The sequence below is a fragment of the Dermacentor variabilis genome, chromosome 11, assembly GCF_050947875.1.
Source record: "Dermacentor variabilis isolate Ectoservices chromosome 11, ASM5094787v1, whole genome shotgun sequence".
Lineage (NCBI taxonomy): Eukaryota > Metazoa > Arthropoda > Arachnida > Ixodida > Ixodidae > Dermacentor > Dermacentor variabilis.
In genome coordinates, this window is record NC_134578.1 from 34555845 (window position 1) to 34700023 (window position 144179).

Genomic DNA, 144179 nt, shown 5'->3' on the forward strand with positions numbered 1-144179 from the left:
CTTTGCGTCAAAGCACAGGTGCGCGCATTTCCTCTCGTTCACCGGCCTCTATATATTGCTCTGTTCTGAGTCATAGCGGCTTGGTGTGTTTGTTTTCCTTTCCACGATTACAAAGGGCGCGTCTGGCAAATGTATGTCATGAACACGCCTGAGAACACTGTAAGCTACAAAAGCTGACGTGAAAAACTCCGGTCATGAAAATATTTCACGCGTGACTTTCAGCACTGTCTGACATGAGGAGGAGGAGGAAATAAAGAGAGAAGGCAAGGATGTTAACCAGAAATGCGTCTTGTTGGCTGGGAGAGAGGGATTAGAATAATGAGATAGAGAGAGAAAGGGGTAGGAGGAAAACCGCGGAGAGCTCGCCCATGCAAGCGGAGGGTGTGAGCGATTCAAAGGCGTTCACATAGGCCAGTCGCCCTCAAGAAAGACAAAAGTACCTTGACATCTTTGTGGGCCGACGGACGTGGGTGATGGTTTTCAAGTATCACCTGCACGGACAACGGCCGATCGTCCAGTCGTCGCAATGCGATAGATAATGCTTGTCTTTCCGACTGAAATCGATGAGCAGCGGTATTCGTGTAACTGTGCTTCGTGTCATTGCCTCCGAGATCTGGCGGCGCTCGCCCAATCTTTGAGGCCATGCTCGTGTTATAGAGTTTCCTACTATAATGTCTGGAGAGAGCTCTGGCACTTCGGTCGCTCAGCTGCAATGGGAATAATGAGTAGTACGTGCATTTGTCTGATCTTCTTGCTTGCGGCTTCGGACGTTCCTGTGGTTTCGTTTACTACGCCTTATCTCCATTTGGACCCTTAAATTTCGAAGAAATCCTGCTTCACTAAACGCAGAAAGCAGCAACACATTGCACACATGCATAATTATTCCAAATTGTTGGATTTATAAAGTTCCATCTACTTTGCAGGAAAGCCTAAACAATGTGGACAAATTCTTAAAGGAAAGAGGAATGGAACTAACAGTTAGACGGCTCTGGTACTCTTCACCAGAGGGCATCCAAAGGATATTGAGCTATGCCATGAAAGGCATCCTTTGGGCACAGTGAAACAAGCAAAATTCCTGGAGGTTATACCAGGCAAACAACATTTTTGGAATTCTCATACTAAAGCCCTTGATGAACACATAAACTCAATAATAAATGTTCTTCTCCGCGTAGGAGGCACGTCATTGGGGGGGGGGGGGGGGGCGGTTTCGTCACTACTAAAAGTACATAATGCACTTATAGAGCAAAAGATAGCACATTCTTCAACTGTTCTGCACGGAATCTTGCGTTCATCTGGAGTGACTTTAACGATTAATATCCAGGAGCCTTAGAGTACGCTTAGGCGTTCCTCGAGCGATCTCAACTTCTTTAGTAATTCGAGAGGCATGTCATCCTCCATTGCCCATTATGAGGACGGTTCGAACCTGTCGACAGTTCTATCGCGTTTCACTGCAACACAAAAGGCACCTACTATAGCAATTGCACTTATTGAGACAGACGGGGCTTGCATCAATAGTGTGAATCAGGGCACAAAAATTTGCTAGCACATTACGAATTTTGGATCTCGGATATCTCCTACTACATGACAAATCGTCGCCCCGAAAATTAAATTTTCAAATGAAGGAATTATTCGCAAACGAGACATGTTTATGACAGGAACCCACCAAGTGGCGTTATACCAAACGTACTTTATATACCCTGGTTATATTCAAGCGTACAGAAACGGTTCTTCAAACAAATTCTTCTACAGCTGTATCTGTCATTCCAGAATGGAATCGAATACAGACGTTTGAACTGTCTCAGACGGCATCATCAACTACAACAGAGGCTCTTCTTTTATTGCCTTTGTTACGGTGCATAAATTCAATGTGAAAAAGGAAACAATGGTTCATCGCTTGTGACTAGCCGGAAGCTTCGTCGTCGCTTCATGGTTACAACAGCAATCCGCAAAACGTGACGTTAGTTTATGAAACACTAGAAGAACTCACAAAAGCAAGTGAATAGAATCACTCAGTAATGTTCCAGTGGGTATCTGACCACTATAATATCCCTGAGCGTGTTGCAGCAGACAAGGCAGCTGGACAAGCGCATGTTAACAACGTCACATTTGGTCTCCCTCTAACATAAGGCGTATGGCGGTACATACTAAGACAGATTTCAGCCCGCGGTTGCAGAGCGACATGGTGTGGTCAGATCTTGAAATCTTAAGATTTACTTCCCATTGAACCTTCGCTTCAACTTAAAATACTGGATGTGATACATTGTATACAACCACATCAGATACATAAGCTACAACCGGAGCCTTTGAAACGATCATTCACCGTCCGCAGCTTGGTATCAGGTATACAAAATACATTCTCCTAAAAATTTCAAGAACTGATAGTCCGGAATGCCCTTCTGGACGCGCGGATGACGACATAGAGCATCTTCTGTTGGAATATCAACGAGACGACACACAGAGACGGCGTTTAGCACGTGATTTAATGGCATTGGACCGCAGGCCCTTCAATCTCGGGAAGACCTTACAGGTCCTTGGCCAACGTATTCATCGCAGAGACGAGCGTTGTTTGCATGCCCTCCCAAGATTTCTAGAAACGAGCAATATTTTGGAAACGACTGAGTGGCGTGTTCATCTTTGATAAGCTCACTATATGCGCTTAATTTCGCTCGACTTTGGCCCATTCAGTGCCTGAATTCTGGTACCTTCCTTGGAACCTAATCCGTGTTTTATTATGGGCCCTGATTTAGTGTAGTTATGTAACCGGACTTTGTGTTGACTTTAGTGCACTTATGTGACTGGACTATGTGTTGCTGTGTTTTTGAGTCGACCTTCAATTAAAGTGTTGTATTAGTGTCTTTTTGTGACTGGGACTTTGTGTTATTGTTGTTTGGAGTTGATTTGCAGTTTTAATGTTTTTAAGTCAGTTCTTTTGTTTTCATATGTATATACAGAAAAGAGTAGCCGGCGCTAATTAAAGGCGACAACACCTCCTAAGCGCCGCCTAATAAGAAAAGGAGTATTTTGTTACACCGTTTTGCAAAGTCACAGAGAAGTTTGAAGCGTGAAAGTACGAAGTTTTCCGGCTTTCTTCTTCAACAGCGCAAAGGACAAGGACGAGACCAGTGCACATACAGAGCGCTGTGTATGTGCACTCGTCCCATCCTTGTGCTCAGCGCTGTTGAAAAAGAATGTTACACCAACTTTTCCAAGCTTCTACAGTGTCTACAAGTTTTTAGGAAACATCAGTGTACTAACCATCATTCTCATTGCTGGTTCCTATAGACACGAACGCCCCGCCCCCTCTCGTAATTTTTTGTGGGAAGATGTGCGCTCTGCACCCTCTCGACTTCACCGCATTTTTCGTTGTCCTGTCACCCTCTTTGCGTTCTTCAGTTTCCCTTTCCTGAGCCTCGTCTGTCACCTCCTCTCCGAAGCCCGCGCGCGTTGCGTTCTTTCCTGCGCGCAACTGGCAGCAAGCGTCTGAACCTTTTGCTGTATTTGCAGTTGGTGATGACGACCATGATTTATTACAGGGCCGAGGAACAACCTCGGTGTCCTTGATGCTGGCACACTCGGGGCGCGTCACACACAAAAACTTGAAAAATGGTAATAACACGGAACACACGTGCGCGCACAGGCGCACGCACGCGCAAAAGCGCACAAATGCATAAGAGAGAGAGAGAGAAAATGATAAATGAAAGGTAGGGAGGTTAGCCAGGACTGAGCCCGGTTGGCTACCCTACACTGTATACCCCACAAATGTATAAAGTCTCTTCACAAAGCATAGGTCATGTACAGAATACGAAAGCACGAATATAACAACATAACCAGAAAGAAGAAAGGGGAAAAATATACAGGGTTATGTCCCTTAATATATAGAGGGCATGCGCGTAGTGCACATGGTATTTTTGCAGAGAAGCAGCGAGGCGAGGAGGACATACTTTACTGCGTTTGAGACGAGTGATTAACAAAGATATGTTTCTTTAAATTTATATTGCAGCCTTGTGGACAGCTGTTTATTCGGCGAAGTTTGGAGCAGTCACAATTCAAAACAATCCCATCTTTCGAATCTCGAAAAATTGAACCTAATTAGAAGCACTCGCAATTCAGTTTTAACGCGCAATACAGGCAATACTGAAACCGAACGCGCCAGGATCGCCTGCCCACGCTGTAGCGTCAGTTGGAAAACTCCCCGTGTTGTCGTCATCCGTGACGAAAGTTTGAGCGACGGCACGCCGTGGCAGATATACTGAGAAGCGTTGCTACAGCGACCAGACGGGATGGCTGGCCATCTCACGGGCACGATGAAACCGCTCAGCCTTGGTTGCGCGCCGTTTCTGGGGGTTGTCTGTCTGACTCTTCGTTAAAACGAGTTCCTAAAGGCCCCGAAGACGCCCTTCTGTATTTTACTTCTCTGTCTATATAGGAGAGACGGGACCTTGCGTCAATATACGATTAAGGGAACGCGAGTCACACGTGATCTACACGGGGCCATGGTCAGTCACATATTGCCTTGCACTGCGCCAATGGCGACAGCGCATCTGGGTTCCGCCAAGATCATGTTGTGGCAAGGCGTCGTAATCAGACAACTCGGGAGACTGTCGAGGCATGGCAAAGACATAAAAAAGATATTATATATACGCATAATTTTTTCATTCGTTGTCCTCTTTTTTTTGCTTCGCTTCCATTGTATTTCTTATCGCCACCTTAAGACGCGGCGCAGTGCTTTAGTAAGCAACGTCACACGGCTGCTTGCTCGTAGCAGCAGTCCCATGCTGCACCGTCACCTTTCCCTTTTTCCTCAGTCACTAAGTCCGCCATTGAGTATAGCGCTGATTCTTTGAAAACGATATTCAGAGCACAGCTGTCTCGTGCACGATTTGCCTGGCCTCGTCTTCACATTGCTGTATTTTTTTTTTCGCGTTTTGCTCCGCAACCGCCTCAACATTGAAACGCGGGGAAAAAAAAGAAACTGCGGAGGACAATGTAGGCCAGCTGCAAACTGTTAAATATGATGTCTTCGTATGCGATACACAATTGGACGTTCGAGCTTGCTCAATTATGCAAGAAGGTATAAATTTAGGCAATCAATTTCGACTTATTAGTTAATCAGTGATAACAAAAACATTCACCGGTGTGCTCGATGGTAATAATGCTGACGAAACACTGCTGGACCCATTGTCGGATCTCGTAGCCCTATTTTTGAAGCGGCTCTGCCTGCTAGCTGGGACGCACGGTGGAATGCGCACTATTGGTCTCAACTGAACGCCACCTGATTAGACAGTATAGTCATGGAATATGCTTGTCTAAACATTAGATGCAGGATATTTAAATACAAGGATATCCGAATTTTTTGTATTTTATTGTTTATCCTACTCTATATTATAGTACAAACTCAGAAATACGGCAGAAACGATGCAAGAAAAGCAGGCTTGTATACTATATATAATTGGACTTAGACTGCATCTCAAAATATTTTTCATTCGCTACCATTTTACCTCCCACCTACAAAACAGAAGCCGCTAACCAGGCGAGACAGTAGTGACGCATCTTCGTACAGCGTCTGTTTGCTCTCTAGCCGATGGGAACATTTCGCCATTTGTAAACATGTGCAGAGCGCCAACTAGACAGTTCCTAGTCTACTTGCGTCATCGGTTTCGCCACAAACGCGTAATCTTTTTTGGCACGGGTTGCGGAAGAACAAACGGCGCCACCGTCACAAACCTACGTCAGTTACTTATCAATAATATATATTTTAGCCGAAATGCTATTTTAAGCGCACCTCTAAAGAATCGCGTGCTCGGATTTCGCTATGCTCGAACCGATCTCGGACGCTGAAGGAAGTGGAAAGCGTCGTCGCTCGTTACTCGTGAAAGGGCACCAGGAAAAGAAAATGCACGCGGGCAACTGAAAAGCTCGAGCAGATTGAACGTTTCCATACTACGTATGCATAAAAGAGACCCAGCAACTGTGGACACTGGTTCCAGCAAGCGCGCCCTCAAGCCGACATGCGTGCGGCCTTGGAATATAATTTCAACGTATCGACCACTTCATGCTTCCTGGACAGAGCAGGGAAACAAGCTCACGCGTGCGTATACACCCTTCGAATAGAATGGCATTGAATGGAAATGAGAAGTCTGCCGGAATCGTATATCCTCATGGTGCTCGAGCATTCGCTCTGCGGGTTCGAAGCCACGCACCGACTGGTGAACCGTTCTTCCATTTCGAAAACCGTGGGCTTGTTGTCGCGGTATGTTCTACTCGTGCGTACAAATGAGAAGCGCAAGACACGCGGTGGTCTGTCGTTCGATCTTATGATTTGTGTTGCGTTCTGCCTTTGTTCTGATATTTAAGGAATGAATTGATTGAACGTATCAACGAACGAACGAACGAACGAACGAACGAACGAACGAACGAACGAACGAACGAACGAACGCACGAACGCACGCACGCACGCACGCACGCACGCACGCACGCGCGCACCAGTGTGGTTCTTCGCCCGAAAGCCGCAGTGTGTTTGTAAAAAAATATGCAGACGCAACGCACATGTTGGGATATATGTGAAGTGACCGAGATCAATGTAAAGCGGTCAGGTAAATGCCTTCGAACTAGCCGCGATGCGTACAATTTTGCTTACTTTCGCCCTATGCAGCGTGTATTCGCTTGGAAGGGTTTTTATTTATCCACCACAACGGTCACAACGTCATTGCCATGCAGTTTTTACGTTTAGGCACTGCAACGTACCCAAGCTATGCAGAAATGCAAACTCCAAATTAGGTGAATGCACAAAGGGAGACGAGTACGCAGTGATGTCACAAGGACGAAGGCGATGTATGATGCTTGCCGAGGGAAGACAGGTCTATGCACAAGCAAAGCGCGGCACGTATCCAGCAACACTTAGGGCTTCTGTACCTCTTATATCACAGTAGGACGCACCAACTCTGTAGGATTGACCAAGAACGGGCACATATGCAGTGACACGTACCGAATGGTTAAATTAGGGAAAATGAAGTAAATAAAGGAATCCGTGAACTACAATACACTATTCAATTTGCTTTAGAGGTGCCAGTGAGCCGCCATTACACGTTCAAGTTTTATTCAGGAAGTTATTTTTTTGTTACCCAGAATTGAGGTGCGCATTCTCGGTCAGCATACAAGTGTAGTATAAGGCACTTCGCGGGTACTTTTATATGACCTTTGTATACATATCCACGAATATATCCTCTGGAATAGCGACCGACTGAATCGCCAGCAGCCAGACAGTCACAAAAAAAGCAGGGGCAAATAGGAAAGTAGGCAAAGAAAGCTTTTCTTTAATGCAAGACAGGCAAAGTGCGGAGGAGGGGTGGGGGCGGGAGGGCTTGGAAGAAATTTTCACATTCCGGGGATGCTTGACGAATAATCGTCTCGCTGTACGAGGCAGCATCGGAACGCTGTCGTGGTGGTCTGGAAACAAACCCGCGACCACATGCTCAGCCATACGACATGTATATTCAGCAACACTGCAAGAACTGGGCTCGGCGAACTCAATTACTCCCCCCTCCACCCTACCCCCCATCCCATCCTCCGCATTCCCCTTGTGCGCTTACAGGTTAAGGAAGCCCCAGCTTGCACCATTTCGCGCAGTACTCGCAGGTGCGAACGCGGAGATCAATTGCTCAGGCAGCACGTGTATCCACCGCAGCTCGGCGCATTGCCTACTTTCGAACAGCGTGAGGTTTTCATATTTTTCCTGCGTCCTTAAAAGCAGCGCTTCAAGGCGCGTAAACAGCGTCGGCCACTCGTTCCAGGCTACCGCAGCCTCGCTCACGCCGGCAGCTGTGACGTCATCATTTTTCGAGGTCGGTGAGCCAGCGCCGTAAAACGCGCTGTCCTCGGGTTTGAAAGTTGTGCGGCCAACTTAGGAACTTGGGCTGAAATTCTTTTTCACGACCAGTTATTGCCCAAGAGCTTCTTATTTTTGTGAATCTGGGTCCAGAAACAAACGAAAAATTATCAGGAAAGGATACGAGAGCAGCTAATGGCTTTCCGGGGACAACGTGGAAAATATGACGTCAGCGGCAGGCGTTCGTAGACCTTGCTTCGATCTTCAGGGCGTTTTTCGCTTTACGCTTCTTCGCCTCAACTCGGTCACGGTCAGCACACTTGTGTATGGGCAAACCCCCGATAAACAGTCACTGGGTATTATCCCAGTGTGAAATACATGCACGAACAGATAAAAACAAGCAGCAAAATAAAGTGCTACACTAAAGGTTTTTTTCTTTTTGTCATTTTTCATCTTTTACAGTTTTCAAGTTAACAGTGACTAAATAGGATCCTGATATCTATGGAATTCACAGTCGGAAATAAATTGTCTCTATACGGGGAGAACGTGACGGAAGTATATTTTAGGTAATGGTATTTCTCACCGTGATGAAGAAAACTAGAATTTTGCAAATGCATCTATTAGGAAACAACTTGCTAGCCCATCCTTGATGCAGATTCCTTGATGCAGGAGTAGAATCGATGAACGCGGGATCTTGGTGCCTTCTCAGAATATAATATTGTACAAATTCAGATTATATACTTCAGACAGCTTATTCTTTGACGAACGTGTTGACTAAACCCCGCATTTGAATGATTCTTTCTGACGCTTTGACTAGGACATTTTGTTGACTGCATGGTACTATGGAGAGATAGAGAGCAAGTTGCTGTGCCTTTAGTGGCTATAAACGTTACGACACTTACCTAATGCGCTAACTGGATTCTTGTCACTCTTATTTACGGGTGAACAATCGGCCTTACTGCCAAGTCATCTAAACCCCTGCATATTGGTATCAAAAAGTATTCAGAATATTTCCTTAATCTTCAAAGCTCTGGCTCCACAGTCACATTGCCGTAACAAGTCAAGCGAATTAACATTGACAAATTTCTTTCTTTCTTTATTTATTTACCCTCATGGCTTTTAGGGCGTTACAGATGGGGTCGGTACGCGGTTGAACTTGAACAGAATCTAAAGTTGCGCATGAAATTGTGAGGTCAGACGTGAAAGAACAAGCACAAACATTTTCTAGCGCCTATACTTGATTGTAACTTTACTTAGCTTCGATTTCTACTTCCTCTGTTTCAAAAATCACAAGTCTCCCACAAAATGTGAGGCCAACAGGCAATGGGTGTCGTTATCAAAAGAATCACCGCCAATTCACTCCTGTGGAAGTGGTTGGTCAGCGATGTTGCGCCTAATGTAGGGCAACTTGTCAAACACTGGTCCCATGATGTGCGCCCATTACGGACGTTGCTCTTCAATGCGATATGTATCACGCACACGCTTCAATGCAGTTTACAAAATCTTTATTTTATTTATTACCTTGAAATTACTGCTACAACTGCTTTGTGTACGCCATGACACACAAATATGTTTTCCATTGTTATTTGAGAAATGTTTCTTGGCCAAAGTTAAATCGATGCATGACCCATGTACGGAAGTTGGTTGAATCGGATCGTTGAAATAACCGAGACCAAACTCATCCACGAAGTGTGTGAACTACTGCTTTGTTCCCTGTTTCGCGATGTCTGCGTAAAGGTATCCGACAACGACCACCGACGAGGGACTGGCGGCAACGTACGTTGATGAACGCGAAAACGCGCGCCTCGTCATCAATTATGTATATTGGCGGCTTTCTTTATTTGGGCGTCTAGCATTGAAACGTACGTTCACTTCACGCCTCTGCCTTATCGGGGTATGAGCCACTGCTCCTGGCCCTGTACTGCCGCTAGGATCGGCCCATTGGGTTTTCTGTTGAGGTGAGTTGACGTGACGAATATTGTCGTGAACAAGCCACCAGCTTGCGCACTGAAACTTACTTAATGCGTTATCTCATTCTCGCGCTCCATCCCATCTTTATCAAGTCCCAGCATACCATCCCCCACCTCCATGACCTTGATCCTCACAAGCTTTACTATCCCGAAATTGCATGTAGCCAGGTCAACCCATACATTAAGCATCCGTGACGCTGAGACTTCAGATTCCGGGAATCTGCGGTTTTGAGTGCTCATAATGACGCCCATGGCGCTTCCCTGAGACAGAAACACACCTTCACTTTGCACCCAGACCTCGCCACCTTCTCGTGTAGTCAGGTGACAGACACCCGTAACACTTAGCGTCAGTATACGCCCTTTCATTTGCCGCAACATTAGGGCACAACACGTTTCCAGCAAATGGTAGGTCTCTTCGTCGCTTCACTTTCTTGTGCGCTCCGCTCTCTGTTCACGTCACTTACATAGGCCCCGATCACCTCGTGTCTCTCGTGCCCTGAGAGGACGAAACGAGACATCATGCATGGATGACTGCGCACCCGCCTTCGAAACCTCGCTTGATTGGTCCGAACAATAACGACGATTGCTCGAAGATGTCCCATTGCTCTTTTAGAATGTGCCTCATCAAGAAGAGGTGTGATTCACGCTAACTTCTTTCGGCTGAGAAGGTTCTCATTCATTGAGGGACGAAATCTAGGAAATATCGCTACTAATGCGTCTTCGATCCCAAAACGTTATTGTCGAACTCTTGCTCTGAAAGCAATAGAATCTCCTACAAAAGAAAAAGAAAAGTAGTGGGAACTGTGGTGGTTAGGGACCATATCACTTCGCAAATAACATAGCCGTGGTTCCTCAAAACGTTCCAAGATGTCGGTGGAGTGAACTGATCACAAATTGAAGTGAATTGCAGTGAACTGCGGTGCAGTGAACAACTGATCACAAAGTGAAGAAAATAATTCATAGCGATTGCTCCTTGCAGGCGCAACCCACGTTGCAAGATTCTGAGCGCCAGGTATCGGCGCCTCCAAACGCGTCACTCAGCGCGACATCGTCGGGGGTGTTGCAAAGCGTGTGCTCCTATTGACAGCACTGCAATTTCACCGGAGCTGAAGCTTCCTGTTGGAGGGAAGAGCATTAGCAACCATCGGCAGTGATTACACGGTCATGAAGAGCGCTTGGCGCACGCAAAAAAAAAAATAATCACATACACAACTTCAAAACACGAAACGTAGGATTTCTTGGCAGGCCGGCGACGGAAAATCAACTCGATCGAGTGCCACGACCACCCCAACGACCACGTCCGAAAAGTGGTTTTTTCGTCCGCGTGCGCCACTATGAGTCAGCGGACCTCCATACGTCACGCCGCTTAATGTGGCTGCCTGCGTTACGCCATCGGTAAATGCGGGAGAAGAAAAGCCGGTGTCTTGTGTAGCGACTCGCTTTCGCATTATCCGGGTTCTCGTCGTGTCCGTGACCTTGGCGAGTCGTCGTCTGCGCGCCTATTAGAATGACTGAGGAGGAAGAAAGAAAGAAAAGAGAAGGATCTGGGAGAGCGCACACCTATAGCGTGTGTGTATTTGTATCTTAATTTTCTCGCCGTCTTTATGGCCGGTACTTCTCGGGAGCGTAAGCGTGCATGTGTTTGCTTGTGCGTGTGTTAGTGAGTGGACCTAGCAGCATGGCGACAAGGGGAAAGTTTTTCTTCGCGTTAATCCTCTCACCGTCGGCGGCGAATGGCGACGCGTTACCGGCACTCGCGTCGCTAGCGTCGCTGACGTCACCTGGCAGCGTGCTCTGTCTCTTAACGGGCGAGTGCCGATGTCTCAGAATTACTTCGGGGAGTAAACAGTCCGCAACATTGGTCTTCGCGAACTGTTGGGATACTTGGATCGTTCTGAATAATCAGGTCAGTACCCCTCTTGTAGTTTCGTCTATGGGTTGCATAGAAAGCCTAGAAGTCGAACTTCAGCTGCGCTTGCTTTTATTGAAGCCTATAGTACACAGCAATGAAACGGGTTGCATTAATCTAAACCTTCATAGAGAAGACAGCCGTTTTTCTGAAGCCCTAGGTGACCGGGTAGTGTAATATGGATGTAATCGTCGAAGTTGCGATGTGCGTTTTGCTGGCAATGTTGATTCACGAATGCTGGAGTGAACTTTCACTGAGTTCCACTCTACACAGTAATCCTGAGAAGAGTAAGCTCAAAGAAACGCTTAGCTTTACCAGTCTATACATCTTCTTAGCGCTTGCTGGTACTACTTGAGAACATCATTTTATTGCATGTGTCTTTGCACGTAGACAACCTATTATTTCGCCCAAAGCAGGCAAACCTCATTTTTTAACTATTCTATTCTTTAATGAATAGAATAGTTTAACTAACTATTCTTTAATGAAAACTCTCAATTTGTTATCACACAGCGGTGATCTGTTAAATGTCCCTGCTCAAAAAGCACTAAAAGTTTTTATCAAGTAATTCTCGAATGAGGGAGGCGGAGTTGTATATCCTGGGCCACATGACGCCGCATAATTTCGGGCGCCTCGATACTACAAGACATTCGCGTATAGTACTAAAGTATAACTTCTCTAAACGTGTGCGTCACATCGGTAAATACTGACGTAGAAAAATAACAGAGGCCAATATTTTTTTTTAAGAGAGCGGATCAGGCAACAAGTAAAACGTATTCGCAGCTCTGTAGCTGCGAATATGAGGCAGTGCTCGAGGAACTTCCAGGTAGACTATCCTCCCCGTCGTTGTCGTATTTTTGCGCCTCAACTTTCCTCGAATGATTACGTCTACTTGCGACTTGTACACTTGCCAGGTAATAGGCCCGTTCTGTTATGAAATGCATTTAACACGGAACTATGGAGAAAAAAAACTTTGTTTTCACTGCTACCATGCAATTACCTACCCTGGTTCGAACACACGGGTAGTCATTACCATAATTCACTTAATAAACAATGGACACTATGATACATCAGGGCATACTTTTTCTGTAAACAAAAAGAAAACTATTCTCGAAATACATGAAATTGTTTGCAAATGTTTAGTTTAATGGTCACTCAGTGCTCTGTAAAATAACGAGCTAGCAGTACATAATGCCGCGATTTACGATGTTCTGTAACCATCTGAACACCACCACCAGACTTTACGCGAAGTGGCTTTTACAGCGAAGCGGTTAAGGGCTACTTTCCCCACTATTGTGTCAGCGTGTAGAAAAAAAAATCCTGAAGATAGTGCGATGCTGGGTCGACCCGCGGCAGAGGTGCAGTTCGCCATTAAGGGGCCCACAAACACGGCTTCACTCGTCATCCTTTCTCGCAAAGCGGAAAGGCACTGAGTTTGCTGTTATAGGCTAAATATTGTGATCATAAAAACAAGGAGCCTATTTCAAAGTTATTGCAAAGCTTCCGCTTCCACATTTTGTAGCACCTACACGTGCAGCCGCTGAAGGTAATTTGAATTGTTTTGTTGCAGGTTTAGAAACATCAGCCATGGTAGACAGAACGGCTAGAATGCTTCTGCTTATAGCAGTTGCAGCCATGGCCGTGCCATTTCTACAAGGTGAGCAAAGGCATTGCCAATAAATGATCTAAACTTGCGAAATATCAATGTTACATGCAAGTTCAGTGCATGGGGCGAGAATGCATGGAAATATGTGTTGTCATGTATGCATTTGAGGGCCTAGATGACTGGCCAAGCGATCTAGTTCTGCGACTTGAAATGTTCAGGTAGCTTTGAAGGACACCTGGCATTAGAAAGATGTTTGTTAAACTGTGCCCAGAGTTCTGTTAAGACTAAAAGTAGCGTTCTGACGTCGTTATTGGCTTTTGTGCATGGCGCAAATGAAGCTTTGCATCCTTCTCGAGAAATACGTGTCAGGAAGCTACCTCTATCCCAAGAAATCGCATCAGTAAGTTACCTACATGTGTACAGACCTGGCTTTGCTGCAAAGCTGCAGAAAATGCTGTTTTTCCTGCCAGAATAAAGCAGTAAGTTTCATCGCTATGCAACTCAGCCGTTAGGCTTATCTTTAGCTAATTTGTGTAGCCTAGGGGAGGGGGGGAGGGTGAGGCTTGTATACAGATTAAAGTACATGGCCCGGAAGCGCACGAATTGAGAGCGCTATTTTGATATCTAAGGAAGATGCAAGTGTAAAATTTGCAATGCCTTTTTTTTAAAGTTCAGGCTTGCATCCCCTTAATCCCTTGTTATAAGGAATTCATCTGCACGTATTTGGGCTGAAACTAATTTCTGTTTGCTTTCATCATCAGGAGCACCTGCTGCCGTCAAATTTGTAGACAACATACCCATCAGCATCAAGCTTCCAGACAGCGACGAGCTCGTAAAAACTGACGTCCCCAGCCAGTCTGCCATACCTGAAGTGAGTCATGTTACAAGCCATTAGGATTTTCCCGCAAAAACCTTGTTCATTAGGATATTCATAGATTTTATTTTATCTAAGCCTTTCTTGCTTGCATGCTTGGATTATTACGGTCGTACAAACTTACATATTGCAAACACAGCAGTTCGTTATAAAGCAATGTTTGCTAACGCAACATGAAAGCGTAGCTTGACAGCATTTTGCACAAATAAGGAAGGCAGTAACAATGCATGGACAAACTTTTGCTATTGAGACACCATGTTCTCCCTGTTTCTCTGTGCGAGAAATATGAAGGAAAAAGTAAGAAAGAAAAGCACATGCCGCCTTTCGTCAAAATTCTTTTTCGCGAAATACATAAGCTTTCTGTAACGATTTTGGGAAGCTTATGGAACTTACAACAAAGACACTCGTTATCTGTAGTGCGCGACGAAGAACTAATGGATACGTAAATTCTATTCAAGTACTGTCCAAGGCGCTTAGTATACCTTAAGGAACAGTCTCCAAGAGTTTGGCACGCAGAGCTAATCTGATCATGCTTCAGCGTGCGAACATTTGACCAATTTGGGAAGCTCATATTCGTTTATCCCGTGTTTTTCTCCCCGTCGGTTCTTTATCGCAATGCAGTGAGATGCCTTGAGAACACCAAAAGACAGCCCTTACAAAAATAAGCTACACTGTCTATAAACGGTTTGCTGCTAGCGTTTCGTGCAAATCAAACCAGATGGCGTTATTAATCACCTTCGTCCTGCCTTCACTGCTGGCCTCGTGTGAGGCCGAAATACGGTGTGAGTGCCTCCATGCTCACGGCATTCATACTGGAAGCTCACAGCCCGGAAACGAGCGTTTATGACTTATTAAGAGAAAATGGCCAGTTAAAGAAAGAAAAAAAAATGTGGCCAATTAAGGAAAACGCACTTGCACCGTTTCCCGTTCGAGAAACATTGAAAAGCGTTTGAGGGAGCGGTCTTTATGTGCGGATGTTCGCTGTCTGATCGGTCCAGCTAATCCAGCAGTGCGGTTTGGAAAACACTCAGGAAAATGAGTTTAAACACGGCACACGGGTCGTGTTGCACCTTGAGACGTTATTTCTAGGTTACTGCAGGAACATGGGCGAGGCATAGGACCGTTATGGTGTTACTTTCGCAACTTTTGTTTGAATTTTCGATGCATTTGTGCATATATCATCTCTCCGACCTAACCATGTCGAAGAATTAAATAACAAGCTCGCCGAGTTCGCCTTTAGTACTGTGTGCAGCTACTTTTGCGCAAGTTGGCTTATGTCCCAGCCTGCACATAACTGCCTATCATGAGTCACTGAGCACAGTGAACTGCAAAACATATTTTTTTCCCAGTTACACAAGACATAAAAGCGCACGGAACAAAAAATAATATTCTGGTGCTCATCACTATGGGCGTATTATTGACGCCTAGTTGGATGCTCTAAACTCCACAAATCCCCTGTGCTGTACATTCATGGCGTAGCTTATGGAAATTGCCAAATATTCGCGATTAAGGCGAATATTACTGTTTGGATCATAACGGCACAAGTGCTCTGCCAGCTTAAACAGAGAGAGAGAGAGAGAGAGACAGGAAGAGGTAACTGAAAAAGCAGTGTGGCTGAAAAAGCCCGGTTTGTTATACCTGCACGGGGACAAAAGGAAAGCAGATTTAAAAAGATGGAAAGGGAGAAAGGGTGAGCCCATAAACAGGAATAGGCGGATATCATTAAAGCGGCACAAGTCGCTACTACAACCTATTTCATAAGTCACTGAGCACCGTGAACTGCAAAACAATTTTAAAACAAAACATAGACTGCAGGAAGTGACCTGTTGCTCTCCGGCTGAATCTAGCGCACGTCCGTAGTCACTACAGTCCCAGTATGTTTTGCTCGGACAGTGACCGGCTGTGTTCAGTGTCTCTAGCATGGTACACAGCACCTTCCTCGCCGTGCTGTGACACGGGCGAATGCACGGAAGGCCTGACATATTTTCGTCATAGCCACAAGTGTCGCAGGTGTACGGCTGTTGGCCCATCCAAATATGAACGAACAGTGCCTTAGTAAACCCGATACCAAGCAAGCAGCTAGTACAGGGAGGTTTCTTCCCAACTGGGTATAGCCCGGGTGCTAGGTTAGAGCTAGGTTAGTAAGGAGCCAGGAAATGGAGGCCACTCTTCCTGGGACTCGTTGACTTCCGCAAGGGCCGTGCATTATCGCGTGCCATGAAGCTTCGAAGTGTAGCTGCTCCGTCGTGCAGCTGTGCGAGCGGCTCGAGAATAAGTTGGACAGGAAACACACACAGGACGCAGTCTTGAGCAAATGCGCAGATCTGAACACAATGTCTCTGGTAAATAACAGAGAGAGAGATAGAGAGAGACAAAATAGCTTTTATTTTAACGCCAAATGTCCGCCACTCATCTAAGAACAGACTAACGTCTAGGGTACAGCAGTTGCCATGCCTCCCCTCAACAAGCCCGAAGGTAGGCCGGCAAGTGCATACTAACGATGCCATAGTGCCAGCACCATAAGACAGTATGCACGCCTTAAAATTCGAAATTTCCAAGTAAATGCGTATTTTGTACTTAATCAGTCTAATGTTGTCTAGGCAGCCGAGGACTATTCGGCGGTGCCTCTAGAACTCTGCTGTGTCTGCGGCCGTCGAAATTAGCGGCATTTTCCTACACAGAACCGCTGATGGCGACGAGGCTAATAGATGCAGTATGGACAATCCCATGCAGCGGCACAAGCGTCTATAGTCTACCTGCTAGTCATATGTTTCATACATCAGGCGCAACGCTGTGGAGGCTAGATACACTTTTTGCAGAGGCTGCATTCGCACTTAGAAACAGTTCGGTGTCTTTTGACCGATTTCTGTGAAAATGTTTATACAAGGTCAGTTCTGAATGAAAATAACAATTTACCCTTAGAAGCAGACAAACCATGCGCCCATTCGGCCGCTAAAATGCTGTTTTATATCAATTTGCTTTTCGTTGTTCTTTATTTGCATCCCGTCGCGGCATCCTCACGTATGCATGCTCGCGCGAGCAAACGCCGCTGGCGCTCAGTGAAGCATAGACGGAACGCGCGGAGTGATAAACTTTGGAGACAGCACTACTTGCGCAGCTTCCACAGCGTTGCCTCTGATGTATGAAACGGAGTCTGGACAGTTCTGCCTCGTTGAAAGACTTGTGGTCTGGTCTACAAAATTTGAAGAAAGAAACTGCATTAAAATTTAGAAGAAATTGTTAACAATTTCGGTTCTTTATTTCTGACCAATAGACTTTCAAGGTATTGTTTGTGGTCTGGGAAGAAGTCGGGGACTGTCCTCTGTGCATTCTTTCTGTGTCCCCTCCTGAAAATGCGCTGTTTATAACCATGTTGCATAGAGCCAGCAACCAACTAGTCCTTAATCGAAAAGTGCCTTAATCGAAACAAAGCGCGAGGTCCAGAGTCCCCAGGTCACTCCATGGATCTAAAGCCTCCGTGGAAAAAGAAACTCTAAACTTTTGTGTATGCCTAAGTCATTCTTCCCCCTTTCTCCTACCCAAGTGTAGCGTTGCCAACAAATGCGCGTACTAGGGCAGCCTCCGTATATTTCCCTCTTCGTTTCTCTTTCTCTCTCTAAACCATTATTTTGAAGGAAAAATGTGCAAGAACCCTCCTGCTCAAGCCGACTGAATGTATGCTCAGCAAGGTCTAAAATATTTTAAGTTCGTTACGCGACACTTGCAAGGCAACTAACATCAATTATAAATCTAGTAAACTGTCCCCGGCTGATTGAATTTTGTTTGAAATAAGTTTATCATTGCCATAACATATTATTTTCTGTGTTTTATGCAGTGCCTGAAGTCCCAGGAAGGAGTGACCGAGGACGTAAGTATTGCGAAGTCAATCTAGAGGCAACGTGCACACATGTACCTGTTAGTTTCTTCCAACAGCAACGTAGAGAAAGAGTTCGGGAGCATAGATTGTTATCGTAAGAATCATAAAAGTATTCCAATCTACAAATTTGGAAAGTTGGTAAAGGGTGATAACTTCTCTTGTGAAATCTTTATGCGATGTACCACAAAAATGCATTTGAATCTATTTTGTCAAAGAAAGACGTACAGAAACCAAAACTGGTTTTATTGTGGTGACGTCCATGATACATATTTTGATGTGTCATTCAATCACAAAGCCACATATTTATGCGTGATAACATCAGGCCATTTAAGCGAACGGCACTGGTGCATCTCAATATTATGCACAAAACAACTCGTTTATGCTGTGGGAGAAGTATTAATCAAACGAAAAGACTGCCTGCAGAGTAAAACATTGACTGCACCAGAAACAAATATGTTTTTTTTTATTTTTAAAGCATTGAGCCCCTACGCCCCTGAGAAATTAAATTTCATTCAGAAGCACTTACCCCTCTCCCTCCAACCTTCCATTTTCTTACGTACAACAACTAGATAACAAGATTTTAACAGAAATACAGCTTTCGTTGATAATGTTAGAAAGAAAGAAGTGAATAAATTTCCTTACTTGTAATTTAAACGAAGGTGAACGTTGCGACTTTTATAATATGGACTAAATGTGCAGTTAACAAACAAATACTACGTTCAATGACAGCTGACTTGCGCTTTGTTCATAATCCTAACCAATGCCCTCTTCTTCAAATATTCAGGAACATGGCCTGGTTGCTCCCGCCGAGGCCTTTACGCAGGTAAGCCGTTCGTGACAAACAGTGGTCTTAATATTTCCATTTGGCAGTTACCGCTACTTCCTATTTGTAACCAAACTCAAATGAAACATGTATCTTTGATCCGACTGTAGCGACGTCTCGCCCAGTGCAATTTAGTAGGAGAATGAGACAAGCTTGGATATAACGCAGCGCTTAATTAATTATGTCTAGCTCCTTCACGACAATCAGGATTTGGCAGAAACACAACATGTCATGGTGTACAGAACGCCCATGCCTTGATTTTTTAGGCGCCATTCTCCTGGTCCCTTGCCCTGTGTGAATACAGGGTCACTGAAGCCTTTATTCCACACAATTCATTGCTAAGCACCCTGTCCAAAAACACTATTTTCATATGTTCCGATAAGATACCTAAGATATCCGTTCATAAGAACAGGGTTTGACCAACAATGCGACAAAAAACACATTAGTGAAGGCGGTATGTCACTGAGAGGCACTGCTTACAGGAGAGAACCTTGGTAAATTGCCTTCCATAAAGTTAGCAAATGGAACGCTGAGGATTAGTAGCCAAGTACAACGTTAGGACAGTTGGTGTAGGGCTGTCGAAGCTAGTAGCACATAAGTTAGTATTGGGTCTCTTTCTGTCTGCTTCCTTTTTTCTGTCTTAACCTTTTGCGCATATAAGTTCGTCATTTATTAGCGAAATGTTCATTTTTCCAACTTTCAGTCGGACGAGAACTTTTTTCTATTAATGACTGCTGTTGTGCGAACTGGATGTTCTACTTTTAGTGTGCCAGAAAGGAGCTGGGAAGGCTTCAGGATGAACTGAAGCCCAGCGCCCCAGAACCGGAGGAATCCTCCGAAGAAGAACCAGTGGAAGACGACGTGCCACCGCCCCCTGAAAAAGCGGACGCGGGACCTGTAGAACCTGCAGAACCTGAGAGCAAGAAGGAAACGCCACCACCGGCAGAATCCAAGCCTCACATTCCTGAGGCCCCACAGATTCCTGACTTGACGAGCATCACGGACGCGTTTACTAGCGTCAAGCCCATTGACAAACACCCCACCATCCTTGCTGAAGTGGTGAAGATTCTTCAGGTGAGAAGACGGTTCATCGCTGCTATATACTAACGGAAGTCGAGAAGTTTTTATTCTAGCAAACTAAATCCTTGCAGTGAAAGTTTTATCTTCAGTATTGTGAAGCCATGCCAGTTCTCGCATTCTTATGGCACATCCAAATGGTCGCTTTCGAATGTTCGTGCAGTGCCCCATACTCCATCTCAAAGCGATCAAAGGCGCTTTAAGCTTGGAGTTTAAAGGACAAGCGAGATTGATCACCTGATTCCGCCGATTGCTCTGGGAGCAGCTCAACGTTCGGCCGGTTTGGGCGTACGTTCTCTAGCTACAACGTTGAGATGCCCCTGTATTGCTGCAAACAGAGTGAGACCGTGGTAGGATTAAGTCGAATGCACAACAAAACTTACGAAGACACGCACAATCAAAATAGCAATCAACCTCTCCGAGGCAGTAACCGTAAAGGGTGACCGGGCCTGCCTGTTCAGCTGCATTGTATGGCCGCGCAGAGCATACGTAGCACCGGTAGAGGACGGCGGTACGTTGACTAGTGCGTTTAGAATGCGTTTATGAGAGCCGCAAGGTTGTACGTAACTTGAAAGCCAAGGCAGCTGGCAAGTTTCAAGCAGAACCTGCGTTGAGCACAGACTGTATTCGGCGTGACCTGTGCGTAGTCATATCCCGACTATTTGCAAAGTGCGAATTTTTACGCGTGCACAGATCTTGGTTGCTTAGATCAAGCTGGTGTTTGTAATGCAGTTTCTTGTGACAGCCTCTTTTGATCACGCGGTGGCCTTACACGCGCTTTACACTTGTATACTCGTTGGCTGCCACAGGTGATATTCGACTTCAGGCGCGTGATGAGCGACATGCAGCGCATCCTGCATGGAGACCTGCGTGGCGTTCTGCGGGAGTACCCGGACAGAGCTCGTGGCCTCTTCCACATGGTCCGCACCCTGCCCACAAGATTCGCGCACGCACGCGACAAGGTCGAAGAGGTCAAGGAGGAGAGGTCAGTGGCAACGATCGTATCACACCATACTTCACAAAGCAGTCTTCTTGGTTATCGGTCCCGACTGCGCTAGATCACGCTCACCGCGCTCCATTGCCAGAGCAAACTCTTTTGTAATGCCAGCCATGTAAGCCAATGCAGTTGAAAGCGATGGAGGCACTGCAATTCATTGAGGACAAGAAACCTCCACCAACGCGTCTAACGTTCGTTGGTGTCATCGCGATCCTGCGCTCTTATTCCGTGGACGTGCTCTTTTTCTTTCAGTTCTTTCACTCTCTGTTTTCTTATCTCTGACCTCCCCTTCCCCTAGTGCAGGGTAACAAATCGATTTTAGTTTTTTTTGCCTATCCTTCCTGTCTCTCATTTTCCTTCGTCTCTCTTTCCCTCAGTCTCTCAGGGAATTCTCGCTTGATTCATCGTTATTTCTACTGCTATATTGATTTATTGATTGACTATCGATTACCTGATTGATTTTAACGCTTCAAGACAACTGAGGTTACTTGCATGAAGCATTTTAGCCCTTCATAAACGTGCATATGGTAAAGTTTGTTCCTTCGGAGTGAGCAGGAGTTGTGCCACATGTTTTCATGTTCCAGAGCACAAATATGTGGACAAAACTTTTCCTATTTCCATTTGGTCTACACTGACGTTACGCGAAGCCCTTGTCTCCCCCTCCCCTTCCCTCCCTCTCCACTACCGAATTCTCACGGCTAACGTGCGCGCGTCCGACGTGTCTTTCGAGTCTTTTACGCCGCTATTCCCCGTCGGCTTTGACGTCTGCGCAGCCAGGAGCCCGAGTACATGCAGACCCTGGACGAGCTGCACAACTACCTGACATCAGCAGGCGCCTCATCGCAAGAACTTCCCAACGCCCTCTCCCTTGTGAGCACGCTGGATGCGCTCAAAAGCATCGCGGGACGCCTGCAGAACCACCTGACGGAGGGATTAGTAGGCCGCAAGAGAGCTGCCGCATCTATCTCGGGTGAGATAGGTAGATAGATAGATAGATAGATAGATAGATAGATAGATAGATAGATAGATAGATAGATAGATCAATCGACAGACAGACAGACAGACAGACAGACAGACAGACAGACAGACAGACAGACAGACAGACAGACAGACAGACAGACAGACAGACAGACAGATTCGAATTTTACCTGACGTTTTGGGGACTATGCTTTCCAGCCTTTCCGCAGCGTTGAATTTTAACGCAACTGAGAAAAAAAATGCTCCGTCATCGGAGAGAACAAGCAAACGGTATACGCTAGACTACCATCTTGTTCTGTCATTTCTTCTATCATCTTTTGGCGCGTGGCGCAACCTTTTATTTCTAAACATGGTTCAGAACAACATTCATATGGGCTAGATGGTGTATAGTCGAATTAGGAAGGAACAGCGCCAACTAAGACGACCACGAGAGGGAGAGCGACACAGGACTAGTACCAATTTCATCTATTTTTATTCATCGAAAATTCAGCAAATATAAAGAAAATCACAGACATGCGCGCAAGGACCATAATGCATCATCTGCCAAACCGTTCAAGATATGACATTTCGCTTTTAAAGAGGGTCACGGAAGGATCCCTAACACAGTTTTTTTCTTTCTTCTATATATGGAATGCCTCTCAAACCTCATGTGCCTTTGTGTCTTTGCTTCTGCCAAGAATCTTTATCTCTCGGGACCGTGGTTCACACTCTTTGCAGTAGAGGCATTGTTTCCACGGCGAATGTTTGGCCACCTGGTCACACGCACTGCAAGTTGCGTAATGTTGCGAAAAATGCGCACGCGAGGTTTCGGAGGTATTCCATATAAAGAAGAGAAAAAAAAACTGTGTTAGTGATCCTTCCGTGACCCTGTTTAAAAGCGAAATGTCATATATTGAACGGTTTGGCAGATGATGCATTGTTGTCCTTGCGCGCATGTCGGTGATATTTCTTATATTTGCTGATTTTTCGGTGAATAAAGATAGACGAAGTTGGCGCTTGCCCTGTGTCGTTCTCCCTCTCGTGGTCGTTTTAGTTGGCGCTGTTCCTTCCTAATTCAGTTAATTTCTAAATGAAATCACTGAAGTTGGTCCACCCTATAGGTACAGCTGTATGCAGAAATGTGGTTAATTTTATTCTTTATCCTTATCTTCAAGATAAAATCGAGGTGGTATAACCAATAAAAAGCAGGCCCTATGATGTGAAGTTCGAACGCCTTTCTCCTCAGCAGATTCGCATGCGGCATCGCCACGACATCCGGCGTGCATGTGTCGTTGCAGCACCTAAGCCTGGCAACGTCCCCTGTGATAGCTTTACATACATACCCAATACAATTAAGCATGTTTTCTTTATCTTCTCACTGTCATTTTTAAACGTTGATAAAGATACCGCATAAATTCCTTGTAACACCTCTAACAGAACGGAAAATGTGTAAGCGCAATGACTGCGTGCGGTACGTTCGAGCAATAAATACGGGACAGCCGATGTCCAAATGTTGAGGCTCGAAGCTCGACCTCGTCTCAACGGCATGCTGGTACTTTACGCCAATTCGTGGTGCTTTTACACTGAATCACGACATCCAAATCTGAGCTTGCTGCAAACACCTCTTCTCCACGCAGAACCCCCTAAGTCGTCGTCCAGGGTCCTCGATGACATCAAGGACATCTTCACGATTATCCCCGATACGTTCCGTGCCTACGGCCGACGGAGTAAGCTCAACGGAGGCCCGGGCATCTTCAGTCCGTCGCCCGTGAGTCCGCTGAGTCCGTGGAATCCGCTGAACCCACTGTCACCCATCAGTCCCGTGTCGGCCGTCGCCAACCTGTCCCCAGTCAACCCGTGGGCTCCCATAGCCAGGGCGCAAGTGAGGGCTGTGGACGCCGTGTCCAAGCGACTCGTTGACATGTTCAACGCCCGCACCGGCAGCAACAAATCGTCCTGCCTCTCGGGTATTTGCAACCTGAAGCCGTGAAGACAAACATGCGTTGTCTTATTCTTGTGGCCATGACGTTATACTGTTGAACAAGGGGTTGCGCCTTTAACTCCCCGCGATGCCTGACGTATCATTTATACTACGCGGAAGAGTGAAGCCGCAATATTGTGATTTCAGCACGACAAAGACGCTTAGCCTATAGCAGTATTTTTGATAAAATGAAGCAAGTTTTCATTTGCTGATAGTTGAGAAATCCAAGTACAATTAAATAGTTACAATAGAAATTAGGTTTCTAGTTTTATAAAAAATTTTTATTTCATTGCTTTCTTTTTTATAAGTTTGCTCTCGAGGGCCAGAAATATGCATCAATGAGGTGCTCTATTTTTTCTGGACGTGGAACTATGACTGGGCATTACAGGGATAACTCCTCGCAGTGGCGTTGGCGTACTGCTGTCAGTGGCAAATGGAAAAAAAGTAACATAAAAAATAAAGATCAAAATCAAAGATAGCCATTCAGATGGATAGCAAGCTGCTTCGGCGTTCCTTATCACCCTTGATATTTTGGACGTCATAAAACAATTCGCAGTACAGATTTTAGTTGAAGCCTGTAACATTGCTTGTAAGATATATGCAATGAAACGAGGAAGTTTCTAAGGCGCTGCTTCCTTTTTTACATTAAGAAAGCAAATATTTAGTGGCGTTGAACCGTCAGTGAAAGACTTGTTCAGCAAAGCGCTAATGTCATGTCCATTCACTCACAAGCAAATATGTATGTTTGTACAAGCGAACTTGCGATGCATCCTGTCATGCCATTATAACATTGGTCTGTGATTGCCAGAGCGGCTAATAAACGTTGCCGTGTCGATTTGTGTAAATAAATGCCGTCATCCACCACAGATTCCAGAAAACGTTAGTGCTTGCGAAAATACGTCGCTGGCGTCTATATAATTGGCCGCGATGACCTGCTGAGTCTGTGAACAAGTTTGTCGATACGGAAACTTGGCCACCTGTCTCGTTGGCGGCTGTCGTAATTCCACACTGGAAACGACGATCAGATATTACTGCATAACACTGCATGAAATGGCGCACTTATGCGAGCACTAAAGTCGCACGATCCATGCTAAAATGGTTCCGCACGCACCGCCACTCACGTAAGTTATCGACTCCGCATGTGTTAAACATGTTTTTCATGAGAAACACTTGGACATGTAAGGAGAATGCATGCTTATTTCTAATTCTTCCTTAATGCAGATATTTCAATGATTTCCCTGTATTACTTCATATTATAAGCCGCCCCCCCCCCCGTCTCGCCCCACACCCTGACCGGTGTGGGGCGAGACGGGGGGGGAAGGGGGGCGGCTTGAGGGAGCTTGCAGGGTGACTCCAGGAGGTCAACGATCAAGAAATTTCACGTTCACTAATTGCTAAGTTAGTAATAAGCGAGTAGTATATTCATTCTAAAACTGCAGCGTGCACAAGGAACGAAACACAAGGCAAAGGTAGCACACGAGCATTGACTCCTAACTCAGTTTTTTATAGGAAGGACGTTACACATGCGCATATATATATATATATATATATATATATATATATATATATATATATATATAGCGAACGACAATAAAAAGGAGGACGATGGAAAAGACGGTTGTAAAGTGACTGACAATGCTTATGCGGGCATTACACATTCCCACTACGCCAAGCATACTGCGCCAGCGGTGCGTGCGACACGAGTGGTTGCAGGTGTGAGACCATTCTTCAGAGGACGGCGAACGTGAGCGCTCATGATGGATATGCGTGCGCCGGTATCGATGATTGCTCTGACAGGTGTGCCATGTACTTGAACATCTAGGAGGTTGTGCGTTGTTCTTCCTTGTTGTTGTGGTGGCTGACGACGTTGTCGTGAGGGCGAGCGAGTGTAACGCTGGTCCGCACCAGAGGCGTTGGAAGTGCCGAGGAAGCGGCGTGGTGAAGAGCTTCGGGGTGAAGTGGAGGGATACCAAAAGGTGTTTTGGGGCGGAGGCGACCAACGACTGCGGGACACGTGATGGGACACGTGATCAATTCGGCCGCAGCTTAAGCAGATCGACTTTTCGTCCGGTGTGCACCATTCAAATGGATTCCGATAACGGGCCGGCTGCGGTAGACCATGGTCCTATAGGAGGAGTCATACTGCAGCGTCAGGGTGATTAACAGAGCACGCGGTGGGGACGCCCAGGTGAGCGACTTCCTGGCTGACAGCAGAGTGGATCAAGTATATTGTTGCGTCGGAGTTGTCCCAGGGCGTCTGCAGGGGCGAGGCAGGAAACAGCTGAGAGCTCGCGACGCACAATGCAAGTCACATTGTTGCATGAGGTTGGCGGGCTGTCTTGGTCGACGCAAGAGGATGTCGCGGCGGTATTCGGCAGGCAGGAAACGTGATGGACGACACAGCCGTTCTTTGCTAGCTTGAAGCGGCGGCATTTCTTTATGATGGCGTCGACAGTGAAAACGTTGTTAAAAAACTGGAGGTTAAATGCGTTATCCGAATGTCATTGAGGACATGTCCTACTTTGTCGGACTCTACCATGGACCTATTGATTTTGTGACTAAGGGCGAGGACCTCTTGAAAATAAGAGACGTAGGACTCGGTAGCACTTTGGGCGCTGCCAGCGAAGAGCTTTTTGGCGGTTAGCTGTCGACCTGAGGGATTGCCAAAAAAGGTCGGACAGTTTCTGCTTGAACTAGTAAGTTCCTCTTCATGTGTTTGGAACCGGATTCGCGGAGTTCCGTCCAGGTAGAAAATGACATTGGCTAGCATTATGGTCCATACCATCGAGACTGGAGAATGTGCCGGGGTCATGCGGATGTGGAAGGGTAACGTACTTGACGAGCGAACTGACGGGATGAACGGCGCGAAGGACGCCTGCATGAGCTTGAATCGCAAGGCGGGAAGGAGGGAGGCGCATGCAGGAGGATCGAGCGCCAGAGCGCTCCAGTGCGAGCGCATACAACGTTCAAATGACAATGGTTCTTTGAACCATGGGCCACCGCTGTGCGACGTCGATCCAGCCGCTGTCTTTCGGTGGACCCGAAACAGAGGCGCTTGCCACACTGTCGCCCGTGTCTATAGCCGTGCGGCCACTTTGCTGTCCTTCATTCCAAGGCCAATCATGCCGGCGCGATCACGTGAGCAAACATGGCTGCGCTCGTGCGCCGCTGCGGAAACCGCTCTGTAGTTTCTCCATACAGCAAAGAAAAAACTCAGGAGAGGCCCTACCCCCACCGCGCTCTAGGAAAAAAGTGTGGAGGAAATCACGTGGTACTGATACGCTGCAGCGGCCATGTTGTCGCGGCATAATCGCGGCTTTGTAACAGTGGTGTGCGCTCATGCGTGAGCTGTCACGTAGATCTCGTACCGTGGAAAAGGCGTCGTGTGTGCAGGATTGCGTTAGTCTCCATGTTTTGTTCTGCTGGGTCATCTGGACCGTACTATCCCGGCTGTTGTTGTGGCCAGGTGGGACTGGAAGAAGAAAGAAGCGTGGAAGGAGCGCGCATGCAACGCCGTACCCAACTTACCACGCGCCGGACGAACGACGATCTCGTAATATATTTCTCGTCTTCGGTGGGTTCATGCTAACGTGTCGTCGCAGACTAAAACCACTGTGCTTCGGAGTATGTACAATAAACACCTTGCAGGTCAGTGACACCAGTGCAGTGTTCCTGCTTTGGACAGGGGACGATACATTTGTGGCACGTAAAACAGCCGTGTGGAACGATGGGAAAGAAGCGGCTGCTGTGAGTAATTAAGTACGAACCTTACTTTCCTTTTTGTGTCCTCGAGAGTACCCAGGGAAGTGACGGTCGGTGGATGCGGTTCAAGAGTCGACAAGACTCGACTAAGAACGTACGCCCTCGACCACGTCAAACGGCTGATGGTCGTACTTAGGCCCGGTTAACGCGCTGGCCGCACGCATACGCGCTTACTTTCCGGCACCGTAGAACTTTGTTTCCTCGAAGCTTCACTTACCGTGAGAACAATATACCTCAGGCCGCAGTCACTGTATTTAAACGCGTAACGACATTCTCCTACGCTGGCCTCTTCGTCGGCGCGCTGTGGCTAGTCATATCTCCGCGATGTGCGGCCTCCCGAAACTAGTTCTAGAAATCAATACGATTCTTACAAAGCCATGACCAGCACACGTATTTGTTCTTATAAAGTGCGCATGGGCTAGCCATAGGTCGTGATGTGCGTGTGCAAAGTGTGCCGCAGCTCATCGTCTGTGCATTCTTGCAGTGCAGTGAGAATGCACAGATTTATTTTCTGAAATGCCGGCAAAAAATTGCAGGGGACCGGCCTCGCAGCCTAACTTGCGGTGTTCATTGTGAGCTCCTTTCAATGCTAGAGCAGAGCACTGCTGTACTACTGCATGCATTTCCCCGAGGCAGACACCGCCCTTGTTAGACTAAGATTGTTGGCACAGCACACTGTTTCATGAGGCACCTTGGCGTGAAACTACTGCTCGTGCAGTAGGGAACGTTCAACTTGGTTTCTTCGGGCTACCAGTTAATTTTCATTTCTTTAGTTGTGCATTATGAGTGCTGTGTAATACCAAAGACTCATGCATTTTGTCCACTTTTGTAGGTAAGTAGCTGTGAAATCATAAAATATGTTGTATACCGCCTTAGGTTGCCCCTGAAACAAGGCAACTTATGTTCTTTCTTGTAGCAAGATTTATTTGATTTGAGTTAATTATTTAACCCTTTAGCTCCAGAATCACTTCTGAAAAAAAAAACGTTTCCAAAATGAAAATTTTTTCTTCTAATTGCTTGATTGACTTGACAAATCAAATAACTGCCCGAAATACGCTCTGAACAATGCATTTATTTGCAGAAAATTAAGAAAAATTTTTTATACTTAGAGGAAATTAGCTTGACTACAATGATTAAAGTTGGCTTCTTCTAGGCCAATAAAGCAAACAAAAAAATCAGGGCCTTCCGCCCTGCTAAGGGTGATGTCCAGCGGAGTTGTAAACATCGTGGTATAAGAACTTGTGGTAAGGACTTTATTGCATCATTCCTTGTCACTTAGTAACGACGGTTACGATGGCTTTGTGGTCGCTATGATATACAGTGATCAGCATATTCACAAATGCGAACACATTCTTTGATAGTCTGAAATCGATGCACATACGCCGCTGGGTGGTCGGCTGGGCTGGATCTTTGTGGCATCGTAAGCGATATGTCTGCAACAAGAAATGCGTAAACCACTCCCTCCAGTCCCGACACATTCAAACTTAAATCACTGACAACGACCACAGTGGTAGTGCCATGGAAACTTACCCACTGAAAGTGAGTGGCAATGAACCTTACGGGGACCTGAGCCATTGCATTTTTTTGTTTGGTTACGGGGTATGAGCCATGTTAATGGCAGCTTTCCACATGCTGTTCTGTATGTTGTATGCGGGATGAGAAGAATGTAAGCACTGTTCGTTTCACTTAGCTGAGTGTTTTGAGCCTTTGCCTTACGGCGTTATGATCCATTTCTATTTTGCTTGTTTACGGGGTGTTAATGCTTACCTGGATATGAGTCACTGATGATGATAGTTTATGTGTATGCCATATACAGCTCTGCTGTAAAAAGCGAACGTCCCAAACAACTTCGTAACCTGCGACTGTGAGAATTGTGTCGAAACCGACTGTCACGTAGGATCCCATATAGTCATATAGGAAGACCCTAGTACGGCACACACTAAACCCAATGTCACAAGGAGCGCCATTCCACAGTATTTACAGAGTGCCACCGTTTCCTTCTTTTAAATGCGTAAGCATTTCTACGTATACCAAACGAGAAATGTGTCCGTCACGTAACACAATGAACGGCTGATACCTCCTTAAGTGTACTCCAATAAACAAGCGAAAAATGCAATGGCTCATACCTATCTAATGCAGAGTCTGCAAGCCCTAAGCAAAGTGAAGCGAACAATGTATACATTCATTGAAATCACCCATACATCACATAGAACAGCATACGTTTCAATAAAGAACAAGCTCAAAGAAGCATGCGAACCATCAATAAAGCATTACAGGCACCCCTCAACAAATGGAGTGGTGGTTTTGCAACGGCATCGCAAAATTAACCCTAATTCACGTTAATTAACAACGAAAGTCATGGGTTCGAGTGCTGTAATGAACTCTGTCTGTCCATAACATTGATAATTACACCGGGCTGCATGGACACGAGCAAGTGGGAAAATGCTCACGCATGCTTTGACAACTACCAGAGGAGTTCCTGCTTAGATTTTTGTACTTTTCACTGTCTGTAATATCGCTTTCGACTCGAAGTTTAGTCTTCTTGAGAATTCTCACTGATTGCCCCTTTTACGGCAGTTTCTTCGCGGAAAGATCCCGTCACATGTTCCATCCAATGACGACTGAGCGATAAGGGGGAGGTAATGCCAAAACATTTAGCTCCAAATCAAGAGAAAGAGCTACTGCACGCAGTATATACATGCATCGACATTTCCTTTTGCTGCGCAACTACCGACCCCCTCCCCCAATTACACTCGTAGCTCACTTTTCCACATCGAAGCATGCTTACGGTGACAAGCGATGCCCAGCACACGAAAACAAAGGAAAAAAAAAGGAGAAAAAATACAGCAAGACAGCCGCCACGATAAGCGCGCATGCGTATTTTTTTTCCAGGGACTGATGCATGTGTCGCGGCAGGCGCTCTGCCATCTGTCCAAAAGCTCCGCTTAGAATACCGGATCAAGCAGGGCATGCTCCGACGCAAACCCTCGCCCGCTGCCCACACGCGCGCTCGCCGGAAGTCGGCGCCCCAGTTTGCTGTGACTGACTCGATGACAGACTGACTTAACGTCGCTGCCGATGTGCTGAAGCGGACGCCACCGGGTATAACGACACGCTCTTCTGACCCCTCTCGCGGGTGTGGCGTAAAGCAGGACCCGCTGCTGCCCCGTTGCTTGCCACCTTAACTGCGGCTTCCTTTGAGAGCGACAACTTTCCGTTCGGACCGTGCATCTGAGCATCGAGCTGCCAAAGGGTTACGTCACTGCTACGCCACGATGAAGCCTTTCGATGACGGGCAACCAGAACGTGAGTCACGTTTGCCAGACTGGCGTGTGGGCCTTCTCGCAGTCTTCAAACGTTCTCGCATTATACGCATTGTTTACATCGGGAAGGAACGTCGCAGTGCCAGTGCTACAAAGGGAACTCGTTAACTCTGAGCGGCGAATGCTTGGCAAGTTAAAGATTAAGCAGTGGTTTCGAGGGACGCCATAGCATTGAGCCTTCGATTAATTTTGACGACCTGGAGATTTTCACTGTGCGTCTAAATATAAGTGCATGAGCGTGTTTTCGTGTCACCCTTAGGAAATGTGGTGACGGCGGTCGGTAGCCAAACCCGCAACCACATGCTGGGCAGTAGAACACTATCGTCATAGAGCCACCACGATGTGTACCAGGCAAGTATAGGTGAAATCTTTGTGATAAAGGCCGAAATGACAAAAATTTATGGTTCGCTAGCACAACATGTATTTACCCATGATTTGAGCAAGTTTCAGCGCGTTCCCGAGACACGCTGGTAAAATTAGTTTTACTCCTTCGATTACCAGTAGAAAAAGGTCAGTGTTTGCAATGAACTTACAGCCTGGTAGGTATGCAAGGACAAAAGAAAAAAAAACAAATATTTTCTTGTGTGGCCAACAGACACTGAAACAAAATTAAAAAGATAACAGATTTTGTTGGCGCAGAAGGATGGTGAAAAAACAACAACAAAAAGCCTGGACTTGACGGTCATCAGGCTTGGCAAACAAGCGACAGCGGCTTTGTTGACAAAAAAATTTCTCACCGAAAGCGCACACATTCCTTAGAAAAAAAAATATAGATAATCATTTTTCCCAGAGTGTGTAGTTAACAGTGAGACACGTTGAGCTTACATGTTTGCTTGCGCTTTGCGCACCCCAAAACTGAGCGTAGACATCAGCTTCTCCGTCCGGGAAAGTCTTTTCCCTGTGGTTGGTCGCGCGGAAATGACCATTTGTTGACTGACAGCAGCAGACACCAGATACTGCCATGTGCACTTCCAGAACGGTGCATCTAATCTCAACTGTACGCTGCCTCTAAAGCAGACGTTCATGCTCTGGAAATTTTGTTTTGGTGACGATGAAGATGCTTCAAAAAGTTTCTTGTGCTTCTTGTGGACCGTTTCTCACCAGTATTAAACGCTTCCATTTAATCGCTGCCAAATTTTGTGCTCATATTTAATTACAAGCGATACACACTAGTAAGCACGGAAAAGGAAAATGGGAATAGCGAAATGACATTGCTTTGAATTCTGCATCATTATATCGGTTTGCTGCGCAATATGACTACGTTTGGTTCTAACAGTCTCGCCGGGGTGACTGATTGGATGTGGCGTTGTGCTGCGAAGCACGAGGTGGCGGGTTCAATCCCCGACCACGGCGGCGGCATTACGAGAGGGGTGGAATCTAAAAGCATTTCCATGCCATGCCGTGCTTTGGGTGCAAGTTAAAAAAAATCCAGGTGGCCGAAAATAATTTGGCACGCTCCGTCAGCGCAACCGCAATAATCAACCAGTGTGCAGTTTGGCGACGCTAAACCAAACGCGAATTTTATCACTTTCAGTAGTGCCGTCATAAAAAAAAAAACAATTCGTCGCACAGGTGGTAGACGCTTGTTTGTTCGACCGGTGATGTTACACATGAGTTGATCCTATTTTCCTTGTTTTGTCGGGGGTTAAAGCCAACTGACATTACAGTGTCGAACTTGCGACTCTCTTCCTGTTCCGAAGTCTGCCGTCCGAAGTCTGCGATGACTGATCGAACGAGCACAGCGGATGATGAAAGAAGCGAACACGGAGCGGAATATGGAAGACGCGAGCCCCGAACGGCGTAGACCAATGAAGCGCGGCCGCTTCAGTGGTAGTTTAGTGGCTGTATCATTGTGCCGTCAAGCACTAAACGTTGCGTGCTCTGTTACCAGTCGTCGTGACGGTATTCAGTTGGTACCGTAATGTAAAAACCCTTTGCAGGCTATGGTGTAGAGAGCACATGACGCACACTCTCGTTCCCTACAGATGACCACATTCGAAAGGTATACATAAAACGTCGCCCACCTGACGGCTGCCGATTCCCACTGTGGGCGACTGTTTCTAACTTGCCACCAAAAATGAAGACCACCACGCTGTTATGCCACGGCATGTCCGCCTGTTCGTGGTGTGCGTGCAATTCCAGAGGCACGGACCAATCGTTCACATCAAAAGCTTACATCCCGGTGTTTGCGGCAGGATTGAAGTGCAGTGCTGACAAGGGCAGCGGTTTAGATATCAGTGTGCCAGCTCTGTGCGAAAAAAAATATAGCAGAAAAAGAAAGACTGATGAAGAGAAAGAGCTATCGATAAGAAGCTGGCAGCAAACCAGACAACTGGATCGTTCTCTCCCTTTACTGTATGGGGACTCGAGTGCGTTCGTAATTCACGTTAACCTTACAGAAGAGCGCTACGAATCGTACACTCATCTTTATGAAAATGAACACGCGGGCGCGTGACAAACAGCCTAGTCGGCCATATGTCGAGCGGCAACAGATGTGAATACAAAAGCAGAGAAAGATACCGTTCCGTATTCTGCTTGCACCTTCCTCCCGAATGCTTTTCATCTTATTCGTACCGGCACACCCAAGGCCAAGAACTATTTCATTTGAATTTGACGTTGACTCACTGTGTCTATCGCAGCTTCGGAAACTGAGCTCGACAGCTAAGATGATTGCCCTATCAGATTCTTCCTTTATTCTCCGGTCGCGTGCATTATTGGCACAGAAAGAAAGAAGCGGGCAAAAAGGACAGGTAGGAGAAGGAACAGCACAGCTCTCATTTAGGGCGCAGCTCTTAGGCGTAAGCGAGCGAACGACCACAGCGAAAGATGAAAGAAGCGAACACGGAGCGGGATATGAAAGACGCGAGACTCGAACGGCGCAGACCAATGAGCGCGGTCCCTTCAGTGACGTGCGCCCGGGAAACTGGTGTCATGCGGACCTGCCCAAGCGCTCGATGCATACTCGTAACTGGTCTGAGCCGGACAGCTCGTTTCGTACTATCGTCTGTTCGCGTCCGCTCTCGCTTGTTTGGTTAGCTTGATATGTTCTCCTTCGCGTTTGTTTCGATTGTGATGGTTTGCGATTCTTTTGTAATCTGATTGTATGTACCATGCCAATTGTGTAGTACTTTCTGGAAGCCACGTGGCACCAGCGATTTCACTGGTAGTGTCGACGAGTAATGTGTAAAAGCCGACGCGCTTGACCCGCAGACAGATTTTCGACGCCCGCACACGCTATTACATGTCTCTCTCAAATTCTTATCGTTATCATCGGTGAATATTTTTGTTCGCATCTCCCCGGCGTGCAGCGCGACATGTTCACGACGAGGCTGATTCTCATGATCTCAGTGTTTCCTTTCATAAAGTTGATTGTACATACATTCTTGACTCGTATCACCAGCTTGATGGAAACGGAAGTCCGAGAGAAGACGCAGATACGCTGGAAGGTGCAGGTGCAACCGGCGTTCTTGATGTCGGCGTCTTCTCTCTGTGCCTTGTTTCTATTTCGTTGGCTATGCGAGTCAAGACTCCAGCAACCGAACCAGCCCATCTAACAGCGTTACTTACGAACACGAGAGCGATAACGAAACAAGTGCAAATTTGTTATACTTACTTCCTTGTTTATATTGCTGTTCGTAGTATGTTTTTGTTTGTCCTCAATTGCTTTTAATATCTGCCACAGCGCATCATTATGGACAACGTACGATCCTGTGTGCCAAACTTCAGTATGTTCCGTTTATTAGCTGAAATGAGTATACAGAAAAGACGATGCTTTCTAGAACACGCAACCTGCGTTTTCGGGACAGCGCTGGCAAAATCTAGCAAATCCAGCTAGTTCGAGACGGCGGGTTCCATTTCAGGCACCGTCGAATTCGGCCACGTTAGCAGATTTCGACGTAACGTCGTTTTTAGCCGATCGGAGAAGCCGTAGCCGCTCTATGAGCCAATCAAAACTGACGAGATTACGAATTCTGCAATGCCGAGGCCGGATGCGAGCTTGCATGCTACAGCTCCGAAATGCTTGGTCTTCTGTCGCCACTCGAGGTCGCCACATACATTGTTGGCTACTTTAACCGTAAGCAACGTTGTCTATGAAGCCGCGCTACGAAACAAAAAACGTGATTGTATGATGTAAGGCACGTGCACTGAATGTTTCGTGCACATGGGGTAATTTGAAATGAACTTGAACTCAAGCATACCCATCACACCTCGGGCCGTGGTGAAGCAGTCTTGGTACCTTCTGTGTTTTTGTTCAGGTTACAGTGCCGGGAGGCAGTTGTTGTGCACCATGTTAGACACACTGGGCATTTGGTCACTTTGAGAAAGAACTTGGAGTAATGGTCACAGCAAACATATCGCTGAATGCAGATAAAGTGAATTTTTTTCGCACTTGTCTGCGGATCTGCGAGACAGGCTGTGATAGCGACACGTGCAGGCTCAAATTTCTTTGCGCTCATTTCCGCTTCGCCGCACTCCAGCGTGCTGTCTTAGTGGCTTTGGCGCTACACGGCTAAGACCGAAGGCGCGGGACCAAATCCCGGCTCGGGCGGCCGCATTTCGATGGGGGGGTGAAATGCAAAACGCCAGTGTACCGTGCATTGGGTGCACATTAAGGAACGTCAGGTGGCCCAAATTAGTCCGGAGTCCCGCACTATGTAGAGTATGGCTCATAATCTTATCTTGGTTCTGGTACGTAAAACCTCAAAATTTAATAATTTCGTTTCGCCACACATGTCATTCGCTTCCCAGACCTTTAAAATTATTGTGTTTCTCCTCGCACAGGGTGCCAAGTCGTACCTTTTCCTCGTTGGTCTCGGTGCGTTTCAGCTGTTTCTCTATCTCTTCCTCTCTTCGCTCGACGTGTCCAAGTACTCTTTCATGGCCTTAGAAACTAACAAAAATATAACTACACCGATCGGTCGTATTCATTGTATGTTTACTAACTTGAGTTCGTCAACAGGGGTGAAATGAGAAAGCACCCGTGTACTTGGATTTAGGTGCACGTTAAATAACCCCCGGTGGTCCAAATTTCCGGAATCCCCCACGCCTCATAATCAGATCGTGGTTTTGGCACGTAAAACTCCATAATACAATTCGAGTTCATAATTTCTGGACAACACAACCAGTGCTGCTGAACGGCCCTGTTGCCGCCAGAGACTAACTACCTCGCCTTGCACAGGAATCCTAGGCTCAGGGTACATAGTATGTACATAGTCGTTGACAGAACGAGCAAGCTGCCATAGCCCAAGTTGCAAACCTAACGTACATGAAACATTCATAACGCGTGCCGAATGATGTAATCGCTGCTTTTGTTTCGCGGCGTGGCATCAGTGACGGCATTCCCGACTGCGAAAGCAGCCGATCAAGCGTGCGACAGAGCGGCAACGGTAAAGGAGCCGAGGCCTTTCGGAAATGTAGCCACGCCAGCTCATTCACCGACCCGGCCTCTACTCAGCGGTTATTGTTTGATGTCGCCCGCCCAGTCCCCGATCATGAAGCTTGCATGTTGTAGACAAGTGCATTGCTCTCTGCAGGTAGGACGTGCGGATGTCCTAGCTGGTGCAGACTTCACAACGCAAGAACGCGTAGGAACGGTTTCATCAGACTAGGAGAGAAAGCGGCAGTTGACGGTTTCTTGCATTGTGCTTGCACATTCATGCACGGTCAAGATGGTTTTAAGGCATCGAACTATTCGCGCTTCCATATGCTAAAAAAGATGTTTGCAACAGTGGCCGGGTGGGAAAGTTAGAGCAGTTGCATCGTGGAAACGATACTTTCCTACGCTGATTTCCACGTTGACATTAATTGCCTGAGCTGCGCTGTCTGAACAGCAATTTCGGTTTGATGCATGCACGTCTCTAGTGGCTGCCGTAGGCAAAGCTTTAATGAGCTGCATCGACTCGGTTTTGATAACCTTGCAATAAATAATAGGTGTCCTACTTGCCCGCACGGACGAACAACGCACCGTGATTAGTTTCTGCTGGTTTGACGAACACCACGTAAATTTCACCACAGTTTCGCTTGCGAGAGACATATGTAGCTGGTTCGTCGTTGCCCCATTGACCTTTTCCACGGCAGGCAAGATCTGACACCCGCACCAATACCGTAGGTTCGGTTAAAATCGAATATCAAACTGTTATGGGATGCTTTGATTCGGATCGGTGTTATTGTTCGCATTCAAAATTTTTGATGTTCACGCGTCCTTAAAGTATACTGAAACCTTACTTTCCAGAGCAACCTAGCAGACTTGGTAACAGCTTAAGAGAGCAAGAAAACACTCACATACAAGCACGCACTCGCATAAACAGAAACAACCAAGATTGGCGCGGCTTCTTCTCGCACAAGTGTTTAAAAAAGAGGGGAGGGAGGAGGAAGAGGCTGTCTTTTTACTTTTTGTACATGAGTGCGTGTATGTGAATGTTTTCTAACAAGCCCAGCTACAACTCCTTCTAACAGGCTGTGCTCGATCTGACCCATGATACAGTTGTGCGCGCACGCGTTGTCGTCCCACTCCCCAGTTCACCGTGTCAGCTCGCAATATGGCGCTGTCTTACAGGCTGGCCAATGCTAAATTGTTATTACAAATGTTGGCAAAGGTGTAGCACGCAAGGCGCTCTGCATTCTATGGCGCGTGATGACTTCCGTTGCGTTCTGTTGTCAGCGTTGTATTCGTAGCCAGTGGCCTCATTTGCCCTCGTAGAACGTCAAAACGCGGTGCGCAGTCTTCACGTTTCGCGTAGCACAACTGAAATGTGTGTTCGACTCTGCGCCCACAGTTTCGCAGAGGTTGGTGTTTAGGCAAGCACATGGCCTCGAGACGTCATGCTTTTGTGCTTACTTTACGTTCAGTTTGACGTGTTGATGCGTGTACTTGCGTGTCTTCCAATGCTCCTGGTCGAAAACCAGTAGCCTGATTTGCCCTCGTAGAACGTCAAAACGTGGTGCGCAGTCTTCACGTTTCGCGTAGCACAACTGAAATGTGTGTTCGACTCTGCGCCCACAGTTTCGCAGAGGTTGGTGTTTAAGCAAGCACACGGCCTCGAGACGTCATGCTTTTGTGTTTACGTATGGTGTGACATGTTGATGCGTGTACTTGCATGTCTTCCAATGCATGTGGCCGAAAATAGTATGCACAATCCAGAAGTTCAACGAGAATAACTGTCTCCTCTCATGCTTCACGAGCTGCACACAGCAAAGCTTCTGGCTGTAAGCGAAGGCCATGTAAAACAGTAGAAACACATTGTTCAATGTTTAAATGATGACGCTATTTATTTTGATACCGTCGTTGATGCTCGCTGGTGTGCCTGAATATTTCGGTTAATGGCTTCCATGCAACTAGTTTGGAAATTTTTGTATATAGCGCTTGCGACTTTTCTAGAGTTACAACTTAATTTCGACTTGTCTTTGCACAAGCCGTACTCCAATTTTCAGCGTTTACATTATACCACGTGTGTCAGGGTGTTATTTGTTTTAAAGGACCTTAAACAACATCAGATAGTTTTCCTTCGCACGCCGTGGTGCCAACACGGTCACGCACGTGACGTCACCACGGTAGAAGTTGTCGATTGGTCAACATGTATATACGAGGGATGTCATCTAAAATCTGTCTGCTAGCAATGCCTTGGCCATACCCACTCCTTCTCGTCGTCTTGCTTTACAGTCGTGCGGAATCAAATGATTTCCCATCGTGTAGCTTTCAACGCTGCGCGTTCTACTGCAAGAGAGTGTAGCCGATTGACGCGGAGTCCTGATAAGCGGAAGTTGATTGTCTTATCAAACAAGAACAGCGTGCCAGGGCGTGTACGTACATATGAACCCGACAGCTAGAGCAGATCGATGCAAGAGCCTGGCTCAGCGAGCCCTACTCGACAGCCTTTACATAAAATGGCGCCTGGCAGGTCGAGAATCCTGCGAAAATCTGCATCGAGGCCAGATATAAGACAAAGTTTCCGGTTGATCACTGCTGGCCGTGAATCACACACCCAACCCATCCAGGTCTACATGTGCGCTTCACACGGGTCAGCTCAACCGTGCCGTCAGATTAAGCCTGATCCGGCAGTGTTTACAAGAGCAAAACATACAAATCTCAGCCAGACAAGCGAACTCGGCCCGTGTGGACCCGACCAAACTTGTTCATTTCATACAAAATGTTGCGTTACAAGCGCAACAACTACGAACGGGTATGCACGTATGGCGAGTCTTATTGCCTTCCATGGTTGAAAAAGAAAGTTGGATTTTTTTCAAAGCTTGGCGTGTAAAGGCAAATACAGCGTAGTAAATAAATCCCACGAGGACGAAGATCACATACACGTATCAACCGTCATGTATATGGTAATGCTCTAAGATCGCAACGCCAGAGTTCCCTCTAGCAATTTTAGGAAGGTCTGATAGATTTAGTTTTAGTTCTCGCAAGAAATTGACTGGTGATTTCAATATTCCCTAAAACAAAAAGTTAAGGGCAGCTCTAAATGTGTTTTGATTTTGCGTGTCCATAATTTGCATTATGATTACAAAGGTACACGGCTTATATTAGGAAGAGAACGCTGTGAGTAGCGCGCATTGTTTCCATACAGATGACAAGTGTTACCCTGGCGCCATATAGTAGCTATCGTCGCCACACAGCCCGTATTGCGCGGTACCACGCTTTCCTTCTGACACTTTAGTTCCACCAACCACGCGTGCGGCCCTTGGTGGCGAGGAAATAGAAGCCACCAGTGTCAGCGGCGACAACACCCAAAGGAGCGTCACATCGAGCTTTACTAGTAGCCGCTTGCCATCGCCTCTTGCAGAAGCAGTAATCACCGCCACACACGCCGCAGACTGAGATTCAGCACCTGACGCCACGGACGAGTGCAGCCCTCCCCACCTCACGCCACCCTGGCCTCCCCTCGGAAGCGCAGATGAAATCATCCTCGCGGCGGCGAATGTCGGGGCCGCCGGCAACTCAGCGCATGCCGTTTCCCCTCCGCTCCTCCAAAACTTTCCGCCTCATTCTTTCACTGTACTCTCCTCCTCCGCTTTCATCCTCGCGTTCTTTTTCATTTGCCACTGCGCTCCGCGTTTGCTTTCATCTTTCGCTGCACTCGTTCGCTCGGTTACGCCGAGGAACGACGCCGACGCTCAGCGCAGGAATGGGTGCCTAGGAGAGCAGCTCTTGGCATCCGTTACACAAAAAGTAAGCAAAAATATAAAAGAAATCTGCCTCCATTCCACCCTGTCAAAGTGGATGTACAGCGAAGCTGTTATCGACGCTAGACAAACACGACCGACGTTAGACGATGTCAGACCACCAGCCCCCCACCACCACAAGCGACGTTACTTTTCGCGAGCACGCAGTTGTGCGGAAGTGCAGCTTGCGTGCTCATTCCGCCAGGGCATCCGCGAATCGGAAGTTTCTCATTGAACCAATTAAATTTATCAAAGTACCACTTACGCACAAGCTGTAAGCATCATAGGTTCGGATTGTAATTAGAATGTACGAGAAAATATATTTCTGTTACGTGGAAACTCACACACACACTTTTCCAACTACCGTTTGAGGTGTCTGAGTGGCCCCGGCCTCAAGGTGGAGGTACGCTTATTGGACTGCGTTGTCATAAAGCCGATTAAGGTCACAGTATATGCCTTGGGACTGATACAGCGGAAAGAGCGCCCACGCATCAAGTACATATACGTTGTGTGCACACGTACGTCCCACAACGACGAACGTGTGCGGAAGTGCAGCATACATCCTCATTCTCTTAGGCCATCCTCCAAGCGCAAGTGTGTTATTGAACTAGTAAAATTTCTCAAAGTAAATTGTGTGAGAGAATGTGTAAAGTCCGATTTACACAGAAGCTCCCGACATGATAGCTTCGGATTTTAATTCGAATATGCGAGAATAACGGCATCGTCACGTGACGAAATCGCCTGATGACGTGACCTGCTGACGTCATCGCGTAAAACCTGGCGTCACGCGATGGCATCTTCAAGTGAATATGTCACCTGATGATGTCATGTGAGGCCTCTTGGAGAAGCATACTGTGCGTTTCAGCTTCTTTTAACTGTCTCCAGAAACAGCCCAGATTTTTGTGCGAATACCGCGCATGCGGACATGAAAAGTTCCGACCAACTGTAGAGGCTAACTGCTTCACTGTAAAAAAAAAAAAAGATATGCGAAAATGCTGCCCGCCTTTCTTATAGCTGCGCTCGGTTGTGACCGCCGCAGAGGTCACTGGTGCAGAGCAAGCCGGTGTATGATGACGTCATCATGCATTATAGTTCTGCGTACTGAAACTCGTTCGTGGAAGCGAGCATCACAGTAACTTATCCGCAAAGCTCTGACAGTAGTCCGTGTATTTCATAGGTTTTATATTTGTATCCTCTTGTATTGCAAGGAAAATTACTAGTCCCAAAATGTCGAGTCGGTACTTCTTTTCAGTAGACGGATGGGGCGAGATAGTCCACGCAAACATATTGCTTTCACTTATGCGCAATGCTCGATAGCGGCTTATTGCTTTGTGGCCATTTCCCGCACAAGGTGTCGACAAAGGCAAAACAAGGGCGTTTGGCCGCTAAATTTATGGTGGTGGATGTTGTTCTGTGCAGGCAAGAGGGAGCGACAAAACGCTCACCTAAGCGATGTATCTGCTCCTGTGCTTTATGCATCGCGCATAACAGGATGCATGCCGCGGTTACAGCGGGTCCACGTGCTCTGTATTAAATCGATGCCTGTGTGTTTCACTGCTGAGTTCACTGTGCGCGCATATATATGTAGTGTATACATGTAGTATAGTATTCCTGTCGAACGCACTTCACATCAACCGACCGTGGCAAACTTTTTTTCTTTACCTTCAGTTGTACGTTGGAGATTCAACAACTTTCCTGTCAACTTTATTTCGCTCGGTTGGCATGTGTTCGAGAAGTGATTCATGTTACAAATATAACTGCTGCACTGTTTGTTGGTTTCTTGCGTTACCCACTGGCGGCAGCATAGTCCATAGACGTGTATCCCAAAATTACCATGATGCGTCATGCACGGTTCTACTATATAGGTCTAGAACGTAGAAAACAGTTGCATCGAGATAAACGCTGGCTAGCCGGCATCGTCAATGGGCAACGTTCCCTAAAAGATGCGATTCCCCCGCTTGCTAGGCTGTGTGATATGGCGCTATTTTAAGCTAATCACATAAGTAAACAAAGTCGACGTCATGCGACTTTTTTAAAATGGCGTCGTACTTGATACATCGGGAGCATCTGCTGTTGTTGAACAGTCTTTTCATCGACAAAAGCGATGAGGTGTGCAACAGACGTGGATAAAGTGTATGTAGCCTGAGTACTTCCCTCTTCAAAATTCTGCGGTACAGTTGATTTCACTGCTGAGTCCGTTTTACTTACGTAACTTCACTGCAAACTGAAGTGAAACTTGTCAATAACTATCGTCAAGTTTGCGCTCGATTTTGATTTCTTTGTTGTCCCATCTTGGCGCAGCTCGTCCAAAAGGTAATATGCACGATCAAGTCCAGCTAAAAACCCTCATTGACAATAAAAAAATAAAGAAACGTGCGCAGCTTGCACAAGTGGTGCAAGGCTGGAGTCAACAGTGGAGCTTGGGATCACCTAGCTTTTATGTGGCTTGTCTAAGTTGTTTGTAGGTTTTGCGAGGTTATACTAGGTTTTGCTAAGTTGTTGGTAGGCTTGGCTAAGCCGTTTCTAGGTTTTGCGAGTTTGTAGTAGGCTTGGCTGAGTCGTTTTTAGGTTTTGCGAGGATATGCTAGGTTTTGTTAAGTTGTTGTTTCGGCAGGCTTGATGTTGGAAGTTTTCGAGCAGTTGCAGGCCGGGATCGCTTTCTCGGCGACGTCGAGTGTTCAGGCGCGGACTCTCGCGTTCCCTGCACTGAAACTCGGGACCCTCGAGTCGGCATCGCCTCTTCTCCGCCACCGCTTCGGCGTGGTGTTCCGGATCAGCTCGGCGGCGACGCATCTATTCTCACTTGGCAGTACGGCACTCTGCCTGCTGAGCCGCTTCTTGTTCGGGCGTCCGGACTTTCTTCGGTCTTACCATGGCAGCAGTACGTACGCATGGTGTAGAGGAGCTGAGAGGCGTGTCGCCGCGCCAGCTGTTCCGAGCTTTGACTCGCCTGTGACGTCACGACTCCGCCCTATACGTGTGGAGTGCGAGGAGGTTACGTGGCTCGGGGCACTCGCAGGTGGTTGCTAGGCAACGCGAGGCGGCGCACAGCTGGGCTGAGCTTTCTGGTAACGCCCCATGGCGGAACTAAAAGCTTAACGAGCTCCGCTGTTAATAGTTGCCGCGAAGCAAGACAGTATTTTCGACGTCCTTGAAGATTCTTGCTTTCCACACTCTACTTCTAATTTCTCTTCCTATTGATCGTGGTCGGTTGTATCAACCGCTCCGAAATATTTTTTTAGCGAAAAGTACTACTGATCGTAGACTCAACCTAAATTCAGTCGGATCCATGCGTTTACCGCATCATAAAATTCATACCGCTAAGGTGAGTCTATATACGTTCCATTGCAATTTCTTGGGATTTTGCAGGACCACTGAAGAACCACTGTATGCTTGCTGGCGTGCTTTCTGAACTGGCCGCTAGCGTTGCGGGCGTCATATTGAGATGGGGAAATTGTGAAGCATTATCCAATGGCACATAGTTTTCAGCTCGGTTTCATGATTTCTGGGCGCTGTGCAATGGTGAACGCTGTCGCTGCGGGCTGACTCGGCTGCTGAACCTGAGGACGGGTTAAATCCCAGCCCCAGCGGCCATGTTTCGATGGAGGTGATACACAAGCCGCCTGTATACTGTGTGGCGTCAGTGCTCGTTAAAGAACCCCAGGTGGCAGAAATTATTCCAGAGCCCTCCACTGGCATGTCGTTCATTACCGATGTGTCGCTTTTAGCACTTATCAACCCGCCGTGGTTGCTCAGTGGCTATGGTGTTGGGCTGCTGAGCCCGAGGTCGCGGGACAGAATCCAGGCCGCGGCGGCCTCATTTCGATGGGGGTGTAAACACCCGTGCGCTTCGACTTAGGTGCACGTTAAAGAACCCCAGGTGGTCGAAATTTCCGGAGTCTTCTACTACGGCGTGCCTCATAATCAGAAAGTGGTTTTGGCACGTAAAACCCCATAGTTTAAATTTAATTTCACCTCTTATCCAATGTCACCAAGAAGTCACGAGCTTTGTTCGACGATTTGAGGGTGCTGTGCGATTAATTTACGCCTAAACAAACTGTCTTTGTACAGTATTAAGCAGAATCATCCGAATAGCTGTGTAATCATCTTAATTGCGCAGGTCAATCCCGTACAGATACATGTGATCCCACCGCAACAAGTCTTCACACTCGATGAGCAAGGAGTTCCTCCCACGTATTTCGCCCTTGTAGCCGACGTTTAGGAATAGTTTGCGGTTGGTCCACGGCTGATGGGCCGGCAGATCTTTGGTGTTCGCGGATGCTAATTCCGCACCGATATTCTGCACTGTTGGGACCTCGCTGCGGCGGAAAAAGTCGTTAACGCAGCTTCTTAGTGCGGTCATTGCGAAGCTGTCGTAAGTATGAAGGCGCCTCATACAGCCTCCACTCTTAGGCAGCTTCTGTGGAGGCGTCTGTAGTACTCCGTCCACGTCTGACATGAAAAAGTTTGCGTAAGCTCACACCGGTTAGTTCGCTCACCCTCTCGCAGATCTGCATGATCCCAGCATTTGGTTGCTCATCTCGCAGATTCATATACATATCCAGCAAGATTTGCTGAGCGCTACTGCAGAGAGAATTCCCACTGCTGTTTCTTTTGAATAACTGGCTAGGTGTCGTCAGAGTAGCCTGGCACGCATGGGGCTTACCTTATGACGGCGCAATGGATGAAGGCGACCTCGATGAAGCAGACCCGCCGTGGTTTCTCAGTGGCTATGGTGTTGGGCTGATGAGCACGAGGTCGCGGGATCGAATGCCGGCCACGGCGGCCGCATTTCGATGGAGGCGAAATGCGGAAACACCGGTGCACTTAGATTTAGGTGCACGTTAAAGAACCCCAGGTGGTACAAATTTCCGGAGTCCTCTCCTACGGCGTGCCTCATAATCAGAAAGTGGTTTTGGCACGTAAAACCCCATATTTCATTTCATTCATTCGATGAAGCAGAAAAGGCAGATGCATAATTGTGCTCAGTGAAAAACTCTTCTGCAGAAGATACGTCCATATTGGAAACAGGTGTGTGTCCAAGCCCTGATTAGTGCTGTGCGGACAAAGCATTTTATAACGCCGTAAACGATAATTATTAGATAAAGCCTTTATTGTAAAACGTTACAGAATTTGCAATCTTGCACACAACTAGGACATATTGGTACTTTCGCTTCTTGTGAAGGTGCGTGGCGCATGCCGAGTTTTTAAGTTGCATGCGTTTTATTTCAGTTAATAAAGAATTGGGCTTTCGCCGTCTCACTATAATAGACGAGCGAAAAGGTGTAAAGTTACGCGATTATCAATTTACTTATGTGGTTACCGCCTTCTTTAGCTAACAGGGAAAGCTTCAAGTGCGACATATTTGTCACCTCGCGGAAGAACAGTGGCTGGCTGTTATGAGGGCGTGGGCAGGGCTTCACTGCAGACTTCAGCCGTGTCCGACTTTAGCTACGTCGCGTCGGTGAGCGGGGCAAAAGTTGGACATATACAAATGCTTCTAACACCGTGGTCTATACTACCACTGGCGGTTACTCCGCCGACGTGTTGCGTTGCTATGCAACCGCGTCGCGCACGCGCAGGCAGCCGCGGTGGTCGCCGCTCTCGCTGCAGCAGACCATTGCATCGTTCTGCCAGCTCCGCGTGAGGAATGCTGGGATGCGTGGCCGGCGCGGCTATGCGCGATGGGTGCAAAAATAGGAAAGGAGATATTGACGCGCCTGCAAGGTTGCAATTCGCCCGACGGCGCCAGACACGTCGGTTGCGTCGTGTCGGTCGAGTGTAGACGCCGGTTGTTCCCACCATGACGTTGCGGAGCTCGACATGCGCTACGTCTTAGTATATCCGCGGCTTTAGGTAAGAAAAATTTTTGCGTCCGGTGCTTATAAACAGTTTAGCCAAAGCGAAGTTACCATGCAGTTGGCTTTCAAGAAAGCACGTGGCTGAGAAAAAGCGTCGAGGTTGCTGCGAGATATCCGGGAAAGTTTGCAGCAAGAAAAACGGTAACGTCATTTCAGTGAAACGGTTTAACAAAAAGGAATATAATAGCGGTGTGATAAATGTTCACGAGGATGTGAGCCCTGCAAGGAAATCATGACGCTGCCTTACTCTATCGAAACTGTTCGTCTTTTAGTACGCATTTAAAATAGTCAAGCTATGAATGCATGTGTGACTGTTAAATCATCATGTCAAAGTTCTTATTACTTATTCACAAATACTACTAAAAGCCCAACTGGGGAACAAAGTAAGGGAGTGATACAAGAAAAGTATACATAGGAATTTCGAGCGAGAACAAAGTCAATCCTCAAAGCGACGTATTAAATTCGCGTAAAAGCACATAGGATAGACTAACGAAATAGAGTTCTCCTAACTTCAGCAAAATCTTGCAACCCTGGTAACTAATATGCAATCTTGCGCAATAACTATCAAATCCTGTACACTCAAGCGTGAGGGGAGCTGAAAGCTCTACGCGGTGATTTTTCAGTGTAATGGAAGTTTTAGAATCGGCTACTGCAGATAACCTCGAACTGCAGTCTTCGAACTTGATATTCCGAGAACATTACTTACATGAGAAAACGAAACGCATATTAGACTATCAAACGGAAATTCACTAATTAACTTATTAATTATTTGGCACATGTTGCAAATTACGAATTGAAGCCAGTGCGTTTGCAAGGCGTATCCACTTAGAATAGATTTCTAGGACTAGAACAGTTCTGAGGTATGTGGCATCAAACTGAGGGTATAAATCCACTGTTCACGCATTTGAACGAAATTATCTTGTGTGCATTGAAGCGGTAATGTAACATAGTTCACATACGCTAGCTCGTAAAATGGTCGTTGCTGCTAGGCCCTTGCACGTGACCTCTGTAAAAGCGCAATAAAGTTGGCCGAGGATTTCCCTGGTCCGGCGCACCAGTTAATATCTTCCCATCATGTACACTTCCGCAGGAAACACTCCATGTCAATACCGAAGGCTTCACGCTCCGCGATATTGGTAACGCATTTTACGGAGGACTCGGGAAACCGCGGTCAGGAACGCCGAACTGCTGTTCGCCGTAAAAGTAAGGGTCCCTGAACTTTTCATACGATCAAGTTCTCTGCGATATCCGAGCCATCGGAATGGTCAACCGTGCTCTAAGGACGGTTGAACGTATTGAAGAAGGCAAGTCCGCTCGTCGAAATGTTGGCTCAAGGGACCTCCGTTGTTTAGTCATAGCTAACCACTTCAGGCCTCCATATTTCAGAGACATCCTCTGGCTTGCCTGGCTTTCTTAGATGTTGGTCACCGTAGTATCAACACTCAGTGTCTGCATATGATCGGGAAATCGGGGCACATGCCAGAGTTCCTTCTAATACCGAAACCACTTCGACGCGAAGTACCCAGCGGGACGTGAACGTTTAATAACCTTAGCCTTCATTGATGAACAAGATACATGTGAGTCAGGGAGAACGATCATTAGCCGCGATGAGGCTTAAGATGTATCTATTATAGAGAGCATGAGGTGAAGGTTTGGTTCGGAGCCTGTCTTTAGACGCCACGAAGCAATGTGTGAACCAATCCCACCTGAGGTCAGGCATGAATAGTTGATAAGGTCACAGCGTGCTGCCGGCTTTCCGCACGTGCTGCCGGATTTCCCCACGTGCTACTTCTTTTTTTTTGCCTTGGAACCGAGCAGCTGCTTTTTTTGCAAATGTTTTGATGCTCTCTGCAGTTTCCTTTCTCTGCACACTCCGCGACACGTGCCAACAATACAGGAAGACCGGTGGCTAGAGAGTGCATTAATAACAGGTGACATGCACATTTTCAATCCGTGACGTTTTCCGTGTAAGTGGTATCCTTTGGGTCGCAGTTCTTTGACTCAAAGTTGGGCTTGTACATGTTGTGGCACTAATGCAAAACGCTTTCTCTACGACGCTCGGCATCCTCAAGAAACAAGATTAGTGACAAAAAGCTGCGTTGTCGTGTGGCATGTGCGTTCCTGGTGGACGGACTGGTTAGCCGCGCCAATGCATTTTGCACTTGTCAGACCCTGTCGGGACACTTTTTGTCCGTGACATTCTTGTTAAGGCGTTGCCTGTTAACTTTCGAAACTACGGGGTGTGCTTCCCCCTTTCTAGCGGTGGCTTATGTTACTGCTAACTTAATAAAAACACTTGCGCCGAACTCATCAACAAAAGTTGTCAATGTGAGCGAATAGCCGAAACGTTTCTGGAAAACCATTCATGTGATTGAAGCAATGTTGTGCTGGATTGCATTCATCGGTTAGTGAAGATATGTAGGTAGCGCTGGTTTTTTGATCATGTAATTCGGCAGAGAACACAGCCGTGAATCAGCGCATGTGTGCCGGTAGTACAGGTGGCATACAAGCTGGTTCCTCACCTGTGTGCGAGGAATTGGCGGTGCGAGCGCCTGAGCAACTGGCGACTACGATCCTCCTCTCTCGCAGCTGCCAAAATGGGAGAAGGTGGTCGGAGTAGAGGAGGGCTGTTCTGCCCCCCCCCCTTTCCAACCGCTCCACTGCAACATTTATCTTTCAGACACCCCAAAGTACACGCGCAACAGCACGTGCATGCTCGTGAACTAGCTGGTGCTCGGCGTAGAACGCGCCCCACAAATCGGTTGGCTGCGCGAAAGCACTCGCCCTTTGCATCCGTACTTTTGTATCGACCGTGCACTCTCCGGCGAACCCCACTGTAGCTCACAAAATGCTGCGATTTTCTGTGATAATGATGACAGTGATCTAAAGAAGGAAATGACGCTTGATTCTGCAACCCGTGAGAGAGTACGGCGAAGCGTCGTCAGTGGAGAGGAAGTAGGAACTGAAATAATAATATTAATAATAATAATAATAATAATAATAATAATAATAAAGCCTGGTTATTTCTACAAAACAAAGAGGTAGGATGAGGCCTAATAGACTACACTACGTGCGACAGGTAGCAGTCCTCAGCACAGAGGCCAGCATTGTAGCGGGTGCTCAAAGGGTGGCGATTCCCTCGTTGTACTTATAAACTCCAGCAGGCTTCGCAGCGCGGGGAGCTGGGGACGCACAGGGAGCAGCAGGTTAGTCTGTGACAGCTGGAAGGCCGTGGCGAATACTATGGAGCGCTCGTCCACCAAAGATGGGCAGACACTGAGCAGACGCTCCATGGCCTCGGGTTCTTCCCCACACCTCTAGCAGGCAAGGGACGTGGCGCGAGTCTTGGCGTAGAGCCGCATCGCAGTCCAGGTGCAACCAGTCCGCAAGCGCAGGAGTGTGGCGCGGTCTCTTCTGGAGAGGCCGTTCTCTGGAAGCGGCTTGGGCGCCTTGCCACGAGCCACTGGGAGGTCCAGGTGGATGGAGGAGTGCAGGCACCGCAACCGATGTCTAGTGTAGTGCGAAGTTACGACCGCTCTGGTAAACGGGACTACATCGTGGTGGGCAGTCTTGGTGCATGTCTCCTCGTTGCCGGCGGACCCGACGTGCGAGGACAGCCAGTGGAAAGAGAGATCCCGACGGTTGCTGGCGCCGTTATCTTGGAAAACATGTGATAATGAACCAACTAGCCCGTAGGCCAGCCCTTGCAGGCTTCATTTCCAGTTATTCGGGCCCTGTTAACTGTTCTTCCGTTGCTACAAGTACCCTCGCAGCCAACGCCGTGCGCCATTCACAAGCGTTCTTGTTTTCTCTGCGTCATAACGTCTGCCTCCAAACATCTCGTTGTTGTTCGGTGCTTTCTACCCTTCGGCTGGCCCTGGAACAAGGATATGGAATATTTTGAGACCTGAGTGGCAATGACAGGCCCGCCTACACAGGGAATACCTGCTTCTGCGGATTTATAAAATATGGAATTCCGTTGCGCCACGGCCAATTGGATGCGGTACTCCTACCTAATCAACCGGATGACAGACTTCCTGTGGCAACAAACGCTACCTAGGCTTCGTGCATGTCTACTACCAAGGCCACACGGCAAACAGTTTCGTACGCACTGTCGGAGATGTTGTTCTTCCTGACGATATGCTCCATGTTCTGTCCCAGGGTCCAAAGTTTGCCGTGGAACCAAGAATTGAGCACCTGAGCTCCTTATATCATGGTGAGAAAAATTAGTGATCGCGCTCCGGACTCTGAGTGTGAGCAGTGCACCTCGGACGATGTCGGTGTCATTGGGCAGTGCAGCTAACATGGCAGTGAGGTCGGTATTACGAAGACTGTCGCTTACCTCCGGAGTAATTCGTTGTGTCTAGTTTCTATGCATAAGGAAGGCGACTTTTCTGAACTCCCTGTAAAAGCATACCAGTCAAAAGCTTCCGATGCAATTAACGCGACCTTCACGAGAAACGACCATGTATGTCTCACTTGCCAAGATCCAAAAGACGGCACTACGTTTATGCCAGCAGGTGAAAATAGATGTACCAGTTCGCTCTATTGAGAAGACGGCTTATCTCTTAAAATGTTTTTTTTAGCGCTAAGATCCATAAAGTTGGTTGGGCGTCTTGTGTCAATGTCTGAGAAGGGCAGCTGGCAGAGGGCAGTTCCAGCGTTCTACGAGCAAAGAACGAAATTCGCACTGTTGACGGCTCTTTTGGAATTAACAACTCGGACCACGTGATTACGTTCCTTAAGCATACCCTTAACGAAGCCTTCAGATACATCTGTTCACGTTAAAGACTTATTATAGTCCCTCTTACACAATGAACTAATGTTCTGCATCGAAGATGCAGTCACCCGCCGTGGTTGCTCAGTGGCTATGGTGTTAGGCTGCTGAGCACGAGGTCGCGGGATCGAATCCCGGCCACGGCGGCCGCATTTAGATGGGGGCGAAATGCGAAAACACCCGTGTACTTAGATTTAGGTGCACGTTAAAGAACCCCAGGTGGTCGAAATTTCCGGAGTCCTCCACTACGGCGTGCCTCATAATCAGAAAGTGGTTTTGGCACGTAAAACCCCATAATTAAATTAAATTAAAGGTGCAGTCGACAAACACGGAACAGTGCGCTTTCAGAATGATATATGTATGAAATCAGGTGGCTTTCGTCAGATGTTGAAATGTTACCTGGAATCGACCTTCTTTACTTGGGACGACAAAGCTTTCATTCAGACAAATACGATTTTATTGGCTGCTGTGTAGCGGCACTCTTAATTGACCTGTACTTAACTCACTATAACAGGGCGCTCCTCGTCTCTTTGAGTGGTTCATACGTTGTCAAGACCTTGCGTTATGTAATCATTATTTGGTACTCTTCGATTCTAAGCTTGTTGACTACATTTCGAATGGGCAGATAATTTGATGTTTTTCGTGAGTGCTTGAAGCCCTTGGAACCTATGGAACGCTGGAAAAAAAAAATCAGATTTCCTGACTTCAAATTTCTTTTTTACCTAAGGCATGTCTGCTCATCATAGGAGTCAAGAGGCAACAATCCCCTGCTCCCGTTTACTTCGGCACACACTACACTTGTGGAAAGAAGTATTGTGTCGCATTGTTCTTGAAATGCTATCGACAAATCTTTTGCACGCACGCCACTCGACAGCTTCTGCAGGCAAGTCGATCGCCTTCTGTCTGCAGGATCCCCTGTACACGTGCTAATTTCTGTGGCAGGGTATTTACTAAAGCGCGATGACGCCAGTCGAAACGTGGCAACACCGGAGTGCAGTCAGAGTGGTTGTGCTACCTTACCTGCACCAGGTATCACAAAATATAAAAATCTGCCGGGCTGCTGGTCCTAGCGTGTTTTTTTTTCAGCGCTGCGCAAGACAATTGGCGCATCTGCTAAAGTCAATTCCGAAGTTCGCAGGCAACAAACGTTCTTGACGACGCACAAAAATCGTTTTGTTTACTGTGTACAAGAGTTAGTGCATTCGGCGCCGTTGACATGTGGGGAAATGATATACCGGCCAGTAAGGCAGATGTACTAACGATAGTCTGGGCGTAACGAAAATGTAAAAAAAAAGCTTGCTACGTGTGGAAATATTGCGTTACATTGTCGGCAGTGTGCATGTGAGCACATGTTTTCGCAATGTGAAGCAGTGCATAGACATCCTGATAAAAACACCCGGGAAACTTCTGTGGTTTTTGAGATTAACCACTTAAGCGTTGATTGCGTCAGCATCTCGTCTCCAAAGATTTCCAAGTAAAAAATTGATTTTGAGCATGAACTGTGGCAGCTCCCGTTGTCAGCGACCTTCAAGTGACCTTGAGCTAAAAGCCACAGCCGTTGTCTGGGCGCTCAAACGAGAACATCCTGACAAGTAGCAAAAACAAAACTAGAGCTTCCGGGAAACAAATCTAGACCGCATTACATACGCTAGTTGCTTCCCAAACAGGTTACAAAAAATATTGCTTCCGAGTTCGTCCAAATGTTTGTTCACAATATCGCTAAGATGTAGCTTATAGTACGCTGAAGTTTTATTTGTCATTTCCAATAGCGACTTTCAAAAGTCACATACAGGGCACTACGCACTTGATTGTGATCTTCTGGCGTTAAAACAGAGTTGCCTGTGCTCTTTTCAACGCCAGCGGTCCGTGAGGTCCGCAGCGCGTTCGGTGCGCCGGCAAAGTCCACAGCACAGTCCAAGCCAGTAGCGTCCGGCGCACCGCGGATGGCTGTTTGACCGAGACGAGACTTGAGATGAGGTTCCGTCTGTGAAAGGAAACTATTGTGTCCATATGGACCAGTGCGCAGTATGACTTGCCGTTGCGAACGGTCGCTACACTCGTTTTAAGAATGTGGCTAGTATGATCTCATCTGCTTTGCCGGTAGCCATTTCAAGCTTACATGTATACTCTCGATTACGGGAGAGCCATCATTTTTCTTGCTACTGCGTTGCAACAAGAATGCGTTGGGCGCATGCGTTGGGCGCATGAAAAAGCGTGCCGTCACAGGATGCAGTTTAGCTTCCAGAACCAATTGGGCAGGCTGTCTTTAGCTGGATTCCCTGATTCGATTGTGATGGCGGTCGCTGAAAGCCTGCTACAAAAGATGAAGAGTGCAGCTGTTAGAGCTGGGGAGAGAGAGAGAGAGAGAGATAAACTTTATTTGGTTCCTTCAAGGACTTCGCGTCTCGAGGTCTCGGTCGTCTTGGGCGCCGGCGACTTGGAGCCTCTTCCGGCAAGGGTGGGCCCCTATTCCAGGGCTCCACTGAGCCTAGCTACCTCACTAGCGTGCTGCACTAAGGCCCTTTGGGCCGTGAGCTCGCAGCTGGTAAGCCGACTCTCCCATTGCTCCGCACTCGGGTTATTGTGTTGGTGGAATGATTTATTGTGTTTACATTCCCATGTGACATGGTATAGTGTGGGTGTGGCCCCGCACCATGGGCAGGTGTCTCTGTATTGTGTTGGGTACATTTTGTTTAGGATGTATAAATTTGGGAAGGAGTTTGTCTGCAATCTGCGCCAACTGGGGAAGATCCCCGTCGAGATGAGGTGGTGAGGCCTGTGGTGGTGCCATGTGCGGTGGTGCGCTATATGGTGGTGCCCTATATGCTGGTTCCCTATGTACACAAGATGGCCCACAACCTAAAGAAGGTTGCTAGCAGACATGGGGTGCCGCTTGTGTTTTCAGGCCCCAAAAAGCTAGGAAGCCTTTGTTCTCGTATCGAAAGAATACGAGAAGATAAAAATGGATGCGGCACCATGCATGGGCGACCGTTTATGAAGTGCGGCGAAGGTGTCGTGTACGAAATCTGCCACTCAAGCGGCCGCTCCTACATAGGGCAAACTGGGCGTTGCATTAATGACCGAATTAGGGAACATGAAAGAAATGTAGAGCAAGATAGAGAAGGGCCAAACATTCCCAAGCACATTAAGTCCTGCCCGTCACGCTCTTGTGAGGCATGTTTTGCTGGGGCGCGGATTCTTGCAAAGAGCAAAGATAAAAAAGCTTTGGAAGGAATTGGAGCTTTCTTTATCAGAAAGAAAGGAAGCATGTGCGTCAGCGATCCATCAATATATTTGTATATGGCTGAAAAGAAATATTTAACCAGTTCGCTTCTATATCAATCTTGATCTGATCGCGTTGCTTGCGTCTAAGACGGGTATATAAGTGTTTGGCGTGCCTCCGAATAAAGCAGTTGTAAGTGGCGCTCTGCCCCGTCTCCTTCCTTGTGTGCTGTGTGTGTTCGCGCCTAGTACCCAAGATGAATTGTGACACCCTCACCCAGCAAGACGTACATTAAAGCCGAATTTCAGTTACACGCTGGAAGTTGTTACATGTCCTCTAGGGAGCATTGTGTCGCAAAAAAAAAATTAAAATGGGCTCATTAATAGCCGACATAGACATATTTCAGTGCCGCGAAGCCATGATTTCAGAAGGCGGGCTCCACTGCCAAGCAAAGACGATTTCTCCACTCGCCCCGATTAACCCCCGCAAGCGAAATTTTTTCCCTGCGTTCTCCCATACCGGACCTCGAGGATAGCGTGACGCATACGTCACAGGCCCCGCTTTCATTTTTTTTCTCCCCGCTTTTTTTTTTCGATGCTACGCACTTCCGGTGACGGCGTCGAGCTGAGCTGCTGCCTCGTTGGCGCAGCGCATGATTTTGCGCGCTCTGCACAAGGACACATGACTAGCGGTATAATTGAGTGCTACACGAATACTGAGGCAGAACAAGCGCTGGAACACGGTAGATACCGTGCTGGAACACAGTAGAAAGTGGCATAGTTTCGGTACCTGCACACATGACTTCACGGCCGTGCGAACAAGCAGACGAAGAGGAAGTACATCTCCCTTGCTTGGATGCGAAGTAAAACACAAAAAAAACGCGTAGACATTCCGTTTGTGTGTTTTATTATTTCTCTAAAGTTCCATTCGTCAGTTCAAGCAACAGATCACACAAATAACAGATGTTGTCTTGAATAATTCTCGAAGTCACGTGTCACCACGAGCGACGTCACATTGCGGACCCAAGTACATGGGCGCAGGGACGCGAGTACGTCGCCGTCCGGCTTGGAGCGCAGTGGCCGCGAGAAGGGAAAACGGCATTCGGATTGAGATTTCAGACCTTTCCGGGCGCGTAGCGGTGTAATTCTTTGCAAACACGATCGTTGGCGCGCATTGTATACGCTGCACTTGTCAGCTCAAAATGGCCAGACCTAGTGAGTGAGGCCCTTTAAGGCCTAAATGCAGAAACACCCGTGTACCGTACATTGGATGCACGTTAAAGAACTCCAGGAGGTTCACATTAAGCCGGAGTTCCCCACTACGGCGCGCATCACAATCAAATTGTGCTTTTGCCAGGTAAAATTCCACAATTTTTAGGAAATATTCAATTGCCTGTGGTCTTTCCCTCTAGTTGGGAAAGAATCACTTTACGGTTTATTAAGAGACGTTGCGAGGCTATAGTACTTAACCAAAAGCAGGGATATCAATAACAATAGCCGCAATGTGTTTTCCTAACGAAGCGGCGCCGAAGTATTGAGAAATCTACATACTACTCAATCTTTCGCACTGGGTTAACGAAAGCAGCGACATATATATTCCACTAGTAATCCCCTAGTGAGAAACTCCATGCACTAGGAACGATACATAGCACGTGCGGGTCCCTAAAGACCACAGACGGAGCTAACAAAGGCAAGCAGAAGTAATTGGTGCGTTATATTGGAATGCAGAGTAGTCTCTGAACAAAGGCAAAATATGCGTGAAGTGTAGAGACAATCCTATTGTGTGTTTACTCTCCTTGCCCCTTGGGACTCTGCGCTGAAATCACTAAACCATTCTCGAACGGCGGGCTCGTGGACTCCTAATCAGGGATATTACAAGCCGCGTGTGGCTGCTCTTCGTTGTCTACCGAGCGTCGGCACTTGCGGGTGTCTGCAAACAGACCAAGTTATCTCGTAGTAAGGTTGATTTGAACCGGCTCTAGCTTATCTAAATGAAACGAAAAAATATAAACAAGAAGCATTTCTTTCAATTTAGGCACAATAAAAAGGTGAAGCTATCGAAACTTGCATGTTTATACTCGCGTGCGTGAGGATGTTTTATCGAAAGCTGGAAACGAGGGCCTTGGTGTGTGGCCCGCGCCATTCACAGTCTCGGCAATGTGTGTCAGTGACAGTGCGATAGCTTTCGCCGAAAGACAGATGCGGTGTGAAAACAAAGACAAGCGAAGCTGTGTGAGAAAAAAAGAGGGAAAACAAACAAGCAATAAAGAAAAGCAATCTGCCTCTAGGCCGGCTGGGTTCTATATGCGCTTCGTTTTGTCGCCACTTGCCTTCACTGTGTGCGAGCTGCCTTGCGCGCAGGATGTCGAATTCACTGTGCAGCCTAGACAGCTGTGCGGGGTGCCTTGCACTCCTACTGATGCTGTTCGTGGTCGTGCGTTAACTTTATTTTCCACTCTGTGCGCGAGCGGCAACTGAAGCAATCGTGGAGTGCTGGTGTGACTCTTGAAACTTCCGTCCACGTCGTTGGGTGGTCTAACCTGTCTGAGGTTGGTGGTGACTGATCGCTTTCATTTCATTCATTTGCTCTTATGGCTGATCAGACGTTACAGATAGAAGTCTACGATGGAAAAAAATTAACCGGCAAGCGAGAGGAAGCGGCAAGTTGTCTAGCGTAGGTGATGACGAAATGAAGAAGTGAACACACGGTGATCCTCGAGTAGAATTGATGGAGGCGGGAAATTCACTGCAGTCCTTGTTGCGCTTTCGGTGGCAGAAATAGCGGTTGCTCTATGCCAAAGTGTTGTGGCTTTTTAGCTTTTCAGCACACGGAAAAAGACATAGAGTTGTAGCAGAGAACTTAGCTCCTTCAAACGTCCTCTTAATTTTGGGCGCACGCTTCACGTGATTCAAAAAGGCTAGCTGCCTCGTGATGTGGCGCCGTCGTTCGATCGGAACGTTGAGCTCTTCTGAGTTACGTATTCTTATGAGGCAAGTTTGCCTAGACACACATTTGTTGCATTGTGTTTACATCTGCGTTCTACAACTCTAAGGCGTTTTGCTCATTGAAACAGTTAATTAAAGTTCATTCGCTTAGTTGTCTGAAGTGAACTTCAAATATGTCCGAACTTGCTGGCGGCGTTTCAGTTGCCTTAATTTTTGGTCCGCTGCGGGAAAACGCATAAGCAAGAAACTTAATGAATTGATCGTGCAAAACAAACGTTAGGACTTTAGGTAAGCGTTGCACAAAAGTTAATAATGGAGAACGACACACATTGCAACTCATTTCATCTTTTATTGTCAGTTGACTGTGAGCACGCGTTTGAGAAAACAGGTTTATGTTCGGATGGCTCTCATACCACTTCATGTTATCATAATTTACTAAATTAACAATTCACATGTGGCGAGGCCAGTGGCAAAAGACTTGCAAACATCTTTGTTTTCATCGAAACAAAGCAGTTAATCAAAGCGACACCAACTGCATTGTAGACGGCATGATGCGAGTGAGAGCCCTGCTACAATCCCCATAGGAACGAAGCTCTATAAGCACTCGCTACGAGCTAAACTTAGAGAAGACAGCTCGGGTCACTTTGTGGCTTTTGTTTTTTTAAATGCGCAGTTTGTTTGCTGGCAAGTCGTAACCCATGATTTACGCTTGCGTGAAAGCGAAAGTGGAGGTTGCCCGCTCAGTCTCGCTGTCCTTGAGATGAAGTGATCTAAGTGATCAGGTGTGTCCGGCACTTTGTACAAGAGGCACAAGGTCTTGTTTTCTTTTTGGTGGATTATTTACATATAGCATCTGAGTCATTGTCGGATTCATCGCGAGTGCTCGGGTGCTTCGCAGTTATGCAAATTGCGCCGGTAATGATGGCCTGTGCACCACTAGGTAATTGTCAGTTGTTGCTGTTTATGTAGATGACGTCGAAGGAAGCTGGCTAAAACTTAGTTTGTTGTCTGGACACTAGAGAGTGGACGTTAAGGTTGGTCGTTTGATAACTTGGTTGCGTAAGCTCCTGGCTGTTCCGCAAAATCTCCGAAGAGTGCTTTTGATTAGCCCGTGTTCGCTTGCGGCGCCGTGTCTATGCACCTGTTCGCACCAGTGTTCCATATGCCAATCACAAGGTCCAAAAAATATAATTTTAGAACTTACGGCGTCCATACTGCGCCCATACTGCGCCACTTAGGTATTTGAAAGGTGTAAAAAAAAGCGTTCAACATTGCGTTGGTTATTGGAGACCGCGATTTTTTTAATACGCGTTTTCGATTCATGTATTCGAATATACGTATCTGAACTTCATTAATTTCTGTAGTTAAGGCCGTCTGTGGAATCTAGCAACCCTTAGTAATACGGTTATTAGCATGCTGTGCCCTTCCAGGTACCTGAGCCAACTTGTTTGAAGTGTTTTACCCACTACTAAAATTGACGCTGGTTAAATAGCCCTGCGCAAGGGTAAGGACGTAATTTGTTTCTCAGTCTATGGTTGTGTTACAAAGGTGAAACGATTTGCTCAAGTCTCATACTCGCGTTACCTGATTAATACCTTTGCGGTAAACTCACTGTCCCGTGAGGCTTACTGCGGCCAACCCATATGGTGTAAATTTGCGAACGCTTGCTAGTGAAGGCGTGAAGTAACCCTTTCAAAACTTTATTTTGACTGTACATAGGACTGACTGGTTTTCAAATAGTGTCTTGGTTTTACAGATATTTGTCCTGTTGACTACGTAGCATTGACATGGAGTAGTGAAATAAAACGAAGTTGTTAAGCTTATCTCCTCTGGTCTATTTGGCTTATAAAAATCGTAACGGTCTGTTTGCAGAAACTTCATGTACAGAAGTTTATAAGCAACACAGAGCCGTAAAAAGTATATGCAAGTGGTCTACAAGTCCTCTATACATTTTTATTTTTTATTTATATATTTGTTACAATACCTTCAAGGCCAACAGGGGTGTTAAAGAGGTGGTGGGGGGAAAAGACAAGAAGTACAAGGAAAAAGCAAAAATCATAATACAGATGCCTCTTCAATGATGAGCTTGGTGGTGGCTGTCTTGAAGGATGGCGTGTCTTCAATGCAGGCAATAAGAGGCGGAAGGTGGTTTCACTCTGCGCTAGCTTTGGGTAAGAAAGAATGAAAATAGCAAATTTGTTTTGCAGCTAAGGATGGGAACTTCATGCGGATGATCAATACGTGATGATATATATGATGGGATTGAAGAAAGAAGATATTGTTTTAGTTTCTGGTTATGAAAGAAAACGCAATGGCAAAGAATAAGGCGTGCAATTTTCCTACCAATTGCAAGATTAGTTAAACGAAGTTTTGATTTCATTAAAGAAGCACTAGCTGTGCGAGAATAATTCGAAATGATGAAGCGAGGTGAGCGATTCTGAACAGATTCTATAGCCTCGGTTGAAGTGAGTTGTGTGGGATCCCATATGGATGATGCATATTCTAGCTTAGGCCGTATTAGTGTTTGATACAAAAGTAATTTCGAATGGGATGGAGCCCGAGAGAAGTTTCTGCGCATCTAGCCAAGGGTGCGGTTCGCATTGTTAGTGATACATTCTGTGTGCATGCGCCAGAATAGCTTATTAGTAATGTCAACGCCAAGATATAAGACAGTACACTCTCTAGTGAAACTCCGGTAGTCTTGTAATCGAACGTTTTGGATGTATTATATTGGCATGAGATGGACATAACTTTACATTTAGACGGGTTAAGAACCATCCACCATCGCACACACCAATTAAATACGTTGTCAAGAAATCACAGAAGGCCGCAACTATCATTAGGGTCATTTATTGCACGAAAAAGAACACAGTCATAAAAAAGACTTAAGGTAAGAGTAAATTCCAATCGGAAGGTCATTAATATAAATTAGAGTAAAGGACCCAAAACAGAACCTTGGGGAGCACCAGATGTTACGGCACATGGTGATGATAAGGAGTTGTTAGCTGATACAAACTGAGAGCGGTTAGTCAAGAAACATTTAATCCATATGAAAAGATTGGGGCCAATATTCAGGGAGCCAATTTTAAGGAGTAATTGATGTGACACCTTATCGAAAGCCTTAGCAAAGTCTAGAAAGATGCAGTCGTTTAGCAAACCACTATCTAAAGACGATGCTAAGATGCTATTGAAAGACAAGAGTTGAGTTGCGCAAGAAAAATTCTTTCTAAAACCGTGCTGACAAGAACTGAAAAACGAATTGCTTTCAAGAAACGAAACGAGATTAGAATATATAATGTGCTCTAGAAGTTTACAAGGAATGCTTGTTAATGAAATAGGCCTGTAGTGAAGAGAATTCGGATTACCTCGTTTGACGAGTGGAACCACCCTCGCTAAATTCCAATAAGCCGGCATTGTGGAGTGTTCAACAGACTGGGTGAAAATGTGCGCTAAATATACGCTGGAATAAACAGCAGTATTTTTCAGAAACTTCGAATTGATGCTGTCAACACCGCAACTATACGATAACTTCAGGCCCCGTATTAGCTTCACCACGACCTAATGTATAAAGGTAGGTCGTGAGCTTCACAATACCTGGAAAATAGATGACAAAGGGGTCCATTTCATAGATGATCACCCGTGGAAGTCTTACCGGTCATCCGAACCAAATTATTTGAAGGATATTCGTGGAATACAGCACCGGAAAGAGCTGGAGCCGTTCAAATGAGTTAAGCGCGAGACACATGGTGCGCTTTTGGGTGCAATCGGTCGTACGACCATCCGCATCGGCAGCCGCACTCGACAGGTTCTCAACCAAATCCGCCGCACGCGGCGCCGAATCGCACGCCGCGCATGCGACCAATTTGCTGAATATTGTCGTGCGACTGCCGCATCGGTCGGACGACCGCAGCCAATGACAGCGCCGGTAGCGTGAACGTCATGGCCACGTGGTAGACCCGGTAGGGCGGGGCCGGCAAGCGGGCGCCTCGCCGCTCGCTCCGATCATGTCTGTTCTTTTTTTTCTCTCCCTGGTCGAAACGTGGGCCTCTTTCGCCGCTGACGGCGGCACATAAATCGGCTACAATTTGTTTCTGACACGAAATAACTTCTAGAATAAAGTGACCTCGAAAGAGTGCGAGTTATAAAACGTTGTGCGAAATAGTAAATCGTTGGTGTGATTTCTACTCGGACGCGGTAAGCGCAGACGCGCCAGCAATCGTCTGTATACGAAGCGGCTCGCCTGACTGGCGTGTTTACTCATCGCTACTAACGGCACCGGGAAAACTAACCGTATTTTCACTTAAGAGAAACATAAATGTTCAGGCATTGATTGTGCGGTCGGATTTAGACGCTTTTTTACGAGCTGCGGACGCATCGCAAGGACCCTCGGCCCCGGATAGACGGCCGGCGAGCTAGGCCTACATCGTCTCCCAGCGATCGCAAGCTCGCCTGGCATGCTCGTTCGCTTCTGTCGGCGTCAATGAAATCAAATGTGCTGCAATTTAAGCGTCACATAACTGTGCACACGTTGTGCCAACTAACATAGGCGCTTCGTTATACGAGCTGCAAGCGATCGTGTCACAAGCGCCACCGGTGTCGGATTCAATGGCCCAGCGAGCTATGCCTGCCGCCTCCTGGCCATAGGCGGCTATCAACGGAACCGATACTGCTAACGCGGCCTTGCGGAAACACGTCTACAGTGCTCGCATAGACGTGTTTGTATTGTCATCGTTCGTTTCAAACAAGATAGCTGTGCAAATACGGTTGCTTTCACTTTCTGTTGGAATTTACGCAGCATTCCGAACTTCCACACAGGGGCGCCGGTTCTGGGCGGAGCTAGCCTCCGCTCGCTCATTCGTACCATGTTCCCCGAATCGCCGCATGCGGCAAGTCGCACACGACGCACCGCACGACAGATCGCACGGAAAATCGCACCATGTGTCTTCCGCTTTAATAGAAAATGACCACGGGGAGCACAGGCTGGCACCGAAACGCGAAGTTCGAATAGAATAAACTGAAGAGTCTGCACACAGCGAGGCCCAGGTTATTAAACCATACGTTTAATGCAGTCGCGCAAGTGGCCTCAAGGGCATTAACATTGCCGCGCAGCATCCGGGCATGCAACACTATACGCGAAAGCAGAAGTCTCCGGAAAGCAGCGGTTCCAACCGGTAAGGCCAGATCGATGAGTAATCGGAGTTTTAATTTGTACTACAATGCCCGGGGCGCCTCATATATTGTTCTAATCGAACGCGATTACTCGTTTATCCGAACTCCAGCAGTACGCAAAAATTTAGGGGACCATGCAAAGGCTGACATCCCTTATTACTAGCCAAGCATTAAACTCAACATGATTATCGGCTAATTCGTTCCTGACCTGACCTGACCTGGTGTTGCTAAAATTTGGGGAATATATTGTGCCTAAATCATGCGGTGATTTCGAGTATTGCTCCTTAAATTTTATGTATAGAGCGCGTAATGCGTTTTAGACTACTGGGTTTCATAAATCTATCGCCCATGGCATATCAAGCTAGATCCGACCCGCAAGCTGCATAGAAAAATATAGCAAATTACTAGATAGCTACACGAAATAATGAAGGGTAGTAGTTTTATTGGCCGTAATAATTTGTCAAGATTTGCTCACTAACTAAATTAAGAATGATAGAATATGTAAGCGTGGCTCAACGAGGACGAAGGAACAGACACAGAGACAGCGCTGTCTTTGTATGTCTGCTTCTGTCTACGTCATTGTGCAGTCGCGCTTACACATTCTATCATGGATTCGAACCAACTAGCCCGTGAACGTGTTTTAACTAAAGTAACCAGCACGGTGTCACGCACGCACAGGTGAACATGAACACATCTCGCTCGATGACAGCGGAAACTGTCTGTGAAAACGCTGGAGTTAGGAATCGCGGCTGCAGCAGCGAGCCAGTTGACCTGCGTGCATTTGTCGCTTCAACTCCAACGAAATATAGAATGCACAGCGCATACGAAGGTACCGGCACTACGCGCAGCTGCAAACGTCGAAGATTGCTGTGAAGATGAGGCCCGAGCGGGTGCGCACTTTGACCACGTCGCAGATCGCTTTGAAGGCACACCAGCGCCAGCAACGCGTCCCTACGGCGTCCGCCAAAACCGACTACTACGGCGTCCGCGATTCGCGTGGCCAATGCCGTAGAGACGCCACGGTTGCCTCCACCCTGTACGGAGCGCCGGGCGAGGAGGACATCGGAGCGCCGTAGCAGCCGCCGGACAAGAACGCCACTCCCTCGCCTCACCACCCTGCCTTGCGCGCCACAGGAGAGGGCACGCATCTGGGCCGCGTTCTTTGCTCTTCTTCTTCTTCGTGATTTGAGGAGAGGGAAAATACGCTCAGTTCTGCAGCCCATATGGGAGCACGGCGCAGCGTAATGGTGAATGGGGGCGGGGAAAGAAAGATGAGAGGGTAGAGGGGGAAAGGGAGAGTAGGCTTCAGGCAGCAGACGTCAGCATCATCCAGGGGCGATGGCCGGCGCTCGGGCAGAGGCCGTGTGAGGCCGAAGTCTATTGGCGATCTAGAAGCCCGTTTGTGTAAACATATTCAAGCAGGCTTGCCAGAGCTGGGAGGTGGTAGCGGGCCGGGAAGAGCAGGTGTGTCTCTGACGTAGCCGGAAGTCCATACCGTCGGTAGGTGGCAGTGACTGGAGCGCGTTCCTGGGCTAATGCAGGACAGGTACAGAGTAGGTGCTCAAGGGTCTCGGCGTCACCGCACCTTCTGCAGGCCGGCGAGGCCGCGTTCTTCGCTCACGCACGCGAGATTGAATCGCGTTCGCCGATTCACCCTCGCAAGCTTTCAATATATAGAAGTTCACGGCGACGGCAGAAATGGGTGTGGAGTGTCCATATAACTGCTATCGTGACAGAACGACCATTTGATTGACCTGTATGCTAAAGTACCGTTTAGATCTGTTGTTTATTCTGTTTGCGGGAATGACCAGCATCGTACTGGTAGTTTATTTTTTGGTTGTGCAACTATACCGTCCAGGAATTGCCGGAATCGTAAAAATTTTGTTACTACCGGCGGAATGTTCAAGAGACATGGGTGCGCGCACAAAACACCATACTTACTAGCTTTTATCTTTTTTAAAGCGAAAGCTTTACTGGCCGTCAACTTGCGATTTCGCCGAGGTTGTGCCTCGAGGATGCACATGACATCACACCACGTTCCTCGTCGTTGCGTTCTCCTCCGCTCGTTTGGCCAGCAGCTTCGCATGCCTGATAACATCTTGGAGGATTGAGAAGGAGAGCTCGCGTGCGCCGCGACTACACTTGAGGCGACAGTAAGGACGGCGACCATTCTGATAAGCAGTAGGAGGCCTGGAATCGACATCGGAACGAGATGAAGGGAAACGAATCGCCTAGGAAAAAGACGAACAGCGTGCCGAACGACTGTCAAAACGCCGCGACATAGCTAGACAACCAAACTAACCTGGACTTGCAATCAAGATTAATCAAGGCTAACCATGCTATCCCTTAGCTTTCGCTACGTATATGCTGGCATAGCCGAGCTAAGCCACTGCCAATTTTTTAAAATACATTTTTACCAACGGTAGCTGACGAAATTTTCGCGAATGAAGGGTTGACAAAACGACGAGTAACTGAAAATGCGTCTGTTTTATGCACTGTTTGTTTCACTTACGTTACCCGGGCGCTGTATACGGGAATATGCGGTTATTCTTCTCCGAAAGCCCTCGTCATAGCTCTTTGCATAGAATGCTGTAGCCACAAGCTGTGATCAAAAACAAATGTAATTTAACAACAATAGCTAGTTCACGATACAAAATAGTAATGAAGGGTGGATGAATATTTGAAGTGTAGAGTATGAATTGAAGTTCTATACGGGCTATTCGTATTTGAAAAGGAACTAGTCCATAGTTTCCATATCGGGAACTAACGAAATCTTTTGCAGCAGCCAACCTAATTGTTAAACTAATTATCAAAAATTATGAGAAGCGAAACAACGGTAAGAGTTCTCCAAAGAGTGTAGAAACAAAACTGATCATGCGTTTTGTTTGCGATTTAAGATTTAAGCAGCCTAGCCAACTAAAATTTTGAACTTCTACATGGCGACCAGACGTTCTCCTTGCAACTGTCCTTTTTATATATGTTTGCTGCTCACAAGACCTTCAGCAGCTATTCACGTTTCTTTACCACTTCTGCAATTTTTTCGGCAGTAACTTATTTTGCCTTTTTGTAAAGCCCTATTTCAGACATTAGCCATTCATTATTGGAAAACTTGTTTGCAACCACGTAATAAAAGGTACCAGGCTAATATTGCAGCTTTTAACATGAATTAGTAATTTTGTGTTTAATGGTTCACTAAAGACGAAGATGATTTTTTTCTGCACCAGTAAATTACCATTCCACAACTTCAAAAACACCACTCGTGCCACGATACGACGCTTGGTAAGCCAGAAAAAGCGAAAAAGTGAAATAAACGTGGCGACGCCTCCTTGAAGTTCCTGCATCGTCAATGTGACGTCAGAGATTTTATGGCATCTTCTGGGGCCCACTTAATCATTTGGCGGTACAGATTGACTACAATGCGTTCTAAAGGAACAAAATAATAAACAAAACTTTTGGGAACCTCTATGTGTCAACACCGCCCGAATATGAAAACACACTTTGGAATCCCTGACGTTACACTGACGTACCGGCGTCGGTGTTACGGTGCGAAGTTCAAATACTGGTACTTTGACCTTTGTCTTCTGATGTGACAATCTATGATTTTGAAACGACCATCTGCAGCGTTCTCAAGCATTGCTTTATCCGTCTAAATTGATTTATTGTTTTGGTTTGGTGTTTCATATTCAGCTGTCTTTTTTCCTGTAATTACCAAGCAAAGGCATGGTACTTAACTTTTGAAGAAATAAATATTTCTGCTTTATATGCGTAAGCGGTTGAGTATTCGATATTATGTTCGATATTCGACACCTACTATTCCTATTCGCCCACCTCTAATAATAACAAAAATTCTGTAGATCCAACGAATTGGAATCTATATACAGCGAAGCTTTGTGACAGCGTATGAAGAGTCGAAACACGAGTTTGTGTTTATTGAATGTCCCCACAAAGTGACACGAATACTTTATTCAGGCATTGTAGAGAGGCAAATACAATGCATACTCCGCTGTGATTGGTTGATATTTTCGGCTAGAGAGGAGCCGGGCCGCAGTGCCCACGGTCACGAAACACGGCGAGGTTGGCAAAAACTTTCAAGAATGAGCGGAAACAACCGACGCCGACAGTCAATGCAAGCGAAGAGCCGAACGCTTCTGGAAAGCTAACATCCTTTATTAAAGGAATCATGTGCTTTACGGCGTGTTCGTTAAGATGAAAACATTTAAGTAGTGCTCGTTTCATTAAGTAATTAGCTAGAGAACGGAACCATGAACGAGCACATCTGCAGGCATATATAAGCCGATTCATCGCACGTGTGTTGTCGCCATTGGCGCGGACGCCGGCATACAAGGTGCCTGCTATCTTCCTCTCCCGGAGCAGCCTTCTTTTGCAGCCGTGAAATTGGGAAGAGGCTGGCTGGTTGTGTGTTGTCTTTTGCCAAAGTTAGTATGACGCTTAGGATAAATATTACATCTAAAGTATCGCAGGTGGCCTTGAACATCGGCACTTCTTTTTCCCTGTGCAGTGACTGCAGGGTCCAACATGATTCGACGCCTGAGCAAGAGCGACCGATACGACTTGAGGCCGGGAACGCCAACCCTTGATCGACCTGTGTTCACTCAGCCCCACTTCGACAGCGAGTTTGCGGGCATCCCCAAAGATAAGGTATTCGGAGCACCCATATTTGTTCGTTTTGAAGTCGTTTGAATTTATAAACGCGCTATTTTAGGGCACCGTCTTCTCGCATCGGCGTCCATGATACTTGCACTATGTCATTGCACCTAGTCATCGTTGACAGGGTCTATATGACCATGAAAAAAAAGTATCGCATTTCTTTTTTGCACTAGTTCATACGATGTGATTCTCATATGTATTCCTCTTCGATTGTGACCATTGCTTTGTTATTTGGTACAGTGCAACCCCTCATTTCTTATCCGTTCAGTGAACCATGCGAAAGTGAGAAAGTGCCCCATCTGTCGTTTTTTTTCTTTTTGGTATTGAGGTGACCCTTTAGTACTGTCACGATGGTGTTTTTTAAATGTCTGTGTCCATATGCAGAAGCTGCGAAATGTGTTTTTCGTTATTTTATTGCGATATTCATCAGCTGAAAGCTTCTTTTCCTGTTCTTTTTAATGACTTGTGCCGAATTTCATAAATTTTGACACTTGTACTTCATGGGTTCTGTATGCAACGGCTGCAGGGGCTTCGAAGCTTATGGTAATTAATGTCAGAAATTCCCTACGGAAGAATGCCCAAAACGTTCCATTTTTTGTTGTAGCACTTCTATCAACCCTTTGTAGAACTACTCGATTTCTATGAAACATCGTTCGCTTATAATTCTGAGATAAGCTTGCGTTCGTTGGTAGGCTAACTGTTATGCTATTCCGCGTTATTCGTATGTTGTGGAATTATGGCCTAGTCTGCAAAACTGCGAAATCTGTGTTTGCGCGGACAACTTGAAATTATGGTATTTTTTTATGGAACCATGCATGTTGTTGCATGTTTGTGCGTATTTATGCGTGTTCCTTTGTTAACTTTTTGCGGATGCATGGCTTTAGATGTAGAACTGTAGATTTGTTCGTGCTCTTCGACTGTGTTCAGTGATTTTTGGCATTTGATATTGTTTGTCGTGCAATTTAATTTCGTTTACCATACAGCTGCGTGGTTGCGAATACGCGTGCGTTGCCGTTGATATGCATTTCTTGTGCAATATGGGTGGTTTAACCGTGTCAGATGTTCCTGAACACACCGTGCCACCATTACTCTAACTTGAATTGAAATCGTGCCCATCAGCGGAAGCTTGTTTTGCACTACAGTGCAGTTGCACTGAAAATCGCTGTTGGCTTGCCGATGATATATAGTAATCTCTCGGCCCATTCCCTCTTGTTCCTACTGAACCGCGCGATTCCACCAGTCACTGGTGCGACTTGCTTCTAGCTTTTTGCAGGCCTTCTAGAAATACCACAAGAGAAGTGGCAAGCACAATGTGAACTATCTCGTCTTCATCGGAGCTGATCATCGTGCACAGGCGGTTAGCAGGCGGGAGCGCGAGAACAGGTGATAGATATCGGAAGTGCCTCGAAGTCTCGGGGCCTCCGTGAAAGAGCGAGATGGGCACCACCTCCTCGGGCGACCAGGCCAGCCGGCCGGTCTCAATAACTCCGCACGCGGGGTTGGAGTATCCACCTGCGCTTGTAGCTCGCCACTCTCCCGCTTGGCTGGTGTGAGCGTACCTTTGGAAAGGATAAAAACCGACACAAGCGCAGTAATACGGTGGCAGATGTACGCAGAGATGACGTCATTGCGCCATTGTTTATTTGTGCCAGAAATGGCTGAGAAGGTACAACGTCACGCATTCTGGCACGAATGTCATTGGTAGCTCCAACGCAGCTGAACGACTTTGGTCGCAAAACTAGGCATCGGGAACGAGGTCATTTACAATTAATTGGTCAATTACATGTAAAAAAAACATGTAATTTGATCTGCAGGTACCGATATGCGACCGTTTCGCCAACTCGCTACGGAAACGCTGGCAGGTCAAGCATCTCCAGAAGAAGCTGCTTGGCTTCTTTCCCATCATCGGCTGGGTGCGTGCTTACAACCTCAAGCAGTGGCTGATCGCGGACATGATCGCAGGAATAACAGTCGCCATCTTCCACGTGCCCCAGAGTAAGTGGCTTGTAGAATTGGTCATTAGAGATGGCATGCCTGCAACCTGACCGTGCGAGCAAAATTGAATTGTGTAAATTCTGCAGAAAGGAATGTGCGCTATACGCAAACGAAACAGGGCAGCCATTGTGTGTCTTGAGGTGACGTGCAAGAAAACATAACCGAGCGCTTAGAACGCCAAGGGAAAAGGAGGAGGAGGATTAGGTTAGTGTTAGCTAAACTTACGAAGGCATCGCTCCGCCGAAGCGTCTCCTTTTAAAATGACATGGTGTTGAAATGCCACAGTAGAATGTAGTGCAAGCCCGGCACTTGCCTCTAACGATGCCAGCACGTATGAGCAGTGCAGGGACGGAGCGATGGTTGGATGCGTCGACTCCACGAAGCTCCTCTCACAGTCGTTAAGCAGACCAGAGAAGGAGAAGGATGAAGGTTTATTAACAAAAGCAGTGAGGTTGGCTTGTGGCCCGTTCTCTTAGCCAGCTACACTGCGCTGGGGTAAGAGCAGCACCAAAAGTAAGGAATACTGTGGTTGACAATGACAATACGGAGAAGAGGCAAAGTGCATGATAGGCGGGCCTACTCATAGCCTGTAGAGTCCAAGCCTGTTCTCTTCAAGAAAATCAAGTACAGCCTAGATGACTTGGAAAGTAAACTTGCTGTCAACCGTAGGACGAAGTATAGAGTTATCTGACATACGGTATATGTCGAGAGGGGCAGGACTATCGGCGAACGTCTGTGGATCTTCCATATGTCTAATTTTCAATGACTGAGCATATGCGTTATCGAATCATTTGCGCGGAACATCTCACAGTCTGGAAACTCAGTGCGTCGCATAAAGTCACGTAACACCGCACGAAAAAATCGCGAGTTATTCATATACTACTAAATCAAGCTATTTTTAGGTATTAGCAAAAACTTCTGATCGACACAATTTGCTGCGCAAATCGTTCTCCATGAAACCTCAGTAAGGGGTGAAACGCCTCCTACTTGATGGTACGTCATCTCTGAGGAAAACAAATGCCATCCCGGTCTCGCTCACAGCTGCTACACGCTTGAACGCGTCAAAGATTTGCCTTTTGCTTGTTAAATATTCTTGGCACCCTAACATTTGTCGTTCATGCCACCATGTCCATGAAAAAACACCACGGCGAGGTTGGCAGGCCCCGCAGTTGACATCCGAAGTTCACGCTGACAGGATTTTGCACTATAAGTGATGTGACCTCTTCCCGTTTACACCTATAGGCAGTGCCGTGTTTTGTAGTGCTGAACTTGATTATTAGTGTTGAAGTCAATGTTATAGTGTGTCATATCGCCGATTTCATCTTATCTTTATGTTCACTCAAAGGTTTCGGATACTCGTTGCTCGCTAGTGTGCCGCCAGTCAACGCTCTGTACACGGCCATGTTTCCGATGCTGATGTACACAATCTTCGGAACTTCCAGGCACCTTTCCATTGGTAATTATCAAGCCCTTGTGAAGTTAGACATAGTTAAGAGTTAATTGGTTGCACTAACTCAAAAAAGCTATTAACGAGTCTGCTTAGCAATCTACGGCAGCAGTCCTATTTCTATGTACCTTAGTCCAGGTGATTGTGGAAAAGTGAAATCGTTTTCACTACAAGCCGACTCATTGGGCTACTCGTACAAATATGTAGCATTATGAGCCTGACATGACGCTATTCACTGTAGTGCAACATATGATATCAGAGTCAACATGACTGCACGCGTAATTTATTGGAAGTCAATGCGTATTTATGTCTGTGATGGATGTATACAAAACGCAGAATCTGAGAGACGGTTCCTTAGGCTAGTCATAACAGTGCTCTGCTAAAAGTAGTATTATTGACTGAAAAGAATCAGTGTAATAAGCAAGCGGTGGCTATGTACCTTTAAGTACACGGATAAAAAATAAGGCACATTGGATATTTGCATTTAAGAGTAGAGAGTGGGAGATAAAATATTCAGGGAAATCCGTTACCTTGAACAATTTGCCACAAATGTTAAGAAATAAACAGCGTATAATATTTGAAGGTTTTCAAGCAGCCTCAATTTGTCTTCGCCAACAAATTCTAGGCTTCCTTACTTGGGAGTATCCCTAAGGGAGTTTGTTTTTATCTCGGCATTCCCGAGTATACCAGTGGTACAATCTTGAAAATTAACGCAACATATTTTTCAGTGAAAGCATAGTGCAACTCTTTGCAGCGAATGTATTAAGTGTGTACGGTGGTTACCTGTGATTTGTACAAAAGCACCAATGAAGCGCCGAAAAAAAACAACAACGGAGCCTTTTACAATAAACGACACAAAATCTAGCGCATTCAATGCACTATGTGAGCAAACTCTACCACTGAGGTTTTCTACGTTAATCCACCACGATTATAGCATTCCAAATTTGCAGGATCCTTATGAAAATAGGGATAATGAATGACAGTTATTTTTGAACTTTGTTTTTATGCTACAATTACTGAGTCAATTGTAAAATGTCGAGAGTTCGAAAATTGAAATGCTGACGATTCCATAACTTCTCCCATGCGTTGTTTCGCTTCCAGGTTCACCTGCATTCGTAACAGCGACTTGATTCAGACTTCAAAACATGCAGATGGGGCTACTTCATGCTTAGGAACCGGCTACGGAGCAATTACGCCTCTCACTTCTATGTAAAAACTCGCAAAATAGGTCCATAGCTGTTCGCTGCTCTTCGCGTTGCAGTTTTCAGGAATGTAACCTAAGCTATTCGAAACCACGCTTCATTTTTTTCCAAGCTTGTTTTGTCGGGGGACACCTTTCCTGTACTGTGTGTAAGTAACGCTGCACTCCAGGGGCCTTCGCTGTTGTCTGCATGATGACCGGAGCTGTCGTGGAGCAGTATAAGGAAGAGTTCGGTGCAGCGAATGTCGCCTCCACGCTTATGTTCTTCGTCGGCTTGTACCAGGTGAAACGTCAAATCCCGACTGTCGCGGCGCTTCGTCGCACCAATTTGCTTGGTAACCTTGGCACTGTGTGCTCTTGTCTCGCAGCTCGCCCTCGGCGTCCTCAACCTCGGGGGCCTGAGCGTATTCATGTCCGAGCAGTTTGTAAGTGGCTTCACGGCCGGCGTGTCCGTGCACATAGGCTCGAGCCAGCTGGGCAGCCTGTTCGGCCTCCCTATCGATCATTTCTCCGGACCATTTCTGCTCATTAGGGTAAGGAGCTACAAACGCTTTCATCGGAGTTCTTTCAGAGAGCGTAGGTATACGTTCTTCCGAATAAAGAGGAAGCCAGCAAAAATAGACGCGTACGTAAACTGCAGAAGTGCACAACAACGTTCGTGTGCTCGGCTATATAGCACGTTAATGAACTTCAGGTGGTGAAAATTAATCTGGTGTCCCACACTTCGGCGTGCCTCCAAATCAAATCGGGGCTTCCGCACGTAAAACCCCAGAATTTAATTTAACATTGCTGGTATTACCCCCCCCCCCCCCTCTGGAGCTGTGCAACAGCTAGAAATGTTCGGAACAATAAATACAATGAGAGAATAGTAAATTAACAATTTATGTGCAGAGAAACACTTGTAATTTTCATTCTGGCAAACATGTCAGTCAATTCCGTGCCTCAGCCGAAATTGCACTAAACAGCAAATTAACTAGACTGCAATTTCACCGCATTATGATAGTCTTCGCAGAATGCGAGATTGCATCTGTTTCTGTAGCGATTATTTCTTGCAAGAATGTCTAGAGCTTTTTCATGAAGTGTGATCTCTTTTGAATTGGTGAGTCAGCGACTACAGTTAACATGAGAGCTAAAGAGGACGTCAAAATTCCCGCCCCATCTCCGCTGTCAATATTTCGTTTAGTCGTGTGAAGAAGAACCAAACAATCTGCATGCTACTGCAACTTTCGCTCGCAAATTATTTATTCAGCCTTCGAGATTACAAAAACCTGAAGGCAGGCAATCAGTTTACATCTTCTAAAGTGAGAGAGAGGAAGAAAGCTGCTGTCAAGAAGTCTAGTTCTTTTCAATTACTTTTCAATAGATCTTTTCAAATTCTTTACTGCGCGCTAAAGCCGTCGCGAAAAATTTCCTATACCTCACATATATTGTACAAAAGTAATGATACCATGCTGAGATCACCACCCACCGGTTAGTCCCTGTAGTGCTTGCCCATGTTTTCTTCCCTATGTATTTTTCCTGATCATGGCTTTTCCCCTTGGTAACTATTCTTTTGCCGAATGAAGACAAAATGTCCGCAAACAAAGTTTGATGGGCAGGTCGAAGCACGGAATAGAACAATGTACAGCCGTCCACAAACGTTAACAGGACAGGGGTTCCACTACAAATGTGAATTCCTGCTCTGTTTAGATATGGCGCTTCTAATAACGGATCAGAGTATAGGTCACAAGAACTATAACACACTAAATTTTTGAACTTGTTGTTGTGGGCCCACGTCTTAAAGGAACTGTTTTTTATTCAGGAGTTCCGCGTCCCGTAGAACTTTTGTGGCCGACTGCACAATGACAGCGCGCATGTTTCGCTACCAGGCAAAACTAACTTGCAAGCTTAGATGTTTCGAGGAAGGAGAGACGTTATGGAAGCAACGCCGTGCTCTTGTTGTAAGCGTGCGAGGTCGTTCCGTGGAACGCGAAGTGAGACCAGTCGATCCCTTTGCAGCTCTACGCAGCCTTCATCACACTCCTCCCGGACACGCACTTGCCCACGCTTGGACTCTCGGCCTTCTGCATCTTCCTACTGCTCTTCATCAAGCTAGTCGTCGACCCCTTTGTGGAGCGAACGATACGGATGCCCGTGCCCATCGAGATGATGCTGGTGAGACGGTGGCCTTTGTGTGCCCATTCGAGCTTTGACAAGAACACGTTCGATCAGAAATCCCGCATAGGAAATTCGTGATACACAGCCCGTATATTCGGCAGCTCTGCTTTCCAGTGCAGAAGGCCACTTACAATGTGCGCCGACTGTGGAATAAATCCAATTTGAAAAGCAGAAGTTCAATTCGATGTTCACTCGGGCTTCTGCAGAAACGCCGAATTAAATTTGTTTTTCCAGTGAACTTATAGAAAACCGATGCAGTTGCCAGCAAAGCTAACCTGTATGTATATATATGGAATACTATACATGGTTCTATGCTTCTTCAAGGCTTATTTTTGGTTATCTACGTTTGCCTGCATGTATTGCAAAGAAACGTATCGAAAATTACGCTGCGAGTGGTGACTTAGTACCCGTATAATCTCTAACGAAAGGAAAAGGTAATCTGCTAGCTTCATGGTGCTAATGATGGTGCTGATCATGGATCAATTTTACTTTCTCAGGTCATCATAGGCACGGCGATCTCCAGTTATTTTGATCTGGAGAAAAAGGGTTTTGAAATCATTGGTCCCATTCCAAACACGTGAGTGCTTTCGGAATTGCGTAGCGCGCAAAATTATTGCTGAACCTTGCAGCCAACCAATCGTGTTAACACCGGCCCTTCTTGAATATGTAGGTGTGCTTAGACCTACCGTACTTAATTTCGAATTGTCAAATAAGGGAGCGTCTTCAGGATAGTGAATGTATTGGGTTTGTACTCAAAGAAACGAGCCAATAAACTTGCGAACTTCTTCGTAAAACTGGCCCCCATTTTTACCTCAATCGCTGTTCCCGTAGCATTTATAGGTCACCCTGAAGCTTACCTGTTCTTGCGCTAGCAATGAAACACGCATGGAAATTCGAGCCAGCCTTATCTACCTGTATCTTGTGGTATGATACGCGAGAGGATAGCAGCTGATATGGTATTTCTGTTGTCAGATATACATCACCATTTTTTACCGTTCAGTGGTATTAATAAGGGGGAGCATGATAAACAAAGTACAACACTTAATCAGTAATAATAAGGCTAAGAATAATGCATAACAGATGGAGAAAAACGACAACTGAAAAGAAGGAGGTACAAAAATTTCAACATTTATAATTAATTTGTGGAATAAATGAAAGCAAACAGGAAAGGGATATTACTGCCATCAGCTATCACGGAAAGAAGCACAGGGTACAAATCGGAATGAATGCCACGAATAATAGGAGAAGCAACTAAAAGCAAACAATGAGGAAACTGAATTGGTGCGCGATTAACTCTCTAAACATTAAGAGATTCCGTTCAGTGACCATTGATTCTTACATGTATACTCCATTCTGTTGGGACATTCGCCTAAACTGAGTTGTGAGATGCATTGGTAGTACCGTGGAGATTTTGGATGCTCGAGGAATTTAAAAGGTGACGAAAACTGTTCAATGGAGGGAGAAGTGTACCACGTAAAATTTCAAATTATGATATATCTTGTAAAATAGGCAAGATGCTCGAGTCTAAGTCTGGATGCTCAAGGCTGGAGATTGAGGTAGGATTTGGTGGCAATAACAATATGGTGGTTATCGTAGTTAGAAAAAATAAATCGGGCTGCTCCTCATTTTTGTATTGGTTCGAGAGTGTTAACAACGTAATTATGGTGTAGAATTCCAATTGCTGCTGGGTATTCAAGCTTTTCCGGGCAAAGGTATCATAACTAATTTGGCTAAGAAGAGGGGATAGGGACATATTCCTTCTGATGAATCCAGGTGATTTCAACGCGTCCGATCCAACCTTTGGTATTACTTGTGACCAGGTTGGTTTGCTGGTTATAAGAACGCCAGAACACCAGAGTGCTGTCGCATGCGGTCAAATTATATTTTGATATATTTAGCTTATTCCCCCGGAGTGTGTACGAGTTTTGAGTTAGTCAAGCCATTTTCTAATTGAAGTTGATCCTGGTAGCTATTTACGCGGTAATACAGGATACCATTAGCTGTGATAAGACAAAAGAAAGATGACATTTTAGTAGGAAAGCCTTGCATACAAGTAAGAAAAAACAGAGAATCGAGTACCTACGCCCTGAGGGTCGCCGGATGATAAATTTCTTTGAAGGATGTCCTCCTTCTACGCTATTTAATTGCAATCGGTCTTTGAGGAGGCACTTTATCGATGATAAAGTTAGCGGACCCAGTTTAAGCCAAGGAAATTTAGTTAAGTCGTTTCCAAGCGACATGATCAAATGCCTTGGAAAAGTCGATGTAAATAACGTAACTTTGAAAGAAAGAATCTAAGTGAACTAACACGAATTTCAAAGCCTTGAACAGGTGGACTCTTTAACCTGAAGTTTGTTTTCAGGTTTCCGTCGATGGGCCTGCCAGACCTGAACTTGTCTCTTGTAACGAAAGTCGTCGTGCCGGCTCTTACTATAGCGATTGTGTCATTCACTGTCACGGTGTCCTTGGGTCGCATCTTTGCCAGAAACCATGGATACGAGGTAGTGCCAAACCAGGTGAGCAACGCATTATAAAACAAGCAAGGTAGAATAAAGCTCTAGATCCAATTACATTTATAGAGGAGTGCGCATTTAAGTGTATTTAATTCTAATGATTCTAAGATTTAATTCTAATGCACGCTGTTATGCCGAAAAATTGAATCCTTCAATTACCAACATAGAACAAAAACCTAGTTTAGGCCACATTTATAGAAAATATCTCATTATGGGGGGGGCATTTTACTTTCAATTGCTATTTTTTGTTGAAGGCAGTGTCAGGGAAGACGTTTATAAAGATACTAGAAGCGAGTGACTAGATGTATGATAGGGGTGTCGGTCGCGGTGGTCGCTTCAATTATTGTGGATGGTTTCAACAGTCAGTCATAAGAAAGACTGTAGTACTCATTTCTAGAAATATATTCTGAAGAAAGTTGCACTCTGCGTGATTTGACTAATATCGGTGCACTAACATCATGGAGACACTTAAAATGCATTTTCTTATAAGATGTCCTATTTTTATTCTCATGTCTGTTTTTTTCCCGAGGATTTGTCGATATCGTTGCGTGATAGTCACTTAATGTTACTACTTTTTAATATCAAACATATAGTTCAGGTATGTGCTAATACATTCACCGGCTCTGTACTTGTGCGCTTAAAGGCTAAAGTTCGCTATGTATATATAGCACCTAAGTAAAACAATAAAAAATTTGAATCTATGCGATTGTGAATATTCTATATGTTGGAAAGAAAGTCAGCATGATGATACACTTATTGTTCGAAAAGAAAACACGTCCGCGTGCACTGACCAGAAAACTTTACTCAAGTCAGTTGCGGCGCCAAATAACAGTGATTTAATTTTACCCTCCTTCTTTAGGAACTTCTGGCACTTGGAATGTCAAACTTTTTCGGAAGTTTTCTCGACTGCTTTCCAAGTGGTGCGTCCGTACCACGAAGTTCTATTCAAGACAATTCCGGCGGAAAAACACAGGTGGGTGGGGCAGTAGTGGTTGTTAGCTCTGCTCTGTTAGATACTTTTATATGGTGTTTTACCTGCTTGAGCTGAGGTAGTAGATAACTACCTTTATTAATCCGTTTTTTCACAAGGCACTTTCAGTGAGTAAATGGAAGTTATCTGGTGCTGGCTTTTAAACGGGGGGGGTTGCTCTTTCCTTTCAATGTAGACCCATAGTGAAGTATGCGTAAGTATACCCATAGTGAAGTATGCAAAGTAAACAAAAGTTCACAGGAAGATGGAGATTTGAAGTTGACAGTGGTAGCTCAAAGAAGTTTGACCACAGTCGACCATTCGTGCAAACGAGCATGATAGGAGGAGATGTGGTGGAACAACAATCAGGCGCAGTGCATACCATATTTCGAACGGCACACGCTGCGTGTTTTCACCGGAGAAATTTATGGTACTTCAGGTTGTCTATTTAAGGAACATTTCACGTGAGTGTACATCAGCTTTGCGTCATTACTTACAGCTTCAGAATGCGTCACTTACATACGCCACCTTAAACGATAGCGGAGTGCGTTCAGTGCCCAGTCTGACCAAATTTAAACACTAACGTATACAAATGAAAGTTACTGAATTTTCCTAGCTAAAGAAAAAGCTCAATGGCAGCCACACTGCATCCTTCATTTGTTCTCAATTTCAGCTCGTCAGTCTCATCAACACTGCATTGATTGCCCTGGTACTTCTCTACCTAGGAAGTTACCTTGAAAAACTCCCTGTCGTAAGTATTCCACCTGTTTGCTGCTGTGCCTTCTGGATCTTAGATAATTTCGATGCAGAAGATGGTACTGCTTCATTCATATGAGACTTTCGCTGTTTTCAGGCAGTGTTGGCATCGATAATATTTGTCTCATTGAAGAAGGTCTTCATGCAAGTCAAAGATTTCTATAACTACTGGAAGATTTCCAAGATTGACGGAGTAAGTAAGACAGTTTTATGGTTATAGAGGACGTTTAATCACATCGAGATCATACTTTGCAACGATAGAGAGACACGGGCTAGCTTTCTCTGTAGGAACACAAAGCAGAAAAAAATTGACAACATAAAAGCTTGGATTATGTTCTTTGTGACATTTTTGGCCGTGTTTTCTTGGCTCTGTTGAAGATCTTGTCCCTAGTACTCCTTGAATTAATGCAGAACGTATGACTATTTGCTTGAGTTTTGTAAAACCATAGTGATGCATAGGTTCAGTTGTTAGATTTATGCTCATGTTGCTTCATTTTGCTCTTTGCAGCAAGTTTGGCTTGTGACTTTCTTTTCTACGGTAATCTTGGAGGTGCAACTCGGCTTGGTCATCGGAGTAGTGTTCTCACTGCTTACTCTAGTCTACAAAATACAAAGGTATTAACTATCACACTGTTTTTTACCCTGTTAAGCCATTGAAGAGGGCATATATATTCTGAAAACGCTTATAAATGTAATAAAGAAGCGTTATCTAAGACTATTTAAAGGCAGTGTCACAGAACGACCATGGCCATGTGATGTATCAGACCTTTTCGATCAGCACAGTACACTGAAAACTTCAATACGTTTGGTTATTTTTTGCTCCAGGCCAAGCACGTGTCTACTCGGACGAATTCCCAACACCGACTATTATGTTCCTGTGAAAAAATATGGAATGGTAAGCCCGTGATGAACTTCGAACTAGAACTATCGTCGCGAGATTGCCCTAAGGGTGGCAGCACTATCTCCGCATTAGTGGGGACACGTGGTATAGACGGTGCACATAGTGACACTTTGTTACGAGATTTCGGCATTAATACCCACTCGTTGCCTTAGGGTGGTACGTTGTCCTCCAATATAACATTTTTTTACGGAAACTACTCAGTTTCGCCCGAAAGGCGAAGCATCGATTGCAATAGCAAATTAGCAGACAGCCATAAGAATTAAGGGCAGTACTTTTATCGGCCGTATGAACTTGTAAATATTCGCTTGCAAACCAAATTATTAAGCATAGCCTCAACACGCACAGCCAACATGAAAACGTCACACTCGAGGGCTGCGGATGCTCACTGTCAAAACGCTGGCGTGAGGAAACGCTGCAGCAGCAACGAGCGAAGCGAGATTCGCGCTGTCTAGCGCTTCACCGCAAAGCGAGCGCCGAGGACACTTTTTTGTTGCTTTCTGTACGTTTTCGGTTTACATCTTGTTTACACTGTCGGTATTTTTCTGGCCACAGAACCAATAAACGGGATACAATTGTAGAGCAGTCTTTAGAAACATTTCCTAGACGCCTAGATTGCGTTGCTAGCCGACGATTCGAGGAGGGATCCAAAATTTACAGCTCCTTCACTAATGTTGGCCAGGTGGTGGCTGTGAAGGATTCTGCGGTAGACTTTTCGTATGCAGTCTTCAAGACGATAGCTGGCACAGCAGTAAATATTGTGAACAAGAACCGTTTTTCAGATCCCTGATTTTGTCAACAAATTGTTCTAGAGCTATGGTGTCGCTTTAGGTATGAAACATTGTACGAAGGCACTTACACATGGTGCCATTGGACATGCTAATTTGATCTGGTTATTTTGCGTACCAGTCTGCCTTATAACCAACACGTGAGTGGTACACAACTGTTTTCAGCGTGTGAAAATTCAAATTATTTACTTTCCGTGCGAGGCTGCGGAGCAGAGCGGGTGGCTGCATTACATAAGATGAAATATTACTGTACGCGAAACTATAATAGTATTTGAAAGATATATATAAAATGAGTTGAAGCTGGAATTTTACCGTGACAAAAAACTGAAAAATTGAAGCTTTGAAGAGGACACCAAATACAAGAACTAGTTATTACTTCGGGCTCAAGGATGCAAAAGCAAGACAAGAGGAACGCAGGGGCACAAGGCTTAAGACTACGTATACTGGCCACAAATATAAATATTCTTTAACTCTAAGGGGTGCTGTTTGTTTGAAATTCAATAAATGTTTACTTTTACGAAATCTTGAATGGAGAGCACGTGTGTCCCATAGAACGAGAACGCGAGAAAGAACTCGCTAATCTTAGGCGAGTAACAGTGGTCAAAACGTTCTTGTGACAGCATGGGCGGATTGCTATGCTACTCAACGCCTTTTGAGGTGCTCAGATAATAGTTTAGGGCTGTTTGCGCACTGTACGCCTATGGTTGAACTAACGTTTGGCTCCTCAAGAAGGAAATACTGTCTGACCTTTAGGGTTTGTTGAACATGGCAAAGAACTTGTACTTTCTGTAACTATAAATCAATGACACCATTCACTTCACATACGCTGTTTTGTTTTAAAAGCCACCTTGCACATTACTGCATTCTTGTCTAGTTCAAGCGCATAGTTTAGGAGGCCTACGACCAATAGTTTTCGCCTCTACACATCAATATTTTACGGACACGCATCGTGAAATATACGTTCTTCTTTAGGCTGCTGTCTTTTTTACCCATGGTGCAGTGAATTTAATTATCATGAGCTATTTGAGTAACGTGAACCCTGTCGCTTTTTTTGGAGGGGAGGGTGCGCTAAGGCTATGCTATTATTGCAATCCACCAGGCGCAGGAGATTTCCCGAGTCAAGGTGTTCCACTTTGGCGGGCCAATCCACTTCGCCAACGCGGAATTCTTCAGAGCGGAGCTGTCACGGAGAACATTGATCCGTGTGCAGTAAGCAGACTGGTCTTTTTCTGCCATAAAAAAAAGAAAACATTTGAAAAACGACCATTTTGGGCCATTTGAAAGCCACGGTACAAAGTGAACGATTAGCATAGTCAGGCTTTCACTCCTATATAAGGTGCCCTACGTAAATAGATGCCGCTGAAAGCTCTGAAACGATTGTGACTGAGAGGTTCTTACACGTAAGCTTGTACGTGCTTGGTAAAACTTCCTGTAGTGATCAGAAAGATTCCGCATTTAAATATTGTTTAACACTCGATATTGTGAAATTAATACAATGACGAGATGGCCACCGAAGCATAAAGGAAGATGGCAATATCCGTTTAATTTGTAAAAATCTAGAGTATTTCCAAGTTTCTTGCAATTTTAGCGCAAGTATACTACTAAAAGGTACTGTAGCAAATTGGATAAAAGCTAGTTTCGAGCTTTGCTGTCTTGCATAAAATATTTGCCTTGTTACAGCAAAGTGCTTGCAGCCAGAAAGAAGGAAGCTGGGACCAAGATCTGTCCTCCATTGTACTGGGTGAGTTCATGTCCTCACATGTCTATGATTAAGAAACGACACGTCGTTAGCGCATCGAGGAAAAAATAAAGAGGGGCACATGTTTAATAGTTTGTTGCATAATTCTTAATAACTACCATTTCATCGGCATGTTGGATGATTTTGCGCACAAAACAGGTGGTCCTTGGCGCATTTCTCTAATTGGTGCCATACTAATTTCATGTAACAATTTGAGAAGGTTCCCTGACTCCTTCATTAATGAACCAGGCAGTTTCAGCATAAAGTTTATCAAATAACGTCTAGAAGACATGTAAACCTGAGGTTTGCTAGATAAGCGAACGTTGTTCTGGACAAACACAAGTTAATCTGGCATGCCACAAGGTTCAGTGCATGAACTTGCTTGGTTTGGTCACAATGTCTAGAATAATTGCACTCCGCCACTTCCTTTACTCATGATTATGGTTTAAAAATTAATATCTTTGACCACACCATTGTTTTAACTAGTGACTTTGACCAAATTTGATATCACCATTTACAGGTAACAATGGAAAATATAATACCTCTAAAACAAGAGCAATAATATTTATCTCAATTGGTTAACCAATCAATTTTTCTATTTGAAAAATATTCGTGAAATCTTTTTATCAGTAAAATAAATAGATGCGCACCTTTTCTACTCTACCATAAGGTAAACACACGTCGATGCAATAAATTATATCTCACTGAAAGCACAAGGTCTCATAAGGCCAGCAAAACGAGAACAAGGTAAAAGCAGGAGCCAACGTTTCAACTAGTGGACTTGTATTTCTCAAGTTGCCTTGAAAAAGACGAGTTCCCTTGTCGAAACGTTGGATCCTGCTTTTACCTTGTTCTCGTTTTGCTCATCGTCTTAATTCGCATCTCCCACCTTCCCTGTGTTTGTTCGAGGTATCACAAGCCGTCATTTGTACAATGCAAACACTGATGGCAAACATTTAGCTTTCATCATCCGGGTTGGGTTCAAAATAAAGATGTATTTTTCGTTTGTCGAACTTATCGAATGCACTGTTGCATTTTGGGCTGGCGCCCCGTAGGGGCACTCAGCCTCAAGGAAGCACATTCCATTGCTGCAGTCAATGAACAGTGTTTGCTGCAGTGTCAGCCGGCGGCAAGAAAGCGCACTAGCCTGTAGCCTCAAAGATGGCCATCGCGGAGCTGCACCAAAGCTCGGAGGCCGTCCCGAAAATCTAAGCATTCGACCAAGCGCTGTTAGGTGGCGCCAGCAGCAGAGCTTTTGCATATTGCAGCTCGCAACACGATGGTGTATATCTGTGCTCTTCAACGCGACAGCTGTGAAGTGCTCATTCGTTTTGCGCAAGCAGCGAGATAACTTAAAGAAAATGTTAGGCTTGCGCTACTATATCCTGCAAAATAGCCTAGCTACATCTGTACAGGGAGCCCAGGCCGAACACTCTAGCAAATAACTGCTAGTATTAGTACATTAGGATACGATTCAAGGTTGTTGCGCTTTCTGTGCTACATTTTTAGGATTTACTGGCTCTAGCTCGATTAGGTAACAATGGCCCTGTTCATGTATTGGCCTTTGGGTCTCTGTGAGTTTGTTTGTGATTACTAACAATGTTCAATAGTAAAAAAAGCTAAACCATTGGGCATAACTGCCCCTTAAGGGGATCTTATACACCGCAACAGCCTTCGGCGACTCCTGTGTCCATTACGCAGGGAAGACATAAGGGCAATTAAACTATCAAGAGAGCTAAGATGTCATACGTTCAGTTTTTACTAAGGACTTGACTCTTTCGATTTCTCTTGGCCATGAAAAGTGCATGATGCCTAAAATGAGAAATGAATCAACGGAACTGTTATTTCTTTATGAGAATCATGGAGCTAATGGTGGAAAAGCTATTAACTGCGACTTGACAAGGGTATGGCGTCCTAAAGGTTCAACAGCGAGTGAGCAAGTAGTCGAGATGCATCCCTGCTAAATATTATACAGCACATAAAAGAAAAAAAAATCATGTTGCAAGAAATGATAAACAGGCGTAATAAAGCAATACAATAAAAATGGCCAAGATAAGATATGTTTGTTTAACTAATGCTCAGAAACAAATCAACAATCGTAGCTTTTCACATGGTAAAGGGACTTGAGAGAGCAACACTGAGTTATGGGTTAGTGAATCCTAGTGAAGTCTAGTGAAGCCGACAAGACGTGATTTGTATTGATTTGGCGAAAAAAAACGTTCGTTATTGGCCGAGGAAGTGCAGGCGGCTCATTCCCTCTTTTATATCAAGTGCGAAGACAACACATGCAGTATGTTAATTAGATCACGGATTTTAAAGTATATTCTCATCTTCAGGATATTATTGTTGGGAAAGGTTCCGATAACTATGGGAGGATGTGTTTGTTTCATAATGTTTAGTTATTTATTTATTGTACACTCAGAGCCAAAGGTGCTGAGAGCGGTTATACAATCAACAAGAAACAGAGAAGGGCTAGTAGGTTAAAGTATACATACCAAGCTTGGCTGCTAATACAACGTTAGCTAAGTACTAATAGCGAAAATTTTAAGTTTAAAGCCAATGACAAAGCAATAAGCAAAGTAATGAGCGATATGCAGTGCGTACAAAAGTTGTAACTATTTATAGTGTTAGGTAATGTTTTGGTGAAGGCATGGTTATCGTTAACGGAATACCATCTGCAGGAATTTGGTTTCATCGTTGGATTGTTCGAGGAAGAAATGACGTTGAATGAGTTTTCGCGTTACAGAAACGTAATCCCTACAATGTGGCGATGATCAATGCGATGTCAAACATATATGGGTTGAGGAATGAGATCGTTTCGTAGTACCGGGCGATGGTATAACACAGGAAGGCAATGCATTTTTGTTTACCAAATAAGCTGTTAACTACTCTTCACGAGACACGTCGCAAATCTCGTGATGTCATAAGACGATAGCTCTAGAACTTCGTGATTGCCGTTCGTTCTTTTTTTCATCTTGCCTCTCTCGACAAAGCTCCTCCGCTCATAGTAAGGCTTAAGTTCTTGAAGTTACACAAGTGTAGTTCACTAGTTTACTCTAAATTGACGTCCCTTTTTAGCGTTTCTTTAAATCGCATAAAGCAAGAATTCAACAGCAGAAGCACAAGAAAGAAGTGAGCTGTGGTGTTCTAGCGTCCCATAAAAGGGTCAAAAATTTGTTTCGCCACTTTCGCTCACCTGAAGCAATAGCGAGGTTGAGCGTTGCAATTATGAGCTTCACATGTTTACTGTCGGTTCCGCTTATACTACAGCATCGGTGCTATCTGCACGGCCGGAACATTAGCGTTTGAGAACACAACGCTCACACCAGCAGCGGAAGGCAGGAATGCTGGCCTTACTCCACTGCAGGAGCGATTGACTTTGGTCTTTTCACATTCAAACTCACTGCGTCTCTTTCTCTGCCCGCATCTACTCCATCGCTTTCCCCTGCATTTCAGCCTTCTTACGTCCTCCCCTTTGCTTTCCTTCTCGTTTTCCTCTGTTCCCTCATGCCGCCTAGAGTGTGGCCTCCGAGATCGCTTCAGTGCGCCTTTGAGGCACGCCGTTTCATATCGGAGGCCATGCCTCCGATATGACAATGGATATGACAACAGTGGCCTATAGTGAAACGAAGTCTTTCTTGGTGGCACTGCTTTTCCCCCCGCATCTGGTTGTCAAGGAAGTGACGTCAGGGCGTCTCCACAGCCTTTGACGTGAAACCTTACACTTTCATCGCTATCCTTCCTTAAGTAATGCGTGACCACAAAACATTTACTTTGGTGATAGCCAAGGAAATGCTATCGCACTTAATAAAGCAATTTTTTCCACCAATATCGTAAGCGCGTTTTTTATCTCTTGCGTAGGCGAACGCCCTGGAACCAAGCCCACCTATATATGATCACCTGAGTGAGTCGACGGCCAGCATACCCTCCACAAACATACCGACCATGATAGGTGTCGACGTCGACTCCCCGTCGGCATCTTCTTCGTCGTTATCCTCTCCGCCGACACCTGTGACCGCCCACTCCGAACTTCCCAGGCACATCGTGCTTGATTTTTCTCGAGTCACCTTCGTGGACGGCTCTAGTGCCGTGGTCCTGAAGCAGGCAAGCGAATTGAGCACCTCATTTTGGCTGCGAAAAATTCAACGTTTGAAATTTATTTCTGAATAATTGATAAATTGAACTAGATATGCTTGCAGACACTGTATGACCCCAGAATTAATGGCCAGCCATGAGACCATATACAAAAATGAAATTGGCAGCAACCTAGCTACTTATCGAAACATTGTGTATATGTTCAAATAAACTCAAGGTTAACGACTAGGGAATAAAATATAGGAAAACATATATAGAAAGGCAGAAAGCAGTGAATTCACAGAAGAAAACTTTTTTACAATTCTAATTTCACGACAGAAATAGAAAACGCTATTTAGAATGCACATTTGCTCATTTATAGCGGCAAATAAACAAAAGTGCCTATTTCAACATAGGTAGGTATTAATAGATATGCATATGAAATGTGTATCTCGAATTTATCATGCGGCTAATAAAAATAGTTACTGCGACAGATAAATTTGCATACCAATCGGCAAGGTCCCCTAAATACTCGAATATATTTAGTCGCTTCGATAATGTTTTTGATGTCATTGCAGGTACTGAAGGAATACCAAAGCATAAAAATCGGCGTCTACATTGCATGCTGTGCCGGTAAGCTTTGCTCTTGAATCTTACGGGAGACTCTGCAAACATTTAGCGCCAGAAGGCTAACTTGTCGTGCAAGTTCCAGCCATTCTACGAAAAATTACATCGCTTTCGAATTTTTCTTTTCGTTCATAGCGCCCGTATTTTCAATGCTGAAGAAGGGTAAAGTGCTGGAAGAAATTCCAGCCTGCAACTTCTACCCCTCTGTGCATGATGCAGTTCTTCACGTAGGGAAACCAGAACAAGACGTAAGTCCTCGTGATCTACTTTCATTTTTCGTTTTCTTTCGTGGTATAGAATGTGTTTTTGTTGCCATTAGATTGTAACGAGGAGCTTCAGAAGGTGCAAATGTATCAGGAATGTTGGCACTAAATATGCTAGCAGATCAGAAAACAAGCTTTTCTCGTATATCTTTTTAGCACATAGTGTTGACTGAAATATAGGGCGCTTTGGAGATAAACATCAGACGAACACAAGAGGCAAAAATCACGTACTGAGTTTAGGTACGGTCGTTTTGGCTCCTATTTTTGCAGCACATGTCTCTTTTTCTTTTTTTCTTGTCATCAGGTAACCGGTGGCATCGATCCTCGAGCCGACTACCTCTCACCGGCGAGTCAGGTGGATCCAGTAAAGAACTGAAAACTTTCTATGAGAGCAAGGTTAACCATCATTTATCATAACTTTCAGAATACTTGTGTTGTTCCTCGTATTTGTATTTTATGTTATTCCTTGTGTAATGGTTCTATAAATCGCTGTTATATATTTTAATTAGTAGCTAATTCGGTGTGAATGGTTTTTATACTGCCAAGTTCCTGTTAGAGACGTTTTGTACGTGCGCCGAAATTGAGTGACATACTGAGACCTATAGTTTATCCTCGCTTTCAAGCAGCTGTAAACCGGCAATTCCGCATGGCCATGCTGTTTGCCTTCGGTCCTCACTGTCTATCGCAGAACCGGCAAAATGCACACCGATTAAATTCAAACCATAATTGAAGCATTGAAGCAAGGGACACTAGAAAAAAAAATGTTTTCACCATTACGGACTTGTTCACAGGTAATCATAGTAATGTATGGCGCCTAAATAATCTTTCTTTAATAGTCTTCCCTCACTCCTTGTAACGCGTAAATGTAATGCCGAGAACAGGCATGTCGTTCATGACTTGACAGTTCCGGGCGTGCAGCGTAGAAAACAAAGGAGGTTAAATTGACTGCTATCGTTCGGGGGGAAGATATTCACAAACGGGCCATTTCTTTGTAACTGATATGATATACAAGATCAGAAATGAATAACAGCAGTGTGGCTTCTAAATGCGATGAACGTTGAACCTGCTTGTATTCACTGGGGCTAAAAAAATTTATAGCAAGGAATGAGGCTACCATTACGACGCATTGATGCATAATACACTTTTGTGGTGGCACAGTTGAACACCGCACCGGAATATTCATCATGATTCATTTGTAAAACATCCATTTCAGTATAAATTCTAAAATGATATAGATCAATCGAATAACAATATTAGGCAGTCCGGCAGTGAAAAGGAAGAAAAGGAAAGAAAATTCTGGAAACAATATTGCATGATATTAGATTGGTAACAGTAAGCGCGTCTTGCGGCGAAAGATAGCTGGACAACAGTGACAATCTGGTGACAAACGCCCACCAACAAAAACAAGAAAATGTAATACCACTCATAACAGAATACCCATGACACAAACATTACAGAAGATAATGTAGATTACAGAACAGAAGAATAACAAAAAAATTCACGGAGGAACTATACTGGAGTTGTCGGAGTATGCGTAAGCATTGCGCCACTTGCTCGTATTTACGCATCCCGGAGTCGTTATCATATATCATAACTTTATTCGACTACTATAAACACTTATCAATTCCTCTCGATTGTTGTAAATCTTATCCGACTCGATTCGACCCTCATCAAAGTCGATCCCATCCTTATCAACACTGATCTGTCATTATCAAACTTATAGGACATGATTTGCCCCTTATCAACCCTGGTTGGTCCTTATCAGCCTTATCAGAGTTGTTCGGGCAAATCCTGGCCACGGCGGCCGCATTTCGATGCGGGTGAAATGCGAAAACACCCGTGTACTTAGATTGAGCTGCTCGTTAAAGAACCCCAGGTGGTCAAAATTTCCGGACTCCCCCACAGCGGCGTGCCCCATAATCAGAGTGGGTTTGACGCGTAAAACCCAATAATTTAATCTTTTTTTTTAAAGAGTGGATGTTTAGCCCAGTTCGCAGGGCACTCAACTTAGCAGGGTGTCGCAGGTTCGAAACTCACTACCGACAATGTTTTTCCTTTCAAATTCAGTTTTGGAGGCGCATTTCTGCCGTCGCTGTCGCCGTGATGTTACGTATAACATAAAAGGGCGATAACATCCTCCCCGTGCGCCGTATGCTGTATGTGCGAGTGAAACAACGCGAGCACGAGCCACCGAATGGTGGCTCAATACTCATAACACAAGTATCATAAAAATAATGTAGATTACAGAACAGAATTGTGTTCTTATTCACTTTGGAACTCCCCTGGAGTTATGTACGTCTGTGTAAGCATCGCGCCAATTGGTCACCTCCAAGCAGCCCGGTGTCATTATCAATCTTATCGAACTTGATCCGACCAGTATAAACACTCATCAAGCCTTATCGGCTGTTATCAACCTTATCGGACTCGATCTAACCCCTATCAACCTCATCGCAATAAACCCGAGGGAGATGGTGCCCACCCTCTTCTACTCCGGCGGCTGCTGCGTATGGTGCGGCCGCGCTCGCCTTGTCTTGTAAGCGAACTGCGATGAGCACAGAGTCTAGGTGCACAGAGGGCTGAAAGCTTCGCGTGCGCTGTGTTCTCGACGCTTCGTTCGCGTTGAAGCGAGAGGCAGCACGAAAGTGAATTCGCTCGCTGCTGCTGCCGCACTTCCTTACTGCAGCGTTTGGACAGCGAGCTTCCGCGGTCATCGAGTGAGATGTGTTCATGTTTGCTTGTGCACACTTGACACCATGATTCTCAATTTAGGTAGTAAGCGAATGTTTAAAAGTTTATACGGCCCATAGAAGCTACTATCCTTACTTTGTAAACTGCACAAACTTGGTATCTCAATCGATGCTTCGCCTTTGAGGCGAAACTGGGACATTGAGAATACAATAATTTGTTAACGCCAATTCGTCTTGAATAATGTGCAGCTTTCCTCGTTGGGTAGGCATAGAAATGCTTACGAATTATAAATACAGAATATGTGTAAGTTCGAGTTGGATGCATCGTAGCACAACTAAGGGTCTGGTCGACATATGCCAAAGAAGCACGATCATTTCGTAATGGTACAAATTTATCTATAAAATTCAGAAGACGTGCTTCTTAAATATAAGTAACGAAGAGGATTGTTTAATATGGGCTGCGAATTAATTTCAACATAACATTCCAGGAAACTAAGCCGTCTGTCCACCGCAATTAGTTAAGGATAAATATCAAAGGAAATTTGAATTTATGCCAAATGTAGTATAGTTATTTTTAGCCAACACAACTTCACCTAATATTTTACTTTGCATGAGAATAATCCAATTTTCTGTTTATTTGTTTCACTAGGACCCTCTGCATGCCTTTGAGACCGCATGAAGATCAACTGACTGAAACGCCAAGGCGCCAAGATTCCTTGTTTCTACCTCAGAAGTGGAAAATATGTACATACAGCAAGAAGAATCCTCACAAAGGATAACTAGCCGCAAGGTAGACAATTGCATATGCCAAAGATTTACATAAGCTGACACCCACATCTAGTGGACATCATCTCTGCACGTGCCCATTTTTAGGTGTATATATGATCCATCAGCGCATTTTTAACATTCACACATTTTATTGTACACTTGTCGTTATAGTCGGTTCCTCCTGATGACGGATGCTTGAAATGTCTTGGTGCAATAAATATGCGGCGACTATGAACTGCCTCGCTCGATGCTCGACTAGTTCTTTTTATCATCCATTTGGTAACTTTATCGAACTTTAATATAAGGCAAAGCAAAATATTCAGTCTTGTTAGGGGCACTGATAAAAACGCTTGGACAAGGCGGACGAATTTCGCTGCTCGAAGCAGCTGTGTTTTAGTATCGGCATATCTCTAAGATCACGGCTGCTTATGCCATCACGGCTGCTTATGCCATCATGGCTGCTTATGCCATCATGGCCCTCAGACATCGGAAGCTTGAAACCTCAGAAACGAAAATGAAGCTTATCATAAACTTGCCGCTTCAAGGAGGGCAAAGTGACAACATTGCGCAGGAGCGTTGAACTTGTCGCCATTGTTGAGCATTGCATGCTTAAAAATTTGTTTGGGTGTTCCAGTTTAAAAAAAGACAACAGGAATTCCTGTCGCAACTACAGAAATTTCTGTTGTACGGCAAAAGTTCCTGACGTTTCTGTAGTTGCGACAGACATTTCTGACGTTACGACAGAAACTCTGACGTCCGCAACAGAAACATTCGGTCGCGACAAGAAGAGTTTATGAAGTCGCAACAACTTTCTATCGCAACAGCGATTCTGACGTCGCAACAGGAACTCTCTGTCGGGACTACACATTTTCTGTCGTGGCGTTAGAAATGTGCCACTTTCTGTCGCATCGACATAAGTTTTGACGTCGCGACAGAAGCGCTTTCCGTCATGACGCTTTAAAATTGTATGTCATTTTCGCATCGGTGGTGTACACTTCACCTTTCTCTTGCGATGTATACAATCGTGTTTTTCTGAAGCCGGCAATGCTGATAGCACCGACACCGCTATTAAAGTCGACGTGGCCAATTATAATTCTGCCGTGACGACGAGGCATCAGCAACGCCCTACCGGCCTCCTCAATATCGGCCCCTGATCAATATCATACCATCTGCGAGAATGGCTGCGTATGCGTTTTGTTTTATTTGGTAAGATGTGGCACACAGACCTGTGGAGTTGCATGTGCCGTTACACTGACACATTAGTTAATTTCCCAGAAATATTGCGTTAGCTTTTGCGATGCGAAAAAATTTTGGGTTCCACAAAGTTGCGTGAAAAGCTGTCTCACTCGGGTCTCATTATTCTGGTACAGCGCTGCCGTGAGAAACCAGTATGCTGTCAGGATGAACACTCGTGTACGAATGTATATGCAGCTATTTTGCAATTAAACACACGAATTATATGAGTGCTCAAATGTGTAATGAGCGAGAGACGACTGCCAAAATCGATGTTCCAGCACTCCACGATGTACATGTCTGTAGTAACAACACTTTTGCTCTTCTAGAGATGCGGCAGTTGACGCGGTGGAGTGCAAGCGCATCTAAGCTCTTAAATGCAAATGGAAACATCAACGCAAACAGATTCTTACTGTTGATATAGCCAAAACGTACACTTAGAGCCATGTTCGGCGTGGTGCAGTCAACTCTGCCTCTGGACACGGACGCGTTTGGACACAAGATGTCGAACTCTGCAAGAGCGGTATCAGCGGCCGCGTCTGGCTGTGGTAACAGGTCTTCTGTAGCCCCAATGGGCTATCGGTATCTACTACCCACTTTGCCATCAGGCGACACTATGAAGGAGTGTTTGATCTTACACTGTGACGTTGCCGGGAGACGATAACGCCTCGATTTCATTCACCCGCTGCAAGAACTCAGTGCACTGAAAGACGTGAGCTGTATTGGGCCCTTCCAAATGACGCATGTGTGGCTCATCAAGCTACGAACTCCAGAGGGGAAGGAAATGCTGGTTAAATCGGGTGGCCTGGAGGTAAAAGGGTGCTTTTGTGCCGTCATTGACCCAGTGTAGCAAGACATCACACTCCAAGTGCACTGGGTTCCATTCCCCGTTACCGGGGAAGCATTGAAGAGGACTTTCGACCAGTGTGGTGAAGTGAAAGAAGTACGCTACAAGAGGATTGGAAGGTGAGGGGCTTCGAGCAAGCCGAGTCTACCACGTGTATTGTGCTGCTGACTCTCCGACAGGACTTGACACCGAAAGCTCTGCCCCATTTGTTCAAGATCTTTGGTGGCTCAGTGCGGGTCATCGTTCCCGGGAGAGCTCCAATTTGCCTTCGATGTCGACGCAAAGGACACATTAGAAGAGACTGCAGAGTGGCAAGGTGTTCTGGCTTCCGGGAATTCGTCCATGGAGCACATGATTGCGTGCGTACGTATGGAAGAATTACTGGCAGCACGCAACCTGACGACCTGATGGCGAAGGTCTCGAATTGATGGAAGAGGAGGTAATGGAGAAACTGACAGCGTACTTGGACACGCCAGTTGAACAGGTTTCAAGTGTCGGGAAAAGGTGGCAACGCCATCCGCGTCGACACAGGACGCCACAGCAAGAAGAAAGCAGAGAGAAAGAAGAATGAACGAAGAAGAGAGGACACCACCTGCACCGGAAGAAACGCACCATGGGCGTGGCGTGTTTAACGTGGAGATGGACGCAGAGCCAGAGACGCCATATGAGACGCCGGATGAGACGGCCACTACGCAGAGGTCAGCGTTGCTCACCCGAGAAAGGCAGATGGCGCAGTGACCAATGTGACTGGCGTGACACGTGCCCGTTGAAGCTGTCATGTCGACAGGGACGCTAAATTTGTGAATGTTGCTATTTGCTGGGGGCCTTACCGTTGTTCTACTCTTGCTGTTTGAAATGGCTATGTCGTTAGCTCCATCGCACGTGGGAACGCTCAGCGTTAGAGGTCTCAGGGCGAGACGGCGTCAGCGTCAGTTCCGACGCGTAATGTGGAAAGGAAATTTAGATGTATCGGCGATTCAAGAAACTAAAATAGAGAGAGTGAGACTGATGGTATGGTTGCACAGCTTAGTGACCGCTATACTGTACGAGTTAGCCATGCTGTTGGCACAACGGCCGGTTGCTGTATGTTTATTAATAAAGGTTCGGGATTAGTTGAAGAAACAGTTATAAGTTGTCAGAGTGGACGATTCGTGCTGTACCATTTTGTATATTGCAACATAAAATTCCGAATAATATGTGTGTAGGAACCAACGAAAATGAATGACCGGCTAAGTTTCTTTGAACAAATATCGCCGTATCTGAAAAGAGACAGATGTTCGATAGTGTTAGGATATTTCAATTGCGTTTCGAGCTCGGACGATTGTTGGAGTGATGAATACTGGGCTGATAAGAGCGTTGTCTTTCTGAGAGGGGCCATTGGAAGAGCTCTGTTACGCCAACAAAGCGTGCTTTGGGAACTGAGAAAAAGTATGCGAGGAGAAACGAAATAGTTGAGATCGAATACAAACCGAAAATATCTAGAGATGCCGAAGAAATCAATTATGCGTTTACGGAATATTACAGGGAGCTCTTCAAGTATAGAATACCGAGCAAGACTGGGTATGAAGGCCATTTTCTAACCACTCTACCTAGGTTAGACGCCGAAGAAACAAAGATTATCAGAAGATATCACAGCAAAGGAGATCGAAATGGCCATTGAAAACCTTAACCCTGGAAAATCGGCAGGACCTGATGGCTTAACAGCAGTTTTTTACAAAGCCTTTTGCTCGAAGATAGCCATTGTATTAGAACGTGTTTTTATGGAGGCGTATCAAGAAGGTCGTCTTCCAGCGTCCATAATAGGGCGTATGCAGTCTTGATAACAAAAAGCGATGACGGGAATAAACTTAACAAAGTAACAGGCTACAGGCGAATTACGCTGACAATGGTAAATTATGAAGATTTAATAAAGATATTTGCGCGGAGAGTACAGGGGTTTATTGGTGCTTTAGCAGGACCGCATCAGACCTGCGGGATAAGAGGGAGGTCTATATTTACCAACATCCATGTGGCTCGCAGCATTCTTGAAACTTGATGCAGATTTTAGGAAAGTGGCTGTGTTGCAAATTGATCTAGAAAAGGCATTCGAGAAAGTTAGTCACAATCTTTTGTGTACAATTCTTGGTTATGTCGTCGGGGTTGGATCACGGATAACAGAGGGAGTTAAAATGGCATACGATAATTGTACAACTAACATCATTATCAACCAGAAGCTAACTGAAAGGATTGAAGTGCGTTCCTCTGTTCGTCAGGGGCGCCCCCTGTCATCGGTTTTGTTCGAAATATATCTAGACGCTCTCTGTAAAAGAATTATTGATAGTGCGGATGTGCGTGGCTTCAGCCTAGAAGGGTGGGAAGTGCGTTTATTAGCTTACGTTGATGTTGTTATTTTCTGCGCTGATAAGGAGAGTGTTCGAGCGACCATGACAATAAGCCGTGAGTTTTGTGACATGACGGACAGCAATATAAACCGGAATAAGTGTGTCGCCTTGTGGCATGGCCGGTAGCAAACAACGTCGCCTGTCCTTGGAGGTATGCAGTGGAAGCTCACGCCTGGGATTTATCTTGGTGCACCGTTAGGCACACATCGAGACACCAAAGATTTATGGAATGCAAAGTGCCGGAATTAAAAGCTCAAACTGATAAGTAGGCCGGGGGTGACCTCTCCATGTTCGAACGTACAGCTATTTGCAAAATCTTCTTGGTGAGCAAGCTGTGGTATCTCATACAAGTCCTGAGCTGTTCCCGATTCAACTTTAAGAAATTCCACCGGGCATTTGCTCTGTTTGCGTGGCAGACTGAATAGGAGAGAACAAGCAGGAACAACCTGTTTCGCAAGTTGAGTCAGGGTAGCTTGTCTTTACTGAACCTATAATTAAAGCAACTGGTTTATAGATTTTTGTTCTTACGAGACGCGACAAATCCTTTCTTGCGAAGAGTTATTCAAGTCCGATTGAGCAATGTCTTACTTCACTTTGTTGTCTCGGTGTGGGAGGGTGGTTGTTACGCAGCGAGTAAATTTTTACGTGACGTGGTCTTAGCATTTAGATTTTTAAATCATCACTTTTTCCGTAGAATATTTGGCTACAGTGAGAGGTAAGTGGATAAGCTCGGATTTTATAGACATTATGCTCCCAAAACCATTATATCGATTAATGTACTGCGAAGGCCACGGGAAAGATGTGCTAAAACGTGTGAAACGAATGACTATACCAGGGGAGGTGAAAACATTCTTTTTTAAACTACATACTAATACCTTGCCTGTGAAAACATGGCTAGAAGAAAAAGGGGACTATTTACCATGGGGGCGAACTGTTTGATTTGCAAGAAACCAGAAACTATAGAACACGTTTTTCTAGACTGCTGGAGTGCCGTCTTCTTTTTCTATATTATGCAATGAACTATTAAAAAAGAATTGCCGTTAACACCACATGGTATTCGTTACCTAGCCACAGTGCAATACAGTTTACCTTATGAGATGTTCTTTCTTCTCCGCCTCCACAGTATCTGGAGAAACCGCATGGCTGTAAGGAATCGTGATATAAGCGTGAGAACAGTAAACTGCTACTTTGCTGAAAATATGAGTAAACTACGGGAATTGTTTCACAAATTGGCGTGTGATGTTGAACTGTTGTTATTGATGGATGCCCTTGCCAAAATGAAAGTTTTGTAATCTCTACCGCAAGCTCAAAGCGCAGCGGTGGGAAAGTGACTATTTTCAGATGGTGGCAGTAGTGTGTATTGATGTATTTGCCGATTGTCTGGAAATAAAGAAAAAAAATCGCCTGGTTGCAGTAGTAAGATGCTGGTCTCGGGATCCTCAGGTCCGAAGTTCGCATCTCTGGCCGGGAAAGTCTAATTTTTGCTTTTATATTTTCTTTATTGTAATTAGAAATTTACATAGCCATAAAGATGTCTCTGTCAATATTGAATTAAATATTGATCAATAACTACAGAACTTTCCGCTACAGGACGTCACACTCCAGACAACAGAACGACAGAAACAACGTCCCAAAATACGACAGACTGAAATTTCCTGTTGTGTTTCTCAAGTGGGGAGTGAACGGGGGGGGGGCGTTACCTAAGCCATATGAAGAAGTACATTGCAATGGAGCTTCCTAGCTGAGCCATTACCTGCCGAGTCTGCGTCTTTTTTGTTTACCTCCCTTTTGGTAAATATTGGCCATCTCCGCCTTGCAGTTGCCTGAGCGGTCAGAAATCGCGCTTTTTGCTACCATTCAATGGCAGTAGGGTTCTTGTACTCATCGAATTCGTCAGTGCGCAAAAGTGCGAAAACTTCGCTGATATTGTTCGTGTTACATAACCTAACAAGCGCGAGACAGAAGCTAGCCTCTTCGCATGGACAGCAGACAAAAGGACAGATGCGGGATCCACCGTGGTTCTTTAGTGGATATGGTGTTGGGCTGCTGAACATGGAGGTCGCGGGATCGAATCCCGGCCACGGCGGCCACATTGCGATGGGGGCGAAATGCGAAAACACCTGCGTACTTAGACTCAGGTGAACGTTACAGAACCCCAGCTGGTCTAAATTTCTGGAGTGCCCCACTATGGTGAGCCTCATAATCAGAAAGTGGTTTTGGCACGTTAAGCCCCATAATTTTTTTAAATGATGCGGGACAGTGCGTGAAGTATAAGAGTGCTAATCGCATTAAATTGCCTTTAGTATCGACACGTATAACAGAGGGGAGTGGTCAGTTACACAGTGCGAGAGCTTCCAGAATTCATGAAAAGAGCCGCTATCGCAAATGTCGCCGAAGAACGCTGCTTTCATCGGTAGCGTTTGCGCTTGACATTCGACCACAGTTCTTTAAATTGAACACTTTGCGTCGGAGGTGTCTCTTCTTTTTTCTTTCCTTTATGTAGTAGGGCGTAAAACACAAGAATGACGGAGGAAGGCTTTTGTAATAGGCTTTAACTACTACCTTCAGGCGCTGGCTATTTCCAAAACGATCTTGTGGGGTCAATTTTTTATCGATCGAGCATGCCCGAAGGAAACTATACACGTTTCACTGAGGAGCCTAGCATTATGGCATGACCTATCTTCCGCGTGGTATTACTGAATAATTTATTTCGTATTCGTGGTGAAACATTGCATACGATGCCCTTCATTGCTTGCTTTTTTGGACATTAGCATAGCCTGCCTTTTCCCTCAGAAGTGCAGGCGATTAGGTTGAATTCTTAAAACGAAAATATTGTTCTGTTGTTCAGGTACCTTTGTTTTTGCGTCATCTCGCGTTGTTCGAGCCGCATAAAGACCGGCTGTGACTCTCAAGCACGACGCTGACGTTGAAGAGGTTGGCGCCGGTGGTTGATCGGTGTTGCTACAGGTGAGCTGGTTCTTAGCGCAAGCGATGCAATTCTACGAAGCGAGCTTAGAAATTAGGATGCGCCCTGGTTCTTCTTGGACTTCTATAAAGAGGAGCATCGAGTGTATATTGTCCTAAAATGAGACAAGGTCTGACCTTGACAGCCACTCGTTTGGAAGGAAACGTGAAGCCTGCTAACCCTGGAGCAGAGGGGACTCGGTGAGAAATCTTAACTATAAAAAAAGATGTATGAGAGCAATCCATATGCCACAGCAATGTAAAATCTAACAGGCGCAAGATGAGCAATTCTGTATTTAAACGCTTGCCAACGGCATTAAGCACCCAGTGCATTTTGTTCATATAACGGTGACGATCGCGCAGTACGTGCAAACATCGACGCGCAGTATGAGATATGGAATTCATACGGAATCTACACTGATTCTGTAAAAGCTGTGCGGAAACCTACGGAATTATCTGCATGACATACAGAACGTTTCAATAGGGGAGGCTGCGACGAAAGGAAGGTCGGCCATTCTAACGAATTTTCACGGCGCTGTGCAGTGTACAGAGTACGTGCTTCCTATGAGAAGAAAACGAAACGGAATAAATAGGTGAGAAGTGGCGACTTCAGCCAATAACACGCGAAGCCAGCAGACATTGAAGTGAAGGAATGCATGCGAGGAGGTAAATCTCCTTTTAATTGAAATATGCAAATCATAAGAGGACCAGTAATACAGCCGTTGATTGGACGGTCGCCGGGGCAGTTCAGTTGTAGAGACACGTTTCATGCAGAAGATGAGTGAGGCTCCAACATGCGGCAAGTTTTGTTTTAGCTCATTTTCATTCTCTTGCTATAGTTACAATTCAGACCATTTATTTACACATGTGGTCTAGCAAACTTCGATGTGTGGGGACTTCATGGGGTTGTAACAAGAAAAAGAAGCCCTTCGCGGTTTACCTCGTTCTTTTCACCTCAAAACGACGCAACGGAACAGAAATAAAAACATACAAAAACCTATTAACGTAGTAAGGTGTTCAGAAGTAACGGTTAGTCTGCTAATACATGTGTAATGACCACTGATAAATGGAGCAGCATGTTAGAAAGGGCATTCGTACAACGTGCCATGACCTCAGCCATTAGGGACGCCAGCTGTGCCATTAACTTTTGGACAGGACGTTAATTTTCGCACAGACGCAGGCTCCTTCCGCAACTGAACCGTAAAAGTACCAACGCCTGAAAGAGTGGTGATATGTGCGCGATTCGCCTCTTGAATAAAAGAAAGGAAAATCAAAGAAACTAACAAACAAGGAAATAAAGGAAATTCTAAGGACGCTGACGCTTTAGCAATGAACAAAGCCAAATGTATCTTTTAAGTGCTACCACTGGAAATGTCACGTGACATTCCAGCATTGATGGAGCTACATACAGTCTCGATGCAGGGATGCATCTGTCACGTAACCCCTGTGTTTCGCGTAACCCAAAGAATATATATATATATATATATATTTCTTTATTTTATCTTCAAGGCATTACATCTTTGTAGAAGAGAATGGCAAATAACGGTTGGCGGGAATATCATATCATAAAGTGCACTTGACCCAAAAAAATCACCGCTCTTTCCAGTCCGGGAAGGTGGTCGAAGAGCAAAGCTGTGTTAGTCACACCGAGTGTTACACCATGCACGTCAAACTTTGCAAGCAGTCTATATTGTAAATCTTTTGTTTCGCCATTCTTTCGCCTCATTCTTGCTTTTGCGTGTTCAGCGTGGTGAGTAAGCTTTAGGAATGATTTTTTTGCAGCATCTCTGGCATTAGGCATCTCTGGCGCGCAGCTCGGTATCGGCACTACGACGACGAGCTCCTTCACGAGCGAACTCCTGCTGCCGCTCGCGACAGGCAGCTTCTTCCTCAGGAGTACGCGCTACTCGTGGTCTTGCCATAGTTGTAGCTCGGATGCAATGTGTGAAACCACTAATTCGAAGCTCCGCATATTTGTCGCAGGGGGGAGAGAGACACAGAGGAAAGGGGAAAGACAGGGAGATTAACCAGAGGGCTCACCACTGGCGATGCGGGCGCTGCGGAAGTTTTGACGATTGGTTGGATTGGTTTTAGAATTGGCGTCGCTGCCAGCAATTCTTGCCAGCGCAAGAAGCGCCGGCAGCCACGCGCTCCGAGTATGGCGTTTCAATCGCGGGGCACTGTTCTTGGCCGGAAACCGCCAGCACAACATTTGTTTCTTTCGAAGGAGGGTGGAATCAATTGCCGATAAAATCGATGCCGATCTGGCTCGATCGCCTAAAATGCACCGCGTGACAACCAAATAGAATTCGTGCAAGAGATATCATTCTCCCAGGCAGAAAGGGGTCACTCCTTTCTCTCTGTTGATGTCTTCTTTTTCTCTTCTAGGTTAGGTGGCCCCTTTTTAGGGAAGCTTGACAACCACGGCACAGGGTCCGCATAAACAGCTCCGCTGTAAAAAAAAAGCGAAATGAGAGAAACTACAACAGTATATGTGCCGGAAGGTATACAGGGAAAATAAAATCCGTGCGCATACAGATCGTCCACGCCACAACAAACCTCCCCCATACATGCACACATCGACCGAAAAAGTATCATGGCAAAGCAAATATGGGAAAAAAACTGGCTAATTAAAAAAGTAATACATCTAGAAGAACGTTGTTGCATATCGACATGTGTAAACAGCACAAAAGACGAGGACTCAAGGAAGAACACAATGATCCTTCAGTCCTCGTCTTTTGCGCTGTGCAAACATGTCGATATTGAATCACCAACTCGCCAAAGCTTCCACCTTATCTCGCTGAATGCTTGAATTGAGAAAGAACCAGGTGCCAACTCTGTTTTTCCGAATACAGGTTGGCACATTGAAGATGTCCTTAAGACGGAAGAAAGGAGAGGTAGCCCGCAACGACATCCAGGTATTCCGAGGACACGGCGACCAGAGCGTGCCGTCACTGATTGCCCGAAGCTTTCGGTTCCACGGGCGTCTGTGTCGCCTGTGCGGCTGTTTCTTCATCAGCGGCCTGCTCGGCGCGAAGATCCAGGTGGCACCGAGAGTCGTGTGGAAAAGCGTGTACACATTGTACAGCTGCGCTGTCATCACGTTCCTGATCTGGCTGGAAGTGGAGTTGATCGCCGACAAGGCTAACCAAGCGACCGGACATGGCGAAATTCTCACCAGCATGCTGCGCGTCTTCATGAATATTGTTCTGCTGTTCAGGTATGGAACAACGATGGAGTAAAGGGCGATATGGAAAAAAAGAAATAACTACCCGTTATGGCGTAGGAACAAGAAAAAAAAATAGAAAAAGAACGGAGCTGAGGAGAAAGTAGGGACTATACGAGCGCCATCTTTCAAGTTTCGGTTTATTGAAAACGTGTGTCTGGTTAACTTCTTCATTACTGAAAAGAAATGAATGAAAGTAAATGAGTCAGTGTTAATAGTTTATTCCACGTTGTTGCTGGAGCTCCAAGAAAACAAATGGCGACATATGAAAAAACACTTTGAAAACACAAAGCCTACTCCACAAGTGTGGGCACAAGTAGTCAAAATATTTCGTGAGCTTCTCGCAGCCATAATTTTTTTAGCAATTCAGATGTCATAGCATTCTTCTTTGGAAGCTGAGCGACCCATTATTGCAGGTTGATAGAGGCGCGCCATTTGAATACATCGGAACTATTCGCTGAGGCGTACTTGGCTTTTGAAAAAAGTGTTCTTCGCGCTGCAGACAGGAAACAGTATGCTGTTTCTACAATATTCACTCCCGTATAATCGCAAGCATTCCTATGAGTACAGTTACCTCCAAGAAACGCATTAGAACTTTAGTCACCTTGTGTACAGAGCATGGCTCTTCGTCCAAGGTCCCAGGGTCTTTGCAACTTAGAATGCCCGTTCATGTATATGCGGCTGAGGCTTGTATGCAAAGGGCATGGTTAAAATTCGAAGGGTGAGCCATGAAACACAATGTGCTCTATAGTTTCACATCCGCAATTACGGCAAGTAATTTCATACATTCAATGTCATGCGCAATACTATGACATTTGCCATACATACCACAAATCGTTTACAGTGACGTTTAACTTTGTGAATGCAGGTGACGCGCAAGCGTATGGATGCTACAGCGCACTCGTCGCTATCGGCCCTCGGTGCACCTAAACGCCTACGCTGTCCGCATCGCAGGTCCCATTCAAGACAGGGCTCGCGCGGGCGCACCATACGCCGCAACCGCCGGAGTAGAGCGCCCCTTTGTAAACATTCGTTTACTAACTAAATTAACTAGAACGGTGTCAGCGCGCACAGGCAAACACGACCACATCACATTCGATGACCACGTGCACTCGCTGTTAAAACGCAGACGGGAGGAATCGCGGCAGCAGCAGTGAGCGAAGTGACGCTTCAACGCAAACTGAGGGCTTAGAACACTGCGCGTGCAAAGCTAGGAGCCGTCGGCCCCCCTAGACTGTGCCCCTAGAGCATATCGCTTTCAAGACAAAGCGCGTGCGACCGCGTGAAGCCGAAGTACAACGCCCCGCCTCCCTCCCCTCCCCCGGTGTCATGCGCGCTACGGAATACAGCACGCTTTTGTCCTTGCGCAGGCGAGATTGAGCCGCCATCGTCGGCTCGCCGTCGCACGCTTTCACCCGCACATACAGCGTACGGCGAGCGAGGACGATGTTATCCCAGTACCTCTGCATCGCAAACCATACCTGTAGCAACTGCCAGAGCAGGCAACGCCGGCGGCGTTTTTACAATTGTTAGTAGGTACAGCTGGGCGTGGCACTTTTTACGGCGTTGGACGTTTCTGTGCAGGCGCGTGTAAGGGCGGGTGCGAGAGAGAAAAATCCGGCGGCCTTTGCTCCTTGAATATGTGAGTCTGCCTAGGCACAACTGAGGAAGTTTGTCCCCTAGGCATGACGGCATTGCGGAGTACGGTCCAGTTTGTTTACGCTCCACCGTTGCCTGCCCGTGCGGTGTGGCAGTGGGCACGGACGCCCCGTTTGGTGATCGCTGTGTCTGAAGGGGCAAGGTTCTGACTGGTGTTGTATAAGTCGCGGGTTGCTTTTTTAGTCGCGACGATAGATTGCATTTTTTTGCAAGCACTGCTCCAGGAGGGCACATGTAACCGGCAGACGGAGATCTCAGGAGAGCACCTGAGGTTATATTAAAGCAGGCGGCGCAGGATCTCCGTGTCCTCCAAGCGGTAGTGGGGGTATGAAAGCTGGAATCAGTGCGGCCCATAGGTTGGGGCCGCGGAGACCGAAGCGTGCCAGGGGGTGTTCGCACAGAAAATTGGTTGTCCGCGACAGCCGACAGAGGATCTTATACTCCCCTGGCATGCGCATGCCTCTGCGAGCCCCAACCCACCGACCCGTCCGGGTTCTAGCTTTGATGTCTCCGTTGCCGCTTTGGTGTCCTGGAGGTGCCGCCAATAATGCGCAATAATGACACGTTGTTTTCATCAGTAAAAACTACGATTTAATAAATATAATTACGTCCAGCCACCAACCAGCGATGCTTAGTTCAGCACTACCGCGCCCCGCGACTTCTGCCGACACGCCTAGGGACAAGCGCATACAAGAGGCGCTAAGAGACCTGCTCCCTAGTGCCTAGACAGAGTAAAAGTCCCCACATTTCCTCTCTCGCACCCGCTGTTACTCGCGCATGCGCGCGAACGTCCGTCGTCGCTACAGGTGCCACGCCCCTCTGTACCTGTTAAATGCGCAAGCCGGCGCGCCTCTGCCTACCTTCTTCCTCCGCGACGCTTTCCCTCGTTGGCACTTCCCGCCTTCACTCAGCATTGCCTACACTTTCCTCTAGGTGGCACTACTTTGCAGTGCGCTCGCGCTTCTTTGGTACTTGCTCCGGCTCGCGATCTTATTCACCTCCAGGCGCCTTCCTTGTTTGCTTGCTTCGCGACGTCAGACAGATACCGCCGATTTCAAGAGCTGAACAGTTACGCTTGCGCGTCAAATGTAGTGAAGTTAAAAGGGTGTTCCTGGAAAATTGCAGCTGCATAGGTACTCTTTTCACTCTGTGATAGAACACATGTGAGAAAAAAAATTGTTCTTTATTGCATTCACTACATTAAAAGACGATTGGTGCAAGCACAGTACGTCTATAAATTTTGTTCAGTCGACTATACCGCTTTGTATTTGCAACTGCATTGCTTAAGTGAGTGAAAGATTTGGCAATTTGTAGTGAGATTGGAAAGTTACAAATGTATTTTGACTCCTTTAACTGCCATTAAAGTGCACTGAATCAGCTAGAATAATAAAGGTACTAAACAATGCACTCAGCTCAAAGCTCCATCCTTCTGCAGTTCACAAGGAGTGTACGGACCTTCTGATATTTAATTGCTGCGAAGAAACTAAAATGAGTAGAACAGTCCTGCCATATGCCCATAACTTGGTATTGATTGAAACGCTTCTATTTTCATAGTTAACCTGTCCGGACGGCAGCAGTCAGCATACGAGGTCATCATTTTTCGGTTTTTCAGGATTTTTAAAGATCACCCGTGGCAGATAGCATGATTCTTGTCTTTGAGCTGGATTATTGGAAGAGGCGGGTTGCTAGCACGAGAAATCGAAAACATGTTCAACTCGCATACAAATGATCGCTACTTGACATCTTCCGTAATTACAGTACGGCACACATTGCAACTTAAGAATTTTAGCCAGTCAGTTTGCAAGCCGTATCCGAACGAAACAAATCTACAAGATGTTATTAGACTCGAGACATTACTTCCTAATCTGTAGGATGAAACACATTAGCGTGGAAGTAACTTCTGTGGTGCAATGCATAAAAAGCGTTTTGTTAAATATGTTAGTGAAAAAAACAGCCCATTTTTACAGCGAGTTTAATGGCACATATTTCCCAACTGGTGTCATTCAATAAATTCATTCCAAGTGGATACGGCTTGCAAACTCACCAGCTAAAATCCGTAAATTCCAATATTTGATGCAAATACATTAGGAAGGTATTTACGGAATATTTGTTGATTAGTTGTGTTGTATGTGTTTCGATTACTTGTGTACGTAGTCTACACTTTTCTCAATATTACAACTCAGCGAGTAGAATTATCTTATCTACAACAGGCGACTTTTAAAAAATTCCCAAAACTTAGAAACGATCACCTGGTATTCTACTGGAGATAGCCAACTCGGCAAACGTACGGAAATAAGAACGACATGCTATTTTGGATATCATTACAAACATCTTTATATATTAAGATTATATATACTGTTATGTAGTATAGTGTTTTGATTGTTTTGTCTATTAGACTATATGTTAAATAAAATCTATTATTTATGCCTTATAGTTCTCAAAATTTTTGAGTCGTTAATACTTCAGCGATTAGTACCACTTACTTTTTGTGAGTTTGGTGACTGTTCGAAAGATAGCGGAAACGGGAGGGACCTTTCTTTGTTGCAACGTTACCTTCCTCTTACCAACTTGTTGACAAGCCGCGAGATTGAGTACAGAAACTGAAAACACGCCATCATGACTTTCAGGATGGTCGTCAACTACCTCTGCATGTCCCTAGGTGCTTCAAAGATGGCCTCCTTCTACTCCCGAGCATTGGCCTTCGAAAAACACATCGGAATGGCCTCGTGGTACCGCATTGCTGCTAAGCGTTTCTTTTGGTCGGATATCTTGCGAGCCTGCCTGTGTATCGTTGTATGCACGGCATCCATCATGACTCTTCCCAAGCAGCCTCCGTACAAGCTGTCCAGTTACTCTGGGAAAAGCGCCCTTACGGTGACTTACATCTGGTTGAGGCTCCTGGCAACTGCCATCCTTTACTTCGTCTATGACAGTGTCTGCATCGTCACCTTGAAGACTTCGTGCGAAGTGCTGGCAGAATACATGAGGAGCCAGCTACGTGCGCTGAAAGTTTGCTTCAGCTTGAAAGGAGCTCAGCCGTTGCTATACGACGACATCTCCAGGTAGGTGATTTTTGACAGGAATAGTTTTATTTTACGTCTTTGCTGTCTCATGCCTGCACGACATTGGTAGCATTGCAGGAGCGGTGGGAAGAAGCGGTCGACAGCTATGAAGACCCAACGCGATGCTGGAAACTATATGACGCGAAGCACGTTTGAGTTAGCGGGTAGCAGCAGTAACTCGTTACATGCGCGGCGGCCTCGTAGGCTTCATATGTTCGCCGTCTGTCTCAGGAGGATGATGGACGGCAGTGCGTGATGGCTGTCAAGGCAATAATGTTGAGGGGAAGTGTCTGCACAGAGAAGTGCTACACATATTATTATAGGTTTAAGACTTCTACACTCCATGCGCCACAGTCGCACAAACAATTTTGGAAGATTAATCGTGAAGGAGCACATGCCCAGTGACGCATACCGAATCGCCCAAGTGTAGGCCACAATTGACGATAACACATACTGGAAAATTGAATAAGCCGTCCTGTGTCATGCGCTATCTCATCATAGAGCTGCCAGCTTTAGAGGTAACTGTGAGCCGACATTATACATGCAGGTTTTATGTGTCCGCTGATGTTTCATTACGTACAACAAAGGTGCGCTTGCTGGCGTTACATTGTGGATCAATATTCAAGGCTATACCGGGTGTCCCACGCAACTTGAGCCAAGAATTTAAAATTAAAGGGCGCGTCGGAAGCGAACTGAACCGCGCACATACTATTCGCAATAGCCTATGGTAACTCAGGGAATTTTTCGTTTTCCCCATTACTCACTAATTAAGTTCAATTACCCGACATTTATTAATTGGCTGAGGACCCCAAGTATGATACGCAGATTTGTAGAGCCCCTTCATAGACTACCGATCGAGTTTCCTGTACGGTGCGTGTCATGTAGTCCTTTTTTCGGGTTGCAAAAGAGAGCCCGAGAAATATGAAAAAAAGTCACGTGACGGAGCGCTTGCGCAGTGGTATCGCGCTGTTCTCAAGACGTGTGTTCCACAAACGCACGTCTTGCCCCCTCTACAGAAAACGCCTAGCCCTCTCTACAGCTAACATTTAAACTATAGTGTTGCACACACGTAGCCGCAGCGTGAATTTTTTTCTATCCTGCACTGGCATGATATGTTTCTCATTTCAAAAACAAACTTCGGACAATAAGTAAGTGAACGCTGCTATCGACTGTCAGTCTGAAGATGGCACAGAAAATGACAAAGGGATGAAGTTATTGAGTGCAATCTGTAAACCAAGCAATAATTAAAATAATCATTCAGCGCTGTTATTGAATTGACCGTTTGTTTCATTCATTAAATGTCCAGGTGCGTAGAGACCGTGAGGCTGAACGTGTTCCGGATAGGTCAGCTTAAAAACGAGGTCAACGAAGTCTGGCAGGTGGCCCTGATCGTGTCCTCCTCCTGCGCCTTGCTCATACCGTGCACCGGAGTCTACGAGATTTGCAGAGAGGGAGCGCTGATGGAGCAGCACTACAGCGTCTTGCTTTTCGGCACTTGGACGTGGTATGAATTTGTGACGCTGACCTTGGCGAGCCAGTCCCTGGTGAACGCGGTAAGCTCGAGCACGGCGAAACGATTGCATTAGTAATGAATTAGTAATGCATTAGTAATGCATTAGTAATTCAATCAGAACAATAATTGTATTCTTCACTTGTGACAAGTTTATGACTAGAAGGCAAAGTGACTCAAAAGGCAGGGCTCAAGCATACACTTGTAACAAATAACTTCGAACACATGAACTCCTGAAGCTGCCTTGCACGTGTAAATACACAAAAGGCACCAGAATACGTTACAAAAAAATATTTTGCACACCAACACATCACAGGAAGAGTTACGGCTGCCTGTGAGAAGGCAAAATAACATGTAGAGTGGAAACAAATGATTTCGCGTAAATATATACAAGCTTTAGCACATGTCTTTCACCACAATTAATATATAATGAAGTACCAAAGCAGACTTGCCTGTTTGAGCTTTTTGTCCTCGAGATGTATATATTTTCATGTTGCCCAATTATTTTATAAAATAACGTCACTCAACTTAACTATTAATTGACGAGGTAACACTTAGAAAGTTGTCAGGCATTGTGATGAACACCTGAATCGTGTTTTTGACGAGCCAGGTTTGCTTTCTTCAGAAATAAACTTGTAAAGCTTTTGTGTACTGAATGCAGCTTATCTCCCTAGCACAATTCTAGTACTAACTGCGCACCATTTGTTTACGTTAATTTGGGGTACAGAAGAGTTTGCTGGTGGTATTTCCTCAATTTAGTGAGGTCATTTTCAGTTAATTCTTGTGGACTTGCACGAAGCTAATGAAAGCACTTTTTGGGGCCTTTTTCACTATACCCAGCAGCTAAGTGTACCTCTGTCAATAAAGATATAAGGCAAGGCTAATACCTTGAACGATAAGACAAAAAATAATTAGAGCTAACACAATTCCAAACAGCAAAATAAATGGTCACCTGCACTTGAAGGTTTAAGTAGCCCAGAAATAGTCATTATAAAGAATGAGAAAAGGTTCCAATGAATGGACAGCCAGATTGGTGAGACAATGAAAAACGCAATTAAATGCATATGCGAAACACTAGTTACCTCAATTGTGCAGGTAAAATGTTATTAACATAGCACCAGCATTTTGCTGCATACTATGCATGAAAGTTGCAGAAAAATTGGGACATAGCAGCAACTGAAACACGGATGGAGCTACAGCACCCATGTTGAAAAAAATTACAAGGAAAGTGTTATACATGCATATTTAACCTCGCAATTTTCGCTCCAACATATACAAAAAGAACACCCATGCACTTACAGCATAAAAAAGGTTCATGTGCGTGGAGCATGCCGCACAGTACAAGGCAGTGTCATGAGAACCGAAAAGTAGAGCTTAGTATGCTTAAAAACTACGGATGCTTGAAACCTACAAACTGGCATGTAACGTGTCCTGCCTTGAATGGATGAAATTTATAAATCTTACACACAAATAAAGTTACCATAACTCTTATTGGCTTCCTCAGGGGACTCCTTGAAGTTGATACTTAACAGGTATAGGCGGGCTAGTTGGTAGTCGATATTGGAATGCATCATGTAACCGCGCAAACAACAAAGAACAAAGAGGTCCTGTGTGCTTCCTTCTTTGTCCTGTGTGTTTCCTTCTTTGTGCTTTGTTGCTTGCGCGGTTACATGGTGCATTCAAATACCTTGAAGTTGAACCAGAAAAATGTACATCAGTGTTAAAAAAAAAGAGAAGATGAGACCCTATAGAGTTGTTCCAAAAATAATCAGCACAAATAACTTCATGCATCAATTCTATGGAATCATTGGTAATTTGGTGTGCATACATATTTGACAAACCACCAAAACATAGACGAAAAGGATGAACTGAGGTAGGAACACACATGAACGCTGACTCAGCTGGAAGTTTATTCGTGAAGGCAATGATTTTAAACACACTGGCCTACTTCACAAAGAAAAAGCAATGGATGCGCAACAGAAACAGCCCGGCACAACCAAAAAGGAACGAAAGACGTCCTGCAAAATAAACATGTGCGTCAAAAACAAACCAAAACACATGAAACTGAAAGATTTGTCCTGTAAACGATAATACTTAGCGATAAATACTGCAACAACTCTTTCCCACTAAGGGTCACAAAAATCTTGATTTTGAATTTTTCTTCATGATCAAGATGTAATACTTCCCTAATTCCTCTTGTATTGTCGTCTTTTTGATGAAACAATCGTTCTTTCTGCCCCATACCGCTACACCAGAGCAGGTACGGAAGCAATATTTATTGATAACAAATGAAACAAATGCATAACCAAGTTATCTGTTGCCCTTATTGGGAAAGAGTTGCAGTTCTTAAAAGAGTATTTGTCGTTGGGTAGTGTCATTTGCCGGACAAATCTTTCGCTTTTTCGAAAGGTTTTTGACGGATGTTTATTCTACATGACATGACCTTTCCACATTTTTCTTGTCACACATGGCTGTTTCTACCACGCATGCGTACCTTGTTGTCTTTTTCAAGTTGACCAGTGTGTTTAATACTGATGTCTTCAAAAATAAACTTTTAGTTGAGCCTTCGATCATGTGTGCTCCTACCTATTTCGTCGTCCTCCTTTGTTCGCACTGCTGTTTCAAATACGCATGTATCAGTTGGTTAGGCTGATAAACATTCTCACAAGAAAAAAGAAATACCTCCCCTCAAGGGGTAGCCCATCCCTTACGACTAAGCCTTCAGTGCGTCCATGCGGCAGCTATTACACCACATAGCAGCAAAAAATAGTTAAAAACCCCACTTTATGGAGAGTGGCAACAGAGATGCAACGTTCCTAGTGAATCAGCCGCATATCAACGCGTCTCTTGCACGACGCCAAGCTGCTCTTGACGTAGAACACTTTAGCACCCGGGCATTTGCTGCTTGAGCAATCCATGACAAAGGAATGCGGACAAAAAATGAGATTACGCGGACTAAGAATCTGCCCCACACTGCACGTAACTACGCACGAAATAGTAGTACACACTATACTGGCAAGTAAAAATTTGCGACTCTCTACAGTGCCGTCGAGAAAAGTGAGAAATGTGTTGCTACAGTAAATGTTACCTAAGATACTCGCAGTGATGTTTCTTTCACAGCGGGGAAAAATCTTCCTCTCTCGCAGAACCAAAGACCACGCGACAGTGCACAGCCAATACCAAGCACATATAACATTTTTGGGTAGAAGTCCAGCGCCAGACCTAAAGATACGCCGAGAGCGATGCGAGCGTGAGCGTGCCTGTACGAGTGAGAACCTGTACCGCTTCTTTGAAGCTTAGTATGCGCTCCCGCGTGGCTACAATCATCCAGCGCGATTTGTGTGCAGAGCTTCCCATAGACGCCTTTGCGTATTTTGCGCGGTAGCGTCTGCGCAGTGAGCTATAGCTTCATGCACGCATCATTCCTCGTCGCGTAAATGGTGTTCGAGTGCGGCGCTTACCTTTAGGCGACCATGCGGAGATTGGCGCTGCTTTCGCTTCTGCAAGCAACGCACATTCGGATCGGTCCGGCTCAAAGAGGCAGCAGAGAACGGTGGCGTGTTTCGGTTATCGCCTATAAAAAGCGTACGGTACGCCTTCAACAGCAACATGCCACATTAGATAAAGATGCTTACTGTGGTAGTTTTGGCGGCGATAGGCGATAAGGTGAACTCGTCGGCGGCTGTGTTCTTTGCCGACGTCTTCACCACACCCCTGTTCATTTGCGCGCTTCTTTCGCTTCTGTAAGCAACGCACATTCGGATCGGTCCAGCTAAAAGAGGCAGCAGAGAATGGCGGGGTGTTTCGGTTATCGTCCATTAAAAGTGTGCAGTACGCCTTCGACGGCAACACGCCAAGCTAAAGATGCTTACTGCGGTAGTCTTGGAGGTGATAGGCGATAAGGCGACCCGTCGGCGGCTGCCGTTAAGAAAATGAGTTTCACATGAAAGTCTCAAGAGTTTTGACATCACAGCCATTAGACTTTGTGATAAGTTTCTACGGAATTTTCTAATGTATTCCTAATGTAATTCTAAAACATATTGGCCACCGTCTTTCTGTTGTATTCTTGATGAATTTATTCTTGTGAACATGAAATGTCCTCCTTAAGTGCGCTCCAGGGCTGTTTTCTTGCGACATTCTCATGTCTTCCTAATGAGTCTCCAATGAGCTTATACATTAGATTGCTGGTGCTCGCAGCACTCCTATAACAAAATTAGCCACTACGTATGATAAAATTTTCTGATGTGTCCCAATGGCAGTCATGTCTTATTTAAATATGTTACGTGTACCTGACTGCACCTGACAGTACCAGGCAATTCGAAGACCTGTCACGTGTATGCTTGCAGCCTGCGCGCGCTTGCATCCTACGGTTCCCACAGGGCGTCCGATGCTCAAAGGTACCGTCGTCCGTTGTCGGCGCCTGTCTTACCGCCACCGGCCGTGCTGCCACCCTGTCTACTTTTCAGAAATTCCACATGCACATAGTCACCGTGTTTGCAAGTCAATTTCGCACTAGTGCGCTCCCCGAAACGTGCTCATTTTGGATGGTACCCTTGGCTATGTCATCTAGTGTATGTTAAAACGACAATGGCATTTGCACGCCGGCGAAGAAATGTTAAATCATTATGAACTTGGGCGATCACGAAGCTGGTGTAGCATCGCAGTTTATACATAGCGAGAACGGCTACGAAAGTGGGCAGTCCCGGAGTTGGGCGCTTCAAAGCGCCAGCTGTAGCAACAGCACGAGGAAGCGGCTCGCGGCGCACGCTGCAAGCATTTCAGAGCGTACTGGCTTTCGAACGACAGGAATATGTGCGCGCTCGTGGCCTATTGGTTAGAGCACCGGGCTGCGTTTTTACAATTGCTAGTAGGTACAGTGTGGCGTGGCGCTTTTTACGGCGCTCGACGTTTCTACGCAGGTGCGAGTAATAGCGGGCGCGAGAGAGAAAATCTGGGGGCTTTTGCTCCTCTAATATATGAGTCAGCCTAGGCACTACGGAGGAGGCTTCTTAGCGCGCGTTGTATTCGTTTCTCCCCTAGACAGGCCGGCATTGCGGAGTGCGGTCGAGTTTGTTTAGGCTCTGCCGCTGGCTGCCCGCGCAGTGAGGCAGTGGGCGCGGACGCCGCATGGTGATCGCTGTGTCTGAAGGGGCAATGTTCTGAATGGTGTTGTATAAGTCGCGGGTCGCTTTTTTCGTAGCGACCATAGTTCGGATTGTTTACAAGCACTGCTCCAGGAGGGTACATGTAACCGGCAAACGGAGGCCTCAGGAGAGCATCTGAGTTTATATTAAAGCACTCGGCGCAGGATCTCCGGGGCACCCAAGCGGTAGCGGGGGGATCAAAGCTGGAAGCAGGGCCAGTCCGGCTTCTAGCTTTGATGTCCCCGTTGCCGCTTTGGTGTCCTGGAGGCGCCGCCAATAATGCGAAATAATGACACGTTGTTTTCATAAGTAAAAACATGATTGAATAAATATAATTGCGTCGAGCCGCCAACTTGCGATGCAAATTTGAGCACTACCACGCTCCGCGACTTCTCTCGGCACGCCTAGGGACAAGCGCATACAACGCGCGCCAAGAAACTCCTCCATAGTACCTAGGCAGAGTCGTGTATTCAAGGAGGAAAAGTCCCCACATTTCCTCTCTCGCACCCGCTCTTACTGGCGCATGCGCACAAACGTCCGTCGTCTCCGTAAGTGCCACGCCCCGCTGTACCTACTAGCAATTGGTATTTCTTTTTATGAAAGCGAGACAAAAGAAGAAGCTATCTGGCACAAAGTGACAAGAATGAGGCTGGAACGCTTCGCATTAAATATCTGGAATGTCTTCATTGCGAGTCCTAATTATTATATGCTGCAATCAACTGCTGCACAACAAAAAACAACTACAAAAATCAACGCAAATTACCCAATAAATTATTTATTGAGAACACTCAACAGTAATATTGTAGTGCAAGTGTTGAGCGAACTGAGTTATTTTTGAAATTTCGTTGGACTCAGTCCTTTCAACAATTGCCCAACAATATATCAATGGTAAATCAACAGCAATTTTGTACGGCGTACTTGCCCACTCTCCCTTTGTTTCAGTCAGTGTCGTGTCCCCAGAATTTTTTACGAATCCACATTTGACGGGTTGGCAGGCATGCCAAATTTGAACCGCTGCGAAGGTTTACGTAACTTGCGAGTAAATTGTTGAAGTGAACATTCCAAAGCCAGCTCGTAAGGCAGTTATGAAATTACTTAAGAGAACTAACAAACAAAAGAAAGGAAATCCATCCTATTACTGAGTACGAGTGAACGAGTCGGTGCTAAAACAGTGACCTTATGAAATTTTCACTTATACTTTCAGGCTAAGGAAGTGAAGGATTTCTGCAAAAGCCTTCGACGTATAGATGACGACTACTGCAGAAATGAAGTGAGTATAGGGTTAGTTAAAATTTTCCAGCGTCTCGTATCTTCGCATTGGTTGCCTTATCTTTTCTTGTATATATAGTGTGTGCCACGCTACGTTTTTGGGTTGTGCCTTTGTGTGCAGAGACGAAACTGCCAATTCCGTGCAACAAGTCACCCAAGGTAGCACTTGCCATGGTTAGTCTACTCAGCCAAAGTATGGACTTGATGATACTCTGCAGCTTAGTAAAGCGTGTTTAGCCTGGAAACTGCTATAACAACGTGAACGGCTGTATACTAAAACTGTCATAGTGAGATCAGACATAGCGAGGCAGCAAATGTAGATGGCCGCGGTCCAAGTTTCATTCTATATTAGTACATGATCGCAGCTGGTCGTTGCACTGGCGCCTTCCTAATGATCTCACCTTGCGCGGCCGCTCAGCCGTTCGTATGCGAATTTACGGAATAGAGAACCAGCTTCGCTGCTCATCAACTGCATGGAATATATTGATGTTTGATGTGTTTGAAAAAAAAAGGTAAAGTATGCAAACTGTGGCACCGATGGCCTTTCTTCAGGCCATCGGTTTGTTTTTAATGCACCAACGAAACAAATTTTGAAGAGAGCTGAACTATTATGATTACGGCTCCATGGCTAGGCAATAAAAATATTACATAACACAAATGCAAGAACTGTACCAGTTAGGAAATCTAAATTGAGTAAAATTCAAGCATTACTCATCATTTTATGTTATACCGCTGAATCGAAAGTTGGAATTGTGCATGTTACCCCCCGTGAAGTGTAACAATTTCACGGGCGCTTAAAAGTGACTTATCCGATTTGCCTGCTTCGAATAATTTAACATATACAATTTAAAAAACTGCAATATCCGTTTTAAGTACTCAGCTATTGATTTGTTAGTTTAGTGATTTATTTTTTTTCTGCAAGTTGCCCTTTTTCGCCGATATTTGGCAAAACTTCAGGCTCTAAATGAAAATTGATTTTATTACAGCCGCTCTAATTATTATTTGTCTCTTAAATACACTACCCCGATTCGTCTCGGTTTGGCGGTCGTCTAATGAGCGCGTTTCTGCCTTTTGTATGCACTTGAACAGATAAATTCAAATCAGCTACGACGCAAAGCTCAGTCTGAACGCAACCTTTTGCCCAATTTATTCATCTAGCTTGCGCCAGCGCTTGCGCTCATTGCCGCGGGAAGTGGGTGCCTTTTAGCGGCAACGCCATTCTTAGTTGTGTCATTTACCGCGCTCATGAAATGTGAGAATGTATCAAGAACTCAGCAGCTGGTGTTCCTGCAAATCGCTGCGAAAGTTACAGGTATCACTCTTCACTTATCCCCTTCGCTCGGTAAAAGGTGAGACTACACATGTACATTTCTTCGACTCGTGCGGTTGAATGTGCTGCTTTTGTTTCTTTGTACACTTTTCTATGCGTTCCGATGTTCTTGTGCATGTTCTGTATTTCAAGGAGCGTGCTATGTGGATGTTGCAACAGGGTCGAAAGTTGGGCGAGTTTGTACGGTAACATAATTATGTTGTAGCGTCAAAGGGCGAAGACACATAGACGGGGTACTCAGCGCAGCGCTCGGCTCGTTCTGTGTATATAGTCTACGTCTTCGCCCTCTTGCGCTGCAACAAAATTATGTTATGTGGATGTTGCAGTGCCATTGCCTTCTGCCACGTTTGTGCACTATGGGGATGTGGCATTGGTGTGTCTGTCACAACACAGCTTTTACCGCACCAGCCTTTGCCGCTAATGTACATAGAAAGCATATTTAGCGCCAGCAAACAAGGACGGAAGGGAGACGACACCACAATGCGCATTGTGGTGTCGTCTCCCTTCCGTCCTTGTTTGCTGGCGCTAAATATGCTTTCAGTTTACGAACACGCCCAACAAATGGTAATGTACATAGATTGTGGCATGTACCAACGTAGTAAAACATACATTACTAGTAACTCAAGCTAACTCAGCCCAAAGTAGTAAATGCAATTTCCGAACGAGCATCTGTATTTTCTATTTCTTTTCACGAAGTCTTCTTCGGCAGCTTTTGAAAAGTGGCGTCTTCCTGATGTTTTGTTTCAGGTCGAACAACTTCACGACTCAATTGACCCGGAAGATTTGAGTCTCAAAGGGGCGGACTTCTTCCAACTCAAGATGTCGCTGCTTGTATCGGTAAGCATAGTTTTTAGTACTCGTATTCTTCCATTTGAAAATTTACGCCTCTTGCAGCGGCATTTCTTGGAGTATGCACGGTTGAACTTTTCTCACATTTGTCAAACTCTAGCTCGACTTGATACGCCTCGAATAAAATTGATCGTGCTACAATTTGTACGCACTAATTCGTGTCCATTCGTGTCTGTCGAGTTTTTCTTAATGACACGCCATTAAAGTAAATCAGTTCAGCGGAGACCCTCAATTTGGATGAATGTTCATGGAAGGGGAAAGTGCCATCTACCCAAATGTAACACGAAGCTACGAAGAAAATCCACGAAGGTTTTTCAGATGGTAGCGCAAGGCCGAATTGATCGACAACTCAGTCAACCCAGTTTGTTATCTGCTACCCTCCTGGTTAGCTCAGATGGTAGAGCAACCTTCCGGGAAAGGCGTTGGACCCAAGTACGAACCCCTGTGAAAGAGAATTTTTTTGACCTACGAAACTTCCTGTCTGTGAAACCTGTACAATTTCGTTCGTCCCTCTGTGCTGCAGAAGGTTTGAAGTCTCGGCCAGTTGGTACATAGTTAAAGGAAAAACCAGTCAAAAAACGCAAAGGACAAGAGGAGAGGTTCGCACCCCAACGACTGTGCTGCAGTCAGGGGGACATCAATTGTCCCTTTTCTACATAAAATTAGGTATTAAGCGATTATACTGTTTTGAGGGTGTTCATGAAAGAGATTTTTTCAAAATTTATTCCTTACTCCTAAACGCCCTGTATTAATTTTTCTGTTACAATTTGCGAGGTATTTTTCATTTTTCACTGTTATGACAGTTTTCACTGCGTTTATATTCTTATGTTGCATGCTATGAGTTTATGTTTGCTGTCTTCACGTTGTTGCAGCTAATTACGTTGTGCTGTGTTGTAGCAGCTATTTGCGCTTATTTATAACCTCTTAATTACTAACAGGAGCTTCTCTTTCATCCATGCCTTTGCGACAACCTTCTGCATAGGTGCCAATGTATGTATTTAACGCGACGCAAATGAAGAATGCTTTGATTTCATTCCTAAAGGATCTAGTAGGGATCTGGCGGTTGCCAGTGCAGAGACGTGAAATCGCAAATTGACTGTAGAAATGGCGAGGGTGACGTCGATGAGAGTCTTGCAAAAAAGCAATGAAATACAAATTCTATGGCCTACGCATGAAACGACTTAACACTATGGGTGCATAAAAGATGCCTAGCTGTCTCCATGGCCTAAACCTTATTTCTTAAGAAGTAAGACCGGCTCATGCATTGACGGCGTTGATAAAGTATTATTTTGGCCGACTTCTTGTGGCCAATTGAGCACGAAAATACATGCGACAGATGACATAAAATGTACATGCTGTAAACTTGAGAACATCGCCCTGTGAAACTCTCGTGTCAGATTTTCGGTGTACAGCTGGTGGTGATAAATATTCGTTTTTCACTACGGCTTGTCTCATCGCTGGTGTAGTTTGAGCTCTCTGTCGTGTAGAGTAATCATTTTCGTACTCTTACGAGAGAAAGTCAGATTGGTTATGATGAAGAAGCTGAGAGGTATACTCCTATCGGCAAGGGCGTTAGCTATGGGACAAACCAGCACTCTTAAAGGTGCAAACATTTCTAGCGGGTACGTGCGAAGCTGCTTCCTTGGCTACGCAGTACAGGTTTGCAGGACACACGGTGACCAAGTGGAGCGTTTACTTCGGCTTTCACTCAGACGTACATATTGCTACCCACGCAGCCAGACCGGACTACCCTGGAACGGCACGTCCCAAGAACGAGGAAAATCAAACATAAATCGTGGGCTCAACTTTGAGCGGGACCATGTTTAATTGAACCCGGTGTCACGACACTTGTTTTTCTTATACAATCAAGATGAGCTTTTTGAGTTATAATGACAGTTACACGCGACAGGGGTCGGATGCGCCAAATATCGAATTCGTAAGTGTTCTTGGCCACTGGCAGGACGCCTACGTTAATAACATGTACGGCATTAAGACTGGTGAAATATGCTCTTGAGAAGAATTTCATTTAAGCGCTTTTTTGTGAATATTGGCAGGGACATTTTATTCGTACAGCTCACTGCACATCACATTATTCATGCTGACTCAGAAATTGCAGACTGAGCGCGGTTTTCTTGTTTAAACCCTAGCATGGGAGGGGGGGGGGGCACAGGCCCCCCAAAATATTTCAGCGCGCTTTATGAATAGGACGTAAGTATACAAAGAACCGTTGTCATCGCAGCTCTGGTGAATCTTGCACACGGATACGGGTTAACCATAACTTCATTGCCACTCATCAAAAACAAACTGCAACACTGAAAAAAAAAATGTAAATAATGCGGCTTATTTGGAAGTTTCAGATTATCAAAGCAACTTAATAGCATCATAAGAACACTAAATTTGCTTGTTTGCTTCTTTTTCTTTCGCAGATGGCTGCGTCAGTGGTTACGTACACCGTAATCCTGGTGCAGACGAGTCAAAGCTTCAAGAAATAAGAGTTCAAAGTATTCGAGAAGCGTCTTCGCAGCTACGTCAAGTAAAATAAACAGGACGTTTTTCAGAGGAATTCGATGTTCTGCACTATCAGATGAAGAAGCAATAAGTATTTTGCTTGCAACTTTAATGGTGGCTCCGGTTGTGTCTAATTGCGTTGTCATTGGAGGTTCAAATAAAAAATGAAGGCGGAATACTGGCACGTAGATGCGAGCCTCCTTTTTTTTCAAATAATTTGAAGTGGGCTCGATAATTTGCCCCTTAGGATTGTATTACAGAAATTACCGGTTGAGAGCTTCTTGCCATAATTCTTCTGCTGGAGTCCCACAAAAACAAAGAACTGCCTCAACCGCATTGTGATTGGGAAACACTTCGAAGCTAGCAGAAATTTAAAAAAAAGGTAGAGTTATCAACGGTTCAGTATGGCTCATGACGTAGTGTGTGCGTTTGTTGTTTGTCTCTGCAGACGTTATTGGCACAATAACTTTTAAGACCGCACTGTGGCGAGAACTATGCAACAATATTCTGATATTCTGACATATATTAGCAAGGCCAAAGCCGGGAACACACTTCTTTGTTTGCTGAAAGGGCATTTCGTTGGAAGCAATTATTTTATGGCAATTTATTTTTCCAAGTGGCTGTTATTTATAAACAACAGTGCTATCCTATTGTGGTATCCCCCAGTTCGAAAACTGTAGTAAAGAAAATCCAGGAACGTCAGTGTATTCCATGAAGGCATTTTAATTGTGCAAGCTTTAAACGTTTACCGTGCTCCCAAGTATTCAAGCTGTCGGCGAATTTTAAAGCACCATCGGCCTTGTTAAACTTGAAAAAGCTGAGGTATACAAGTCGCGTGCTGCTCTAACATGAGCCGCGAAAGGACAACGCTTTCGGTAAAACAAATATTCCATGAAGCACCAGCACTATATTTTTTTTGCCCCTGAATAGTGATCTCTTTGTAAGGCGCGGTGCAACCTATTGCGCAGGCGCATCAAGTGTAGGTCAGGTTTCACAACTCCGGAGACAGCATAGAGGCCACGAATGGTAGGAAACAACATACCATGTAACTGCGGCCTGCAGTGAAATAAAAAAAAAATCAAGCAGAGACATTAACAAGACGCTTTCTGAGTATATCAGCGTAGCGAGGTTATCAAGAACGTGTACTAACCTGAAAATAAATGATTCTTGAGTGAAGTTCTTAGTGCCACACTCAATCCGAATATAAGCAGGACAGGAATCTATAGTAAGATGAATGAAGTGGCCCAAAAAACATCTATTTGAAGCTACTCTTTCGACAAAAGTACTTGCTTTCGTCAAGGAAAAAATTAATTTCCTTGAAAGCGCTCATATATCTTGCTCACCCACACTTATTGGAAACGGACAATATGCTGACGTGAAGAGTAGGTAGCGGGAAGTAAAAATGCGCCAGCAGGGGAGGGTGCACGTTTATTTGCAATAGTGGTGACATGGGGGAGGTAGGTGTCGCTGATCCTTCAAGGAAACATGGCTAACGAGAACGAAAAAGAATCTTGTATGCATTGCCAGGCATTGTGTAGGTGGCATTGCGACTCAAGTGGATTCACTTTTCCCGGAAAATGGGAAATGAGAAGTGATAGACTGTAGAAAGTCGTGAAGCGAACAACAACTGCAACGACGGCTCCAGAAATATATTGTGTTCGACACTTTTGATTTATTTTCGGATGTGCTTTAGGGAAGCATTTGTGTGGCATCGCATTCTGCAGGGTAACCCATTCCGAAACTCGGCCACGCAAGTAAAGAGAATTTATTATTTGCACAATAGCGGCACGAATATAATCCTCTTTCTTGTGAATTCAGTAGCTAGCACATTACATATTCGCTTTCCTGGGCGCGCACTCACATGCACGAACCCCAAATTCAAACTAGAAATGGAAGGCTCTACGCTGCTTTATGAGTAATAGTGTGTCACCGCGGGAATTGGTTCTTTGGAAAGACAGCGAGAACAACTATATGTAGGAAATCAGAGTATTCAAATGGAATAATTTCGACTCAAACCTGCTACTCTACGTAGGAAGAGGGAAGAAGGGGACGAAAAAAAAAGGACGAGAGAGGTAGGGAGGGGTGGTGATCGTCTACAGAGAATTACGTACCTCTCAATTATGGAAACCTCCTCTCCCACAGGCAGAGTCCTCTTCCGTAGCCTCCACAAAGGGGCAAGGGGCCGCAGAAAAAGTAGATTGTTGGGATTAGGCAAGTTCCAGTTGCAGACGCTCCTTATTGTAGGAGGAGAAGGAGGAGGTGGGGAGAAAGAAAGGAAAGCTAAGGAATGTTCTGTAAGCATCCATTTAGCGAAATGGGGAGCTGGAGAGAGAGTGCGCTTAGCGGCCAACTTCGGTGCAGTTCAAGCAAGTAGTAATAAGTTACAATGAGATTTAGGAGTCAGGAGCGTTTTCTTTTATTGCCAGGTCTGACGTAGTAAGTGAAATTGGAGTTCCAATCACGTTCGAAAATTGCCTTCAACTCCCCTCTGATGGAGTCACTTGAATTCTGGTTTATGACCAGCCCCACTCCTGTCGTCTCGATGAAGTAGTTCGGCTCCCAGTTCGATGTTCCTGTATGTGCCAGAGGAAACCGGAAATCAGTAGGGCAGAAAATGAAAAAAAGAACGCTAACTGGCATGCAGTGATTTGCATCGCGATTGCTTTTCTAATTAACATTTCGAACGCAATAACTGTGTTCGCTATTTTACTGCTCAGTTAACTTTCATGTTCATTAGGCAGAACAACGTGTTGCTTTTCAGTGTAGTTCTTTTCAATGAAGTCGTAGTTTCCACTTTTTTTATGTCGTCTAGCAGACCCTTTTAATTAAGGGTAATAAGGCAGGGCTGCATTTACATATCAAAACTAGTTAGGAGAGAAATTATTGCTATATGACGAGAGCTGTGAAAGCCGTAGAATGTGGCTCATACGTGACAAGCGGGGGGGGGGGGGGAGGGTTCTGAATGTGTTTGCGGGAGTGTGCTTTGTAGTGGCTTTAGTCATGAATTATGATAAACAGTTGATAAGTGTGTAAAAAAGTTAAAAAATTGCTATTCTAAAGCACTGGAGACAACATCGAAAAACAATGACATTAGGTCAGGCAGTAAGATTATGCTTAGCGCATATCTTATTGAGTCCCCATATTACTACAGACACTAAATACCTACCCATTGCGCTGTCATTTAGACAGCCCTTCTTTCACAAAACGAATTTGTTCCCACAGTGAAAGCAAACGCGCAATGTAATTAATGGCGAAAAGGATTGCGAAGAAAGAAACAAAAATATTCCTTCGTAATTGCTGAGGGGATCCGGTATGCAGATCATACCATCAAAAGCGTGGTTCAGGAAAGTGGTTGTCTGTAGCAGTACTCCAGTTACAAAAGATAAATGGAACTACATTTGGTAGGCAGAAGGTTTACCTTATCCGGGAGCGCAAGTTATGGCAGGCTTTCTACTTGGGCCTGCTGAAATAAATTGGCAAAACATTTTACGTGCACAGATATACATATACTGCGCCTCAAGCGAGCATTTTTGCCAATTCCATACAGTGTAAGCACAAGAGCCCGACAATATCCCGTCGGATCGGGACGAGGAGGAAAGTTGAAGACTAACATCGAACACAAAACATTTCTTAGTGGTAATGTTCCGCTCGAAACATTAGCATTACTAATTATTTTGTAGTCAGAGTGGTTTGGATATCTTAGATATAGATAGATAGATATTACTGGTGGGTCGACCTGAGCTTGTGCACTCTAGTGTGCTACTCTGCACTGGGAAATACGGAAGGCGAGGGAAAGAACTGGGATGGACGATGATGATAAGCTAAGTGATGATTGCTTATGTACAATAGACGGTGGCCCTACTGGAGCCACTCGTCTAGTCTTGCGCCATGCAGAAACTTCAACAACTGGAACTGAACTGCAGTGTCTGGCCATGGGCCGAGAATAGCTTCCTCCGACAGTGGTTGCCTGCCAACGTTGGCTATGGAATTATCTAACGTCCTTCGTTCCGGGATGTATGCTGCCAATCGCACATTATGTGTTCCAGGGATTCAGGTGTATGGCATTGTTCGCACAGAGGGCTGTTCTACTGGCTGATGAGATGTGCGTAGCGGCGGGCGAGAGTAACGCCCAGCCGAATCCTGCGTAGCAATGACGCTTTGTTCCGCGCAACCTTTGGGAGGGAACAAAATTTACCTTCTGGTTCGATCATATGTCTGCGGATGTCGGCGTGGGCTCTGCATGCTTTTGTAAGGTCCTGCATGAGTGCCTTGATCATTCAATTGGTGTCAGCTCGCGAGTAGGCGCTCCGTACTCCATTAAAGCAAAAGAATGCCGACCGTGCCTTCCTGTCAACGAGTTCATTGCCAGTCACCACAATAACCAGAAACCAATTGAAAAGCGATCAAGTGGCCACCTCTCCTGGCACTTTGATGAAGTTCGGCGAGTTACAGCATGAACAGGTAGTGCGGTCCTTTCTTTAAAAAGCATTTTAGCGTCTGCAACGCTGACTTCGCAGTGAAGAACACCGTCCTTTTATGAGGTGTCTGCCTTCTGATAGAACGAACAGCTTCCCGTATTTCCACCACTTCTGCAGCCTAGATGTAGATATCTGGTCTAATTGAAATCGCCGAGTAATGCCAAGTTGCGGGATAACAAATGCTGCCGTTGTAGTAGAAGGTGTGACTGAACCATCGGTATATACTTGTACAAACCCACAATATAATGTAAATATATGGGGCAAGGTGAGCTGCTTCAAGCCAATGGAAGAAACTTGGCATTCCTTCGTAGTTCCAGGTATTTGAAGCATCACTAGTGGTGTCCGTAATATCCAAGGGTGCCTTGAACTGAGTGCGCATTATGGGTTATATAGTATTTGAACATAGGTTTCGTGAGCTGTAAGTCATAGCCGCTTGACCATCTAATGAGAAGCCTAGAAGCTTCCTCAGGTCGTGGCATCAGTCAATTTGTTACCTGATACACCTGGCAATGTCAGAGTCATGTGAACTCCAAAGTAATTATGTTTAGGCGTTGGGTTGTGTTTCGTCGCATAGAGTGGTTGGCGACTTACCGATATAAGCGGTTGTGTCCGTAACCATCATCTTTTGGTGATTCACTCGGGCGTAAGGAGTTTTGCGTTGTTCTTCCGTGAAGGCTGGAATCACGATAGCTTTCTGAAAGAAACACATAAACGAAAGCTTAATGAAAGCACCGCGAGCATGCTGTTCCTGCAGGTGGCCCTGAGAAGCGCAAAGTTGATGAGGAAGGAACCGACGGAATATGTTTCAGCATTTGCACACTGAACGCAAACGTGGGGACGCAGATAAGCAAAGCACTGACGGTGTTCTTTCTTGAGCGCCAACTGCATGGAAGGCATTTGCGAAGTGTTTGGCGGCGTACCGACTCGACGAGTTTGCCGACTCGATGTCGGCACGTTCGTTTGCTTCGGCGAGATTTGTAATACCGGCTAAAATGACGAGCTCTTTGGACTCCACCAAGCCACAGACAAGTTATTTTGCCATCCTGCTGATTTTGTTCCCCGCCTATTAATGTAATTCAAAGGGATGACTGTAGTCCTAACTAAGCACTGCGAACTTTCGAGTGAACTCAACAATTTGTCCATGCATTTTTGGTTACTGAGGTATGTCAACAGAAGAGCATTGCGACTCGTTGCGCTTTCCCTGCAAAAAAGAGACGCTGTGCTGCTTTCTCTTTAGAAAAAATATCGGCCTTGTTACGCTTGAAGGCTTTGCCCCGTGTATTAGTATTATTGCTTCCCTTAAAAGCCCCGCCGGATGTGATTGTGATTTTTCACCTGCGTTGAAACCGGCGGCTGCCACCACCGCAGCTTCGTGACGTCAGTTGTGCCATTTGCCATTCCAGTGTTATTGCCAAAAGAGGCATAAACAACGTGATAAGCATTTTGGACACACGAGAAGCTTCATGGCATAGTCCACATGAACGCGCCGGCGCTGGGAGGCGCAACAACGCCCCTAACGCACGGAGTTTCTTTCCATGCAGTTACAGCTTCACGCCTCCCTTATACGCGCAACAAGCAAAATAAAAGAAGGGCAGAAAGAAAGACAGGATGAGCAAAAGAAAGAGAGGAAGTTGATTCTTACGACTTCGATGGAGATACCACTGGAATTCAGTGATGCAAGCGACTCCAGGAAGTTCCAGGTCAGTGGCTTTGTCTTTTTCCATTTCGACACAAGGAGACGGACGCGGACTCCATTTTCGATTGCGGCGCGTCTCAGGGCATCGTCGATCACTGCCCAGTATCTGGAAGTGTAGAATATGCACTGTTCATAGGTTGTAAAAGATCGTTTTAATTATTACAATATCGGAATTGTTTTATTCATTTAATGTATAAACACGGGAATATAGGCAACATAAAAGCCGGCTATGTCAAAATGACAAACAGTACTCCGTTCCATACATCGCAGTCAACGCTGTGGAAGCTACGCAAGGAGTTCGGTCAAGAAACGGTATCACTCCGCGCGTTCCGTCTATGCTTCGCCGCGTGCCATCAGCGTTCGCTAGCGTGAGCATGCACGTGAGACTCCTGGCGACAGGCCGCACAAATAAATAAACCCGAACGGAACAACACAAGTGAAAATGATATAAAACAACGCATCAGCAGCCGTATACCACATTGTGTTTATTTCGAAGGATGAAGACGTTTTTCATTCAATGCTCAACCTAAGTAAATACCAGTTGCGCACAATTGCGGTCATAAAACATCAAACTATATCTAAGTGTGAACGAAGCCCCTGCAAGAAGTCTCTGTACCCTCCACAGCGTTGACTGCTATGTATGAAACTGAATATAGTCAAAAAGAAAAAAAAGCAAGAAACAAATGTTGGCAGCAAAAGCGTAATCGATTTATAACTGTGGCGCTTTTCGCTGTTTTCTTTGTTGTATGAACGAAACAATTACTGGCCAGCCAAGTGCCACATTCCATGGTTAGTTAGGGTCATGTTTCAGGATCTATTTAAGGCCCTAGGACAAAAGCGGGCACGCAGTCGAAGCCCGGAAGGCCTTGCTGTTATATTTACAGCAGTCGTGTCAGCGTTTGTGTTTGTCTAATTTAGTTCGTGAATGTGTAAACTGGTGCGCTTCATTTGAAAGAGCGGATATTATAGACATTCGTTGATATTTTGTTAGTCATCTGGGTTGGATTTGTTTATTTATTCAGTATATTATTTTGTATATTTACTTTTTTGATTTTTTACTTCGTATTCTGCACCTCATTCATATTCAATACAGCGCCAAAAACACGGAAAAGGGAGGACACAGGACGAGCACTGACTGCCAACAACACCATTATTGGAGCCTGCGCAAATATATACAATTCGCAATGGGCATAAAGAGAGGGAAAGAAGAAGGGGAAGGCGAGTAATCATCGGTCAACTCCTGCTGCGCATGCGTCAATAACATTAAACAATATAAAAGTTACCATAACATGGTGGACACAGGCCAAACTGATTAACTTCTAAGGACTTAAGTTCTTTATCACAAGGTGGTATTAAAAATTATGGGGTTTTACGTGCCAAAACCACTTTCTGATTATGAGGCACGCCGTAGTGGGGGACTCCGGAAATTTAGACCACCTGGGGTTCTTTAATGTGCACCTAAATCAAGTACACGGGACAAAATGCTATGGAAGGGGAACTAACACAGGTGGCTCCTAACTGACACATTGAAAATGCCTCAAAGATTTTTCTGATCATCTGATTGCTGTACCTTTTCAACCCACGTGTGTCGTCAAGGAGTGGTGAACAGCCACACTTTGCACAATGAATGGCCAGATTACTGCCAGTCTTAACCTTGACACAGTGCGCATGCTCACGCAAACGTTCATTGATACAACGTTCTGTTTACCCTATGTAAGCCGCAAGAGGTGGGAATGGAATACACTACATTTGTGCAGCAATCTACAGGCTTGGCGACATGTTGCTTATCGCACAGTCCAGGTGTTCTCCGGCTTTCGTTGACTTTTTTGCTCATCCTTCCCAACTTGTTAGGCGCAGTAAACACGGCCTTTACACCGGCCCGGCCTGCGGCTTTCTTGATGCGATGGGACACTCCATGTATATACAGGATCGCAACACTCTTGGTTAAGTCATCACCCGCTTCGCGCTGTTTGCGGCGGCACTCATAGGGCGAACAGGACGTTGTATTAATAAACGTTTGCGTGAGTATGCGCACTATGTCAAGATTAAGACTCACAGTTATCTGGCTGTTTATTGTGCAAAGTGTGGCCGTTCACCGCTCCTTGACGACACAGGTGTGTTGAAAAGGTACAGCAATCAGATGGCCAGAGAAATCTTTTAGGCGTTTTCAATGTGTCAGTTAGGAGCTATCTGGGTTAGCTGCCGTTCCATAGCACATTGTGATAAAGAACTTAACTTCCTTAGAAGTTAATCAGTTTGGCCTGTGTCCACCATGTTATGGTAACTTTTATATTGTTTAATGTTATTGACGAATGCGCAGCAGGAGTTGACCGATGATTACTCGCCTTCCCCTTTTTCTTTCCCTCTCTTTATGCCCGTTGCGAATTGTATATATTTGCGCAGGCTCCAATAATGGTGTTGTTGGCAGTCAGCGCTCGTCCTGTGTCCTCGCTTGTCCATGTTTTTTGGCGCTGTCTTAAATGTGAATGATCCGTACTAACTGGCTCGCACCCAAACCCTTCTGATTCTCTACCTCCTGTGTTCATTCCATCTTCTTGTGAACTCAGACACTTCTCGAGACGTCGTAAACCTGACAATAGCTGTGCTAACATCTTTAGTTTTGGACTATTCCTTCTTATCTCTCTCTTATTATTCTTATCAATGCGAGGCACAGCTGCACTGATGTCGCTTGAAAATGGCTTACCTTTTAGGTTTTGAGTAATAATCTACGGGTAGGTAGTTCATAACCGCGACGTAGACAAATTGCTTTGCTTTGCTGATGACGTCAACGATGGCGTCAATGTCCTCTGTCCTACCGGGAGCCGTGAAGTATGGAGGAGCGCTCTGTGAAGTAAAAATTCTCAACCTTTGATGCCGGGCAAAACCAAGGAATAACAAATCTAACTCATGTTCGTCGCTAAGCAAAAAGAAAAAAACGTATTGACAATAATTGCTGCAGCTGTAATTTCACCAGTAGTTTCGTTAGCGACTGGTCTCCTAAAGGCTTTCCAATACTCGTAATGGCAACTGTCCGAGACGCAATGAAAACAAAGTAAACGCACAGCCGATGGTCAAGCATGCAAGACAGACACTTTTATTATGCAAGAAACGCCGAGATGTTGACGCGCATCAAAGTTCTGAGCTGCTGTTCCGCATTGGACAAAAGGGATTACAGAGAGAAAGAAAGGAGCGTTGACAATTGCCCGAGTGTGGCTTAGATTCGAGCATTTTGTGAGCGCTTGCTGTCAGGTATGAGCAGATACGAGAATATGAAGTTCAACACGTTACAAAGAGCAACACGTTACAAATATTTTTTGAGTAAGCGTTCCTGGCCGAAGAAAAAAAAAAGGACATCCTTACGCAAAGGACTGAGGCGCTTTCAACGCCTTTGCAGCAGCAGGTTGACAGATCCAGGCCGGCAATCGCAGTTATAGTACTATGGTCGATCTTTGAGTTAGTTTGCGTGCGATGCCTGGTTTCGGAGACCGTGCTCTATACGTCCTTGTTAGACTCACTGTCACAAGATGGTGCTGTTCGGGCTGCTTCTCTGTGCTCGTCAGGTGCACATCGCCTACATACCGCTGTTATGTAAGGCTATTACGTACACGGGTAGCCTAATATGCTTTACTGACAAAATTAAACAAAAACTCTGTCTTCAAAATAATTCTTACAACTATTCGAAATATGCACACAGCTTGAGTTCTTTAATTTCTACAGAAGACAGACTGCATGATTCAGCTAGAGTCTCTGTGGCATGCTAAATGGCACATCTAACATTTGAAAAAGGTGACATCTTATTGAAGAAGTAATTACTATTGTTCTTTGGGCTCTGCTTTTTCTAATATTTTCACACTGCAGCATAACGCAACTTACCGATATGTATGTGAGTGTGCTGGTGCCATTGAGGTCCAAATGAGCAGGTATTGAGCTCTTGATAGATGTGCTGAGATTGGCGGTCCACTTGATAGGAAGTGTGGCATCCTCATCGGACATTTCCCAATAGACTTCGAAAATTTTGTCGAGATCGTTGACGATACGCCTGCAGTTCTTCATAAGGACACCAACCTCCTTCACCTGCAACAAAAAAGTGGGTAAACGGAACTAATGCGAGTTGAAATAGATTTCAAAGGAACGCAATTCAGCATGGTTTTGCTGAGAAACGTGTTGAAATGCTTCCTAACATAAAGGGATGTCCTGTAATCCCGTCCTTCGAACGCATCGTCTGAAGTTCTCTAATTGCAATTAAAATTAACCTAGCGCTCACCCTGTGTGGCTTTTTGTCACTCTCTTCATGCGCTGTTCATTTTTTAATTAATCCTTCGCATGATTTAGAGAAAAAAACTGACCAAAAACCAATACCACAATAAATTAGGCCAGCGTGGTACAAGCAGCACAGTTAGAGCGTAAACCGGAGGAGCGACTCCATAGGAGCTCCATTTTGGGCATCGCGCACCACTGGGTCGTTGCGGCGAAGTCTCTTCGCGTAATTTTCGCGAGAAGTACTTCAACTGTCCGCCCAGCGTTCACAGCAAGCTGCGACTTGCTCTGAGGCTTGTCCTGATCTCTGCACAGAGGTCTGCTGAACCAAATGTTTCCTGGCTGCAGCAGCGCGTGTAGCTCCATGATTAACTTCTTCAGCAACGGTTCGTACGTTGCGAGGAGGTGCCATAACGCGTACCGAAGAGTAAACACAGGCATCCAGACTACTTGGCGCACATATCACATCCCTTTACCCGCGTCAGGGTACGTTGTTGTTGATGACGAGGATAATAGGTTTACTGACACCCCTTTTGAAACGGACTGGTGACAAATGGCCACCTAGCCTGCTTGAATTAACCTGCTCTAGCTACGCGCAGCGTGCAACTGATTTGTGCAACTGCTACATGTTTCGACACCTGGTGGAATATAACGGAACTGCAATCGAAAGTTGTACGTTTCGACGCTATGCAGCGCGCATGTTACATCACGTGTCAAATGACACGGTACGATGCTAATGATAATGAAGACGAATTAATGTCATTTCCTTTGAAATGGGACATTCTTCAACGGACGCTTAGAAAAGACATTGACATCCCTCCATATTCAATTAGGTGTCAGCCGTTTAAGGTTACGGGCGGTCCTCTCTATGACGTGTTCATAGCACTTGGTTTATACAGCCTATGGAGATGCAGACTCTGCGATCGCCGTGTCGAAAGCCCGCGGTCTACAAAATCCGTCTTTCGCGAAAGTGCTACTTATGCGAGAAGTCTGTACGCTGCGCAGGAACTTTCTCTTGATTGGGTGCACTTGTTGGACGCATGTGTATGTTTGCCCGAGTTTCGAGCATGTAGCTGTCTCCGCTCTGTAATACATCTTCACTTTTGTCTACATGTAATAAAGAAAAAAGTGCTGACGTGGCTCAGTGGTAGAGTATCCGACTCCCACATAGTGGGCCATGCAGAGCTCGATTCCGGCGGGAACTGGGTATTTTTTTTTCTAATTCCCGGCGATAGCTGCTACGGACACCGGTGGTGGCGGCGGAAACCATCGCCAACCGAAACGGCTGTTGCAATGAGCCCGTAACAGCTTACGTTGTAAAAAACATGTGGCTTCTAATCGCCCAGCCTAACTGAGCTGGTCAGTCGGCATGACCCCATGAATGGGTTATAATGAAAACCTTAGAAAGAGCATTTTCCTTTAGCGCCCCCTCACCCCCCCCCCCCCGAGAATACCAATAAATACATGTTCATTCAATTGAAAAGGGCTAAAATAAACAGCTAATCTTGTACGAGCCACTTGCTAAGTAAGCACAAGCCTAATGTTATGCCGGGGACAGGGAGTTCTAGAAAGCGACTGGCTTCCTGCGCGGCATAACAACGAGCGCTTAGTTGCCCGCAAGCTTACTGAGGTTGAACTGGATGGGCGAGTTAAAAATCTACAGAATGAACTTGCCTGCGCGAGGGACCTCCAGTCCATGTTGGCGCTTCCGATATAGGCATGCCTGCCATCCACAGCCCAGAACTTGGAGTGCAGCACTCCGTTGTGCCCAAGTCGCGTCAGATTGAGGTTGCGCACCTTGGCCGCGCCTGCAAAAGTTGTCAAGGGGCGGGCACGTATATAGCTTCCTGTAAAAATTACTGCAGGGAACATCTGACACTAGAGTGTACGTGAGTTGTGAGTGGGGCGGCTCCCTCAGTGTGAGAATGATGAGCAGTGCATGGATTTGCCTAATTAAGCTTCGCTTTTATGCTTTAACAGCACCTTTATGAATCCCAGCGAGAAGTTTGTGGCATACACCTGGCCATATTCCGCACGGTCTTTTTTCCCGCTGCAACGAGGTTACGCTATAAAGAATCTGCGTTGGTGCTGCATCGACACCAGCTCCAACGTGTCTATGTGTTCCAAACCACCGGCCTGCCTTCGGCTCGACTTGTCGCTTCTGCCCTCGCTAAGCCAAGCTGGCAGATATGGCGCAACGTTTTTTGCGGTTGTTCAGAACCGTGATCATCAAGGTGCCACTGCTCGTCAAAAGTGGTGCTACAGCGAAGCCGGCTATCTGGATACCACTTGTGTAGCAGTGGTCCAGATTATCGACCTCTGTTGCACTTGTGCGAACATGACAAACTATAAGTTTGCGAATAACTTGCTTCACTCGTTTTCTGGTGTGGCCCACATTTTCGAATTAAAGCGAATGCAACAATTTGCAATGATGGGGGCGTGAGTGCAGAAAGTGATTAAGTTGTCATGCTTAGATAAACACTATTGCTTAAAAATAAAAGCAAACATAAAGCGTAAGAAGAACTAAACGAGCGCAGCGCAGAAAACGGAGAAGCACGAAGAAACACACGCATTGCGCTGATTCGCAACACTCTTATTGGTGGTGCAAGGACCATAAAAATGCGTGTTGTTGGAACTGTCACGAACCAACATTGTTGGAAGTCGTCTGTGAAATTCATCTGACGGGTGTCCTTCTTTCCGTGGTCCCATCTTCCGCACTGGGCCTTTTGTGCCATACTAAACTGCCCAAGCCACTGCCTTTGTCAGAAACAGAGAACGTATACAAGAGCGTATGAAGTCCTAAGCACGAATATTAGGCAAGTATGTGTACTGTCATTCCCGTCGTAGCAGAACAGTCACAGCGCCAGAATTATCTCCAGTAATATCAATAGGAAACTGTACGAGGCAAGGTATTCACAGGATTGCAAATGAATTCCTAGGCGACCTAAGAAGTGGCACAAGATTTAGAAGGATATACTTCGGTTGTCTTGTTTCTTATGGCGTAATCCTAAAGGGAGCGCAAAACGAAAACAATAGCTTATTATGGAAGAGTGAATCAGACTTCTGCAATAGGAAATAAACTGATTTACCTGCGGGGAAAGCCTTAATAAGCCAGAGAAGACAGAAACAAATGACAGGAGGTGACAGTGCACAGAAGTTGCCTCAGCAGCTCAGCATGATGGCTTTCATTTTGACAGTTACTGCTATTAGTTTCGTCTGCTAGTTAACTGCATATTGGTAGACAAGTCCACAGTTCCATTCTAAAGAAACAAAAGACTCATCCTATGAAGGTTTGCGAAATTTGAAATGGAAAAGGCGTCCGTATTCGAGGATTTATGCTTGCATTAGTGTTCGCATTATCGGTGCTATTATTTTTTGTTGAGCAGTCATGAGTTCACTGCTGCTGGTTTCAGGTTGCTCACTGCAACTTCTCCCATAACACGGAGAAATAAATTGTTAATTAATAAATATTTTTAATTTACGACTTGGGTATGAAGAGTTATCACGCAGATGATGTTGCGCTGTCCTACAAATCCACCAGAAAAGGTGGAACAGTGAGAAGGGATTTCGTTAGAACAATCTGCTCGAAGAAAAATTGACAAAACGGAAACAAAGAGAAAGAAAGGCCACAGGCGACATCTTGGAAACGGGCACATATACAGGTAGGGTCAAAAGCTTACAAGATGCAGTATCTAAAAATAGCAGAATAGTTCCTCAGCACTGGCGCGCAGCCTGAATTTCAGATTTCCCGCGTACCCGCATGTACCAGTTTGCGCAATGAATAAATTGTTGTATTGTTTCTTTGGCCATAACCTTAATCTAGGCTGCCATTCGACTTTATCTCGAAAGCGACATGCCCGTAAATTTCTTACCATGCCTGCACATAATCGCAGAAAGATTTGCATGACGGGGCCATTTTTTTTAGAAAGAGAAAAGAAAGTATGTCAACATACGTACCTTTTCCTTCCAATAGCTGGGAGTCAATGTTTGGAAATTTTCTGCTTGGTACGTTCTGGGTAATTTTTATGTCAATTGACCTGTTTACTCCGGCATGCAGGAGATCACGGTAAATCTGAGCACCCTGCGCGGGGAATATGAAAAAGAGGACGTTAATGAGTCGTCTCGAACGCGGCGTGGTCTTTGAACAACATTTAAACGCTCGTGCGTTTCTCCGTTGGAAATCGACATAGAATTGAGTGAAGGAGTAGTTGTATACGTTATGAACATGCTAGTATATGGGAACTTGTTTCTTTTCCCATTCCAGTACCTGATATCAGTAATATTTCATGTCGATCCCATGGCTGAAAGAAAGTCAAAGGGAACTCGTGAAAGCATAGCACAGAGATGCGCTGTGCTTACATATCTCTTGGGCGAACAATTATGTATTCGAATTATAGAGAGGGACACGTCAAAGAGGTGACAGAAAGATAGCACAAATGCATACCAGGCTCGAGGATGGATAAGCGGAGAGATTATACAATAAGGTCCAGTAAAATGACGCAATTTTTATCTCGGAGGTCGACATATTTATCAGTGCTCTCCAAGCGTCGAATGTTGAAAGGTGCTCTGGGCATTCCGAAGAGAAATTCAGCCCTTCCGGTATCGTTTCAACAACTGTGTACCTGAAGGAAAAAATGGAAAGCACACAATTGCCTAGAATAAACGCAAGGTAGCATACGAAGGCGTTCACATATACAGAACGGAAAGAAAAAGAATTGAGATGGCACTATCTTTATGATACCGGATACCACATATTTTTATATCAGATAAACTAAAGGGCGTCATTGCATACTCTTCATCCAGCATGGCAACTGCAACATTAATAATTGTATGACCACCAATGACCGCCACACCGGCATAATGCGGAAAATCTCGGCTTGGCTCCTGCTTGCTGCAGGTCGTCTCTTTGTGCACTATTATTTGCATTTTCCTTACTGATTTCATATTTGAAATAAAAATGAATTGATTTGCTTTACAGTATTCTCACCCATGGCAATAGTGAGGAGCACTCATGGGCGTATGAACTCCGTACCTTCCGTGAGACCTATTTGAAGTCTATCTGCGCGCAAAGCTAAACAAGATCGCTTCTGCATATGCCAGAATAAGCACTTGCATAGCGCTCCCTTCATGGGGCTGCACTCTTCTTAATTTATGTAAATGGCACTGTCTCTTAATATAACACTCCGTAAATAGTTCTGATTGCAGACGATAGGAATGTATTCTCCACCGGACAAGAACTTCCAATCATTGTTAGGAACGCAAACGATTTCTTTGTCTTCCTGAAAGTTAGCGCAAACCATGAACGTCCCTATAACGTAATCGTGAGGTACTTGACATCTACAACACTGTTTAATAGCGGACATGCATAGAGAGGCATTCTCTTTGCACGGAAGAAAACATAGCGAGGAATTGGGTGTGTCACTCCTGGATCATCGCCTGATGACCCCAAGAACCTCATTACCGCCGTGGCAGTGGCAGCTTGTAGAACCCCATACATCGCTTGTAGACGTGAGAAAACACGCTCCAGAGATGCAGAGTACTATGCATTTCCTAGAGCTCCAGTCCACATACTCGTGCAGAGGGTTTTACACTGACGCTTCTAAGTCCTATTCCGCGGTGTCCTATGCAGCCGTCAGTCCATCCTTCGAGCAACTGCCTGCGTTCTAACTTCACTTCGGCAATCGCCATAAAGGAATTAATTTAAAGAAAGCGGAACAAGTTTGAAAGGAAATCATTGGAGGACGCTTAAGCTTTACATTTAAAAGTGGAACGCGATAGCATTCAAAGATCCCTGACTGCTTCTCACGCTTCCCGGCGACTGGAGCTTATGTAATCGTAATGCTCACCGGGAAACGCTGGCGGCGAATGCCATGCAAGAAGGCGAGCTTTCTGGTAGAAACGTGGCCTGTTGTGTTAGCCGATCCCCGAGGTTATGCACAGCCTCGCCAATAAGATTACATTCTTTCCACGTTTATGTTATTGGTTCGCACTGCTAATATTTCAGGCAGAGAAGATTTAACATAAAAGGCATGCGCTATCGGTGTTTCGTTTCATGCCATTTGTTTGTGGCCTGCCATTTTCGAAACTCCGAGGAATAACTTTGTAGAAATGTAAGACAAGGAATGAATAATTTCAGTGAAGAAATGGTGCGGCAATATAATCCGAATATACCGCATGTCGCAAATAGCAAGGCGCGGCATATGCATATACCTCAATATACACGGGGAATTTTCGCTCACGAGATGCCGAATGCCCACACCGGATTTTCTGCGACATGGAGCCCTTAACCCTATCGCGTTAAAACGTTGGCCGTAGTGCATGAGCTTCGAACCTATACGCCACGCTCAGAAACCGAGTATCTTATCCGTTGGGCTAAACCCCGACATTTCCATTGCGAAGCCGAGGGTGACGAAAGCGCTGACGTCAAAATCACCGTGGCTTACTCGGGAGGGTCCCCATTATATCCTACGGCAGTGGGGCAAGATAGTATGACGTCTCGGATCGACGTGCACAGGTACTAGGAGGCATTAGCAAAGCGTCTCAGTGCCCGCAAGGCGTTCATAATTCGAAGGACTGCTCAGCGGCGTACAGTTCGACGTTAACGCTTTCGTTTTCACAACATATAAGATGTGTTTAGGTGCTCTCGTAATCTTTAAACACTGGACGGTGCGAGGTATGGGTGGTGGCACGATCAATGCCACTGACGCACATGCTGCTACTTCAATCACAATTCTAACTCGAGGTAGCCCATGTTCGTTGTTTCAAAGGAGGTGTATGGAGAAGCGCACTTCCAGGTTTTTCACATCGTCTATTTCTGGGATTTGCATACATTTGCACGCATCCGGGAAGCATTGTTTCTTTTTGAGCCGTACTTCATTGAATGGTTTATGTCACTCACGTGCACGTATCTTGGTCGTCGAATCCTGATTTGGCACTGTCGGAGACTGCAGCAAGGCTGCCTCGGAACGCTGGTGTGACGCAGAGCACCAGGAGATGGCACACTTTCAACCAGGAAGAAACGGGCATCTTGGCAGCCACCGCGGCCACGCTTCTTTCGCCTCCAGTGTGGGTCGGAACTAAGAAACGGCGCTTTTTCTGTTTTCTGTGGGGAGCAGGGGTCTGTCCTTTCGCTCCGCACGCTTGCGAGAGTGGAACGTTACGGTGTGCCCGTGTGAACATATCGCGCCTCTCTCGCTCTCTCTTCCCCTTTGGCCGGTGTCTCTCAAACAGCGTGGGCAAGGGTAGCGAGAAAATTCTCGTCACTTAGACTGGTCAGGTGGGGAGGATTCACACTCTCTTTGTGAATACAGGTGCCACGTGGTCGAACAATGTAAAAAAAAAGTGCGAAACGGCAGTAAGTCGCGGACCTGGGAAAAAAAGAAGAAAAAAAGCGCCTAGAGACGGTTGCGGGGGGTTTGAGGTGATCGGAGAGAGAGTGCATTCAAATACCTATACAGGAGGGAGCAGAGGCCACAGGTTGTGAAAAGAAACCAGAAAGTTTTTGGTTTGTCTGCTTGCTTCGAAGTTTCTTTCAAATTGTTATTTGAACACAAGAAGTGCTGCCGTTTCGGCCGGTGTTGGCGAGTCAGGATACATTGTTTGCCCAGCTACACACGTCGTTGTTCGCACCAGCGAGCCCGCCAGTTGCTATATCGTTGCACAACTTCTATTGTTGGGGCACTAAGACGCTATAAGTCCACGTTTAGCGTGCTACCCTTGTGCTTAGAATGTATTTCAACTAAAAAAATAAAGATAGCTTCCTCCGTCCCGCCCACCTTCATTTCGTACGCGTGAATACTACGCGGACAAATGCCAAGCGCTGATACGGTATGCCCGCCAAAAGAAGTGCGCTCGTGCTCGCAGCGTGCTTCTTTTCGAGCTTGTTGAATTGAACGTACTTTACGGATAAACTGGGGACTGTGTAGGAGAAGACTATGGTGCAATACGAACTGGTTTCTTCGTTTGTTGTTTCTATCCTGTTGCGAAGGCCTTGAGTGTTCCTCGTCCTGCCTGCCTTCACCTGTGATCCTGCAGCCCACGTGGAGCCGTCGCCTGTCACGTTCCGGACGACCTCGGTCACCCGCAACGGCGCCAGCCACTCTTGCAGCAAGATGAGCCCGCGTGCAGGCGTGTACGTGCCGATGAATCATAGCCGGTGTTTAGATTCTTGCCGACTAAGCAGCAACACGAGACGCTGAGGAAAGCTGTTTCATATGATGAGTGTAGAGCAGCGTTTGCGCGAATGCGACAGTACCGCATTTCGTAGCCCCTTCACAGCATTACTATGCGACAGCACCTACGTTGGTTGCATTCGAATTCTTGCGAAACAAAGTCAAACCTGCTTCCGGCAGGTACGTTTATCCAGCGTAAGTCGACGATCAGAATCCACATGAATTTTCCTCTCTTCTTCAATACGACGCGCCAGCGTTTACATGCAAGGCGTGAGACTAATTCTTGTGTCTCCAACTACCCTCTCCCGTCGCATCATTGCGATTCGCCACTCTAGCGCATTCGCGCCATTTATATGCATGCAAAAATGTGATGCGCAAAGCAATTGGCCGCATTCAAGTACACGCATAACTTGTGCGAAGTTGAATGTGACGTTTAGTGGTGGTGGTGGTGTACATAATTTGTAAGGGGTTGTTATGACTGTCTCTAGAACAGCAATCTTAACCGAGAAATGTAATGTACGTGCTAGTTTGTGGCGTTTTACATGAGCACCTTACTTGTTGCTCTTACTGGTACGAAAGCAAAGCCGTTTGCAGAATTTACTGCCGGCCAAGGAGGCTGCATTCCGATGCGCACTCCTGCGTCGCATTTAAATTAAGTGGAAGGTAATTAACTAGAGGTATATTAAGCTATCTAGTAGCCATATATCGCAGCAAATGTTATTCGAGCTGGTGTAGTTTGACACGTAAAATTAGATCAGTGATGAATAATTTGTTCCTTCTTTGGAACTGTTATGACAGGTTTGTTTGATTTGACATGAAAAGGACTGAAGGTTTTTGGTGAAAGGAACATTATGAATAAAGTAAGAAGGGAGAGTGCCTAAAACATCGTTTGCGATGAAGCCTATTAGTGCCTTAATTATCGAATGTTGATTAGAGACCAACGAGTGTGCCGGAGGTGTTTATGACAGGTAATCTAACCGGAACCTGCAAGGTGGAGGAAATTTCACTTAGGCTAATTGGACCCGTGCACGGCCAACAGCTACTTCGCCAAAAACGTGCAGGTGAAGCTCCAAAGAAAGTTTTTGCAGGCCGGACTAGGATGCAGAATGGAACGTGCTGGTCTGGTGAGAATGATATCCCATGACGTATTTAATCTTACTTTGAAGCGGTGATTTATGTAAATATTTCTCTTGTGAGACTGTGATTTAAGTATGTATAAGGTGATATTTGAAGAGGTGTTTCTTTCTTTGTTGCAGCATTTCGTTTTGTTTCAACTGCGTTGTTCCCATGCGAAATTGGATATTCCATTAGACGCCCTGTTAAGAGGCCTGTTCACCGCTGCTCCCACTTTTATTATTGCGCATATGTAAGGGCTCTTGCAATCAGTATCATTCAATATTGCAGGGAAAGGAAAATGAGTTTATGAGGTAACCATTCCCGCTCTACTTTTTTGTTTGTTTGCGGGATCCCATTGTATCTTTCCTTAAGCACGCGAGGCTGTTGAAAAGCTGTAATCTTATCAATGACAGCACTGTCCAGAAGAGGCGGACGTACTATGCATGTCCAGTTTTATGGAAGGTGGGTGATAAAGGTTAAGTGGGTATCCTATCACGCATTGAGTGAAGTTTTACGTCAATGGAGCAGTGCAATAAATCGGACACAGAAAAGGTACTTGTATGCACGTGTTCGAAAGAAGGTTCTTGCCTGCAAATACTTGTCAATATCACTTTCCACAGAACTATTGTTTATGTCGTACAACACTCAGGTGATGATCCTTACCCAGTACCTTGCTAATCGAAAAGTTCTTTCACTCTGAAAGTGGCACGGATAGTACACTTTGGCATCGTAATTAGAGAGGACTCGGAGTCGCAGTTACTGCTTACAACCATTTATAAATACGAAAAGCTTTGGAAAAAACTCCAGGACACTTGCGAGTTATTAAGTTGTATGTTCCTTCTTATCGGAAGTGACGTGGATACTAAGCCTGCTGATTCGGAAAAGACAAAAAGGGCATGTGTCCTCCATTGTTAAGATAAGTCAAGCAAACAAGAACGGTACTCACAATTAAAGGCGATTGTTGATAAGTCAATGAAGCCAAAAGACACGAAACAAAGGAGATTTTATCAACAAATGAGACACTGAGGACTCGGTTACGAGACGTACGTCATACCTGTATAATCTAAAATATTAAAATAATGATTAAAGAAACATTTAAATGCCTATACATCTCAATGCATAGTTTGAGAAGTTGCTTCGTCGATGACTATTGTGTAAGTAGGAACGTTAAGAAATGGGATCTGGGTACCAGGGTGATACATGACCAAGATTACTGTCTCTGCGCCTCCGAAAGACTGCAGCACACTGATTGTGTGGACCGCTCAGCCCACACGATCATCTCTGACTAGTTTATGCCAGACGACCACAGCCTCCACAAGTTTAAGGCCACTCATGCAGGCAAAGAGGAGGAAAGCCCTTCTCCCCCCATTTGGCATCGTCGACCAGAATGTAAACCTAAAAGGCAAGACGTGGAAGTTAACCGTGGTCCCGAAATTTTCATATCCGGTTATTGAATATGGGAGTTATGGGACAGTAAAACAAGTTGTGGGGCTAGTTGGTGCATAGCTTTCAAAAGATGAAGCTCCAGCAAGGACAGAACACTAAGAAGGAAGACAGACAGGATAAGCCGCCTTGTTCTGTCTTTTATCCTTCTTAGTGTGCTGTCACTGTTGGCGCTTCATGTTTTGAAAGTTATGGGGCATATGAATTTTTCAACAGGGGTGTATTAATAATTGCGGATTGACGGCGCAGATTTTGACGGAACACAGCGACAGTTTTTTTTTAGAACTACTAACACTTCAACGCTCCTCCACATTGGTTGAATTCTGCGATCATTATTTTATTCAGAAGGAATAGGTCCGCATCGGGCCATGGTTAGCGCAATGGTTAAGTGATTTGTACCTTGCACATTGTGAAAATCGTATTCAAGCGCACGTCGACACGTCGTCTGTGGCTAAGGTTTTTAGATACATTGATGACTTTCTTTTACTAATTGGTCGTGTGGAAAGTGGGAAGGAAAATGAAAAAGCTGACACCTGTGGTTGATGTTCTTGAGGCATGCGGTGGAGGGCTGAAGTTAACGCATGTTACAGAACGGCGAATCGCAATTTCCGATCATCCAGCTGGTATTTAGAAGTATTAGTGCGTTCTAACACATGAACCACGGTCTAAAAATGGCATGTTGAAATATGATTCGGACCACTATAAAACTGGTAAAGATAGGCATTGTCATGAACTCTTGTTAGAGCAGCTTTCGGGTGGTCGCGTGGGCATCAAGTGACGGTGAGAGTGTCTAATCAAATACAGAGGCGCAAGCAGGCAGGTTACTCTGAGGCAACCACTGCTTCTGCAGCCGAAAGCTTCATTAACGAAGCAAAATCCGGTGTACGTAGCAGGGGGGGCCGACAAAGAAGGCTCACAGAAGTCAGTGACCCTGCCTTAAGTGCACACCCTGTTTCACCGCGTGCAAAAAGTGGCTGGTAAATATGGTATTTCCGTTGTTTCTTTCCGCTCCGGAGAAGCTCGCACGAATGTGCCAAGCTGTGAAATGCGCAAGTGCTTCAAGAATTCGTGCAAAAAAGCACGACACGCTCTTTATAGATTAATGGACAGGCGTGGTGTACCGCATTGCGCTTTCCTGTGGCAAGCGTTACTTTGGCCAAACCCGCAAGTTCTTCATTGATCAATGAGGGAGCATCATGCATCGATGCAGGCTTTTGTATTGGGGGAGGGGAGACACCCACCTGACTACATTAAATGTTGTCTGTGTACTCCAGCACTCACTGAAACGTACTCTTAGGGCTTTTAGGACGGACAAAGTTAATCATACGAGGCCCACTGCATAAAAAAGAAGGCAAAGATTGCGTCAGGGCTGTGTCTATTAGGGTGCCAAGAAATAAAAGAGCTTTATCGGTAGAAAATGATGGCAAGTTTGCATGTGTGAAGGGTGTGGACATGTTAGCGTTTGCAGGGGCAGTGTGCTTCTGTCACCCTGGGTCAGCAACTGCTGCTTCTGTACCGCTGTGCAGTAAAAAATCGGCTGAAGTTTGGCGTTGGTCCAATGTATCTCCCTCCTGGTTATCTGGCTATGCGAACGTAGCTTAAGCTTTCGCTTTCACCTTCGTATAGGGTCAGGCATAACAGACAAAGCGGCGCCGACGGTCTCGCTAGAAGGAAGCGTGATCGACGCCGAGTGCCGAGCTTAGTCGGTTATGTTAGCGTTCCTTTCAGCGTGCGCACGGCCTTCTTTTGCTGTAACGCACACATGCCCCCCCCCTTTTTTTTTTCTTATTCTAGAACCCTAAAGGTCCATCCGGGCATTACAGATGGGTATGTTAAACTGAGCGCCCGCGCTGTTGTGCGGATGTAGCGCTGGCATTCAGCAGGACTGAGAGCAAGTGTCGGTGTCACGGCTCCAGACTGGCCGCGGGCTGGGTGTACATTTCACTTGTGTGCAATTTTTGTGATGACTTTATCACTCCTGTTGCATCTGTGAAGCCAGCGCGGCCCTTGGAAATGTTCAGTGTCCAGCGCTGCATTCCAGAACACTGAGGTGAGCCGGAGTGTCAGCAGTGCTCGTCCATCGTAGTTAGATTAGAAATCGTGCTACTTCATTCCATTACGGCGAAGCATTTAGATTTTTAGGTTCTTCGGGGCATGCTCATCCAGAATCACGGCAGCTAAAGAATGGCTTTGTGTATGAGTTTGCACGTAGCTGAATTATGTTTTCTCGTATAATCGAATTACAATCCGATGCTAACGTGTCTGCAGGTATTGTGCAAGTCGTACTTTTTGAATTTTGTGGCGTATTTTCATTTGAGGAATTCAATTACTGCGATAACGCACTTGCGCAAGGCGGAGGGCCTGCAAGAATCAAAAGTTAATGTTAGCTGTTAGCAATAATGTTAGCTGTGCTAACAGTATTTCTACCTAGTGGCCGGGACCACTCAGACAGGTCTCAAACGGCAGCTGGAAAAGAGCTTCGTCTTGCCGTTCCCGCGTTAAAGAGTTCAGTTTTCTTCTGCATTTGAATAGCCATCCGAGGCTATCATGTCTACAGCTGATGTGTAATTCGTACCTTGCGCATTTTTGTAGCAATTTGCTTTTAAATTCTAATTTAGTTCAATAAGGCACTTTCTTTTTGTGGACGGCCTAGACGAAAGTGAATGTATGCCGCACTTCCGCATATGTATGCGTGTGCGTAATGTATGTCGCTTGTGGTGGCGGTGCCTGTCGAACCTCAGTTGGGGTGGTGGTACTTGTCTGACGTCCGCTCCAGCTTCGCCCCACATCCGCTTTCAAAGGGTGTAATGGAGGCGGATTTCTTTTTTCGTAATGAATTCATGGCATGTACTATCGTGACCAATGTGAGCGGGAACACAGGAGCGCGTGTCAGGTAGCCTCGAACCCTGCTATGGGTGATACGTGGCGGCCACCGTCGGCAACAACAAAGGGGAAGGGAGGACGCTGTTCCAAGAACTGATGGCACTCCCACCATGCGTCGCTTTATGCAAAGTGCGGAAGTTCGCATCGCCAGCGCGCATTGATAAAGCTGCTGGATATTGCGGTTACCGATAACTTTGTGCACCGAAGCGTGGCGAATAGCAGCACTCTTTTGAAGTGTAAGCGTTCGAGAGCTACTTCCCTGGGAAATCTGTCCGCCTGTCTCGAACGGGTGGCACTATGCGATCCATAAGATGTACGTCAGGTCCTATGGTTGTATACCTGAACATTCCTTACGCTAAACGCAGGAACGGGCGCCTGAGAGCTGTGCTCTATAAAAAGCATGACTGAAAAAAAAAATTACTCGCACTAAGTTACTGTGCACGTAACCGTCTCATCGGTTATCGGCAGCCAGTGAAATGCCGTAAGCTGCCGTTTTCGACAAACGCAGGCGCGGCGGGAGTGCCAACAGTTAACGCAATCAGCATGCTCATACGTCAAAGAAGGCTATTTTGTAAAATATACATAGAAGTATTTGGTACAAATGACGACAAACATGGAAAAGAGGTAGGGCCTAGCTTTCTGTGATTCCATAACATTAAGTTTCAATAAGTGATGTTCGCAGAGAAACATCAGTTGCTTTACTCCGACGTGCCAGGTAGTTCTCTTCTGCCTCCTGACATAACTTGCGCGTGCGACATGCGGACAAGTCGATAGCGCTGCGCAACGTATCACCATGAAGATAAATAAAGTGGACTACAGCAAACCAGTCTACCTGAACCTTGATATATTATAATTCAGTTTCCGCGTAACAGACATGTTTTATCTTGTATGTGAATTACAGTGTAACGTTATCATGTCTGCAGCTAGTGTGTAAGTCGTACTTTACGAATTCTCTGACGAAGCTTACTTCGAAAAAAATTGCATTAGTTCAATAAGGCCTTTGCGCTTGGCGGAGGGCCTAGTAGTATGAGCCTGTGCGCGGCACTATCACACCCGTGCGTTCACGCGTAATGTACATGGCTTATGGTAGTGGTGCTTGTCTAACATCGGCAACAGCTTCGCCGTACATCCACTTTCACAGGGCAAAATTAAGGCGGATTTCTTCTTATTATTTTGCTGTAGTGAGGTATTATGGTGCAAAGCACAAGACTGACGAAAGAAGGCTTGCGTAATGAGCGTTATCTAGTGCCTTCAAGCGCCGAGTTTATTCGAAACTATCTGGTGGAGTCAGTTTTTATTGACCGAGCGTGCATAAATCTAAATATAGATGTTTAGGTGAAAAATTTGACATTACATGACCTAGTACCTTTCGCATAACAGTATCGATTGCTTTTTTTGTATCCATGGTAGAAAATTGTGTAAGAGCACTTTTATTGCTTATGGTTTTAGACATTGAGGGAGTAGCCTCCTGTTCGATTTCTCCGAGGTAACGTCAATTCATTTGAATTCTTAAAGCGAAACGATTATCCTATAGTTTAATAGCCTTTAGTACGTCATCTCGATCTGTTCCAGCAACTCAGTATTCTATATGAATCTCAAGGATAACAGTGAAAGGCAAGTAGTTTGTGCCGATAGTTGATGCGAAGAGCTACAGAGGAATTTATTCTGAGTGCGAGCGAAGCCATGTTCAAGTGGGAGCTTTAAACTTCCGTAATGTCGTATATGGTCTAGTTCTTGAAGAGACGTGTACATGGCAACATCAAGGCTACACTTCCTAGCAATAATATAAGGTTTCGTTGTCATGTGTAACACGTTTGGAAATAAACGTGAAGTATACCTATCCTGCAGCAGAATAGACAAAGGAAGAAATCGTAAAAAAAATAGAATGCCATAAAGAATGACAGAATTAACCATATGTCTTAATGTGAAACTGTTTACAAAAAAGTGTGGCGGCAAAACTGAGTGTCCAGTGCACTTTAGATAGGAAAAGTAGTGATTACCATAGACTAATGACGAAAAGCAGCGACGAATGTTCAGTATACTGTGGAGAGTGCCTTCTACAAGTAGAAAAAAACACAAAGAGAAACGAACAAGATGCTACGACACCGGAAAGGTGAAATCGTTTTTCTCGGCAACCGCTGCACCAAATGCGATGAGGTTTGATGAACTTAAAGGAAAAATTAGCATCTAGTCACTGCATGTAGCGAGATTTTGATTTGGTCCATTGTTTCTTTAAATTAAGGTAGTAGAAAATCCTGAACTTTCAGAAGATGAAACTATCAGGCTTCCAACTCTCTGACTGAGCTATGAAAAATGATATCAAATTAAAAAAAATTGCGTGTAGTACATTTAATGCGGACAATATCGATGTATTATGCATGACTGTCAAATATAGCATTAATGTCGAAGTAGAACTTTCGCAAAACCCTTTTGAAAGTTTGAACACGCCCACGTAAAATATGATATAGAAAGCTGGTCCTCT

General features: G+C 45.5%; 4 protein-coding genes across 4 annotated transcripts; 3 read left to right on the top strand and 1 right to left on the bottom strand.

Moving 5' to 3' along the window:
• The first annotated feature begins 11592 nt into the window (after nt 1-11592).
• On the top strand, nt 11593-24728 carry LOC142564295 (uncharacterized). Its single transcript, XM_075675242.1, has 9 exons — nt 11593-11701; nt 13272-13358; nt 14069-14178; nt 18017-18049; nt 18843-18881; nt 19647-19955; nt 20768-20943; nt 21729-21925; nt 23550-24728. The coding sequence occupies exons 2-9, from the start codon at nt 13289-13291 to the stop codon at nt 23900-23902; spliced, it is 1287 nt and encodes a 428-aa protein (XP_075531357.1). The 5' UTR covers nt 11593-11701; nt 13272-13288; the 3' UTR covers nt 23903-24728.
• A 5812-nt stretch (nt 24729-30540) lies between these two features.
• On the top strand, nt 30541-89926 carry LOC142564605 (prestin-like). Its single transcript, XM_075675662.1, has 21 exons — nt 30541-30961; nt 66641-66780; nt 68604-68784; nt 70130-70240; nt 71603-71715; nt 71801-71965; nt 73431-73586; nt 74087-74166; nt 75952-76105; nt 76962-77075; nt 77746-77823; nt 77926-78021; nt 78337-78443; nt 78654-78723; nt 80614-80723; nt 81195-81255; nt 85114-85356; nt 85905-85959; nt 86089-86201; nt 86521-86612; nt 89553-89926. Exons 1-20 carry the CDS (start codon nt 30931-30933, stop codon nt 86590-86592), a joined length of 2250 nt encoding a protein of 749 aa, XP_075531777.1. The 5' UTR covers nt 30541-30930; the 3' UTR covers nt 86593-86612; nt 89553-89926.
• A 14671-nt stretch (nt 89927-104597) lies between these two features.
• Nucleotides 104598-117811, top strand: LOC142563209 (uncharacterized). The gene is made up of 5 exons (XM_075673760.1): nt 104598-105043; nt 106350-106596; nt 112902-112967; nt 115044-115133; nt 117572-117811. Exons 1-5 carry the CDS (start codon nt 104598-104600, stop codon nt 117635-117637), a joined length of 915 nt encoding a protein of 304 aa, XP_075529875.1. The 3' UTR covers nt 117638-117811.
• Nucleotides 117812-120053: 2242 nt separating this feature from the next.
• On the bottom strand, nt 120054-135209 carry LOC142563210 (5'-3' exonuclease PLD3-like). The gene is made up of 9 exons (XM_075673761.1): nt 134983-135209; nt 132529-132706; nt 132042-132165; nt 129759-129892; nt 127701-127901; nt 126532-126671; nt 123774-123933; nt 122723-122825; nt 120054-120226 (listed from the first exon to the last, which is right to left on the bottom strand). Exons 1-9 carry the CDS (start codon nt 135108-135110, stop codon nt 120054-120056), a joined length of 1341 nt encoding a protein of 446 aa, XP_075529876.1. The 5' UTR covers nt 135111-135209.
• Nucleotides 135210-144179: the final 8970 nt, after the last annotated feature.

Bases quoted from the DNA above. Each gene is read 5' to 3' on its own strand.
- LOC142564295 (XM_075675242.1), top strand. From the start codon at position 13,289: ATGGTAGACAGAACGGCTAGAATGCTTCTGCTTATAGCAGTTGCAGCC. The intron at 14,179-18,016 runs GTGAGTCATGTT...TGTTTTATGCAG, and splicing joins GCCAGTCTGCCATACCTGAA to TGCCTGAAGTCCCAGGAAGG. The intron at 18,050-18,842 runs GTAAGTATTGCG...TCAAATATTCAG, and splicing joins AGGAAGGAGTGACCGAGGAC to GAACATGGCCTGGTTGCTCC.
- LOC142564605 (XM_075675662.1), top strand. From the start codon at position 30,931: ATGAAGCCTTTCGATGACGGGCAACCAGAAC. The intron at 77,076-77,745 runs GTGGGTGGGGCA...TCTCAATTTCAG, and splicing joins ATTCCGGCGGAAAAACACAG to CTCGTCAGTCTCATCAACAC. The intron at 78,022-78,336 runs GTAAGTAAGACA...TGCTCTTTGCAG, and splicing joins AGATTTCCAAGATTGACGGA to CAAGTTTGGCTTGTGACTTT.
- LOC142563209 (XM_075673760.1), top strand. From the start codon at position 104,598: ATGACTTTCAGGATGGTCGTCAACTACCTCTGCATGTCCCTAGGTGCT. The intron at 106,597-112,901 runs GTAAGCTCGAGC...TTATACTTTCAG, and splicing joins GCCAGTCCCTGGTGAACGCG to GCTAAGGAAGTGAAGGATTT. The intron at 115,134-117,571 runs GTAAGCATAGTT...TTTCTTTCGCAG, and splicing joins AGATGTCGCTGCTTGTATCG to ATGGCTGCGTCAGTGGTTAC.
- LOC142563210 (XM_075673761.1), bottom strand. From the start codon at position 135,110: ATGCCCGTTTCTTCCTGGTTGAAAGTGTGCCATCTCCTGGTGCTCTGC. The intron at 132,707-134,982 runs GTGAGTGACATA...TTTTTCCTTCAG, and splicing joins GACGACCAAGATACGTGCAC to GTACACAGTTGTTGAAACGA. The intron at 129,893-132,041 runs GTACGTATGTTG...CAACTTTTGCAG, and splicing joins CCAGCTATTGGAAGGAAAAG to GCGCGGCCAAGGTGCGCAAC.